This window comes from Scomber scombrus, chromosome 15 (genome assembly GCF_963691925.1).
Source record: "Scomber scombrus chromosome 15, fScoSco1.1, whole genome shotgun sequence".
NCBI classification, from domain to species: Eukaryota; Metazoa; Chordata; class Actinopteri; order Scombriformes; family Scombridae; genus Scomber; species Scomber scombrus.
In genome coordinates, this window is record NC_084984.1 from 28,368,066 (window position 1) to 28,489,961 (window position 121,896).

At 39.1% G+C, this 121,896-nt stretch overlaps 2 protein-coding genes across 3 annotated transcripts; one reads left to right on the forward strand and one right to left on the reverse strand.

The window, feature by feature from the left end:
* The first annotated feature begins 21,359 nt into the window (after positions 1-21,359).
* Positions 21,360-25,112, forward strand: LOC133995601 (major intrinsically disordered NOTCH2-binding receptor 1-like). Its single transcript, XM_062435070.1, has 3 exons — positions 21,360-21,506; positions 23,178-23,426; positions 24,912-25,112. The coding sequence occupies exons 1-3, from the start codon at positions 21,360-21,362 to the stop codon at positions 25,110-25,112; spliced, it is 597 nt and encodes a 198-aa protein (XP_062291054.1).
* A 5,980-nt stretch (positions 25,113-31,092) lies between these two features.
* On the reverse strand, positions 31,093-106,450 carry slc12a2 (solute carrier family 12 member 2). Of its 2 annotated transcripts, XM_062435103.1 has the most exons (27): positions 105,887-106,450; positions 73,262-73,381; positions 69,679-69,754; positions 66,691-66,786; positions 63,857-63,996; positions 63,082-63,192; positions 62,475-62,583; positions 62,256-62,380; positions 61,208-61,292; positions 60,962-61,122; positions 60,767-60,874; positions 60,513-60,636; positions 59,434-59,535; positions 56,618-56,773; positions 55,630-55,729; positions 54,256-54,367; positions 51,656-51,796; positions 50,011-50,117; positions 47,759-47,838; positions 46,849-46,992; positions 45,477-45,524; positions 42,929-43,051; positions 39,924-40,035; positions 35,569-35,655; positions 33,704-33,839; positions 33,185-33,252; positions 31,093-31,978 (listed from the first exon to the last, which is right to left on the reverse strand). In XM_062435103.1, the coding sequence occupies exons 1-27, from the start codon at positions 106,448-106,450 to the stop codon at positions 31,843-31,845; spliced, it is 3,471 nt and encodes a 1,156-aa protein (XP_062291087.1). In that variant the 3' UTR covers positions 31,093-31,842. The 2 variants fall into 2 exon arrangements, with proteins under 2 accessions (XP_062291087.1, XP_062291088.1); XM_062435104.1 differs by lacking the exon at positions 45,477-45,524.
* Positions 106,451-121,896: the final 15,446 nt, after the last annotated feature.

Below are 121,896 nucleotides of genomic sequence, written 5' to 3' on the forward strand. Positions count from 1 at the left end.
ATTTTTTGCAATGATTGATTACAGTTTTACCCCTGTAACAATATGTACAATATGAAGTCAATAATAAATACATCACCTTTTACAATTTAATAAGTGAAGTAAAAAAGCCTTGATCATTTAAAAGGTTGCCATGTCCCAACATTAAAGAGATGAATGTTGCTGACTTTTAATGCTAGAATAATGTAACCAAATAAAATGAAACCAAGCATGGGATACTGCATTAAAGTAAGCCACATGTGTGTTATGCCACACAGACAAAAACAGACATTTTTTATTGTCTACATAATGAATCATTATTGTGATCATGTCTGAAGTTTAATGACAATGGAACCTCACATGCTGAAGGAAGAGGCTAGCAGACTAGTCCAAGAGAAATTAAATGTAATGCATTTTTTAAAGGTGAAGTTGCTCTGACACATTTTTTATTAATTACTACATTTCAATGTGAGCAGATTGTGAGTATTGTTATAAATGCATGAATAGTAGCAAAAAACGCATACTGATGGCATCTTTGAAGTGACTCAACTTATCTTGAAAATAGTATACAATATGGCATGACTAGTGAATACAATCTGTGAATACAAGGACAGAAGGCCAAGCAAAAGAAGACAAAAGCCTTGGGTTGAAAGGGTTAAAAATAACATTCCTTTTTTTAGGCTGGACCATGATTGGCTGAAAACTGTCAGACAGTTTGAAGGCAGAGTAACACTCACTGCATGCAGACATCTGCGGCTGAGGGTATGCACATTAAATCACTGAGTTTGAATCTTAGTCCAGAAACTAGGACATGTAGTTACCCTTCTGTGTGTTGCATTTTTGTAAAATCATAACTCTATTTTAATTGCTTGTGCTAATTGTACTCTGTATGAATCCTCATCATTTAGAGAAAGCATGTTTCACTAGCAAGGACCACACCCATGACATGATGTGATTGAACGATTTAATAAGAAAACGATTGATTCTGGCCGAATTGAAGCGCTGCGGTTTGAGTGAGGAAACGGCATGTGTCACTGGCATCCCAGTGCCCGAAGTCCCGGTCGAAGCGAAGTGCTGTGGTTGGAGCAAGGATACAGCAGGAGGTGCTGGCATCCCGATGCTAGGTTCCCCTTCTTAGAATGCTTTTAATGGCGGACGATATTGAAGTGACGTTAGGTTGGCTAACGTCACTTCAATATCAACTTGCATGTCAGGAGGGATGGTACAGAAGCGACTAAATCTGTTTTAGTAACTGCGACCGACTAGGGGCTTGCAACGCGGATGATGTGATGACGTTAAATTAAGTGTACCCGTTCTTGGTGCACCTGGTGCCCGGTGTGCACGATAGGCGACAATACAGAGGTAATGTTAGGTTAGAAGTATTAATAAGTTGTAACCCAGTGCTTATAACGCAGTCGATATAGAAGCGAGTTCAGGTTAGTTGTATGTGTGATAAGTTGTGTCAGTGGGAGCCTGCAACCCAGTGTTTTTACCACGGATGATACGGAGCGATTTCAGGTTAATAGTATTTGTGATAAGTTGTGCCAGTAGCTTGCAACCCGGTGCTTTTAACGAGGACGATGGAAGCGATTTCGGTTAGTTGTATTTATGATTATATTAAATTAAGTGCAACTGAAAAACTGGATAACAGAACATTTTAACCTCAAAAATAGATATCCAACTGAGATAGGGGAAACCCTAACCAAAAGGGATAAAAAAAACTGGATTGATAGGTGCTATATATAATATCCTTAATAAGGCTGAGAGTAATGATGATCTGCTTCAAAACATATTTAACAAATGGAATATAGATATAGGCACAGAAGATGCAGGGAAAAAATGGAAGGAATGTTTAAAACATACATTCAAAACCACTACGAATTAAAATGTACGACTAATCCAGTACAAACTGATGACTATATATTTCATGAATATATTATAGTAGAGACAAAATTTACAAGTTTGATAACAGCTCTTCTGATAAATGTTTAAAAATATGGCACGCAACGCGACTCCCTCATTCATGCCTTTTGGTATTGTCAAAAAATTATTAAAGTTTGGGAGAACATTGAAAGATGGATCTCAAAAATATTTAATTGTAAAATTGTACTTTTCCCCTTTGATGGGAGGAGGGGATGGCCTTGGGTTTTGGGGTGGATTGGGAATGAATAGTGTTTATTTTTTTTCCCCCAGTGCCTTTAATCAATCAATCAATCATGGGCTCTGTGACGTCACGCGTGCCGATACGGGGAGTGATTGGCTTTGGTGAAAAACCGGAAGCTCGGGAATCGTTGGAGGTGGGCGGTGGTTCGGTCGCTGATGTCAGGGTCTGTTTGTGGATGTAAAAGGCGGACGGACGGAGGGCTGTGAGGAGGGGCAGTTGTGCGGCGGCCCTGCTCCTGAAAATATGCTTAATAAGCTCCTCTTTAAAATATTGCATTAGCAGGGAGGTCATTCCTCTAATCAGTAACACCTGCAATGAAGACACCGCATTACATAGTAAAAAGGGCTTGTTTATATCTTAAATTGTTCCTTTACTTAATACATAATGGATGGCTCTCCAGTGTAATGGATGTCACTTCTCCAGTGGAAGTGTAGTAGTGTTACTTCAGGTCAGTGAGCATAGTGAGCACTGGTTTATGCTGCATTGTGGGTATTTTCTATGGAAGTGAAGTGTCAGTCCACTGCATCACTGCACCATTGGCACAGAACCCCGAGAAAATGTCAGAGCAGAACTAATTTATCATCTCTAGATTTACCCTCCCCCCCACATTACCATCCTGTGTCACCACTAAACATTCACTCTCCCAACACTACTTTTTACGATTTTTCAAATACCGAGGTCAAAAATAAGACCACAATTTATATGACTGTTTGGTTTAATCCATAATGTATTTATACTGCTTTCTTGCTGTGCATTTCTCAGTCATGGTCATTCTTGTGATCCAGTTCTCTCTTATCATTTACAATTGTGCAACTTAAATCAACTCCTATTTCAGTATTCTACAACTTCCATGGTTGTATATTTAAAAATTATCACTGCAATATATTATTTTCTTTGTTTGTTCTTAAAATGTGGAATGGAGCACGGCCTGCTGGGAAAGGGAGAAAAGGGCTCATCCACCGCTGGCTATAGCTGGATACTTTCGTTTTGACATGGCAGCGGAATCTTCAAGTACGTGTCACATGACGGTCCGTTGATGCAAGGATAATTGTCTCGTCGGCTATTTTCACTTCACAATTAAACAAAACTTCAAGAAAAAAATACTGAGGACATGACCTAGGTGTCCTCAATGGTAGCTACGGCCATGTGCATGTACACAGCTTATAATGGTTTGATATTCTGCATTGTCACATTTGGTACTTTGATTCTGTGTGCAGGAGGTAATCAGGGGTTAAACTGGGTATGTGGTCATTATAGCATTGCTAAAACAACAAATCTAATGGTGGCCTAAGACTTGTGCACAGTACTGCATATCTGCAGACTATAAGCAAAGTGATGAAGGACTTTGAGGTGTTTCCAGGGCCGCCGCTCCCTATAAGCAGAGTACGCAGAGCGTAGGGCCCCGAGTATCTGGCGGGGGCCTCAAAAATAAAGGTTGATAAAAAATGTCATGATAATTATTATATTATTACATAACAAAAAATTGTATGTTTTGAACAGGCCCACTGTTGTTTTTTTATTGTTATTATTGTTATGATTATTATCAATACTCAATTTGGGCAAATTAGATGTTTTTACCTTATCTATTCTGAGCTGATATTATTGCTATATGCAATATTTGTAAGAAGCCTGAGAGCCCTCGCTGGTGGGGGCAACAAATTATGTCATACCTTCGCTGTTTTTAAGGTTAAAGGTTTTGTCTGGTCGCATAATATTCCTAGTAACAGCTACTCCAGTGTCTCTTGATCATTTTGAGTCGATTCAAGCCAGTTTCCATTTATTTACATAGCATGGGGGATGAATAGCAGATAGCCTGCCTCATCGTCCTCAATGCGAACACATGCAAAACAAAGGTAAGCTTGAGGCGAACATCTGCGAAAATGTCGTCTTGCTGTGTTTTTGGATGCCAAAACCGTAAAAGCAAAAACACAAACTTAAAGTTTTATCGCATACCAGAAACTGCCAGTCGTAGACTACTTTGGTTGAACGCGATTAGACGGAAGGATTGGACTGAAAATATAATCAACAACGCTCGTGTTTGCAGCGCACACTTCATATCAGGTAAGATTAATATGTAATGCATCATCAGTTTCAGCCTGGATAACGTTATGGGTTAGACTAAATTGTGACTGAAATGACGTTAAGTTAATCATTATTTGGGGCTGCAGTAGTTATGGTGACAGTAATATGTCAAGGAGTAGCAACTTGTATAACTTGAGTAGCAGTAAGTTAGTCGTAGTAGTAGTAGTAGTAGCAGCAGCAGGCAGGTGTAATTACAATAGCAGAAAGTCAGTATTAGTAGTAAAAGTAAAAGTCACTGTAGAAGAAGTAGTATGGAGTTAGTAGTAGTAACGTGAGTAGTGGCAGGCAGCAGTAAGTTAGTAGCAGCAGTAGTCATGGTAACGTTAGCCAGAGTAACTTAGCTCTCGTACTTTTGCAGTGGGACCAAATCTTGAACATGTCTGTTCACGACATAGTTATAAGCGTGTAATGATTTGTATGCCTTCATTTTTTCTTTTGTGTAGACGCTCAGGTTGTCAATTAGGTAGGTGTAAATGTCTGGCCATTGTAGGGGGGGCAGTCCTGTTAAATTGTCCATCCAGTGAGTGAGAGTGTAGGGGTCAGTGAATGTCGTCCCGTCAGTCAATGTCAATTTTTTTAAATAACACACACGGTCTCGGAGAGTAACTGTATTTACATATTTACTAAAATTAGATTTTTTTTTTTTTTTTTCACTGACCAATTGTGCTTAGGGCCTCCAAAAGCTTAGCAGCGGCCCTTGCTGTGTCAGATGTCAGATTTTTAACTGAATTTGACAGATGTTCCTGTTATTTACAGATAATGGGGGCCGAAGACACACAGTCCTCTCTGACAAGTGTTACCCCACCATTAGATGTGTTGTTTTAGCAATGCTATTATGACATATATAATAATTTATCAGTCTCTTTATTCGAATACAACCAAAAAATACAGGAAATGTGTATGCTGTATTAAAAAAACAGAAAGAAAACAGCCTCTATTGGCTAAAGTGTGTAAGTATTCAGACCTCCCCTTAAACTGGAGCAATAGCAGGAACCTGGCTCTCTTAAACCTAAATGGAATGGAGCCTTAATTAATAATAATAATTAATGTTACATTTTGTGTTAATATTTCCTGTATTTTCTGTTTGTATGATGGTGGTGGCCTAAGACTTTTGCACAGTACTGTATATACCTCTGTTTCAGTGTTATGGTGTGTTTTCAGTGCAGCAGGGAAAAGAAAGAAGAAATAGAAGATAACATTTTGTTGATTGCTTTTGAAATGGGGACTAATTGGCCAAAAAAGGGGTCAGTATGCTTCAAAGAAACTAGTTCATATTGACTTGGCGTGTCTGAAGGCAAACTGTTTGTATCTGTTCCAAAGGGGCAGACTTGAAAAGAGGGTGAAATGGGGTTGAAAATACACTATTTGTACAGCCTCTCCTCTGAGGGAGTCATGTTTCTTTCAGTTGAACACTCAAAAAGTGACTGAAGGAGCTGTGTGAAGAATAAAATAAGAGCGCTTGAGAGAGAAGTTGAAATGTCTAATACCTCCACATATCTTGCTGATCACTGCGTAAAGTGGCCATGCTTGTTGGATCGCCATTTTTGGAAAATGTCTTGATTCATTGGGGGCAGGATTACCAGCCGCTGAAATGTGCACGGCATAAACAAACTCCAATTTCATTCCAAGCAATGCTCAACATTAGACAGAGGTCAGCAAGTTACAGTCCTCTTAAGTCTAACAAGCTAATTAGTTTTACATCAAAACATCTCCTATCACACAATATCATGTCCTATTTGACCTAAGACATGAAAATATAACATATCAATAATGATGTAAATGTATTTTATAACTTTATGGAAGTGTGGGGTTTATTGTAGAACCATTAGAGCCATCAGTCTTCACTGCTACATCATAAAAAGAAATCCTCATAACTACTATCTTATTAAAACTATCAACTATTCATTTACCTAAAACACATGGCAATAGATACAGCTCAAAGTTCACCCAGAACAGCCTCAAACATTTGTAGCACCTATCCAAGAGTATAATATTTTAAAATATTAAAATGTTTGTGCATTTTGGGCCACTTTAGGAAAAGTCATCATATTTCAGGGTAAAAGACATTTGTGGTGTTTTTACAGCTGTTAAATGTCAAAATGTGTCAAATTTGACCCAAACAGTATGTAAGGATTAACAGTTCAACACTAAATGTTTAAAACAGGAAATTAAGATAATGGAGTGTTTGGGGTGTGGGGGAGGGTGGCGAGACACTTCTTTGTTATGGCTTGCCAGGTCTTGAGGCCATTTTGTCCTCCTTGCTCATCTCATTAATTTCTTCTTTATCACATTCACTGGTGAGGCTCTGTACAATCCCCAAGTCTCTCTGTCACTCACTCTAGAAACTCTGATCTTCCTAATCCCCCCAGAGCCCTTAACACTGGATGAAGCCTTTTCATTGTTGAGCTATGAGAATACATCATAGTGCTGTGAGTGAAACTGTTAGTGCTTGCAAAAGAGACTCACTTCTGTTTCAAAAATGTTGTATATAGTCTGTTCATGAAGTAGAGAGCACATTTAACAGTTCATATATTGTAGGTGTTACAGGCCAGATGTTTGATCTGATGCAACCAACAACACACAAGTAAACCAAGTCATCAGCTCCTTAAGATGGTCCAAATGTAGAGATGCTTTCCAACTTTATACCACGTTTATTAAAACACTCAAAGATATTTTAACTTTCCCTATTGCTTATTTAATTAACCTGTCTGGTAAAACATAGCCAATGAGTGGAAAAATGCCCTGGTCACTCCTATTTTCAAATCTGGAGGCCGTCACAAAGCCAGTAACTATACCTATAATGATACTGCCAGTAGTCTGAAAGGCTGCAGAGAAAGTTGTCACTGAACAACTGACAACATAACTTAACACAAGCAAGTTTAGTCTAATAGAGCAAATTAAATCTAGGCTTGATAAAGGAGAATAGCTGGTGCTGTATTTTTATATCTCAAGACTATATTTATCCAGTAGGATGTAATGTGTTAAAGTTTGTGATATACTGTACATTAATCTGACGTGAACAATGTGTGTAGCACAAGGATTGGTGCTTGGTGTAATATTCACATAGAATATATTAGTAGTACTTGGTTAACAGCAATGTTAGAGCAATGAGATGGTAACAAAGGTCCCTATTGGATGCTGAACAATGGTTGATTGCAATGCTGCATGTAGATTGGATGTGTCAGCGTAATCTCAGAGTGTGAAGTTCACCTTCCTGCAAAGCAGTCAACCTGTATGCCTCCAGTCATAAATACTTTGAGTTATAGCACATTGAAGTCTGGAGCTAATTTATATAGATACGGTACAAATGAGGACATGGTTTCAGAGTAAAATGGTTTTCAATTCACAAAAATGGACGTTGCTATAGTTTCTTCGTGCATATGAACTGGGATTCAAGCAACCTGCCCAAAGTATGGCACAAGTTTAAATTTCAAGTTGACTGTAATAATGCTAACAGTGAAGAGATGATAAGAGGCCGGGTGGTTTTTGGGATTCGATCACCCAGAGTGAGAAAGAAGCTGCTGAACTTCAGCTCTGACTTAATGTTGGATAAAGAAAATAGGCACTGGTCTAATAAAATAGCACAAACACAGTTTAAAACTATAGCTAGCAGCAACAGTGGTCCATGTAAGCTGACTGTTCATGCAATCATCAGTTTTCAAAGAAAAATGTGCTTGAAAATGTGCCGTGAGAAGACAAAGGGAACCTCATATACTGTCTTCAGGACAGAGGGAGACACAAAGAGCCCTAAAATACATGACTACTGTGGGAGCAAGGCTCACAGAGTACAGGACACCCAATGTAACCCAAGGTGTCAAACACCAATCAACACACTAACGATCACACAAAAAACATAGAATTACATAATGTGATTCAAAAGCCCAATAACAGCAGGTACATATGTTTTTAAGTCTCTTGGTCCAGCATCTTGGCAGATTCTATCTGTGACCAGATGGAAGCAACCTGAACTCTGACTTTTTACTCTTGGGAGAGGTCATTTATATTTGTGCCTGCAGTTTTACCTCACACTCTGACAATTCCTTCTAATCTGTTCCTGTTTTTCAAGAGAAGTGACCCAAACCAGCAAATAAATGCTGTTATATGTAGAACAGATGCAATAAAACCAGAATAAAACATTCTCATGAAGATGGTGTCCACATTAAAACTTCTGAGCTTCCAATAATAGTACATGCACATTGATTTAACTCCAGATACTTGTACTGCTGAACGCTTTCAACAGCCTGGCCCTAAAACAAAACAGGACGACTAGGGACAGGCTTATTCATAAAGTCATTTATCATGTCCTTTGTTGTAGACAAATTTATGTCTAAGGAGTGTTTGCACCAGATACTAAGTTCATCCACCACTACTGAGCACAATGACAGAATCATCCACAAACCTGATGATATATCTGCCCTCATTTATATAATATATAATATAGTATATAAAAGTGGTGAGAGACCAACCACCAGTAAAAGGGCATCAGATAATATACCACTGGCTTTAACCTTTTGAGACCTGTCAGTTCAATAGTAAACTGTCAGTTCAATAGTAAACTGTCAGTTCAATAGTAAACTGTCAGTTCAATAGTAAACTGGCCAACATATTTAGTTCCCGGGTCAATGTTGTGGATGCTGGTAAAGCCATCTGATAAAATGTGAGGTTGGATACAGTTAAAAGCTGAGGACAGGGCGCGCAGGTGGTTGAGTGGTTAGAGCGCATGCCACATACGCAGTGGACCCCGGTTCAAATCCCGGCCGGCGGACCTTTACTGCATGTCACACCCCCCCTCTCTCTCCCATGTTTCCTGTCTGGCAACTATCAAATAAAGGTGTCTATGCCTGAAAAAAATCTTTAAAAAAAAAAAAAAAAGCTGAGGACAAGTCAATATAAAGACATCATACAAAATGATTTGTAGGTGATCCAGGACCATATTAAGTAGGGTGCCTGTGGTGTGTACAACATCCCTGTCTGCCCTGTAAGCTAATTGGAGTGGATCCCATTTTGTCTGAGTTGCACCCAAAATCTCTTTTTCTTTTATAATCTTCTCAAAGGTTTTCATAAGAAGATAAGTATGTGCCACAGGCCTATAGTCACTGAGTGATTTTGGTTCTTCTATCTTGGTCACAGGAACGATTACTGAATACTTCCAGAGACATTGAACCCTATGGAGTTGACTTCTGTGAGACAATAGCTCTGCAAGTTCTTAAGAAGTCGACTGCAAATATTATCTGGACTGGAATTCTTTCTCTACTTCATTCTCTGGAAAAGTGAACCATGTAAAGATGGCTGATAAATGAAAGGAAACATCTGGACAGGATTGAGTGTTTGACCCCTACAGTGAGGAGGTCTACTGGCTCTGTTATACTGTTAGGGGCATTTTGCTTGCATGGTTTGGCTCCACTTGTCCTCTTAAATGGAAAGGTCACTGCAAATCAATACAAAGTAGTTGTGAGTGATCATCTTTATCACTAGGATGAAACATTTCTATCCTGATGGGAGTGGTCTCTTCCAGGAGGACAATGCCCCCACTGATTGGGCGCTAGGGGTCACTGAATTGTTTGATGAGTATGAAATTGATGTGAATCATATGCTATGGCCTTCACAGTCACCACATCTGAAATGAACACTTGTGGGAGATTTTGAACCAATTTGTAGGACAGCGCTCTCCACCATCATCATCAAGACGCCAAATGAGGAAACATCTTTAGAAGAATGGTGTTCATCCCTCTAGTAGAGTTCAGAGACTTCAGAATCATTGACTACAGACTTGTAGTCTCTCCTGCCAGCATCTGACAGTGCTGCCAGCTGGAGAGTGGATCACATTGGCAGTAGACGAGAAGAAGACAGAGCTGCTGGTATGTGTCTGTTTAAACAGTAAGTTAGAGTTAAATACAGACTCATTCACTTATCACGAGTGAATGCACCACATGAAATATAGATGTAAGTTGTAGGTATGTAGGGGGGTGGATCATTTCTAAATGGGTAATACTTGTCCCATGTGAATAGGGCTATGGGTGGAAGCCCCTGATGACATCATAAAAAACTATTTGTGCTTTCTCATTTTAAAAGAGAAACAGCCAATAGGGAGACTCCAACACTGTGACGGCTGACCGATGGTGTAATTTCATCACTCAGTCACTCATGGACAAACATATATAGGGCGGGTCCCACTGTTGTAAACACTGACTCTACATTTTATTTGTCTTCTCATGTACACAAATAATCTGTCAAACATACACTTGTCATTTCTAGTTGGGTGTGTATTTGGATGTGTGTGGTGTACTGTGTATAACGTTGTGTTACGTATCCTCTTTGTTTTTTGTTTCTTACTGTTCTGTTACTGCTTATGTTTAATTGTGACCTGCCAACGGACTGCAGCTGTAAACTAATCCTGGTACAGTACATATAATACTGCATCATGTCCCTTACAGATAAAATAACTAAAAATAAAATTGATCTCTGCTGATAACCTGATGAATTTTTATATAAAAACACACACCACAAATTCTTCAAGATTCCCTCCACACAGGTGTGCATGAAAAAAGTAGAATTACCATTTTAAAATCCTTAAAATGGCCTCTGCTCCTACCTCATTAAAAATGTCAGAATATATGAATACACAAATATAATTCATTAGTTAACTTGCCCTGCACAAGATTTCTCCTCCTTCACTGTAAATCCCATTCTGAGTGTCTTCAAGTTTCCCCGTCATGCTTTTAGGCCTCTCTGAAAACTGGATTTTCAGTGAGCCCAGACAAACTTTCTTCTTTCAGCAGATCAATTTAAAAACAGTCTTCTCATGTCAAACTGCACAAACAGCATTCTGAACAGTGAAGCTAAAAGATCCAAAAAAACATATTTTTGAGTGGTGGGAATACAATAAATAAATTAAATCCAGTATTTATGTAGTTAATTACTGTTGTGACCAACACAAAAAGCCAGGTATATCTAATATGTGGCATTTGTGGAAGACGCTACAAGGTCCTGACATGTCACACCCCCAGACTGAGGAACAGTTTTTTATCCTTCAGCCATACAACAACTGAACTCTCAACCCCCAATCACCCTCCCTCCCCCAACAACCACCACAATAATCTGTCAATGTCAATGTCAATGGCAACTTTATTTATATAGCACATTTAAAACAGCCAATGGCCTACCAAAGTGCTTTACAGTAAAATAAGCAGAAATAATAAAAACAAATAATAAAAGCAATAAAAACAATAAAAAACAAAATAATATAGAGAAATAAAACAGATAAAAGACCTATAAGGCTATACTCCGCCAAAGGCCAAAGTGAAAAATTGGGTTTTAAGTAGTGTTTTAAAAGTGGAGAGGCTGTTTGCAGTCCGCACAGTGAAAGGTAATGTGTTCCACAGAGTGGGAGACGCAACTGCAAAGGCTCGATCTCCTCTAGTTTTTTTGATGGATCGAGGAACGTCCAGTACCACCTGGTTAGCTGACCTAAGGGCTCTGGAGGGCTGATGCAGTTTAATAAGGTCAGACAGGTATTCTGGGTCCAGCCCATTCAGAGACTTAAAAACAAATAAAAGAATCTTAAAATCAATCCTGAACCTAACCGGAAGCCAGTGAAGAGAAGAGAGCACCGGAGTTATATGCTCTCGTTTCTTTGTCCCAGTTAGGAGACGAGCTGCTGCATTCTGAACCAGCTACAGGCGGTTAAGCTCTGACTGGTCAATGCCGACATACAGGGAGTTGCAGTAGTCTAAGCGAGATGTAATAAAAGCATGGATATCTTTTTCAAGGTCTTTCTGGCTTAGATATGATTTAACTTTGGCTAGAAGCCTCAGCTGAAAAAAGCTAGACTTGACCACTGAGCTGACCTGTTTATCTAATTTAAAAGCACCATCAATAATAACGCCAAGATTCCTGGTGTGGGATCCTATGTAAGGTGCTAGTGGGCCAAGGGAGCTGGCAAGGATCTGAACCAGGTCAGGGCGACCGAACAGGACAACCTCTGTTTTGTTTTCATTTAATTTTAAGAAGTTTAAATCCATCCATGTTTTAATGTCAGTCATGCAGTTATGCACAGCATGAAGAGAATCTTTGGTAGGGACCTTTAACGGCAGATACACCTGCACATCATCAGCAAAACAGTGAAGAGGAATACCATGCTTCCTAAAAATCGAACATAGGGGTAGCATATAAAGGGTGAACAGTAGAGGGCCCAGAACTGACCCTTGGGGGACCCCGCAGGTCAGAGGGGCCACTGTGGAGGAAAACTGGCCCATGTGCACAGAGAAGGATCTATCAGAGAGGTACGATTTAAACCAACTCAAAGCAGTGCCTTTGATGCCTACACAGTGTTCAAGGCGTGACAGAAGAATTGTATGATCCACTGTGTCAAACGCCGCTGTCAGGTCAAGAAGAATTAAAAAGGCAGAGTTACCAGAATCAAGGTTTAACAAAAGATCATTAAAAACTTTTAAAAGAGCAGTTTCAGTGCTGTGGAGAGGCTTAAAACCAGACTGAAACAATTCACAAACATTGGCCCTTTTTAAAAAGTCTTGGAGTTGGTAAAAAACGACTTTCTCTAAAATCTTGGAAATAAAAGGGATCCAAATTTTTCTTTTTCAAAAGAGGCTGCACCGTGGCATGTTTGAAGGAGGATGGAACACATCCAGAGCTGAGACATTGATTTATAAAAAACAAGATAAAAGACTCAACTGAGCTGAAAACCTCGGATGCTGTCGGATGTGCAGTTAGCAGGACGTAAGTGTTCCATGATTTCAATGAGTGAAGAGAGAGAAACAGGCTCTGATGAAAAACAGCTGAGCTTGCTGTGGGAACTGAGGGGTCCTGAGTAGACTGAGGAAGCGGGGACCTAAGAGCAGAAATCTTATTGATGAAGAACTCAATGCATCATCATACATCAGACTGATGTGCAATAACTACATGTGCACTTTAGCTTATCCTTTTTACAGCACTTTATTATTATATTTGAACCTATTTAACAGTTATTCTTGATATTTCGTTGTATGTGAATATTACATGCAATAACAATAAAGGCATTCACTCATTCATTTCATTCAAACATCAAGAAGTGTTGAGTTTCATGATGTGAGAACTGATTGATGTTTTCAGAAAACAGTAAAGTGGAAGCAGCTGAATTCAAACTGTATTTCTGTTAAAGAATAAACTCCGTTCTATCTTCGGTAAGTTCTTACCGATTACCGATTATTTAATGTATCTACTGTCCAGACCAGGATTGTTCTGTTCCAATCAGGTTCCACAGAGGTGAAATCATTCACTAACCTGTTTCAGAGAGATTAACCAGCAGCACAATCTACTAAACGTAAGAACATTAAACCAAGAGTGAGCAAAGCACTGCATAGATTAATAAATACACAGAGAATCCTTCTCTGCTTATCCGGCCGCACAGTTTTCATTTCTAAGTGTGTGACCTCAACATGTCCTCTGCTTGTCCACTGATGATTTCAAAACTGCTGTGCATCAGCTGTACATGTATCTGACCTCTCTGTGCTTCTACTGACTGATCACTGGACCCATGAGAGGAATCTCAGTGAATACTTGAAACCTATTTTACAACACAAGAGCTGCCGGTCAAACATTACTGGTCAACTCCAGTTTTTTTGCTTTTACATACACTTTTGAACATACACAGCTTTCCCTTCCATAAACTGGTAGTAACAGTCAATGGTGGTGTGTATTCTCCCATAAGACTTCATCCACATGACGGAGCAGGGTGTGGTGATCCTGATGTGGGTGTGTAATGTGTAATGAATCTACTGTTATCTGATCCTCTGGGCAGGCTGCACAGTCCCTTCATTATTACACTATATTCATATGGCACATAATGTACGCATGTTCTGATACAATGAATTTAAACTAAGATACAGTTGAATTAAGTCACATGGCATATATATCATATAGATGAAATAGTAGATCTCAGTAGGGAACTGAAATGTATTTATAGATCTCAAATAATGTTGTGCTGTGAAGAGGTTCAGGTATGAGGTATCAGTGGCTGATAATGGGAACATCCCACACACATCATTATTTTGCAGTAACCTCTGTCCATTATCACTGTTTTCTATGCCAACCCGTACACGTGTGCTGAGCTCTTTCTGTTTTATTATTTGTTTTCATGCATAATGCATAACATAAGCCTAAAGAACTAGATCTGATGACTTCAGATTACATAATTATCTTGCACTTGGATTAAAGTTCATCAAGAAGATGTAATGCTGTATCAAGCAGGGTAATGCTCACAGGGTGGTGTATCACTATGAGGCATGCCAGTGAACACTATACAGCAAGGTCACAGAGGAGGGAAGAGAAGTCTTCTACTATGTTGCCCTGAGCAGAATTAGGTTACATGTCATTCTCTCTCTCTCTCTCTCCTGCTCATACAGGATAGAAAAGGCTGTGATATTTAGCAACATGCTAAAAGTGGTTAGCAAGCTCCATTATAATTCAGTAGGCAGGCTATGCTTTGTTAGTGTTCTGTGACCCACAGCACTGCAAATAAAGAAGCTGTTAGTTAAGGGTCAAATAACTGGAACTTTCCAGCCTGAGAGGATATGAAATTGTATTATTCAGGTCTCTTCAATGTTGGTCTTGTGGAGCATGTACTGGTCTTATTCTGAAATACCAACAAACATCATGTTAACAGACCACTGACGAACATCATACTACATCTGTGCTGTGGCAGCTGTGGATATACCTCAACATTCAGTAGATGTTCTAAATCGAAGTGAATTTTCTACTAATTCTAATGGCGACTGTCTTGAAAATTGTCATTCCACTAAGAGGATATTAAGGCTCTGACTGACAGCTCCATCCAGGTTTAACAGTCACAGCTTGTTTTGTCTCAGCTCAGCTATACCCATGCTTTATATCACAGCCAGTTTAATCTGTTATAATAAAGTACATGTGGGCCCCTGTTGGTTGTTCTGGGGGTAAGGACATTTTAAAAGGTTGGCAAACCAGCCTTGTTTTACATAATTGTCCAAATGTGTTTTTGGTTGTGGCCTGAAGTGGTAGGAGGATATCACAGGCACTTTATCTCTGGTTTAATGAAGTCATTTCTGGTGCTCATGCCTTTAAAAAATTACAGTTGCTAAATTCAACAAAACAGTGTTCTTCAATCCACAGAATATATTCTCAACTATTTATATCGGGACTATTTCTTCAGTAGAAAGTAGTTCCAGTAGAGCTGGCCAATAAATCAATATTATATCGATATCATGATATTTTATAGATCATCTTAGATTTTGAATATGGTGATAAGGAATAAGTGTCTTTTCCTGTTTTTAAAGGCTTTAAAATGTCATGTTCTGATCTTAACATAATGTTCTATTATCTGCCTTTATCCACTTAGTAATTATATCCACATTACTGATGATAATTTATCAAAAAACTAATCGCGTGAATATCTTATGAAAGCACCGATAGTCATCCCTACAATATTGTCAAAATATCCATATCGAGGTATTTGGTCAAAAACATTGTGATATTTGATTCTGCTCATATCATCCAGCCCTAAATTCCAGTGAGGACACACAGCAAGATCTGGGATTAATACCAACGTTCATCCTTTAATGCTGTGAGCAGGAACTACATTTAATCCATGTTCTTTGTATTCAGGTAGAGGCAGAAATCTCAGTGACCTTAAAAAACTAAACTATCTACATACATGGTAGGTTACCATTAGAGGTGGTAGAGGCATGAAACAAATGGCATAAGTATAGTAGCACTGTACATCACACACAGCTGTCTAACATACACAGGTGTGTGTGTGTGTGTGTATGTGTGCTCCATCTCTCTCTTTTTCTGGCTTTTGGCTCATGATTGCTGCTTCCACTGGACTACTCTCTACTATCACGTGCTTCAGTCTCTTGAATGAAGTATGTCATTACATGTGATGCTGCTGCTGTCTCCTCAGCTCTATAAATGCCGTTCCCTGCTCTGTTTCCTGCATCCATTTGCAGGATCGCCTCACGAGTGGCTTCAAAGGGGATAAATCTGCCACTGTGGTTCACTCGCCCCAAGAAGCTTCATGCTTCAGCAGCATTTCTTGGATGGCTTGTGCTCTCTACTGCATCAGTCTTTGATTGTGCTGCTCCAATCTTACACAGAGTGTGACCTATAAACAGCTATTCTGTTCTAAAGAATGGACACTTCTTGCTGCTGAGTGCTGGTTGCCTCTCTTATAATTACTGAAGGACTGTGTTATACCTCTCATCATGCTACTGAGAGAGGCTGTGAAACACTGTAAAAATGTCATGGTGTAAAGCACCATGTGTAGCCAGTAGATTAGACTCAGCTTTCAGCTCTATCTGAGGCTCTGTTTATGAATGTGCATCACATTAACTAAAGAAAATACAACTGGAGACATCTTTTTTTGTAATAAGGACTTCTGTATCATGCAATTATCATAATAATCTCATAATTATGAGATCTATATCTTGCTGTAGCAGCAAGATAAAGATGTGTTTCAACTAGAGCCTGACTGATATATCAGTCAATCGATATTATCGGCCGATATTGGCCTGTCACAGATATATTGTATCAGTGATTAGGCTGTCCGATATACACGCAGCATTTTATGAATATTTAATCATTTTTCCTGATTTAAGTTTAATATGTACATATTCAATTGTCAGTGAAGTTTACTGTTTCAGAGCACTGATGTCATTTTATAAAAAGTAAGTTTATTGTTTAACTGTAAAATATCACGCCTATCTTTGTGTGTTTGGTAACCACATCTGAATTTTTTTTTAAATGTATGTATCTTCTGGATATATAAGATTATCTACCAATATATAGATATATATCATTTTTGTCCTTCCTAATATTGATATCGTCATTGGCCCTAAAAATCCAGTATGGGTTGTGCTCTAGTTTGAAGTCATGTATGTGTCAGAATCCAGGTGAATGAGTTTCACTGTGTTCTGTTCCAGCCGCTGACAGTATGAATGTTTGGCTGTGTAGTTTTCTATTTGCAGCTGTCATTGATATACAGTACTAAAGTGAGTCCACTCATGTTTTCCCACACTGTAAATTGATATTTTTAAGTTTGCTGATAGAATTTCTTACACTGGATGATTCTGCAAATCCCCTGTTCCTGTCATCTTGTTCAATTATTTGTTTGTACAATATCTGCACATAGTAACTAAACTATGATTTGGTACAGTTAATGATGATTAATGTTAGGAAAAGACTGAGGTTAATGCTTAATAGGCAAAACGTAATGCTTTATAGGCATTAAAGTTGGCAGCCCTGTCCGCCTGTCCTCTACCCCAATCTCTACTTTTAATAGAACTCAACAAAGGAGCCACTCTGCTAATTAATGTAACTACCAAGCAGAACGTTGATATCGTACAGTTCTGCAAAACACTGGATTATACTCAGTGATCAAACTGATGGATTGTGACACGACACAAACTCTGGTTTCCATCTAAAAGTCAGACGTGCTGTGACATCAGAGGATATCACGTCACTTCGGGCTTTAGGAAACAATGATCCACATTTTTACCATTTTATGACATTTTAAAGACCAAACAGCTAATTTATTCATTGAGTAAATAATCAACAGATTAAGCGATAATGAAAATAATAGTTCTTTGCAGCCCAAGGTAATTCCTCCTCTCCACACCTAGAAACAACTACAGATATTCTTCTTACACAAATACAGCCACAGTGTAACATGTTGAGGAGTATCCTGTTAAAGTGCATCAATGATAATAGTCCAGATGTTTTTCAAAAACCTAAGTGTGCATCATCAGGGATATGTATGAAATGATGGTGAACATTAACTTCAAAACACCCACATAATGATGACTATCTAATGATCTACGAGTGGGAGTTGGCCTAGAAGACAGTATATATTGCACCTGCTAAACAACAGCATGTTAACTGTCATAGTGAGGGGGGGTCCTGGTGGTCTAGGATGCTGCTGATGTCGTCACAGCTTCAGTCCCCCTCCTCCCATTGTGAGCATGTTAACATGCATGAGATGGATGACAGAGATGGAAAAAATGCAGGTATTTACAGCTATAAAAAAATACAAGTTTCAGTTGTCATGTTGGTATGAACACTAGTAATTACTGTCATTCCCAAATCATATGAACGCTATATTATCAGTTAGCTCAAAGCCTGCTGTACCTACATACAGCCTCACAGAGCTGCCAGCACAGCTGTGCAGTCTCTGCTCTAAAACATATGTGAGAAAATAAACTGTGGAAAACAGGACAGATTCCAATATATGTTAGGAAAAAAAAGTAATCCCATGAAATGAATGACTGACTTACTGACTTGACTGTTTGTAGGCTTGGGTTTGGCCACAGCTGCAGTTTCCTCACTCCATCACTCTCTGTCTTCAAAGACAAACCCATATCTGAGTGTCTGGTACTGCAGGCTGACTGAAGCTTCTGTTCTCCTCAGGTCTGACTTTACTGAATGAACAATACAAAGATACTGAAGTGATGAGATGATTTATAAAGACCAACATGTGGCTCCAACCTCTCCTATGTGATGATTTGCAATATTTCTCTATTTTATTTCAGTAAATTGAACACTATTATGTATATGATGATAACTCTGGGGTTTATATGGGTTTCATTTTTGACACTTTATGACTAAATAACTGATGAATCTATTGGTAAATGATCAATACCAGATTAATTGATAATGAAAGTAATCATCACTGTACTAGATGAAGAGATTCAAGGTGAATATATTGAAGATCCTCCAAAAAAGACATTGAAAATGAACTAGAGTTTGCATTTTTCTCGTAGTAATGGAAGTAAAGTTGTGTGCTGTGGCTGGATGATCTATCTGGATCTATCTACACACACCGCGGCCCCGCTGCTCTGCTGCTCTGCTCCTGAAAAAAAAAACAGAACAACCCATGCAACCTGTCTCACCCTGCAACAGTGCAGTGCTGAGGGCCTGTCTTATTAGAAATGAAATGAACTTGGGTCGCAGAGCAATGCATCAAGTCCGTACAACCGTCGCATTGACGCGCTGAGTTAGCAATCACTGCGTAATGTAACTGCTGCTGCTGCATGAAAAGCTGCTGCTGCTGCTGCCTGGAGCCACAATCCTGATGAGGATGATGTCAGTGGAACACATTAGTCCAACAGCAGCCAGCAGGGAAATGACTGCACTGGACAGTAATGAGCAGGAGGAATAAGCCACCGCATCCCTCCGTGCACAGAGCACACAGCAGCACAAACACACGCTATGACAGCTCCGAGCCATATGCAACATGATTATGATAAATGCAAAGATCCGAAAATAGGAAGCACGATCCACACCGTGCTCAGTGTGTGGGACCGTCGCAGTGATGTCAAACTAAGCAGAGATGAATATGAGAGACAAATCACGGTTATGTGTTCAGTTAGTGGAGGTGAAATGCATCATCTGATCTCTGAACACTAGCCGTGCAGAGAGCACGACAACACGGCTCTGCAAATCAAAAGCTCCTTGTCTTACCGCATCAGTCCGGACTCCCACCATTTTTTGTCAGGGATGAGATGTGAGGCAGTGCGATAGTGGTTTCCCAATGACGACATCTGACATGTGCATACGGTAGAGCTGCAATATCCGCCTTATTGGTCAGACTACCGGGAGTTTTCTCTCCTCCTCCCTAACGTTACAACGTTGGTGGATTGCTGCGCAACCCCGCTGCACCATCCACATCTATCCAACCGCAACACCCCCCACCCACACACACCCTCTCGCTCTCTCTCTCTCTCTCTCTCTCTCTCTCTCTCTCTCTCTCTCTCTCTCTCTCTCTCTCTCTCTCTCTCTCTCTCTCTCTCTCTCTCTCTTTCTTTCTCTCTCCCTCCTCGCGCCTGCAGCACAGTCACTGACAGCAGCAGCTTTCTGCCTCCACCAAGCAGGCAGTGATTACCTCGTCCTCCATCTGCTTGCCTGTCACTAACATATTTCCATAAAGGAAATGTGCTCAACACGTTCATGCTTCCAACAGGAAGAACACTACTGCTTCTACTGATACTCCATGACCTTTACTTTAGCGCCACCATCATGAGTTAAGCCCATTAGTCAATTAATCAACAGAGCTGATAATCGATTAACCATTTACGTTCATTTAAAGGTGGATTCCAACTTTTAAAATGTGAATCTTTTCAGTAGTTTTTGCTCAGGCTCTGTGGAACAGTGGTTGGTACCATCACATGATAAATGAAGGTAATGTCTGTATTTGCAGCCTTTATCTTACTGTAAATAACTGCTTATATTTAGAGAAAAACAGAAATGATTTATGAAGTTTTATGTTAATATTAGCCTACACATAAAAGGTGTTACACACTGCTTGCTACCACTTTGTGTTAAGTTACATATTAAATGTATTTCACTTACCTTACCACCACTCTGTGTAACTCACAATACAAAAGTATTTATACAAGTGTGTGAGGCTACAGAGAAGGTCATGGGGTTAAACTCTAAAAGATCATCCTCTCTGCAGCTCTGCTCTGCACATTTTATGCCAATCTGTCAGTTTGTTTGTTTTTTTTGTCCAGGACAGAAATGGAAGAAGTTTTGACCTCATGGTGACACTAGAGTAAAGGAAACCTTATGATCATTCATATTTAACAGCATACTTCACATACATCTGTCCATTATTTTTAAAACATACTAAAGAGTTGATCAGCAGTAAACTGTGACTTGAAGGTAGCGTCAGTCAAAAGGTCAAAGGCCATGATGTATTTCAAAGCTATGTCTTACTCTGAAACAAACAGCCTCACTGGCAGCACAGCAGAATGACATGTCATGTATCACTCCTTAGCCGTGTAGTTCTTCTGTAGATAGCAGCAGGTTTTATGTTACACAATACTTACTGGCATGGATTAGATTATGTAAAATAAGGCACTGGGCCTGCACCTCTCTCCACCTCTCTCCACCTCTCTCCACCTCTGTCCACCCCTACACTGACACCGTTGGTTTGTAGCGTCAACTTCTTAATGGTCAGATTGGGTTACACACACCTGCAAGTGATACAGCCTCATAAATATCTTGCTCCTCATGAATTATGACAGAGTGTGCATGTTGTAGTGAGCATCGGCGTCCAGCCAGGATGCCGGCCGGGTGAAGCGTTCAGTGTGGATAGAGCCACGGAGCCAGTATGGATATCTCTGTTCTTCCTAACAACAACCACCCAGAGAAGTTCTTCCAGCTGGATGTGGGGATGCTGCCGGCCACACATGGCATGTTCCAGGTCGGGGCAGTCATGTCCAGTCAGAGACACTGGCACAACAGGGTCTACTTCCAGGTAAGAGCTGTGTTATAGCCACTGTGTTCATCTACTGCTCTGTTCGTGTGTGTGTGTGTGTGTGTGTGTGTGTGTGTGTGTGTGTGTGTGTGTGTGTGTGTGTGTGTGTGTGTGTGTGTGTGTGTGTGTGTGTGTGTGTGTGTGTGTGTGTATTTCTCACCTTTCACATGGTTAACTCTGTTTGATTCCTTATATGTTTTTTCACATTACAGATACACCCAAATGCATTATTTATGATGAGCATTGAATAGCTGTCTGTCAGAGATCTTCATCATCACAGTCTGGAGCTGTGTGCTTTCACTTTCTATCAGTCCTCATATCCACAGGACAGGAGTACTCTAATGTTTGATAGACAGTCCTGAGATGCTGGGAGCTGACCTCAGAGTGAAGACGCAGGTTATTGATCCAGAGTAAATTTGTCAAGGAATTTGCACCTCCACAGCAGACTTCTGTTCATTTGATCCAGGCTGAAGAAAAATATGGTTGCCATTTAGCTCAGGCCTTATGTCATTCATTGGTGATGTCATCCTGCATCAGTGTGAGGAAATCAGACTCCAGTGACTGACAGCAGCTCTTCAATTACTTTACTCAGTGTGACGGGTTGATGTATCCTCTATGGTGTCACAAAGAGTCCACAGAGAAATAACTGATCATCTGCATATCAGTGGAAAAGGAATAAAAATAGGCATTTTGTAAATATTACAGGGGGATAGTTACTGCGTGGTCACTATGTTCCACTCACTTAATGAGGAACTCAGTCTTCATTGCTCACACACAAGTATTATGAGTGATGTAGTATGTAGTATTACAGTAAAAGTACTGCAGTATTATGAGTGATGTAGTATACAGTATTACAGTAAAAGTAGTGCAGTATTATGAGTGATGTAGTATGCAGTATTACAGTAAAAGTACTGCAGTATTATGAGTGATGTAGTATGCAGTATTACAGTAAAAGTACTGCAGTATTATGAGTGATGTAGTATGCAGTATTACAGTAAAAGTACTGCAGTATTATGAGTGATGTAGTATGCAGTATTACAGTAAAAGTACTGCAGTATTATGAGTGATGTAGTATGCAGTATTACAGTAAAAGTACTGCAGTATTATGAGTGATGTAGTACTCAGTATTACAGTAAAAGTACTGCAGTATTATGAGTGATGTAGTATGCAGTATTACATTAAAAGTAGTGGTTTGGTCCTCTGACTGATATATTATTATATATGACATCATTAGATTATTAATAGTGAAGCATCAGTGTTAGAGCACAGTGTAAAATGGAGTTTGAATGATTTGTTAGTGCTATGAAGTTTGGTTTGGACGTTCATGCTCCCCAAAAGATGAATCCTACGAAACTTGGTGACACCTAACCTTTCCTCTAGCACCACCCACAGGCCAAACTCAGTCTAGCAGGCATATTGCTGGATTGTATTTAGACATATCTCAGACCATGTATTGTAAATTAGCTTTAAAATATCATGAACTTATCCTCTAACAGGCATTCCAATCCAGGTATTCCACTTCCCTCTATAAAAGCAGCCTATGCATAATATCTCTGATGTAGGCTGCCATGTGTATGTGTCTCCTGTGTCTCCTCTCTGTCTCAAGAAAGTGTTGAAAGCATAAAGGAGGACGTGGTGAGAATTCACGCCTGTGCCTCATTGTCTCCTCAGAGGGAACAAGGGTTAAATACCAACAGCAGGTCTCCTCCATCACCAGAGGACACTCCTGTGGTGTTTGTGGACAGATATCTGGAGAAGCACATCACTCCAGTCACTCTGAAGTCCAACATTAAGAGGAACCCTCTGTACATGGACATAAGATTGATGGACACAGAGGACAAAGAGAAGTCCAAACCCTCCTGGACTGTGAAGGAGTACGACACACAGACAGTCCACGGCAACCTGGCACACTATTTAAAGGTGATCTGTGGAGAGGAAGAGAAGTTGATTGACAGGAAGGATGGGTGGTTGAGGGATGGACTGGTGCAAAGACAAAAGAGACAGACAGCTGGACAGATGAAGGGAATTGATGATTGAATTAATTGTGAATACTCAGTGGAACTGGCACCACTAATGTAGAAGATGTCTTGTCTTGTGGAAGGATCCTGTTTTAAACATTCATTATTTTAGTTTATATTGTGCTACTGCAGGTTAATCTAACCCTGTGTGACTGCTCAGCAGCACTTTGTACCAGCTACATCATGCATCCGCTGATGTTATATAACCAGCCAACATTAATGTTGAAATTCACTCATTCACTCAGAATTAACTTAGTAAGCATTGATGAGGAAAGACTGTACGAGTACACATCAAGATCTAAGAGAACAAATGTGACTAAGTGGTTACCTGATGAGTCATCTCATCAATACATTGATAAAATATGAAGAATTCATTATTGGTTTTCTCCTATATTCATTTTCAATCAATAAATGTGATTAAACTTTCAGAGAGCAGAGAGAGTGTATTTTTTAGGTTTTACATCAAAACATCTCCTATCACACAATATCATGTCCTATTTGACCTAAGACATGAAAATATAACATAGCAATAATGATGTAAATGTATTTTATAACTTTATGGAAGTGTGGGGTTTATTGTATAACCATTAGAGCCATCAGTCTTCACTGCTACATCATAAAAAGAAATCCTCATAACTACTATCTTATTAAAACTATCAACTATTCATTTCACTAAAACACATGGCAATAGATACAGCTCAAATCAATGGACAAACATTTGTATCACCTATACAACATATAAGATTTTTATATGTTTTCATTTTTGTGCATTTTGGGCCACTTTAGGAAAAGTCATCAAATGTCAGAGTAAAAGACATTTGAGGTGTTTTTACAGCTGTTAAATGTCAAGATGGGTCAAATTTGACCTGAACAGTATGTAAGGGTTAACAACAACCTAAAGGATATAATCTAAAATACACACAAATTATTGATGCTGTAGAGGAGTTGAGAGTGGGACAGCATGGGGGGGGGGGGGGGGGGGGACTCCCAGCACTCATAGTAACAGTGACATCCTGAAAGGCAGCAATGACAATTCACCTGCCAAGATGTGCTCAGCTGGGTTCAATATACTTGTTGATTTTCTCATCATGGTAACTTGAGTCATTTGTATTTATATTTTAAAAAGTGTAGACTCTCACAGATCAGTCTTTGCACTATACACTCTTTACATTATCACAGACTCTACAAGGGAAAGTGTGAAAAATAAATAGATAAGTGTGGATTTGACAAATATAAAATCACTATTATAATTGTTTTAATTAATAATAAACTATAACAAAGTATTGTAATCTTACATGTGGTCATATGTTTCTACAACAGGAGTCAGAGGACTGATGTGCTATATGTTGATGTTTCATACTGAGGCTTATTCTCATTGTCTTCACAGGAGGAAGAGAAGACTCCTAAAGATCTGGACTTCTGGCTGGAGGACCTCTACACACCAGGATTTGATTCTTTACTGAAGAAGAAAGAAGCAGAACAGAAAAAGAGAAAACTGTGCAAACTGCTTTCTTTAATCATTGTCTCTATTTGTGCACTTCTTCTAGTCATCATAGTGCCAGTTGTGGTTCTACAAAAGAAAGACTGAGTGATGAGAACTTTGCCAGGATGTTCTTCTTGTTCTGTTTTTATTTAAATGTGACAGAAAACTACAAGTAGACATGCTCAGAGCTACCTGCACTTTACATTCTTATATTTTGTGTGTATAAGTGAACATTTTGACCTAAAGGTGGTCAAGGATTGATCCTCTGAGGAACATGAATATCAACCTGCAGATGTCAGGCTCTGTGCCAAAGAGCTGGAAGAGCAGACAAACACACAGACTGACATCACCATCCTTCACTAGAAAAGTCAATCTAAAGACTAACTGAACAGCTGGAGACCATGTTTCTGCTCACCTCCATCGGTTTAACTTCTCACCTTCCTGCAGTGATGAACATGGCTGAACCTGGTACCTGCAGACTGCTGGACTTTACGTGGACTTTGCAGTCCAAACCTACAGTTCACAGTCTACAAGGGGTCTCGAGTGGACTTGTACACATAGAATAAGTTCATTTGTTTATTATAATGTGCTAAACTAGATGGAGTATGGTTGTTTTTTACTTCCTTTATCACCATGTAAACACTGCAGTCTGAAGTCAGACAGAGGGCGTTTTTCCTCTTTGCTATTTCAGAGATTGTTTATTGTATATAGTATTTTATTTACTTACTTACTTTTTTTTTAATCACTTATTACAAGAATATTGTTGTGTCAATTTTGAATTACCCCCCAGGTGGATCAATAAAGTTTACCCATAACCACATAAGCATAACATAACATAACTAAATGTATGTCAATATATGTGAAGTTCTAAGAAAACAAGCACAACATGAAATGCACAACACAAAATTCATAAATATGTAAATTACTTTAGTTTTTGTCATTTTTATGTATTTTTTGTTTGCAGCTTCCATAAAGGTTTCTTGATGTTTAAGCAGATAGATTTATTTAAATGATCTTCAATTTAACCAATTATTATACAAAATCTTAATAAAACCATGGCTGGATCGAAGTGCCTAGAGGGCCCTGAGCAGAAAGGGGCCCTAAATGATTGGAGAAAAAATGTGTGCGCTTTTCTTTTGCTTGACCCATTTTTTTTTTAATAAGATTTTTTCCAGCATGGACGCCTTTATTTTACAGTAGAGAGACAGGAAATGACAGGAGAGAGAGGGGGTGTGTCATGCAGAAAGGTCCGCCGGCCGGGACTAGAACCGGGTTCCGCTGTGTATGTGGCTCTTAACCACTCGACCAACTGCACGCCCAGCTTCACCCATTTTATTGAAGTTTATAATTATGGTCATGGTTGGAAACCTAATATCAAATATATTATATATTATATATAACACATAAAGATTGACAAGGTTTCCACCCGACAGCAGCGTTATCTTATCAGACAAAAATTAAGTAGTAAAAAAAAAGTATTTCGGGGGACATGAGCTTCAGTGCCCAGGGGCCCCTGGAGGTACTAATGCAACCATGAATTAAACTTACATATATAGTTGTGCAGGATTAAAAACAACACAGAGAATTAAAGGAGACTTTGAATGTAACTGATTTCATTTGATTTATTTATTGCAATAAAGATGTACAAAGTATTGGTAATCATAAATGTTAAAATGTTAGAAAAAGCATATCTGTGACTGTTAACAGTACAGTGTATCAAAACATTACTGCTTCAACCAGCTGGGTCGATTCCATCCACGTTTGCGTGAAAGCAGGAGAAAACAGGTCTGATCTGCTTTAGTCGTCATGTCTTTTCTTCAAAAGGCATTGAAAGAAGATAGAAATACACAGACTCAAAAAGAGAAAAGAAGACACAATTTGCTAAAAATCAAAAAGGCAAAAAAAAAAAAAATCAACATGCAAATTAACTTACAACCAAAAACCAAGATATTAAAGAAAAAACAAAACAAAAAAGGAATAAAAGAAACAGTGGAGAAAGTTCTGAACTAAAATAAATATCTTTCTCCATATTGAATTTTGACATTATTATTCCACTCCCTTAATTTATGCCATAAGACTACAGAAGTTTATTTACAGGTTAGTTCATGTTTGCTGTGTGGACAAAGACCAGTTTATGATTTCTTTACACTACAATCCATCATCATCATCATCATCATCATCATGGATCGACACATGACAGATGGAGACCGGAGAGAAAAAAAAAGGGGAAGGAGGGGGGCTTTGGCAAAAAAATACATAGAATGATTAGGAGCCGTCATATGATGACATGGTGGCTGACATGTGTGCAGATGACATTTGGTTTCTTCAGTAGAACACAGTAGTATTATCAGTCATCTATCAGGACCATCATGAAGAAAACACACAAACACTACCATTTGGTTGTAAAATGTTGACAGGAGGGATTTTTTTTGTTTCATTTAATGTGACATATCAAAGACAAAGATCTCCTCCAGGTCAGACTGATACATTTATATATATGTGTGTGTGTGTGTGTGTGTGTGTATATATATATATATATATATGTAGGCATATATAGTTTTTCTTTAATATACAAATATAGAGAAACCCGTGTTGTTTGTAATGGTGTTGCTCTGTAACAGTAAGAGAGTGAGTGCTTCACAGCAGAATGATGAACAGTTTAAAGAAACACTCCCTGATTTGGTTACAGCGTACAGCAGTGCCCTAAATGTCACTATCTCCTTCTAGATCACCTGAATGTCCCAAACACAAACTACCACTAAATATATATGTGGTAGATACTTCATACACAATATGAAATCCATGTACTTTTCAATTTTCACTAACAGGAATGAAGCAGTATGTGCTGCAATAGAAGCAAAGATATCCTGACTTTTAAGCACCTTTCACACATTCAGTCCATCCATGAAATGTTCTGGAACATTTCCAGCATGGGCTCATGTGTGAACGGGAGCAGGGATATTCACTGACCTCAGAACTGATGAACATTTCAGAGAGAATGTGAGTACTGCTGTGCTGTGAATGACAGCAGTAACATTACAGGGACAAGGATGTGATGTGTTTTACGTGGAGCTAGCGAACCAATCACAAGACTGATTTTTTTTTTTTTTTTTTGGTTTATTTTCTCAGACTTGACAAAGCTCCTCCAGAGCCACAGAGGACAGTATAGAACGGTTTTCACAGGCTGAGTAAGTACTCCTCATAATAAGTTCAATGTTTTTCATGTGCAAACTGACCCTGCAATGTCCCTTTAAACTTTGCAACATTAACCCAGCCAACATGTCCATGTGGCCCCATAAGGGTTACATTTGGGTTGCAAATATGGGTCCCACGTGGGTTTGTCCGTTATTTCCATGGTGGCCCCACCTGTGTTTGCCTATATGGGCTTCAAGTGGGTTCTGACTGGGTTACAGGTGGGGTCCAACTGGGTGAGACCCATGTAGGCCCCATATGGGGTCTAAGTGGGATCAAAATGGACCTTAAATGGGACCAATTTAGCCAGCCCACATGGGCTTCACATGTGGGGCCCATGTTTCCAAATCAGTCTAATCAGTCAGGGCTCAGCTCTATATGTTAATGTCTTAGAACCACACAGATCTGACTCGTCTGTTTGAGTCAGCCATATTTTTGCTCAGGTTTGATTATCCTAAGGTCTATTTTTTTGACTTGGTCTCTTATTGTGAAAAGTACTTTCTGCAGATCAGGTTGATGTGTTTTCTGCTAACATGGAGATCCAAACACTGTGACACTGGGGCTGTTATTGTGTGCTGTAACTGAACCAGGGATTGTCTTTCACTGTGCCTTTAAAGTTTAAAAAGTTTCCTCACCCAGAACATGCTTTTTCACAAACTTGGAAAGTATTAAATACACTGGTGAGATTGAGTGTGTATATAGTTTATGTGTATATACTGAATGCATTTATACACTCATAACAACCCCTCCCCCCCGTATCACACACACGTACTGTTGTATGTATATCAAAAGTCTGGGCCTACACATTGTGCAGGTGTAGAGTGAGGAGTGATGGATGCAGCTGTATGAATGCTAACAGCACACTGCAGCTAACAGCACTGTGCCGGCTGCACTCTAATGCTGGAAACCATTCATATACATGAGTATTGAAAAGAGAAAAAAATGGGACTATGTATGCTAACTCCTAGCGTAGTGTTCATTATTATACAGTACATTCAACTAACCCTAAGCATCACATTCCTTTTGAAATTGCATACAGTAAAAATGTCAAAATACATCAAAGTAACAAGATAAATGTTAAAACTGCTTGTTTCTGGGGGTGGAAAGCAGAGAAAAGAAAGTACATATCAAATAAAAAGAACCCTGTTTGTTCCATTAGTGTTGGTGGCAGTTTCTAAACTAGAACCGTAATCCAGAGAAACCATCATTTCCTTTCAATTGTGATTTATATCCAGTGGCTTATATTAACAGACACTGGATGAACCGTGCTGTTATTTTGATTAACTGCACAGCTAGCAGTGAATGATCCTGCTTATACTACGGCATCTAACCTCCGCTTACTTTAAGGTGTTCAGACTGAACAAAAAGCTCATTACTGACTCCAGTCATCTCCATTCTATACACAGATCACATTCTTTCGCTTTTTTATTTTGTACTTTCATAAATCCATAACGGTCTCTGAATAAGCTTGACTTCACAATCATGTTAAAACATTTTGAAGTTGCCAGGCCAGATGTGCTTAAATTCAACCTCCTGTTCAATTTGATCTGAATTCTTACCGCCTCTAAAGCTGACTTTATGTTCAGTCTGAGCTCACCTTAACAATAACTGTAACTTTACTGCTCCAAAAAATAGATCTTAGATCATTGTAACAGCTGAAAGCAGTTTTTATTTAGATATAAATACTGCACACACTGGCCAATCAGAGCATGGTGTAACAAAGTCAAACTAATTGGAGCTATTTAGAAGGTCAGTGGTTGAAAGTGTGAACTGGTGGATACATGGCTGAATTCTTGGAGACATGGTACTCTTGTAAAGTGCTCCACATTGTATGAAGCCAGTGCTTTCAAAAGGAGATCATCACATAGTACAGGAGAGAGGGACGTGCCTAAATTGCCCCCTGAAAATGAACTGAGGCGAGTAGATCTTTGCACATGGAGTGATGGGACTTTTTTTTTTTTTTAATTATTACAAGTACTCACGCGACACAAGCTCATATGCATAGAGGTATATCTTCACTCAGCCTTGACACATTCTAAAAACGTCGCACTCTTCCTGCCTTGCAAGTCTTTCCAGTGTGAAACCTGCGTGGCGTTCGCTCTCTCTGCCCATCGAGGCTTTTGTGGGAATGGGAGACCAGCAGAGTCCATCGTACAGCCAGACGGCAAAAAAACAAGCTACATGAGTGCAGAAACCCAAGTCTACTGCGGTGCCTAACGCTGGCCAAGTGGAACGTTTTCAACTATCCGTTTTTGATTGACCATTTCACCAGCGATCAAGCACACCTACAGTAAGCAATGTAACAGACTAACAACAGGTGGAAGATGCATATACAGTACAGAAGACAATTGTGCTGAGAACACTTTGAACTAATGGATCACTATCTGCATTTACCCACAAACCGTCCAGCCAGTATGGCTTATAAAGAGAAAGGGAACCCATCACAATCGTTAGTTCTAGCATTAAGGCAAGGTTTTAACTAGCTTACTGGGTAGCGCAGTTTCTTTTTCAGGGAAAGAACCGTTAATGTGGACACAGAAACACAAAAAAACAGAAAGGAACACTTAATTTAGTCTATCAGCAGCTACATGGGAGAACTAGTTTCCACCTGACGAGGCTGATGAAACACTAGCTTCACATCTTTAACATCTTAAATTTAAGACCCATATACACATTTTTCGGGCGCTGCACCTAAAAGCTAAATTGTGTCTTGTGTTGAGTTGCTGAGGCCATCGTAAAATAATCAACAGCTTTTTATAAAGGAAGACTCAAAAGTGAATAAAAAGAAAAAAAACTATGGCCCGAAAAGAAAAAAAACACATTGATTAGAGTAAAAGAGAGAAAGAGATGACAGAAATTCTTCATGCCATCAAAGGGAGGGAGGGGGGGGGGGGACACCCTTCAGAAATTCATGCAATCCACTCGCATAAATACAATGCTCCAACTAAGAAAGAATCACATTTAAAACTCATTAAAACTATTATCCACCAATATAATAGATAATATTGTCAATCTAGATAGAGATTAATTATTTCATCTGATTCAACTGGAAGGCACATCCATAAGGCTTTAGAAGGTGTTGCAAAGCATTCTGCGTGGTTCTCTCCCAAATATTGAAGGAAAACAACAGGGTGATTATTGCTGCATCACAAACATGAAGAGCCGGTCTGATGAACTGAACAAATATGACATCAAAGATATTCCATCATATGAACAACGTGAACATTGTGCACGACTGCTTTTTTTTTTCTTCTTTTCTTGGAGCCTGAGAATAAAAATCAACTTGACGAAGTATGAAATTTTATCATGAGGAAATTAGAATAAACTAGAACTACGAGAGAAAAACCCAGACATTTTGGAATAAATAGAAAGAAAGGAGCAGACTGGGCAACATTACAACCACCCCAACCCTGACATTCCTCCATCACTTTTAGGCCTTCTCCATCTCAACCGATATCACTTCCTTCATCTTTATTCATATTACCAGCACTGTTTCCCTCAATGGCTGTGTTTTCTAACATCTCTCTGGAGTGTATGTGGTGCACCTTTAGGTTTGGACTGGAATTGGGATGTGTATATATGTGGGTCTGCTCCCAGAGGCAGAAAATGGATGTGAGACTTGGATGTTCTTCTCTTTGTGTGTCTAAGAGTAGAAGGTGAGGACGCTCTGATGGTTGCCGCGCACCAGCAGCATGGGCGGCAGATCCTTGGACAACACCTCCAGCCAGGCCATGTAGAGAGCGCTGGACACCGCGCCCTTCCTGGCCAATGGCAGACTCCTGCATAGAGGAGAGGAGGAGGACAGAGAGGAGGAGGACACAGAGAGAAGAGAAGGAGAGAGAGGAGTAAGTTTAGAGGAAAAAATCTGTTACCAACTCATAGACATCTGAAATGTGAGCCGACTACACACTGCTTTTTGTAAGACGTCAAAAGACAAAAAGGTTGGAAACCACTGGTTTCATCTTTAACAATGTGTTGTATTTTAAAAGCTTGTTATATTATCCATTGTGTCAAATCTGCATCTGAAAAGTAACTAAAGCCAAATAAATGTAGTGGAGTAGAAAGTACAATATTTCCCTCTGAGATGTAGAAAATAGCATCACATGGAAATACTACAGTAAAGTACAAATACCTCAACATGTACTTGATTAAGTAAATGTACTTAGTTACTTTTCACCACTGCTGCCTACATCCAGACTAGCCCCCCAGCTGCCTAAACCTGATCTTTTCCTCAATCCAAAGTTCTCTGATCTCTTTAGCCCAAATCATAATTTCATGTATCTAAACCCAGAAACCTAAAGTTTCAGTTCACTAGTTTCACAGCAGTGAGTGTTGGCACAAACAGCAGCAGCAGTATGTGTGTAATTGATGTAACTGATTGTAATTGTGTGTAGATAGAGAAGGTGGAGCTGTCCTTCAGTCTAATCACAGTTTATACCATTAGCTCCAGCTGCTGACACAGGTGTGAGGACAGACACTTTATAAGCTGACAATAAGGAATTGAATCCACTACAGCATCTCAGTACCTGATCTCATTAAAGAAACACTAATATAAAATTATATTTAAAGATATTCCAGAGGCAAGTGATGTCTTTGTTATGACACATGAGGGACCGTGTGTTTTATCAGTCTGAACATGACCTTAAAATATTCACACAGTGTCTCCTTCCATCTGAACAACTAAAGACTGTGATGGTTAGATTTTTGGTTTTGGAAAGTTACGAATACTGTCAGAAAAAAAACATGTTGCTGCTCGACTGTCCTACAAAAAACTTATTTTGAAGCCTGTTATTAAGCTTTTCAGTCTGAGAGACACTTTATGTACTGAAGCTGCAGGAGTGTTGAAGGACTCAGCAGGTACAATCAATTACTTACAATGAAAAATACATTCAGTCCTGGCTGAGACTATTACATTAAGAAGACCACCTGTGTAATCTCACACACACACACACACACACACACACACACACAGAGCAGCAGCTTACATGACGATGAGGTTGGCTGTGTTCGAGTGCTCCTTCAGCAGCTCGTTGAGTCGGATCTGACGATTTGTCTGCAGAGGAAACAAACACACAAACAGTCATGTATGAACTTACCAGATAATTATCAGAGGCTGCAAGTGTTAGCCAATAGTACACACACACACACACACACACACACACACACACACACACACACACACACACACACACACACACACACACACACACACACACACACACACACACACACACACACACACACACACACACACACACACACACACACACACACACACACACACACACACACACACACACACACACACACACACACACACACACACACACACACACACACACACACACACACACACACACACACACAGAACTTCTCTAGTGCTGCCAGTTCTTTAGAAGATGTGATATTATGGAACTTTTTTCAACACTGATTAAATTGAAATGAATATACATTAAACAACAGAATATATATAGATGGTTAGCAGTGAGTAGCAGTGTGCTGACCTTAGCGCGGTACAGCTCCAGCTCGTTGTCAGTGATCCTCCAGGGTTCGCTGTCCTTCAGCCTCTCAGCTGCTTCCTGCTCCATGTCGTCTTCCTTCAGCCGATACGGCTCGATCATCTCCTCGAAGGCAGTGACACTGCACAACAACAGCAGCAGCAGCAGCACGGTTAATCATACAGGCCGGCTGGCAGCATCAGAAAACCTCACAGAATAGTTAGACTATTTTTATTCACAAATCATTCGAGTGTGGGATAAAATGAATATCATAAACATCACTGTGGACCATCCATCAATGAGCAGTCCTTGTAAAATGCAGCTGCCTTACAATAACGTTATCATGACAACAGATCACCTGTTAGCCTGTCACTCAGAGAGGCAGCACAGGCAGAGCATTGTGCAGCAAACCTGACTGCTGTACATAGAGGAGCAGGTCTGTATCTCATCTCTATTCACATCTAATGTATCACTCTGATTCAATGCAATGTGAGTTTTGATCATCATTTCTACACGTTCCACGTTACCACGGCGACATTGCTACAGTGAGTTCTGACAGGATAAGAAACACCAGCATTCACATAGCCAGACTGAATGTAATTGTATATTTTCCAGAATAAAAAAACAAACACTTAAAATGTTATTATAGATAGCAAATGCAAAAACTGAAACTCACATTGTAATAAGCTGGGATCATCTTTGAAGTTACAGCCAATAAAACAACACTGTTTTTCTTACATACAGTAAATACAGTCTTTGTTATTAATTTACTTCTACAATCAGACCAATACTTTAATTTTCCTAATAATAATCTTATTTTCTGAGCCTCAGGTTATTACTCATAATCGCAGCACACTAACAGACCACATGAGGGTGCCAGTGGCTCACTCCTTCACTCAACCATCTGTCAACATTTACTTCTACAGGCTGCTGACGGAGGTCAAATATTAGACTTTAAATGTGTGTGTGTATATATATATATATCTACATCTCTCTATTTGTCTATCTATCTATCTCTACAGACAGACAGATATAGATATGTATAATTAAACAACATTGTTTATGTTAGTTATGTTACACAGAAACATTCTATGTGTTTAGATGTTAGGAGAGCAGACTGCTGCTGGTGGATTTCTTTTCTGCTTTTCACTTTTTATTCTGAAATTTGATGACTTTTCCTAAAGTGGCCCAAAATGCATATGCATTATATATATATATTTATAATGCATATTCAAATATTATTCTTTTATATAGATGCTACAAATGTTTGTCCATTGAGGCTGTTCTGGGTCAGATTATCTCTGTATCTATTGACATGTGTTTTAGTGAAATGAATAGTTAATAGTTTTAATAAGATAGTAGTTATGAGGATTTCTTTTTATGATGTAGCAGTGAAGACTGATGGCTCTAATGGTTATACAATAAACCCCACACTTCCATAAAGTTATAAAATACATTTACATCATTATTGCTATGTTATATTTTCATGTCTTAGGTCAAATAGGACATGATATTGTGTGATAGGAGATGTTTTGGGTGTAAAACCTAAAAAATACACTCTCTCTGCTCTCTGTTTTGGGAGTGATTGACATGTTTCTGACATTTTATAGACCAAACAACTTCAACAGATTATTGTAGAATGAAAATAACAGTTAGTTGCAGACATACATAACATGACTGGTGTTATACTGATGGAATTGGACTTTATGGTGAATTTACTCTGTGAGCCAGGCTTGTTTACCTGGCCTTCATCAGCCACCTGTGTGTATTTGCTGAACTGACAGTAAGTGCTACATGTTCATTGGAGCATACATGATGAGTAAAAAGCTGCCTGAGCTTTATTCTTTGAACTTTTATTGAGGAGGACTTACTGTTCCTTCTTGGGCTTGGTGTTGATGTCTCCCAGCACGTTGATGTCAGAGAAGTCTATCCTGAACTTGCTGAGCAGAGTGGCCATCCTGCACAGGAAAGAACAAACAAAAGCTTTGAGCTCAATGTTGGAAAGCAGCTGCAAGACATTTTCATTCTGAGGAGCTGTGGACAGAGATAAGAGCTGAGATCCATCCTGAAGCTGCTTTAAATAGCTCTGTTTGAACAGGGGGGTTAGGAGGGTGGAGGCAGGTGGGATGGGCTTTACTCACACCACTGTGGCATTTCCTCTAGTTCAACTTCAAAGAAAGCTAAATCTGACATACTGGGGCATTGTGTTTTCAGTGAGTATAAGCTCTGCTACTATCATCATCATCATCATCATCAGTGGAGGAAAAAGTATTCAGATCTTAACCCTTAAGTTGCATCCCTTGATTTTGGGGGGATTTTAGTTTGAGTTTTACAGAGTTTTATGAAATCTTGACTTTGACTTAACCAGAACCACATCAGTCCTGTTCCAGTCTCCTTACAGCAGCTCCCAGTATGTTCTGGAACTGATTTTAAGATCCTGATTACTTTGAAGACTCCTTGAGGTCGAGCTCTCTCTCTCTCTCTGACAAAGTGCTGAATCACAGGCTGTCTACATTTATTTCCCTCATCAGTCTGTGACATCACATCCATGTTCAATGCTGTGAGCACAAACTAAATGAAATTCAGCTCTATTGTTCTGTGGTGGAGGCAGCAATCTGTGCCTCATATCACATATCTCAAAACATGAACCAATCAGGCCAAAGCATCTGCATGAGACACTACTGAAGAGATGTGAGAACATGTGATTTGTAATTTAGAAGATAAAAATCATTCAAAATACATAGCTGCTATATATAATCAAAGATAAATCATTTCAATACATAGCTGCTGTAAACTCAATGTGTTTGACAGGGAAACACTGAGGTGTCACATATCTGTTGAAATGATCACTTTGTGTTTTTGCAGTAAACAAACACAAAGAGGATTTCTAAGTGCACGTGGAGCTTTGCGCTCGCACACAGAGATAAAAGCCTCACTGCTAGCACCAAGCTCATTTTATCCAACAAAAGGAGGCAGCAGGCAGCTGTAGGGGACAATGAGACAGAGAGACAGACAGACAGACAGACAGACAGACAGACAGACAGACAGACAGACAGACAGAAAGAGAGAGTAACAGACAGACAGACAGACTTCTTACAGTCTGGTCACAATGAGGTTGCTACATAGAACCATCACATCTGTACAGACTAAAACCAAAACCTTTGTGACTGCATGGACGTACCTGGTGAGTGATACACTGTTCAACATAGTTCCAGCAAACAAGTCTCTCTAAAACCACAAACTGTGTTTTCATTTAAGCATATTTGTGTTAATATATAAATAATGTATTTATGAACTAAAGTCATGGGATGTGCCTTCTGGCTTTTATCACTTTGCTGTTTTGGGGCATGTTGGATAAGCGTTTATGGCAAAACTCCAGAATGAATATGTCATTGTCTTTTGTTCTAAGGGGAAAATGTGTTGTTCTCTCCTCTGTGGCCTTAAATAGCATTTCCCATCTTCAGATTCTTAAGAATTAAAGTTGCACACAAAATCACACCCTTCACATGTCACTATGACTAATTAACCTTCAATCCACATATAACATTTGCATAGTAATAATGTACTACAGCACATTTTTACTCATTATTCACTGAATGTACTATGTAGCACATTCACTTCACTCATTCACACATGACATTTTGCATAATATGACTGAATTTAAATGTGTAAATTAGGATTAAACAACTATAAGGTGATCAATTCAATGAAACCATCATTACTCTGCAGTGGGAAACTTCACTATCCCAGTCAATAGATGGCAGTGTCGTCATATGGTGAAAAATGTAATGAAACATCCTATTAATTCAGTCACTTTATACTGCACAGTTTAAATGAAGATTAAATATGTCATTCACTTTAAATTCACATTTGGCTGCAATAGAGTTCTACAAATGAGAAGTTAACTTAGATCTACGTCAGTCTCTGGAGATAAGTAAACCCAAAAAGGGGATTTTCTGTCCATGTTTAATGTTGATTTTGTCTTTTGTTCAGTTCTAATGAGCAAAAAGTTATTGAAATACTTTTAGTCCACTCATTCATTTAGTTCTTTTGACAGCTAGTCTCCTCAGGATTGTGGTTAACCTCCATGCTGTCAGACCTCTTGATGCCTCTGGGTGACGAGGTCAGCTTTAGGGCTGTCAATCCTCTATAATCCCATTCCAATTTCATTCATTATTATTTTAAATATTCAAATTATGTTTAATGCTCAGATTTAGTCTATTATTAATATGTACGATGTACTTATACACAGCCTTATGTGTTGCCAACAACACTGAACTTACATTCTGTCCACTAGAGGGCATCTCAACATTACCAGGAAACTTTCAGCTTTCAGCTAGCTGCTAAGTAATAACTAAGCTTAGGCACTAATGAATAACATTGTCAACTTTAATGAGCATTTTTAATCTCAACACATTCCTCTCCTCATTGTTTCCTCTTAAAAATGAACTGAACAAAAGCCAGGGTTGCATAAACTGAAGACAGATCAAAGTGCCTCCGCTTGCTGCATTAATAATGATAACAATTCAAACAACATAAGTGAGATTTGGTTTTATAGGCTCGATCGAACGTCAACATTTCAAATATTTAATATTTGTTATTTTTCCGTTTATTGTTAGAAACCCAAAACACTTCCATGCAGTGCTTCATAAGTTATGACAGCTGTAGCTGCGTCCGCTTCACTTTCTGACATTTCTGTTGCGACGTCATGTTAACACTCTAAACATGAGTCAAACAAAAGCATTTCATTGTCACATGCAGGGAGGTCAAGACGAAAAGGACAACAATTGCTAACGTTAGCCAACACATTTATATAAAAATATTATATTACATTAATTATATTCGAATCCCGAAGTTCGTTCCAACAGCCCTAGTCAGCTTTGGGACACACTCACCTCCTTGTTGTCTGTACTCAACTCTTTCTTAGAAATTAAAAAAGAAAAAGAAAAAAAAGAACAAGGCTGACCTCTTACAATGAATCACCTTCCTTCCAGGCACACATTGGTTTCATTACACTATGAAACGAGAGGTGAAACTGGCTAGAAACTAATCACTCACTGTAAACATTTAGTCACTTTTATCCTTCAGGCTGTCCTTCAATGCACCACAAGAGTTTCTTCAAAAACAAAGCTGACAATGGACTTCATAACACATACATAACATGACATCACTTCATTGTAGTGGAGTCAGTTAAGACATGTAATATCAAAGTTTTTGCAGTTATAATATCTGGAAATAACTAAAAACTATTAAAGAGTGTCTATTGGTGGTATTGAGATAAATCAGTGTTCCAATGCAGTGTTACATCCTGATTACACTGTTTCAATGTGTGTGCCAAACCCATCGTCCAAATGTGCCAGAGGAACAACAACACTGCCAATTTCTGATTTGATGACAGTGAAAAAATGTACCAGAATAAATGGCAGCAAAAATGTCTTTCTAAGGATTTAGGGAGGATTTTAAGGATTTATTCTTTTCATAAACAAGCTGTGAATTTGCACAACCTTTAAGTCTGCATGCTGGCATCTGAAGCACTTATATGAACATTTTACCAGTGTGAATGTACATAACATAATGCACACTCATAAAACAGTCAGGATTCATATAGTGTTGCAGCTGAGACACATTATACATGAATGATCAAGTTCTTACTTCTAATATGTGGGCAAACACAGCCTAAATAACTTATCTGTAGCTGTGTGTGTGTGTGTGTGTGTGTGTGTGTGTGTGTGTGTGTCATGTTGTCAGCAGCAGCTGAGTAGAGGACTGTGGTGCTGAAAGGAAAGCAGATGGTTGTACTGTCTTCACTGCTGACAAGCTGGACGCTGCTTTCATATAACAAAGCTTTCTAATGTCTGTCCCATGTCCACTTCCATTTCTATACATTAGGGACAGTGTCCAACATGTAATCATCTTGGAACATAATGCTAACCACTCAGATAGCTTCAGTCTGTTCTCATCCAATGACACGAGCCAGAAAAAAAGCTTTCTATGTTTAATGATTATTTTTTTATCTATAACTATTATCATTATTATCATTATTAGCAGTAGTAGGAGTTGTTGTAGCATATTTTACACAATTCACTTCATATCTGCCATCAGGTGGTATATTAAGAGTGGATAAAGTGACCCAACAGTTGTTACTTTTAACACATATTCATATGTAACATATTCTAACACAATATCATTGTGTGCAGCTGCTGGGAGGAGAAGCTGCAGTACTTACGCTCGGCGGTCGTGATCAATCCTGTTGATCTTTCCTCCAATGAACACACGGATCTTGCAGTCCTTCCACCTCTTCTTATTGGTCAGCAGGTACGGGATCAGCAGGGTCAAACCTGGACATCAGAGAGACATCAAACAGTTGCTCAACAGCTCTACAGAGTGTTCTGTGATTTTAAGATGAAAGATATGGAACATCTGCTGTTTCTCTGGTGGGGAAAATCAAACTTAAACATTGTGTGTGTGTGTGTGTGTGTGTGTGTGTGTGTGTGTGTGTGTGTGTGTGTGTGTGTGTGTGTGTGTGTGTGTGTGTGTGTGTGTGTGTGTGTGTGTGTGTGTGTGTGTGTGCGCACAGCAGGTTTTTGGCCACATTTTCTCCAATTTTCTATTCATGTAGTCCTGGTCAACTCTACGGACTGTTTAACATTCACATGAAGCCAGTTTGTTGTGCTTCCCACCTAAGAGCACTGCCAATAGTGTTTGAATGTGTGTTGCTTTAGAAACACTTTAGAAAAATGACTCAAATTTGACCTGTTTTGACATTTGACAGCTGTAAAAACACCTCAAATGAAAGTTTCCTAAAGTGGTCCAAAATGCACAAAAATGAAAATATTTGAAATGTTATACTTTTGTATAGATGCTACAAATGTTTGTCCATTGAGGCTGTTCTGTGTCAGATTATCTCTGTATCTATTGCCATGTGTTTTAGGTAAATGAATAGTTCATAGTTTTAATAAGGATTTCTTGTTATGATGTAGCAGTGAAGACTGATGGCTCTAATGGTTATACAATAAACCCCACACTTCCATAAAGTTATAAAATACATTTACATCATTATTGCTATGTTATATTTTCATGTCTTAGGTCAAATAGGACATGATATTGTGTGATAGGAGATGTTTTGATGTAAAACCTAAAAAGTACTCTCTCTCTGCTCTCTGAAGGTTTAATCACATTTATTGATCAGATCCACTATTGATGCTTTCTAAACACATCTGTGGTTCAACATTTGGTATAGACACTTTTTATGAGGGGAACATACTGCGAGTGTAGAATATGAACACAATGTGAGGGTTAAAGTCAGGTGGCTCACATATATGCAGACAAATATGCAAAACTTAAAGACACTTAAAAAGACATCTTGGTAATTCATCATTTTATGAGTTCTAATTTTCATGCTGGAATGGTTATTAAACAGAGTTCTAAATCTCAGCAGCAGCTTAGAGTTGATCACTGTACTCCAAACAACAGTTTAAGAGTATCAGTGTATCTGCTGCAGTGAAGTGGCTGACATGATGATGATGATGGTGATGATGATGATGATGAGACAGATCTGTAGTGTCACATGTCTAAATCACTTCTTAAACAGTCTTGAACACAAGTCACACCTCAGGACATGTTCTCATCTTTACACCTGCTGCTCTGACAGAGACCCAAAATCATTCAGCCCAGTGAACAATGTGTCATATGAACATATTGAGTCTGTCAGTCACTGATCAACACAGCTCTAACAGTTTAGATCTTTCTATCAACTGTGGCTGAAAATTGTCTGCTATACTGATTTAAGTATAAATTGTGGTGTATGTCTGTGTCCATGTATTTTTAAATGTTTACAACTACCAGAATAATGTTTGTAGTCAGTGTTTGTTTTTTAACGGAATATTTTACGCAATTTCTTTCCAATATAAATCCCATAATCTGCATGTAGCGATCTGATAATCTCATAATTCCTAGATGCCTGTTTTATAATTCCCAGAGTTACGAGATCCCTATTTTAAAATGATGTAAAAAATCTGAATATGAAAGTCATCTTGTAATCATGAGATATAGACCACATCATTCAGAAAACAGCACTGAAGCTAACCAAAGCTTTCATACACTATCAAACCAATCCATTATTCACACACACACACACACACACACACACACACACACACACACACACACACACACACACACACACACACACACACACACACACACACACACACACACACACACACACACACACACACACACACACACACACACACACACACACACACACACACACACACACACACACACACAAACAGGTTACTTTCTTAAGAGTCACACTAAACTGATTCGAGCATCAATCTACAGAAATGTCAAATCAGTTTTGCGTGCCTGTAAGAATTTTGTGTGTGTGTGTGTGTGTGTGTGTGTGTGTGTGTGTGTGTGTGTGTGTGTGTGTGTGTGTGTGTAAATAGTGGATTGGTTTTGCCTAAACTCTACCTCTGTCTATCCCACACATGCACTGTCACTCACACTCATTTAATGAGTGAGTGTGTATATATGTATGTGTATATATATAGTTAAGTGGTTTAAGAAAAAACCTCAATACTAGTTACTATCACCTGGGTGTTACTCCCTCTCACACATGTCACATTTATTTGACTGAACTGTTATAAATCAGAGTTTTACTACATTATGGTTAAGGAACTTTGATCAACATACATCTAACTTGTTTTCCTCTCGGTTTTATTGTTATCTGTTCACACAGTAGTATCTGTGCTGGGCAGTGGGAAGTCCCTGTCATACTGGAGAGCAGCATTTATGAATTGTTGCTTTACAGTTTCTATGTGAACTTCACAGTAGCTGTGCAGAACAAAGCAATCATAGATAACAAAAGGAAGGTCCTCCATGTTGTATGTGTGTGGCCTTCGACAGAGGTTTAAACTGTGCCTTCAAAGATCTGAATCATCACTGGATCATCATGCGTGCCTTGTAAAGAGATAATAATACTGCTCCTTCATGAGGTACATCATCAGGGGATGAAAACCACAGAGGCGGCAGGGCGTGACCACTCAGGAAGCGACACGTCATGACTGATAAAAGTTATAATTATATTATTCTTCCTTTGTTTTCATGCAGCAGCTGTGACTCATAGCTTCATATATGTGAATGATCCACTTTATCAGGTACAGTGATAACTGTGATGATGTTCACCATTGTTCTCATCTCCTAAAAACTGAGATATTGCCTCACCTCCATCATCAAACAGCCACCAGACGTCTACTGTGCCCTTCCCTTGTTTCTTCCGGAATTGCTGGCTGGAGTCCAGCAGCCTCTGGTCGGACACGTTCAGTGGTACGCTCGGGCTCTTTTTGTCTGCAGGGATGGTAGCCACACACACACACAAACACGCAAATACATACACACACACACAGAACAACAACAACAGAGGATAAGCTGATTTAGACTCAACATAAAACAGATTTCACTATCCAGTCATGTGCTGGCCTGTTGGGAGTGGAACAAACATTCCACATGTGTTGTTTTTTATTCTAGAAGTTATATGGACTGTTAACTGTTAATTGTGAGTGTAGGATATATAAAAGTTCAGCTACTGTGTGATGTTTAGCATTTGAGACATGTGAAACAACTGTAAGAAATTTAAATGACAAGCTATCAAAGTTGAGCTCTGCAGCTGTGATCAGTGTTTCCCCTGTCAGGTCTTTGACTTGTGGACAGATTGAGGACTGTGGCGTCTGGAAGTTTTAGAAAACTGAGCAAAAAACAAAATGCCTTGTTGTTCATTTTCACTCAGATTTTAATTTCCAAAGCATACCATTTGTTTTTTTTTTTATCAATCTGACTTAATTTGAATAACAAATCTGCTGCATTCTTCAAGATTTAAGGTTTGAGCTTTTAGGGGTGAGAAGAATAACAATTTTTATTATTAATTTTGATCTTATTTTATTTGTTAGTACAACTTCAGCTTGTTATAACCCAGCTGCAGTAACTGATGTTCTACATATAGAGATTATAGCTATTGCTATAGTTCCCATCTCCTGTCAATGGTTAGGCTTTTAAAAGATGGATATCAATATTACATACAAAACTAATAATGATAAAAAGGGGGAAAAAAGTAAAATATTAAATCTTATATTATAATCTTATTCAATTTGCCTGATAAAGGTCTCAGCTATGTACTGCTATCACTCTGGAGCGTGTTTTCTGCTCCTTTGCTGAGGAAATTAAAAACTAAAAACAGCTAATATATAGCTGTGTGTGTTTGTGTGTGTTTGTGTGTGTGTGTGTGTGTGTGTGTGTGTGTGTGTGTGTGTGTGTATTGGTCAAGCTGGTCAGATGACTGTCTCAGAAGCTGAAGAGCTAACACGTGAATGTTTTTCCACTCAGAAAGCATCACTTATAGTGTTGTTTGTTGATATTAGAGAAGCGAGGCACTTGGGAGCATCCTTTGGATTTGTGCCTGGGTCCTTCACATCAGTCCACAGACTGTTACACACAATCCAGAAAGGGGTGGATGGTCTCATAAAGTTTGGTTATTATCTGAGATCAACATTCCAATTAAAGAATGGAAACTCACTTACCACACTCAGGTATATTATCATTCTGACATCACCAATACTACTCTTGTACATAATGTTCATTTTTTTCAATATTTTTTATTATACTATTGTTTTTATTGCTTGTGTACTTACTTATTATTTATTGCTTTTTATTCTTTTTATTGATGCTCTTTCTATTTTTGCTATCCACTTGCTGCTGTAACACTAAATACTACATTTCCCCATTGTAGGAATAATAAAGGAATATCTTATCTTAAAATCTTTTTTTATTGATTATTATTATTTCATTAGTATAATAAGAATTAGTTTATTTTTCTATAAATGTATTATATATATACATATACATATGTATAAAATGTATTCTATCTACTTGTTTGTTTTTTCTAATGCTGAATTAATATATATTTGAATGTAAGACTTTTATGGGGGATGTTATATGTTGGGTTTGTTTTCAATTTAAAAAAGTAATAAAATAAAAAAAGACAGTATCATGATAAATCCTAATAAATAAGTTAAACAGTGGGTAACTAGGGTGCATTTTATTCCTTATAATATGAACTTTTCATATAGGAAGGATTTTTTGTAATATCTAGAGGAATCTTGAATTTTGGCTTAATGAACCCAGGGGAAACACCATCACTATTCAACAAACAAACAAAGAGAGAGAGAGGAGCTGTTAGGAGTTAGCTGGACAGGGCTGGAAACATGAAAACAGAAGAGGAGGTTTCATCCTGCAAAAAGAAAGCTACACACAAACTGTCACCTCCAGAGAGAGAGAGAGAAGAAGCAGCAGGCGACAAAGACCCAAAGACAGCTTGGAGGAAATTGAAATGTTGGCACACGCTCACTACAATACTCGAGACTTTGGATGGAGTTAAAGGCACTATGTCACACACAGCTTCAGAGACTGTTAACAGGACAGCGGGAGAAAGAGAGGAAAAGGCAAAGTGTTATTCCCCATAAGCCAAGTTGCTAGCAGGAGAGAAACACAGGACAGACAGGGAGAAGACACAAGACAGAGACAGCAGGGTGCGGATGGTATGTTAATACAAGAGGAATTCAAAATATACTGTCAAAGATGAAGTGAAAGGAAGAGAGAGGAGAGGAAAATATTACTGAAGACCAAAGTACAGAAAAGAGAACAAACTAAGACTAAAAGGCGCGAGTCAACACAAAGAAAGAGAAAGTTTTAAGGCAACTCAATAAAGTGGATCTCCTGCCTTTTTTCAACAGGGGCTGAGTTGTAGCTTTGCCATCATCGTCGTCATCTGGGGAATGTGAGACAAAAAGGAGAGAAAAAAAAAGACTGTGATATAAGTGAAATGTTGTTTGATGTGCCATCGACTTAAATCTCAGTGTTGCTCATGAATCAGGATGAAGTTGAGTAGAACACTAAATGTACAAAGCAGAGCAGAGATGCTAACTGTCTGGAACTCAGGGTCGTGGAAAAAAGCAGAACCTTTGCTGAAGCTTTTCCACTGGCAGGAATTTTAACAGAAGGCTCAACTTTTTTCTTTCTGATTTCTGGTAATTTCTCAGGCCTGACCCGAACAATAAAAGTAGCAGCCCTGAGCCAGGACTGTCTAGTTAAATCAAACCGGCTTCGGCTGGACATTCGGTAAGCAACATTCACGGACATGTGAGGCCATTAAACACGCATGAATCAGTTCTAATTCTCAGAGCTGAACTTTTCCTCTGAGACTGTGCCTGGATTATAATGAAAATCTCACACAGTTGAGGAGGGTGATTCAGAGTGGAAATGAACTCCACAGAGACGAGAGGACAAAGATTCAGTGTTAATAAAGGCTCAGGTAGAAGCTTTGCTTCCGACTAAGAGGATTATTCATCTCCACTTTGTTACTTCTTCCAAAAGGCCAACATGTTCCCAATGTGTGGGGCCACATCACTGTGGATACACACTTATTAACTATACCAACATAATGTATTAAATGGACTGTATATAACTATCAGGATAGTCATTTAAGTATCATTCACATTGTCAGATAACACTGATGGTGACTACACGCACACGCACACGCACACGCACACGCACACGCACACGAGAGAGAGAGAGGCTGAAGACATCTGAAGACTAACAAACTGGGCCCAGTGGGACAACTAGGGTTATGGGTCACTGAGGCGACTTCCTGTCAGGGTGGCTTGTGTTTTTGTGTGTGTGTGTGTATGTGTGTGTATAAAGGGAGAATAAGGGGAACCATTGATGGATTAAGAAGGATCTGAGAATGGTGTTAAACTGATTTCCTGGAGTAAATGTCTTCCTTCATGTCATGACCTGTGTACATGATATACACAAAAGTACACAGCCTTAAACGATGCATGTTCTGAATAATACATTAAGAAGACATATACTATGTACCAGCATTAATAGCTTTAATATATTTATAGCTAAAAAAATGTTTAAATGATATCTTAACTTTATGACTTTATATATATCAGAATTTTTCCCTCCCTTACCTACCTGAGCGTCACTGTAAGCAACAACTTTCTCTCAAAGCCTGCCGGCCAGATCAAATGGAACTGAATAATGTCATCTATATGCATGTGGAGGCATTGAGACTGAGGCTGGCTGACCTTTCTGTATGGCTGGACTGTTCTGGAGGCTGGTGGCCTTGGAGGACAGCTTGGACGAATCACCATCAGAGTCTTTGCTGGTGTCTATGGACACGATCACGTCTTTCATCCCTGAGGACTTCTCTTGGGTGGACAGCAAGTCATCTGAGAGGAAACGCAAAGAGGGAGAAACAACAAGAAGGTAGAGTTAGAAATGTGATTCATGCAGTGTGAGAGTGAGGTGGAAATAATGAAAGAAAATGTGTGGAGGAAAAGAGGAATTGAGACTTCTAAGAAGAGGCAGTAATGTGTAGAAAAGCAGCATCTGTTCTGGACTGAAGGAGCAATTCATAATAAGAGACAATAAGAGACATACAAGAGACATGGTCATAAACAGCCTCAGGGGCTGAGATATCCTGATTTATAACCCCTGTTATGGGTCAAACTCTAAAACATAGGTTCTGAAACTCTATAGCATGTCTTTATTAGAACCTTCATGCTTGATGAACATCCTTCAAATTTACAACACGGGCTTTCAATCTAAATGTGTAGTCTCAGAACTCAAACTGAGATGACATCAACAACAGAAACTGCATGATGGGAAGTGTAGGAAAACACTTTTTGGCCTCTGCTGCTTTGTCACTAACCTTTCTCCCTATTTATAGAAGGGTGATACGACAATTCTACATTACATCAGTTTTTCATATTTCCATGCTATTATTATGAACTCGCCATTTGGAGATCAGGGTTTTGCTGTAAACATGTAAAGCACGATTTAATTCATGTGGGAGGAACTAGATATAACTTTATATGTGATTTTGGACATATGTACTGTACATATTGTGTCATTGTGTCATTTTGGTAAACTCATGGTGATTTCAACTGTAACTCTTGTCTGGAAGCATGTTGTGTCTGTGTACATGTCTGATACCTGGTCCTTGGATATGGGACACATCCAGTCCCTCGCTCAGTCGCAGAATAACAGCCCCGAACTGGAAGTCAAAGGAATCGCTGTGAGGAAAAAAGCATAAACAAAAGATTGTCATCAGCAGTGGACAGACTGAAGCATGGCCGGCCCAGTTAAACAGAGACACGGAACATTTAAACAGGAAGATAAATAAGCACTGCAGCGAGAGCCGCACACAACAAATGTCAGCTTCAAACGTCTGTGTCGGACCTGCAGGTTGAACCGTGTAGTGTGTCCTGCTGCTGCAGCTACTTACTGGATGGAAAAGTAAAGGGCACATTGCTGAGCGCATTAGCTGTGATTTTAATATTGTCAGGCCGAACCATCTCTGGCCTTCAGCTCTAATGCTATAATCCCCACACTTTACAATCAGGAACTCATTCAGCTTAAGTCCTTCACTCACAGGCTCACATGACTGATTTAGAGTTCAGCAGGGAAACAGGATTTAACACAGACAAACACTGTATTCCTGTTACTACCACTACATTGTGTGTGTGTGTGTGTGTGTGTGTGTGTGTGTGTGTGTGTGTGTGTGTGTGTGTGTGTGTGTGTGTGTGTGTGTGTGTGTGTGTGTGTGTGTGTGTGTGTGTGTGTGTGTGTGTGTGTACAAGTGCATGTGTGAAAGTCTAGGCTATTTGTTGGTGAGTAAATGCTACAACTCCTCAAAACCCAAGCCAAGTTCCTGTGTCTTGCTTGCCACGTTTTGATTAGGGCTGGGTGATATGAGCAGAATCAAATATCACAATGTTTTTGACCAAATACCTCGATATGGATATTTTGACCATATTGTAGGGATGACTATCTGTGCTTTCATAAGATATTCACGCGATTTTTGATAAATAATCATCAGTAATGTGGATATAATGACTAAGTGGATAAAGGCAGATAATAGAACATTAAGTTATGAGCCAGAGCCGGCCCTATTATCACTATAATAATGTTGAAAACAAAGCTACTTTAAGGTTTTGACTTTTACACTCGCCACCAAGACACATTTCAGAGGAAATGAATGTGTGAGTGTGTGTGTGTGTGTGTGTGTGTGTGTGTTTGTGTGTGTGTGTGTGTGTGTGTGTGTGTGTGTGTGTGTGTGTGTGTGTGTGTGTGTGTGTGTGTGTGTGTGTGTGTGTGTGTGTGTGTGTGTGTGTGTGTGTGTGTGTGTGTGACTATATCACTTCATATTCTATCACACTGCAAAGTCAGAGTTGCTATGCATCATCTGATATAGGGACACTGATTAGGTTAAAATAAAAAGGAACTGCAGACTGTCTCTCAGAAAATGTGCCTCTCTGCATCCTGCTGCTCACTAATGTAAGTGTTGCTATCAAAAGAAAGTCTTCATTCAGTATTCATGCTGCAGAACATTTCAGAGTCACGGCATCTGTATAAGCTGCTTCACTGCTGCATCTAAGCAGCATTATAAAAAATGTGATGAAATGACACTTTCACATTCTGCATAAGACGAGAAGGTGTGTTAGGCAGAGACATACTGCATATTTTACACCTAACTATAAAGGAAGGAGTCTCTGTCTGTTCCTCACTTTTTTACACATCTATTCACCAAGTTGTCTTCACAGGTATGTTGCTGAGTGTGAAGTTGTTTGAATGAGAAATGTTAATTTAATGTTGTAATACCACTGCTATCCTACATGTTAATAACACGTTAATAACACTGCTATCCTACATGTTAATAACATGTTAATAACATGTTAATACCACTGCTATCCTACATGTTAATAACATGTTAATAACATGTTAATAACATGTTAATAACACTGCTATCATACATGTTAATAACACTGCTATCCTACATGTTAATAACATGTTAATAACACTACTATCCTACATGTTAATAACATGTTAATAACACTACTATCCTACATGTTAATAACAAGTTAATACTACTGCTATCATATATAATTACACTGTAATCAGCTGAACTTTTCATGATTCAGTTTAGAACATTTTAAATCTATGGAACTTATAAACAAGGAGAGTGTGCTCCAAGAATAGATTTTCTTGACTAGCTTTCATCTGATTGACTTTGTGTGTGTATTGCTAAAGACCTGAGGAATGCAGTGTGGAGTGTGAAGTTGTTTGGATGAGCAGAAAGCTGCAAGCAGCCAGTTCTGAACAAGCACTGCACTTTAAATGTATGGTTAGATTGAAATAACACTCTTATTTATTTCTGTTTGTGTTTGTTTAACAGTCGGCCTTACTGGATCATACTGATGTAAGTCTCCACGTTCATCATGTCACCGTCCCTCCAGTCATTCTTGTAACCCAGCACCAGGGTGTTGGGCTTGAGGCGACCCAGACCTGCAGCCTGGAGAGGGAGAAGACTCAGAATCAGAATCATATGAATTCACACCACAGACACTGTCACTCTAGAAAAGAACATTCATTGCTTCAACTCTTTTATGACTTTTCTTAATAGTCACTTCATTCACTCTCAGACTGTTTATCTCCTCCAGCTTTAACACTTGAGATGGAAACTTTTTTTTTTACTGAGTATGACTCACCCTGTGAACACTACCTTATTATTGCTGCTGCCAATTAAACTTCAAGTAAAAACATCAGAAAATAGAACAAACAGAGCAGTCTGTAAACTTCATTTATTTCTCTACTTTGTAAACTTAATTTAGTCCTACAACTAAATGTGAGATGTTAACACCACATTAAAGACTAAAGAAGAATTCTATGTTTTATTCTATGCTTTCTTCTTGTGAACTAAACTCATGAACAATGAATGTCCTACTAACTAGTATAATATGTGTATTAAAGGCTGATATGTCTTATTGCTCTGTGCCATAGAGCTCTATTGTTGTCCAAACACTGTTAAAAACACATCAGTGAGTCATATTGTTGTACTGGGTGACATGTTTACTTTTTTTACTTTAATTTAGTTTAACTCAATCCCTCACACACCTTCCTGCTGCTAGAAATACTGATTAGAGCACCAAATGTGAATTAATCCGCCGCTGAAAATAGTCCCCAACTGGCTAATTACTGTATTAGTTATTTTATTTATTTTAATTTATTTATTTTATACTTATTGTGTTCCATTCACTGGGTGATACATCTAATCACATAAAAAAGGATTGTCATTGCTGTATGAAAGGAGGTCTAAGCGCAGAATGCATTAAATGAAAGCGATGACAAAACATAAAGACATTTTAAAAAGAACATAGTCCCCAACAAATTCACTATATCCTCCTGATTGAGTAAAATGTGTTAAAGCCTACAGTGACTGGCTGTTTTAGGAAATGACTGAACCTTTTTCTTACTTAAGCAAAACAAAGAAAATGGGAAAAGATAATTTAATAATAGCTCGTATGATACTAGAGCAGCAGGGAATGTCTCCTCTTTTATTACCTGATAACTGATTTGATGAGCGTATTCAGACTAATGGAGTGCGTGTATGTGACACTGCGTTGTAATTATAATTGGATTTGACATGAAGTGAGATCATATGGAGACAAATGACGGCCTCTGAAACTCAATAAACTTCATAGCTCTGTACAAGGTGAATAACGTTATCCTCAAGAGCCAAAACAAAACAAACAATTTCAAACATTTCTCGTTGGCAGCTGATTTAAGTGGTACCATTAGAAGCATGTGCTTATTAACAACAGCAAACACAAACACACAGCTCCCAGCCAACACTACTGGCGCTTGGTACTTGTTGGCACTTGTGTGAGTCTATGAGCGGCTTCCTGGGAATTAATCTTTTTCATGTAGACGTCAGACTTATTTCAGTTCACTTGTTTGCTGTTTACTTAGTGATATCCTCCACAGCTACAGCAGCTGAATCCATTTTGAGATCTCTGTTCTAGCAGCACTGTAGCGATGAAGTCTTCCTACCTGGAGCAGGTACTGGCAGCCCTGCCTCATGTCCTCAGCAAACACTGGTGTGTAGAAGGCTTTGGTCTCATTCTTCAGCAGCCAGCGCTGGTATCGGGCCTGGTCTGTTGCCAGATCTTTGAAGTTTGGCCTTCTGTAGCCCTGTGGATAGGCACACACACACACACACACATCAAATACCATCAGATCCAACAGCCTCTTATTTATCAGAGCTGGACATTCAGAGCAACTTCTGAGAATGACCCCACCACTAAATTCTTGTGTACATTCCCAATGTCAAATATCACAGGATGTCTAATTTAATCAGCAATAGAGTGGTTTCAGCCTGTTCTGAACTTTCTCATCAGGGAGTTTGTTTGTTTCTGAAGAAAAGAGCTCATAACGCTTCTCCTCAGCCAGGAAACTGTAAGGCCATTAGCTGGGAATGTTTACACCATTTCACCAGGACTGAGCTTTCTCGCTCTCTCTCTCACTCACTCTCAATCCTAATGGAAGCAATAGAATCAGGCAGGAGGGAGGATCAGAGACTACTTGTTGGAGGGTGCTGTGTTCCAGCGAGCCAGAGAGCTGCTGGACTTCACAGAGCCTGCATTCATCCTATGAAAATAGCCTTTCCATTGTAAAGCAGTTATGCCTGGCGAGGGATTTGTAAAAGGCTTTTTACACGCTGTATGAGGGAGTGGCATAAACACATCAATGGTATCAACACTGAGCCTCAATGTTCTGCTCTCTTCTGAGTGGTCAGGTGACTCAGAGAGTTAGACTGATAAGAAATCACAACTGTGATGATGTTTGAAGGGAAGAAGGAGCTTTAAGTGATTAAACAGTGAATTATATTGAGTAGGGTTAAGGTTAGGGTTATGTGACCTTAACAGATTTGTTCTTCACTGGTTGGCAGTTGAACACAAATGGTGTGTGGATGCCATTTTCCCCTTCAGATACAGTCACTGACAGTGTTATACATGATATTATATTCTTAAATGATTTAAAAGACATAAAACATATGTCTGCATTTCCACTGTAAACAGTTAACGGCCCCACAATGAAAAATCCAGAAAAAACTGACCCATGGTTTAACTTAATTGCTGACCCCTGGCCTATATGTTACTAAATATGTGCACCTGCTTTGTATGTAGTGTTGTTCAAGTGTGTTATAACTAGCTTGTTATATGTGTAGTTAGATTCATGACAGAATTAAAACAATTTCAATATGACTGGACTGTAAAAGAAGATATGTCAAGAATAGTGAAACAGCAACAAACACACAACATGGCTTAAATCTTAATGTTATGGCAATAATACAAGATAATGTCTGTTATTTAGTATGTATATTGTAGGTACTTTGCTGTCACTCTAGAGTGTATGAATATTGAACCACTTCAATAAATTCCTTATTACTGCAACAGTTTCAGGTTTACATCATCAAATATTTTCTACTTATATTGTATAAATCACTCAGGTCTGTGGCAGATAAAACAGCCACTAATAGTGTCTGATAGCTTAGTGAGGACTTTACACACTCACTAAGTAATGCTGGTGTAACCCCATCCAGAGGCCCATGCTGTGTGGTTGGGCCTCTCTTTAAGGCTGGTTGCTAGTCAGTGACATTGATCTATGTGGCCACGACACCAGTTCCTAAAAGCACTTTAATACCTGTATGATGGCTGGTGTATCAGGAGTGTAAAGGGTTAAATTACGGAAGAGAACATTATTTTAATGCATTAATTTCAATTCATATTCTGACATTACTAAAGATGAGGTTAAAGTACAGGTTTACAATTTTCTCAAATCTGTCTCGAAACAACAGTCAGGAGCCCAAATGAACATTGAATCATGTTTTTCTTGCTGTAATCATTCCTCCTGTTCATACTGACCATTAGAAGATCTCTTCATCATGTACTTACAATGGAAGTGATGGAGGACTAAATCCACAGTCCTCCTTCTGTGTAAACATGTATTTAAAAGTTGATGTGAAGCTAATATGAAGCTTTAGTCGTCCAAATGAGTCAAATCTTCATCTTCTATGTTTCAACGTTACAGTGTTTTTAGTACCAAAGTTCCTCTTCTTGTTACTATACTTCCACCACAGCTCAACAGGGAAACACTAAGAGGGAATTTGATGCTAAACAGACTGTAAATGTGTCAGATATCACTTGATATGACTAACTCACACTGATGAAGCTCAATAGAAGCTTTGCATCTACTTTTAAATGACTGTGTGGACACACTGTGGATTTAGTCCTCCATCACTTCCATTGAAAGCACATTTGAAGAAGATCTTTTAATAGTCAGTATAAACAGGAGGAATGATTACAGAGAGGAAAACCTCTTTACTGTTCATATGGTCACATGACTGCTGCTTTAAGACACACTTGAAATTGTGAACCTGTCCTTGAATGACTGTGTGACAAAGAGTCATAATGTTGACATCATGTAGTCTCTTGTAGATTCTTTTCAAAACCATCTGCAGTATTTAATCGGATGCTTTCATCAATAATGGTGTATTTGTCTGAGTTGGGAGTCTCTGAAGTCATTAAGGAGCATTTGTGGGTACTCAGAACATAAAAAAAAAAAACACCATCACCAGAATATGTGCTCACCGTGCGAACATGACCGCAGATCATCAGGCCTACGTTCTTAGTGAAGCTGGAGACCAGGTCCAGTAGAGCGGGACGAGAGTTGGGGTATCCAGTCATCACCAGACACTGAGGTCTACAGACAGTCAAGAACAAGAAGAACAACATGTCAGCACTGTGTGATTACATGACCAGTAGTTCATATCTCTACAGTCACACTGACTGTATTATCAGCTTTGCAATCTGCAGCCACTTTTTCTGACCTTAACTGTGGCCTCTATCTCTATCCTTCTTAGCACAGGACCAGCAAAAAAAAAGGAAGAGTAGCGAACATCAAAGCAAATATGTTAAGCACCATGGGATTAAATGAAGGACCTCAGAGGAACACACGAGTCATTCTGAAGACACCATCAGATGTCTCTTAATCTCCTGCTTGGTGTGCTGCCATGGGAACAATCTGAGGCACATTTACACGCCAATGCTCCATGTGCAAGCATTCACACACACATACACACACACACAAAGATCCAAGCTTTATATGAAGAGTTTAGTCTTTTATCAGCCAGTTTGATTACATTATGTGATTTTTGTACTTGTCATTTTATATGAATAATAATAATTATGTAATTATGATTTCAACCATAAACCATAACTTCCTAACAACAAATAAAGCTTTCACCCCACAGCAGAAGACACTGAACTGCTGTATTTTAACTTACTGAGAACCCTGAACTACCATACACTGTACACAGCCTTCGTGTGTCTTACCATACTTATAAACTGTGAACTTACTGCAGTATGTGAGCTGTCACTCCAATTAGTATGACCTGAGACTCTTTCATCCAATTTAAATAACCGCTCCACAGATATACATCCATGAATGAAGGGCTGAGTTTTTGAGAACAGACCAAAATGTGTTCATAGCATCAAGTATTGAAATCAGAAGTGGACATGTGATGTTTGATCCTAGACTAGATTACTCATTCTTTAAGCAGATAACGTTCTAACTTTACACTATGTGTTATTAAGGCAAGTTCTGTATTTAACACTTAAGCATTGATCAGTTAAATATTACAAAGAGTTAAAACATGTGCTTTTGAAAAAAGTATTGCTTTGGTGTTATACTACCATAATCAGTACACCTACAAAGACATATACAAACTGTCCACAGGGTCATAAAACTGCTCCATACTATGTTAGTTATTAACACATGTATAATCCATGTGTTAATATACCAATATGATCTGATTACAGCATTTACTCTTGTGTCAAATCATTAGTCGATGAGTAATATACAGTGTTAAATATCATCTAAACTAAAAATAAAAATCTGGTCTGGTTCAGCTGTAATGACAGGCCTGCTGATAGTAAGCAAGGCTGCTTCTTGGTGTTTGGTACCTGAAGTTCTTGATGTGGTCTTCCACTCCACTGAGGTGCAGAGTGTGGGTTAGAGACTGGTGGTAGGTCAGAGCCTGGGTCGATGAGCCCCAGTTCACATCTGGAGGGGAGGACGCATGCAGGCAGAAACACACAGTGGAGTTAGGATGTGTGTTTACGGGTCGCTCCGCTGGGGCCAAAGGCCGGCTGACCCATGTGGTGTTACAGGCAGTGAGAAGTCCTCGTTATGTATGTGTAGCTGCATGTCAAACTGAGCGTGCACACAGGTGTGTGTTCAGAGCTGCATGGTCAGCTCTGTGTTTGAAGAGGTGCAGGATGTGTATTGGGGGGTTGGGGGTCCAGTATCATGTAGCATGTATCATTTGTTTATAGTTTTTGTATTGTCACTATGTTCATGCTTTTTTCAGTAAAGGAACAGTCCAACATTTAAACTGTCTTACCCAAAGTCAGATGTTAGCTTAGCATACAGCTATACCGGGCTTAAGACTGAGCATCAACTTGTTGTAGATAAGGTAATGTACTTCCTGGACCTAGCTTAGCTTAGTTTAGCACCAGACTAAAAGCAGGTAGAAAATGCTACTGCTGCATTCTTTTTTTTTGTTTGTTGCATGTTTACATTAACACACAGAGGTTTGTGGTTCCATGAGCACTTACAAACACATGCAGTGACTCTAAACTGCAGATTGACTAATATAAAAGGAAGATTTATAAGTCTCATTATCACAATTCTAATTGCAACCCTTCAGTGTTTCACATTGTGGTTTATCTACAGCATTTCACTTCTGTTACTTCTTTTTTTTAGTTCAAGTTACACAATCAAGACATAACACATGTTCATGTTTGTAGAAAAATGAGCCAAATTGGTGCATTCTGTGTGTTACTTTCATGCTGTTCAACCTCTACTGTGTCTATCTTCGTACTACCACTGAGGACATCCATGTCAGAAATCTTCTGACAACTCAACTTAACTTCACACTCTGTAACTCACCTGGCTTCTTGTAGCTGACATAGATATAGAGACCCAGGACAATGACGTTGGTTAGGAGAGCAGCCCACCAGTTGATGACGAACATGACCACACAGCACAACACAGCTCCAGCCAGAGAAACCCACATGTTGTAGTATTTGAAGCTGGGACGCCACCCTGGGTTGCCGATGAAAGCAAGTTACAACAGTGCAGAGAGAGGCAAAACACATTCAAAAACACCTAAAATAAACTGACAGCTCTACTCATATACTGTATGGATATCATGTTAAGATGAATCATTTGGTTAAACTAAGGGAAAGCACTTCATGTTGAGTAAAATTAAAATAATGTGTGAAATAATCCTGACTTAATCCTGATTTAAACCTGACTTACTCATAAACATTTTTTCCATTGTCATCATTAACATGGTTTTAAGAGGCAAATGTTGCTGTTAAAGAGCATGAATACAGTTAAAGTTGAGGTTGGATATGTGCTTGGGTTAAAGAATGAGAGTTAGCAGCCTGTTAGACTGAAGACCAGAGTGTTATATCAGCTATTAGGGACCAGATTTATTTACTGGGTACCAAACTAAACTATTGGGATTTTAGTGATGGGATACAGTCGGACTGTGTGTGGTTACACAATGACAGTCTAAAACAAACCACAGGACATAAAGGGTACATGGACGCTGCCACAGCTCTCAGCTCTGTTTTATATGTCCCAGAGAGCCGAGAGAAATTGGCCCTGAAGAGGCTGGAGCACAAAATTGGGTTTATAGTTTGTGGTTCCAGAGGTTGTAAAATTCATTAGTCAATGTCTGGATTACTACTCCCCTCTAATTGAGTCATGTACCATTTAAGTCCATGTAATTATATGACCTGCTTGGAGGAATTAGAAGCACATAGAGAATCTGTACCTGAAGTTCTGCTAGAAATTTGGTATTGAAGGGAAAGAAAGCAGAGAACTCAATATGAAAACCCCAATATACAATCCATACAGAGCTCAACACTACAGTTTAAAAGGGTCCATTCATCCAAATGACAAAAGGTCATCCAAATGATTTTCTCTCTTCCCTCAAAGCTACCCTTACCTTTGTTACATTTTTACACATTTTTTTGTTTAGGTTCAAATACTATTAATAAGGTAATGTCACTCTAAAATGTTAGAGAGATCCACCAGGCATAGAAACTAATCAATATTCCATTCTCATAATATTCAGTGAAAACTCTGACGCCGAGCGACCGGCCTGTTTTCCCCTTCCGCATTACGTAATCGTGCGCACCCCCACCCGGAAGAGTCTGTTGTGGATCCACTGCATTTGCTGCTGTCAAAGCTCAGGAAAACCAAGAGAACCAGATCCAAAATGAAACCCTGGTTCTAATAGGTATGACTTGGTAGTTGGGATAGAGCCTCAGTGAGGTCTGTGGATTATCCAGAGTAACAAGGGCTTTGTTTTTGGGAAGAAAAACGTCATTTTTCAATTACATGTGCCTCAAACTAAATTCTATTTTATTGGTGTGGAGGCAGAGGACAGGTATTATCTAACCTTTGACAAATAGAACCAAAACACTGGAGGTAACTAATAATGCTTCTTTGGAATTTTCTATGGAGCTGCCATTTTACGAACACATTATTAGCAAAAACTTTACGTAACATTTCTTGAAATCTGTTAACATCGTCACTGAAAAAGCATGTTCAAATATCTGTGAGTAGAACCATAAGCAGAGATCAGTAAAGAGGACAGTTGGGAGTGGATTGGAAATACTGTCAAATAAATATCTGACCAATACTAACTGCTATATGTACATATGTCATATCAGAAAATATAACAAGTTTCATCTTTGGATTTATTTGATGTATAGAGATGCCATATATGTGTGTTCTGACTGAAGTAAGTTAATTCACAGGTCAACTGAATCTACCCTTGGGTACAAATAAAGTTACCTTAACCTTAACTTTAGGTATGTCCATTTAAAAAAATAAAACAGTTTCATTAAACTTTATTAAACCTAACATTGTTAGATCCAAAGTGTATGTTTAGAATATTACTATAACTCTGTCTTATAGTTGCCAAAAGCCAACACCAGCATTTAAAGCATAAACATATCTAAACAATAACAAGTTGTTGTTGTTTAATCAAAATTGCCAAAAAAATCTTTAGGTTGGAGTTCAACTTTGGCACCTCAAAGGTTAGAAGTGTAAAGATAGTTTGCTATTTACCAGGGAGTCTAAAACAGGAGAAGCTACTGGCCTGTTTGGCAGTATCATGGCCTCTTCAAAAAACTATTCTGTAGTTGGCTGTGAGGAAGAGGCAGAACGTTTACTGTGCTACTGTCAGGCCAAACTTTATATCATGTTCATTTGTATTGTACTAACTGTTTGCTCAGTATATTGCCGACTTTGCCTTCTGCTTGTCCAGCTCTAGTTTTTCACTTTCAATCCTTTGTTTAAATCCTGTTATGTTTCACCATGTTCTGATTTGACATTTCTGGTTTGGTCATGCTAATTCTCTATCTGGCATTGGGATAACAGTTGAAAATTAGCTACTTGGATTACACTGGCACATTTACACATTCACAACCATGTCGATCAATGAGCCTATTTGAAAAAAATGGCAAACCATGCAAGTGATGTTCACACTGCATTTACAGGATGTTACTTCTACCTCAGATGGTCACTTAGCTTTTCCATGATATGACCTATCCTGTGAGCTGTAAAACACTGGCTCTAAGCTCTTTGAGGCACTCGACGGCTCGTTCTTACTAATTAACAAAGGCTTTTCCTCTGTTGTCTTAACCTCACTTCTCTTTCCCCCCATTGAAGAGTCTTGATCTTACCTGGTGAGTTAGCCAGTGAGGCATGGAACACAGAGAAGTTGATCAAGGCATAGGATGCCAAGAAAAAGTTGGAGATGATGGGAGCAATTATGTTGAGCTCGGCTGGAAGAAGAAAACAAATGGTCAACTTGGAATGGGACAAAACTTCCACCTGTTCATGTCTTTTAGTCCAGCCACAAACACTGGGGAATCATTTCCTATAGCAGCACCATCAGGCCTAATTTTAAAGTTGTGCACAAATCCCAACCTAGCATGCAGATTCATGGTCCAGATAAATATCTAGATAGTGTCCTCTTATTGTCGAACTAGGGATGAGTATTGTTTAAAAAATGATGATACCAGTACCAATCCAAGTACCCTTAAAGTGATACTGATACCAATTGAGTACTTCTTCATATACCCATCATATAAGTAGAAGCATTAAATTGCGACTTCACCACCTCAGACAAGTTGTAGCTGCTGTGGCAGTGGGCCAATCACATGTCGCTTTAAATCCAAGAAGGCTTGCATTGATTGGATCTGAGCAAGTCCACCCAAATAGTCATATTTTCTAGCTCTGGGTGCAAAAAGGATCAATTGCAGGTATCGTTAGACGGGAGACGTGTCCATACTACTCGGTATCGATTTATTTTGGTCAGTACCTTAAAAGGTATCGAGTACTGATACCCAGCCCCATGTCGAACCCAGTATTTTGCTAACATGTTTACGAGTAACAAAAGTCAATCATGCCTTATTTTACAGGTCCATAAACTAAATTTGTGATAAGTAAAATATAATTTGGTACTAATCAGAAGAATGTTCATGTTGAATTGTATTCTTATATTTTTGCATGTTCAGCTGAACCTGAGACTCAAATTTACTCTAACAAATCATTGGAAGTGCACTCATTGGATAATGTCCGCAAAGTCATCATTTTATCATTACACTGTTTGATTCGACCAACATTTTCATATTGTGAAGTGTAATGTACACTGTCATATCTATGCTTTTATACTCTTTCAGTCTTGAATAGTGTTTATTGTGATGGCAAACAATGATAACTGCTTTATTGTGCTAATGAGCGACGTGTGCAGCCTTACCGATGAGGATGAAGGCCAGACCGATAACAAAGGTCAGGATGTAGCCTCGGAGGGGCTCATTGTTCTTGCCGTAGCCTTTGGCAAACATGCCAAGGCCAGGGTAGATGTTGTCCTTACATAAAGCCTGTGGAAGCAGATGATATCATTCAACTACAAAATGAATTACAATATAAATCGTTTTCTACTGTAAATTGCTGAGTGGTTATTAATGTAACTCCTTTAGATACTTTCAAGCAGTTTAGGTTGACTCTTACCTGAAACACTTTGGGTGCACTGACCAGTGAGGCCAGAGCTGAGGACAGAGTGGCAGAGAAGATTCCAGCAGTGATGATGGGCCCAAATCCAGAGACCACACTCATGACCTGAACACAAAGTGAGATGCAAATTGAATTGTTGTTGTTGCACCGAACAACCAACATGTCCATCTGAAATGTTTGTTTGCTTCATACTTGGAAGTCGTTTAGGAGTCCAAACTTGCAGCCATCTTCCGCTTCCCTGCAGGAAGAAAAGTCGTAGCCGAATTTGCAGGAAGCCGTGGTGCAGTTGGCCATGAACTCAGAACTGATTGTGTCGTTCATGTTTCCGGTGGCGTCCCTCACGATACAGGAGCCTGATGTGAAGAAGACATGATTAAAACTTTGTTAAAAAGTGGGATAAAAGGTAGAAACCACCACATATAGAGGACATCACTGTACCTGTAGAGACAGCAACTCCCAGGTAGACTATTCCTGTGATCAATATGGCCAGCAGTGTTCCTCTGGGAATGGCCAGCTGTGGATCCTGCAAGACAATCACAACACAGACTTACAGTAACAGGTAATCTATAACTGCTCAAACCTTTTAATCCTCATCAATGAAAGGCTTTTAAATATCAATTGTCCACCCGCCACAGAGAAGGTCATTGGCTCTCAGTAAACAGTGACTGTGAAGATTCTCCATTTAACCACTCCCAACTGGGCAAAAATGGTCATAGTCGTCTTACTTTTTGGATAAGGAGAATTTAATCAACCTGCCGTAATTTAGGAAATGACTCTTGTCACAGACAATGTTTTTTAGGAGAGCTCCAGATCTGTCAGGAGCTGCCAGGAGAAGGGATTCATTCTGTGAGATGACCAGCTTACTGCTGACCATGAGCTTATTTAGAGCATTTCAGCAGATGTTGCATTTTAGCACGCTCACTAACTGACCTCACAGAGAGGGGGGAAATGTAGCTTAAAAGCACTGATGATTATGCCCCTCAGCCTGATTATAACAACAACACTGTACATGCTTAAGTGCACAATATCTGCAAGGTGCAGCACTAACACAAGCAGTGTAAATCAATGTCACTGGATGACAAAGAGAAGGCATACAGCTTGATCATACAATCCACTTTTTTTCACTTTAAGATTGATTTTTGGGCATTTTTGCCTTTATTTGACAGTAACTGGCATAGAGGCTGATAGGAAACAGGGAGAGAGAGAGAGAGAGAGAGAGAGAGAGAGAGGGGAATGACCTGAAGCAAAAGTCCCTTGCAGGAATCGAACCAGGGACACGGCCATTATGTGACATGTGCTGTAACCACTCAGCTACAAAGGTGCTCCCCTTTGATTTACTTTTTTAAATTGAAAAAGCATGTACGATGTAGGTCGGGTCTATTTTTTGTCCGACGATGACTTAGGAGTGATTCTGTGAGGTTTGATAAACACTGGTCCAGATCTCCATTTTTAGTTCAGTGAAGACCTTTAGAAGATGATGACTTACAGTGAGGTCTCCTGAAATGTTAGCTCCTGCCAGAATACCAGTGGCTGCAGGGAAAAAGATGGAGAAGACAGAGAAGAAGGTTTCCCCTCTGAAATCCGGACCCATGTTCTCCCACATGATAGCACCTAACAGCAGAGCACAAACAAGAACAGCTGACAAAACATGTACCAGTAACAACAAGTATATCAGCGCTGAAGGTTCACTTGAGTGTTGTCATACCGTCGTAGCCAAAGAAGCCCATAGGTTCCTTCGACTTGACAGGAATGAAGCTTCCAATGAAGTAGTTGATGATGGCTGCGATGAGTACAATAAGCAAGAAGATCTGGGCCTACAGTGAAGCAAACCAAACAAAGAATGAGTCACCGCCTGAAAGTTTTATCTTAAAGTCTGCAGTCAGTATTTTCAACATAAACTTGAGGGCCGTCCACACTGAGAACGATAACTATAATGACAACTATAAATATATAGATTTAAATATTGCTCTAACTCATGTGGATGGTGGAGTCCTCAACACAACTATAATGATAATGATAGAGGAGAACAATATCGTTGGATCACTTTCAGAGTGATTCAATGAACGATCAAAACGTTGACAGCCAATCAAAATCCTTCCCCTAAACCATACAGTACAACAAAAATCTGCTTTCCAGATGTATCATTTTAATTTGACTGATGTATTTATTTGTATTCATTCATTCATTTTAATGCAGCTTTGCTCCTCTCTGACCACAGACTGATGCGCTGTAAATTGGGGCAGGAAGACAGAGGCTATTTCTTTAGATAGGTTTGTAGACATATGCACTTGTAGGTTCTATGTAGTTCATACCTTGGCCTCCCATTCCATTCCTGCCACAGAGATGCCCAGGAGGAGGATTACTGTGATGGTGCCGATGATACGGACATCGTTGATTTCATCCGTCATGACGGCATCTACACTCTGATAGACAAGTCAAGGAGAAAAGTAAAGCCATGATGGGCAGTTTACAAATCCAATGTATCAATGCAATTCAAATGTAAAGTGCCTAGCAGATCATTAGGTTGCATAAAACAGACGTGTTAGTAACCATTAAAACTGTACCAGGAACAACAAACCTGCATAAGGAAAGAACTGTTCCTTTAGACTCACTTTCAGTAAACTGGTAGCTGGAAATCTGAAAGCTTTATTGTAGAGCTGGACTAAGATAGTGAGCACTTATCACCCCCTCCACTGTTTCCACTGTAAACATATTAAGTGGGGTTTTTGCATATGTGCAAAGTTTACTGCTATTTGCTGCTGCCAATTAAGTTTATCAGCTCACTACTGCAGCTCTGCGTGTAACCATAGCAACCACAAAAACCTAACAGAAGGACAATGGAGGACCTAATTTTACTGGTATCCACATACTCCAGACTAATATTACACCTCTTCATATCAGTTACCTTGGGTAAACTTGCTATATTAATGGTGTCAATCTCTCTCTTGGTCTACAGCAGCAGCCGGTATGTGTGCTTTGTAAGGGTGGGGTATAATTGAACTGAGGTGGTGGACTTGCACCAACATAAGACACAGCAGTGAAAGTACCAGCTGTTTGTAAAGCACCATTGAGCATTGAGAGACTTACAGTGAGAAGTTCCACGACAGTTTCAGCAAAGCCCACCACGTACATGGCTACAGCCACTGCGTTGGCAAAGGCGAAGATCAGACCGATAGAGCCTCCAAACTCTGGACCTAGACTTCTCGAAATCAAGTAATACGCTCCACCTGGAAAGAGAAGGAAATGGACAAATTGTTGGACAAGTTAACAGCATGTTCATACAGATTGGAGCCTGGACAATACTGTTTTTTTTCTGGGGCAGATACCGATCTTAGGGAATAAAAAAATGCCAGTATTTATATATTAGCCGTTAATGTAACATGTACAGAATATATAGATAAACACTCATTTTTTTGTAATGAAACCTGAAATGTAATAAATGTATGATATTCTACAGTTTAACAATAAGCTTTATTGTATAAAATGTCATCAGTGCACTAAAACAGTAAACTTGTGTGGGAATTTAATAATTAGAATTATCCATGAAAAAACAACATGTGAAACAAACAAAAAAACAACATATGCATATATTAAACTTGAATTAAGAAACAGGGTCAAATGCATAAAATGCTGCCTGTATAAAAAACATAAATATATCCGTATTATAATATATCTGTGATAGGTCAATATCGGCTGACTGATATATCGGTCGGGTTCTTATACACATAGCAGGAGGATGACGCGATTGGATTGGTGGATTGCACTGGAGAATCACTATCAGCAGTTGTTATCTTACATCTGTCAGTTCCTCCCAGAGTACAGCTAAAGGTCCTGTGAGTTGTCCTCTGTGTCATGACCAGAGTTAGAGCCTGATTCATCTACTTAAATACCCTCAGACTTACACAAGCAGGGCATCAGAGGCTTCCATTAGCGCAATTAGAACGCAGGTCGATTATGCGCCCCCCTCTTAAGAGTGCGGCGTGTTGCAGGACATCACAGCCTCACAAACCCAACAGCGGGCAGAGGTCTCCAGAGCAGCCCACGCTCCACATCAAGGTTATTTTAGCTCCGGGGTCACATATCACACTGCTAATCAGCTGTTTAGAACAGCCACTTACTTCTAACACAGGGCTCTACCCTGTAGTAACACTAACCTAAAACAAAGCAGCTTAGAGTTACAAGCAGGCCTGGCTGGACTCTTCAGCAGCATTTAAAGTGTGTTTGTGCAGACATTCTGTGTTGGAGAATCAAATGTGATACTTTTATGGCCACGTGTACAACTGGAGCTCATTCTGGTTCAACCAGTCACCAGGTGGTAAGAGAATGATCATTACCAGCTGGATATTATGCATTCAATTATGCAGAAATAATATCCAAGTGGGTGTATCATCTATCACTGCTCAATCTCAGGTTCTTGATCCACATCAACAATGGACTGATCTTACTAACAAGTAGCCTGATAGATCTTATTCCTCTGTGCCATACTCCTCTGTTGTTGTCTATTAACTATTCGAAACGGCTCCAAAGAAGAAAAATACAGAAAATCAGCAGCCAAATCTTTTATGGAATACCTAGAATATTTGAAGTGATACAACACAAACAGGCTCTGGCAGACTGTGATACAGAGAGTTTCAAGTTATATGATTAAAATCTCACACTTCACTGAGCAGAACTGACTTGTTTTACATCCCCACCCATTTGGATATGTGGACAATGGATCTCTGCTCTGTCATAGTACAAACAACGTTCAGTTTAAACAGATTTACTATTTTTTGTTAATACGGGACAAACATGAAAGGATTTGGGAAATTACCATGTGTCTGTAAAGAGAACAAAATGACCCACAGAAGTAGAAGGAAGAACCAGGGGGAGGAAAACAGATAAAGACACTTTGACAGTAAACATGACTCAGCACCTACATTTTAATATGACAACAATTACAAAATGTAACTGTAATGTAACATGCTTCAACAAATCCATGCTTTGATATTTTTCTAATGTATCCTCCTGCCTGAATGTAACCAGCAGAAAGTCACTGGAGAGAAACCAATATGAAAACTCAGTAGCTGTTATGAGCACTTGTTTTACTTAAAGATATACTATGCAGAATTTGTTGGTTGGTCTTTATAAACACACAGCATTTAATGTAGTGATGTAGTTTAAGTATTACAGTAAAAGTACTGTAGTATTATGAGTGATGAGATTATAAATTCTGATACACAAATGTGTTTTCAGTTTTTGGACATTTTCTCTAATCTTTGATTTTTGCTGAAATATTGAATCATTTGAACATTTATTGAAATGAAACCATGTGAGAAGTTTAGAGGGAAAAAGCTGTTAACAACTCATAGACATCTGAAAAGTGAGCCGACTACACACTGCTTTTAATGGCAAAATATAACCACTATCAATATGGATCACATAATATACATCAAAACCAACAAAAAGGCAGGAATCTAATATGCGGACAACAAGAATATCATGTCTACTCTGATTTGAATGCATCTCCACCTCACTATGAAATATTGAACTAGTCCACAGCCTGCTGTGTGTGAGCTGTTGTGAATATCTGTCAGACCACCCTGTCAGAGCTTCCATTCACTTCAACACTAAGTTGTGCAATCTGGAAACTCATTGAATTTCCCCTCTTGCTGAGACAACAGGGAGAGGTGTGTTTTGAACCCTTCTTTCATTTGAGTCCAAACAGAGCTGCACACATGACACTGCTCTGCGATGGACGACATGACTGTACACTGATAGCTGCTCACGCTGGTTAAAATCACACAGGTGGATTATCTTGTTCCACATCAGGCATAGGCTGAATGTTCTGTGAGAACTCAAGTCAATATTTTGGTGTTCTTTGAGGCACATCCTCTGTGACTACAGATAAGCTCTTGTGCTATTAAAAAAGATCACTATACCTCCTCGTACAAATCCATTTGTGGCGATGGCAGAGGTTGAGAGGCCAGTGATGGTGGTCACTACGGTAGCCATGAGGACAATCAAACAGGACAGAACTGCAGAAGAAAAAAAACACAGTGTTAACTTTGAAAGTAAAAAGAATGTGCAACACTGTTAACAGTTTTCTAACAGGCTTTCCCATCACTGTGAAAAGTAACAGAGCGAGCTGCTGCAGAGCAGTCCACCACATGTTTCACTTTGTGGTGATATTTCACTTCAAAGTGGAGAATTATCAACAAGTGCTGAGCAGGAGGGGAGGTGGGGGTTTGAAAATGACCACCCTGTGAGCACCCATATGTCAGTAAATATGGGTCACTTTTACTGGACAGTGATATTTGAATGTAGCAGTTATGTGAAGTCTTTGTCACATCAAAGCTAAACACTCCTGGCTGGATGGTAACAGTTCAACCTCTGTAACTAAATTTTGATGAAAGCAGCAAGAGCCAGTTCACCCAAATAAACAGCATTATTACTCACCTGTCTCTAGCTATATCGGTCCATGCAGATAGTTAAAGTTTTATTTTTCCAGGTTATCTTACCTTACAAAACTTATTCTGATTTTACTTGATTCTGGTTTCGTAAAAAATTCGTAACTATTTTTTTTAGAACAGGGGTGTCAAACTCATTTTTAGTTTAAGCTTAGCGCCACATACAGCCCAGTTTGATCTCAACTGGACTGGACCGGTAAACCCACTGCATAATAATCTATAAATAATATATCATATATATTTGTAAATGAGGTTTAGTCAAATTTAAAGGGGTTAAAATGTGAAAATAAACGTAGGAAAAATTTGCATTCATTCCTTTTTTGTGGACCCAGCATCAAATTTCTGCTTTTAATCCATTTTGAGAGAATATATTAGAGGATTATGGCAAAAATGTCTAAGTGGTGTAACCATAAAAACTTTGTACCAAATCATTCAACTTGCTTAAAAACAGTAAATTCTCAATAAAACACCATATCAACTAGTTTGGCATGATCTTACATTTTTTAACTTAATAACTTTTTATATTAAATAAAGGTAATGGAATACAATTGTTCTAAATATTACATTTAGATCAGGAAACATTTACATTTTTTTAATTAAGTCATTATTTGAATAAGTCCACTTAAATACACTGTAGGTGATAAAATATATAATTAGGGCCGGGACATTAACGTGTTAATTAAGATTAATTAATTACACAATAATTAACGCGTTAAAAAAATTTACGCATTTTAATCACAATTATTTTTGCACCTCGGAACGTTTCTCACTGGATGAGTTTCAGGCGGACCGATTATACTGGAGCACCAACTAGCGTAGTTCAGACAACAACAAACCACAGTGAACATGAAGGAAGTAGCTGATGAGACCGCTTTGGTTGGCCCTGTGGATGGAAGTGCGGATAAGAGCATGGTTGTGTGCAAGCTATGCAACAAGGAATTCGCATATCACCGCAGCACATCGAGCCTCAAGTATCACCTCAATGCAAAACATATAGCAGCTAGCATGGACGCTAGTGTGGTAGCTAGCTAATTTCTGAAATGTACTATATTTCTAAATATGCTATTGCTACACTTAATGGCAAAAATTGCACTGGTCTGTTGGACTTGAACACAAATAAACAATATTTTTGTTGCTTAAGCTTATGTATTCAGTCATTATTCAATGGTATACTAAAAATCCATGTGAAAAAAATTACTTCTCACTGTTCTCAGGTCAAATAATTATATGCGATTAATTTCGATTAATTAATTACAAAGCCTCTAATTAATTAGATTAATTATTTTAATCGAGTCCCGGCCCTATATATAATATATATAATATTTATTATTCTTTTATGGTTACACCATTTGACATTTTCAGGAGCATTCAGTCTTACTTTTGGTTAAAAAAATGGTGCAAATGTCATTTCAAATGATATAAAAGCAACAAAAATACTAAATGTACATTTTAACAAACCTGATGCTGCTTTTAAATCTAGTTTTAACTGATTTTTGAATTGCCATGCCTTATTTGTCACTGACCTATATAATATATAACATATAACACATATTATAACTTTACTATAATAAACCATCTATTTACAAAACAGATGAACAGCCTGGGATGCCTTGATAAAAATGAGTGCAATTCTTCAGATTATTTTTTACAGAAATTGCTGATTGATGTTCAGAATATGAATGGTTATGACCACAATAAGTATTCAATGTTTTTTTTCAGAGCATTGCATTCTGGGCAGGGAGCAGCATTATACATGAAGTAGGCTCCTCACAGTTTAACTTGCTCCAACCTGCATCATAGTTTGCAAAGTTATCCAGCGGGCCGGATTGGACCCCTTGACAGGCCAGTTCTGGCATTTGAGCCATATGTTTGACACCCCTGCTTTAGAACATAAAAGAAAACTGTTTATATTTAAAGTGTTTGTTTTTTTAACACTGTGCAGCATGAACCTCTATTATATGTTATTGCAATTTGGGTGAACTGTCCCTTTAAATTCTCTCTGACATTTCTACATGTTTTGCATGTCAGTCAGCATTTATCTTCCCAAAGGTCATGAATAAAAGCCCTGATGATTCCAGTACAGATGTGATGTGTGTGAGGCGTTCATGGTGTGAAGTGATAGCTGATAACACAAAGCATCAAAACAGGAAGAGTCAAACTTCTTGTTTTTGAAGAGCAGCTGTACCGTACGTGAAAACGTCCTTGAAATGTTGCGGTTTCTCTCTGAGCACACAGAGTGTTTTTAACAGTCAGATCTGACGTCTGACAGGCTGTGCGGTGTCTTTGTTCTACAGTGTGACTTTGCAATGCCGAAAACACAATTATTCAACACATTTGAAAAGGAACAGTCTTACACCACCTCTTTGTTCTTGTACACACGCCATATTACACACGCCATATTACACACACACACACTCAGTGTTTATCATTCTCATCTCTTCATTTGTGATCATTACTCACCAATTCCAGCCTGACCCACGATCCATGACATACGGATGAAGAGCATCACGCCCCAGATGTTCAACATACAGCGGACCTGCAGAGGATGGACTGTTACTGTGTGTACATGAAGTTTAACAGTTTAACTGGAAAATAAAGTTACTGCAGGGTTTAACTTATGAAACTTTCCAACAGTACAATAATATCAATAATAAAAAAGGGAACAGTAACAAGATGTCAACATGGTGTTTAGAGGTGTTGAGACACAAATTAAAGCAACATGTGGTTCAGGACAACTAAATGAAACTTCCTGAAATTAAAGAACCACCGCCCAGATGTGAATGTGTGTGAGGTGAATGTAAAGTCACTAAGAGCGCTCATATACAAAGCAGCTGCTTGCATGCTGCTTTATGTCTGATACTCATTTCTGATGTAAGAAGCAAATATGCACTTGCACCTATTTGATTAGTCAATGAAGCAACAGGCTGCATGTTAGACACAGGTTGCTGTATTCTCAAGAACAATATGGGATTAACCCTTACATACTGTTCATATTCCATCATTTCCCCTCATAGTCTCTATTCATAATTTCAGAACTTCAAATCATTCTTCACAACTCATCAGTCATTAATAAATGGGTGATTAAATCTGAATGAAGCTTCTAGAGAGCAAAGAGAGGGTAATCTTTAGTTTTTATGCTTTTTGTTGATGGAAAAAAAATATTTACAATCACACAATAATGATCCAACGTTCCATAATCCTGGAGCACATAACAACCTCAATGAATGATATTAAATGGGAATAAAAATAATTTTGAGTTGTTTTTTTATATAATTATTAGTCAAATATTCAAAAATGTGGATCAGCTGCATGAAAACACGTTTTCTCTTTAGTAAAAATGAGTCAAATTAGAATGGTATGTAAGGGTTAAGTCGTAACTTTAAGGCAACAAGATACAAAATAGTTATAATATTTGAGAATGACCCTTTAATGAACTGTTTTTCTTCTTACTCTTATAGTGTTGATATCTTACCTTTTCATTGAAATGAATTTATTCTTATAATTATTATTTTATACAATAAAATCTAATAACTTATCACTCAAATGTACAACTTCATTCTACTCACTTTCATCTCATAAGATTATATATTTCTAACATAACTCAAAAAGCTGATTTTGTTTTCCTTTTTTTTTTAATGTAACTGAACTGAAAACTTCTGAGTTAAACTTACATCATGGATAATGTTCATTCCACATTATTATCTTCTATTTATTTATTTGTTTTTAATTCCCTCACTCAGCTGAGGAACATACAGAATCCCTCCCAGCTGCAGGCGTGCAGGTCTTCAGCTGACCCCTCTCCCTGCAGGGATGGGCACATCTATGTGATACTCATCCTCTCCTGCAGCACTCTATCACGGCCATTACAAGCCAGCTACCTGACATGAAGGTTTATATTAGAGAGGAAGTGAGGACTCCTCTTGTCAAAATAGAAGCAGACAGATGATATGCAGACAGGGTGTGATGACGCCATCCTCTGCTCAGGTACTTTCAATAAATTCAAACGCGTTGCCGTGAGTGATTTCTCCCTCAGCAACGGTCTGAGCCAGCAGTAATTCACACTCACGCTCCAAAATCTTGAACAGAATGTGAGCTCAGAGTGGCACACCTCACACCTGTGATCTACCTCAGTCACTGTGTTTACATTCACCTAAGTGAGCAGGTTACTCCAGGCTGAGCGGGTCATCAGTCAACACACACTTATATGAAGTGTAGAGCTACACGCAGCACATTTCTCTTCTTCTCCCAAACTTAGAAAGGAAGAAAGAGTGGAGCTCCTCTTCACAGCAGGAGAGAGTGGAGTCATTTTAAATAGAAGGACGCTTAACTCTGTGTATAATGATCTCTCCTTTCAGCTGCTCTGTGCTGTGCATTCCTCATCCCTCATTTCTCTACTTATAAAAAGCCAGTTACCCATATATTATAATACAAATATAGATGTCTCCTGCTTCCCTGTAAAGTCCATTCTCAGTGTATGTGCACTGGTGGATTAAACTTTCTCTTTTCTCTCTTATCTTACTTATTTATTGAATTATTTTATTTATTTACTAATTTACTTATTTAATTTAAATTTTCCTATAGATTTTTATCACCTATTTTCTCAATTTTTGTCTTTTAATTTTTTCTTTGTTTTTTTTTGTTTCCTTTTCTTTATATGTTGTCACTTATTCTGCCTTATTATCAGCTTCTCAATCAACTAACTGTAAAGCACTTTGAACTACATTAACCTTTATGAAGGGTGATCTATAAATAAATACATAAATAAATAAAGTTTGATTGATTGATATTTTAATGGAGCAGAGAAACGTTCCTCTTTCAGCAGATGGATGTGTACATACATCATTCTGCACAGAGAAGCTCAAACATGCAGCTGAAAGAACTAGAAATATATTTGTGGGTGGAGGAACTTCCTGGAGAAACCAGGTCATTTAGATGCATTAAGTTGAGAACATAAGAACAAAAAGCTCCACACACATTGGTCCTAAACATAGTAAAGCTTGAAAAGTGGAATGTTGAATCCAACAGAGCAGTAAAGCTGTTTAACTATTACAGCTGCAAATCTTCATATTTATTTGTATTTAGTTTGAACTTTGCAGTCTGTGTAGTTAAGACGAGATTTTGCAACTAATAAGAAAATACGTTTTTAGAATCAGGTTTTTTTTTATTTAGAACAGCAAATGATTTTTTTTATAATAATAATAATGATGTCTTTGTACATTACAGTAGTAAAAGGAGCATATTACTAATGAGTTATAATGTGAGCTGTCTCCTGTTTGGGTTAATGAGGTTTTTTAGTGTTCATGTGGTTTAGTCAAATTTAAAGGGGCTAACATGTGAAAATAAACATATGAATACCATCATGACATTTCTGCTTTTAATCCATTTTGAGAGAATATATTAGAGGATTATGGCAAACATGTCTAAGTGGTGTAACCATAAAAACTTTGTACCAAATAATTCAACTTGCTTAGAAACAGTAAATTGTCAATAAAACACCATATCAACTAGTTTGGCATGATCTTACATTATAACTTTTATATTAAATAAAGGTAATGGAATACAATTGTTCTAAATATTACATGTACTCTGGGGAATCATGGAGATCAGGAAACATTTACATGTTTTAAATGAAGTAATTATTTGTATAAGTCCACTTAAATACACTGTAGGTAGATAAATATTTAATATTTATCATTCTTTTATGGTTACACCATTTGACATTTTCAGGACCATTCAGTCTTACTTTTGGTTAAAACAAAAGGTGCAAATGTAATTTCAAATGATATAAAAGCAACAAAAATACTAAATGTACATTTTAACAAACCTGATGCTGCTTTTAAACTAGTTTTAACTGATTTTTGAATTGATTACCTTGCCAACCCTTATTTGTCACTGACATATAAATGCTCATTTGCATTTGTTTTTGACTGACTGTGATTTGAAGAAAATAAAACAATAAAACAAGAAAGTAACCACAAGTAAAGATGTAATGATTGCTTTAGAAAATGTGGATTAAGACATCATCGTGTAGAAAGTCACTGACCAGCACTCCTTTAATCCAGCCAAACTTCACCACTCCTTTGGACTCAGCTGCTTCCTTGGCAGCGGCCTCTTCAGCCGGGGTCAGCTCGTCACCGTTGGCAAAGCCATCCTCAAACGGCTCCTGAGAAGCACAAGAATGAAAATCATGTTTACATTAGAATCCTGAACTGTGGAGAAAACACTGGTGCTGTCATCCAAAGTCTGAACAGACATTTAATAGCCTGAAATTCAGCGTTATGTGGTTAAAGCAGATGAATCCTGAGTGCGGCTGTGGTGGAAGAAGGAAGTATGACAGGCTGACATCAACAACACCAAACACAGTTATCTTTCTTTCTATCTTAATGGGAAAATGATTCTAAAATTACATTCAAGACGCCTGAAGAAATGAAATACATACTGAGACTATAAACTGGAGAAAAAAATGATTGTTTAATTGAAGTGTTTCCAAAGGAAAGTTAAGACTTTTATAGATGAACACTTAAAGACAGTGTAAAGTGAATTCAGACATTTTCTTCTAAACACATTAAATAGGTCATAAATGTATTTCTAAAAAAGGTGTAAAAAGCATTTCAACCATTTAGATTTGAATTGTGGAGCTAGGCTTCACAAACTGTATTTCAAGATTTCTGTGTCTGGATTTAATGGGCGGGACTGAAAATCTCCTGATTATGTAACCGGTGACCAATAGCACGGTAACACACCGGAGCATAAACCCGCCTCTGCTGCTGTAGAGGTATAAATACATTAAGCGCACACTACTACTACTACAGTCTACAGTTAGCTAGTTAGCTGAGTTAGCCGCCGAGCTAACCACCAAGCTAGCTGCCGAGTTAGCCGCCGAGTTATCAGCTGAGTTAGCTGCCGAGTTATCAGCTGAGTTAGCTGCCGAGTTAGCCACCGAGCTAGCCGCCGAGTTATTAGCTGAGTTAGTCGCCGAGCTAGCAGCTGAGTTAGCAGCAGAAAGTTCTCAGGCCTAGCGTCCATGTTTCTGGTAGAGGTGGTGACTTTGATTGACAGGTGACACTTGGTAGGGGGCGGGGTTTCAGCGGACTCGCCGGGCACGCCCACAGCGTTTGGGCGAAGAGAAATAGGAAGACTTTTACACAACTTTGAAGCCTAATTCATATATTTGGCGATTTTTTTAATCATTCAAATTTTGCAGGGTGGTTAACAACACATTTTTCTGTGGTATGTCAAACTCAGAACACATATTTATTTGACTTTACACGGACTTTAAGTTCATTCATGTTCATTATTGCTGGTTCACTGTATGGGTTTCTCTGCACATAATGAAGGAAAAATAGAGAGTCAATGCCACATATTTGACTAAATAGAAGAAATGCTCTGTATATTCTTGAAAAGGAAGAACACATGGGGCTCTGACTTGGCTGTCTTCCCATCTGATATCCAGGCTACTTTAAATAAAAGCTTAAAGCAGACACACTCATTGAGAGAGGCGGTGTGTGTGTCCTTGTGTTACTACAGAATTTAAAACACAGGAAGCCCCCCTCCTGTGCTCACACAATGTTGTGACGTCAGTGGCCTCTGTGCCAGGACTCTCTGAGTGGACAGCCATACTGTCTTTCCTGCATTTATAGCTCATGTAACGACCTCAGGATGAACACAGGACATCTGCAAACCAATCCCACGCCCTCAATGAGTGCTTTCACAGTCTTCCTCTCTCCTCTTCCTCCTCCTCCTCCCGCCAATAAAAGAGTGTCAGACAGACAGAAATAAGCTTAACAACATGACTTTAGAACAGCTTTGAAATCCTTTACAAGAGCTGAACAAAAAGTGAGTGGTTAGCATCATGTTCATGGCACAGTGTTACATGTGTTATGTGACCCAGAGGCTGCACTGTTTATTACAAGCTGTGACGGCTGTGTGAGTCACAGCAGCTTAGAGAATGTTGCTGCTCTTACAAAAGTTTAACATGAAGCTTTTACCTCAAAAGAATCATTAATGTCTTCAGCAAATATCACTAGACCTGACACCATAACTATTTTGTTGGACGATATATTGTCTCAGAAATAATCGTGATAAACGATATTATTGTCATTTGAAGATCATTTTATACCACTGATATAATGATAATATAATTGTATAATAATGTAAGGGGGGTGGGGGGTGGGATTGGAGAGTGGGTGCTACACTTGTGTAAAAACACAGACTGTCATTATGGTTGAGGACAGAGTTATTTACCTTTAATTCTTCTACAGTCTCCACTCAGGACGTACACAGTGAGGAATGGAGGACACTACTTGTTTAGCTAATGTGACATGAATAGCCTCTTAGCTGCTAATGTGAAGTGTGACAATACTGAAGTCAAAACAATGATAAAGGTCATGTCCATGTATCATATGATAAGTCCATATATAGACATAAAAAGTATCTTTATTGAGCAAGTGAAGACTGTGTTTTCCTCTAAAAAAAAGTCTAAAATTGGCGAAATGATGATTAAAATCAGGAACTATGTGAGCAAGATTGTGAATCGGACCAGACGTTCGATACCAGCTTTCATTAGGTTGACACTCTGTGATACACACACATTTCAGATGGTATAAACAAAAGTATTGAGGGTCAATACCCAGCCTGGGTTGTACAGCGATTTCAAGGGACATCAATTATCTGCAAAGTGTTGTTTTAATGAACTCATCAGTGTCAGAATAATGCCGTCCTAAAGGCTAGGTTACATAAATGTATCAGTCTCATTGTTTCTTTTTTAATAAAACTTCAAACAGCTCTTAAAATGATATTCTGTAGATGCCCTGTTTAGATGGAATATGTTTACAGTTATTTGGAAGTATGTTCTTTTACACTGACATTTCATATCAGGATATGGATGACCTTGGCTTTATCCTCTTCCACTGTGTGACTATTTTATTTTACAGCAGTAGAAATCAAGTGTGGTGATTCAGCTCTGGCCTGCTGTGTGCTCCATGTCCATCAATCAGTAGTCATGTCCTCAGGGAGTGTGTGTGTCCACTGATGTGGACAGTAATGTGCACTTCCTCTCAGCGGCAAACTCTGTGACTAATTGTGCAAATTAACACTAGTTATTGGTGTATATTAGGCTGAATTCTCACTAAATCAGGCGCTGCAGTGAAAAACGTCAGTGCCCACAGTGATCTGAATGGGGGGAGTTTGTTTAGGCTGCAGGTGGGGGAGGGGGGCATAAGGGTGCCGCAGTAGCCTCTAGCAAGAAAGTTGAAGCAGCATCAACTTTTGGAGGAAAAACAGCCTAACATCATGCTGCAGAGACTGATCAGGACTGTACCACCCTGTCATGAGGGCGGAGGATGAGGGGGAAAGGAGGACATTCCTCTTCCATTGATAATGTTAAAAGTAAAGTTAGACTCCCTGACTCATTTATATAAAAAACAGAGAGAGAGAGACAGAGAGACAGAAAGACAGGGAGGTTGAGACAGAATCAGAAATACAAGGATTTGAAAGGTTTTGATATGTTTGTAATATCACAATATTGATAGAATATATGGATTTATTAACCCAGCTCTACTCATGAGGATAGTGACATGTTTAATATGAGGAGAGATTGTGATATTTATTGATCTAACACCGAGTCACTGACAGTATGAGCAGAGTAATAAATGTGCAGATTTAAAAAGAGTCGATTGTACAGGAGTCATTTTCTCCTCTCTCTCTTAAACACAGACAGAGCATCAGCTGCAGCGACACAGCAACATTTATCTCTCCAGAGTATGGAGGCCGATCAATCTCCTTCCAATTCACAGCTCTCACTGTACGTGACACTCATTCTATCACTGTGCTGCCTTGCAGTCTGCTGGGCTCATTCACATGCACCTGCCCAGCAGCAGGAACACTGCTAAACTAACATTACTACCGTAAACTCCTTTATTTAGCTCAGCCTCAGAAGGTGCAGGCCTTTACTTGAAACAGGCTTATTAGACACACTTTTTTTCCCAATTCTTTCCGTTTTTAGTCCAGATTTCCTCGCATTATAGTAGTAAGTAATATAGTAAGGTTTGTTTCCTTTTTTAATTTGCTTTAATTTAATTTTGAAAATGGTAACAGATAGATAAGGCTGGGCAATAGATCAATATAATATCGATATCGTGATATGAGACTAGATATGCTAATATGGTGATATGGCATAAGTGTTGTCTTTTCTTGCTTTTGAAGGCTAAATTACAATAAAATGATATTCCCACTTGGTCATTACATCCACATTACTGATGATTTTCAAAAATCTCATTGCGTAAATATTTTGTGAAAGCACTGATCCCTACATTATTTTCGCAATATCGATATTAAGGTTAGTGGTCAAAAATATTGATGTTAGGGAATTTTCCATCTTGGCATGTTCTGGGTCCAACTAGGCTTTGCAGCCATCGCGAGGCCACACCAAATCTTAGACACTGTCTCCTTTTAGATAGTAGTAGACAGTAGGTCTGCTGCTTTTGGGGAAAACAGGAGGCCTTCTGATAGTGTTGCTATAGCAGCCGAGGTCAGATATGTGTTTGCCTGTTTCTCTGAACGGACCAGAGGTAACTGTAGTCAGAGGTCGGATATTGTGAACCCTGTTGGATGGAGGACAAAAGCCCTGAGTGGTGTCTAAGCCCTGTCTTTATCTGTAGACCAGTAGACTAAATTCTGTATGCTTTAAATGTGTTGGATCTGCCCATATTTGGGCATGGCATTATCTGTGTGGTTTAAAGTATATCCCCCGAGGACAGAACCTTCAGAATTGAAGGGAGCATCAGAACATATTGTGTACTGATCATTCCTTCACTTCTCCTTCATCAAGTAAATAAACCTTTTCAATGCAAGACATCCGGGACTCCTGTCTACTCTTTCCACTGACGCATGGCCTGCATAATTAAAAATCTCTTTAAATTGTTATATTGATTTTGTCCATATCGCCCAGCCCTATAGGTGCATAGCAGAAAGGGTGGAGATCCAGTCAATGGCAGGCTTATAACCCCAGTCTACATCCATAGAGAGAGTATAAACTAGGTAAAAATGGTCTAAAAAAATCAATTATAAACCTGGGTCAAAGTAGAAATGTACTTCGATACCTTATTTTCTTGATATTAAATGTGTCAAAGCACAGGATGGATAAAGATATCATTTAAGAAGGATTTATGTTCTGATTGTAAATTCAGTGAGATGAGATAAGCTGTTTTATTTGTGGTATATATGAGGCTACAGCATGTATAAGTATATACTGTACAGGTTGTGGAGCCCAGGAAGTACAGCCATGGCTCATGCTGGTGCTAATGGGGATCTTCATAAAGAAAGACTATAAAAGGGTATAATCCTATCATTTCTTGGTAGGCTTTTGACATGACCTCTACAGGAAGTGATGCTTCAAGGCCATCATCTTAAATCTACAAAGTAGAACAGACTGCAATTACATGGTCTATTAACAGATTTAAAATCATGAATAAGGTCAAAATATCTATATGCTCTTTAAAATTAGAGAAAGCTGATTTAAAAAAGGAATGTGATGTTAAAAATGGATTTCTGTAAAAGATGTTGATTCATGGAACATTCATTGGGACTAATTATCATTTTTACTTTTTGTTTTCCTTTTTGCCCAAATAATGTGATTAATGATTTACAGACCAGAATAAATCACCCAGTTTCACTTTGAGATGATTAAGCTTGTTTAGAAAGTGGAGCGAGGTCTATGATTGATAGATGAAGAGAGGAAACATGAAACTAATATGAGTGAACATGTATCAGCACAGAGGCTCTGTTACAATGACCATAGAAATAGGTGTTATAAATTAACAACGAGTGTGTGTGTGTGTGTGTGTGTGTGTGTGTGTGTGTGTGTGTGTGTGTGTGTGTGTGTGTGTGTGTGTGTGTGTGTGTGTGCGTGTGCGTGTGCGTGTGCGTGTGCGTGTGTGTGTGTGTGGGGGGGGGGCGCTCAGCGTCTCTCTTCACCTGAGCCATCTGTCAACATGAACACCTGACTGTGACCCCTCCATGACTCAGCATCACTGCTGGGATGTGACCATGGCAGAGACAGAGAGAGACAGGATGATCTGATCCACAGAGCTGTGCAGCTCTAATTTAACTAACAATAGCTTGTTATTATGATTTCCTTAACATTCATATATAATCAAAGAAATCATGAATTCTGATTATATATATATATATATACATACATACATTTTAAAAATGTATATATACATATATAAGAAAAGTGGATGGTTATATCCACATTTTAAAAAGTATTGTATATGTATGGGTATGTTTTTTGTTTTTTTTCTCCAAACCAGGAACATTAACACACTTGTATATAGTGTAAGGAATGTATGTATATTGTAGACTTATATAATTACAGATTATTTTAGAGATTGTTTATTGTTTATAGTATTTTAAATTACATTTTTATCACTTCACCAGGGGGATCAATAAAGTGTACCTTACCATATATATTTGTTTTAAAAAGGCCTTACATGTTGATTTTATGGTTAATAATAAATACATGGCGGTCAAGACTCATGCCAAATTGCAAACATCAACATCTGCAGTTTGATTCCAGCAGCAGACATTTGTTACATGTTATTCCCTCTCTGTCCCACCTCGCACCTCTAAACTGTCACTGTACAATAAATACATTTTTTAAAACAGCCACATATATACATATATATATATATATATATGGATTTTCCTTTATGCATAGAATGCTGCAAACCTTCTTCTCCTGGTCTGGTTTACCACAACACTGAAACTACAGATGGTGCAGCAGTTAGGAACACACATCAGGTGTGTGTGTTCAGTCACTTTGAAGAGGTAATGTTGCTGTGGCCCACAGCTCTGCTTCACAACTACACAAGTGTACAAACTCAAAGCAGATGTTCCTTTGACAAAGCATTAAGCTGAAGGTATGCACCAAATCAAAAAAGGGGGGGCATATTTTCAGGGACAGTTTTGTCAACATGTCTTAGCGGGAGACCTCAGATGTACGTCCAGACAGGAAACACAGGAAGTTATTATGGAGACTGTGTTAGACGGAGTTAGTTACACATTATATATGGTTTCTGCATCAGTCACCATCCCACCACTCTCTTTCATGGAGACATTAAAATGATAATCATAACTAGTTCAACCCTGCTATCTAACACAGATCAATACGGGTAAAGAAAAAATAGAATTCTTGGCAGCAGCTGTGTTGGAATCAGTCCAAAAACAGAACCGGTCTTTGTAAGCACACGGAATGAAGCAGGAAATTACAAAAAGAAGCCTTTTCATAACAGAGAGTCTCTCCATGAGTCACACACCCTCCCCTCCCCATCCTTTAATTTCAAATACTTACTGTCTCACTCATTGTTCTTCATACTAAACCCCACAGGAATCTGAAGACCAGAGTGCACTGAGTCTCTACCAGTCAGCCGGTGATATCATCCAGCTCTGAGTAATGACGCAGAGTCTCTGTTAATGGGCTCCAGAGCACACATGGAAAAGCCAAGAGAAAAATCTTGTGGCGTGCAACACAGGCCTGAGAACATCTGATTGTTGTGTGAGAGTGAAGGAGGTTAATAGACCTTTGACCTCTGACCTCTGCTGGATTTAACATGTTTAATAAGATGGTTAACAAGTTCTGAAACTAAATGTTTAGTCAGAAGAGAGAAACTACGTCCAGTCGTGTCTGAGGACAATAGTCTTCAGTCGAGCCAAAACTAAAGGGCTTTTAATTTGAATTTGAAACTTTTAATTTGAAACAACAGGAAGTGGCGACATGTGAGTCAGACCTTGGCGTTTATAGGGCAGGTCCCCCGCCAAAAAAACTCCAACTCAGGAGTCGAGCCTCATCGCTAAAAAGTGAGTAGACCGCGTTGGCCAGGAAATCAACTAAAGTGTGGCGTGAACCCCGGAGCAGTGCCGGATTTTCCGATTCTGAATCGGAAAATCTATTTTCAATCAATTTTCTGAAATGAATCCAGACATCTGCCTTCAGGGTTTGGCAGCGCTGTCAGTGGAGCAGCTCGCGATATGTTGGACCAGATCTGGCCCACCAGATCTCACAGCCAAAGCTCTTTCTACGCTGGTGTTGAAAACAAACGAACCCTCCGCGCTGAAGCTAGCCAGCAGACTGGAGCTGCAATCCGACTTCATTTATGACACTAACTGACATTTTGTGGCGGCCCACATTATCATTGTGGTGGGCCGCTACAATAAATAAATAAATATATGGGTAACCCTGCAGTTCTTTGCTTTCAACTGTTTATCTGCTGCTGTTCTTTACACTACAGTAACATTACTGCTGATGCATTCACTGTCATTTTTTACATTTACTGTTATAAACATCATAGAAGTTAAAGTTCAGCTTCCTGCTCACTCAGATTTTTTTTAAAGTTTTACATTTTCAGAGTGAGTGAAGGAATTAGGAAAGAAAAGAGAGATGTGAGAAAGGATTCCAGGATGTAATGGTGTTGAAAGGAAAACAAGGATCAAGTGAAGAAATGTACTTTCCTATATATTCTTTTTTCTTTGTCGCAAATAGATTTTCTCTTTTGGAGCAGTGCACATCGCTCTCATTCTCTCTCTGACATACACCCAAACAGACGCAGACACACCTGCACCGACTTGCCCCCCCCCCCTCCCTCCTGCTGCACACACACACACCCCTCTGAGCTTTTTTAACCTCCAGTTACATCAGGCCATCTACAGTGGCGGCGCGCTCGCTTTATCTCTCCACTTAAAAATGTAAACAGTTAAAGATCGATTGGGAGTCTCCCTCGCTTTGTACAGACTGTAGAAACTTGGCACGTCATGGTGCATTCAGGTGCGCCTTGTAAACTCTCAAATCTACATGTATGTCAAAGCGTGTGAGACTTCAAGGTGCATTCAAGTTCACCTCGTAAATGCAGATCCGCATCTAAAATGGCCACAAAGGTTGTTCTGCAGTACTGCAGCATTGTTAATAATTAGATGTTAAAATCATAACATTTAACACACACTCTCCCTCCCACCTGTCAGCTACCACCACAAGTAGAAAGTGATTCTGTGGGGAACACTGGAACTGATTCAAGACGTCAGACGATGAGGAAACATGAACAAATCAAAGCAGGAGGCAGAATAAACTGTTGATGTCTGACTTACAGCTGTGTGGAGAAGAATTACTGCTCTGGAAATATTTTTAGAAACATAATCTGTTTTCCAAATGTAAACTGAAGAACATCCTAACAAACAAAAGTCAAGTCACAAGATTAAACCCTGCTGTAAAAAGACTTTTTATACAGACACTAACACTACATAACTATTCCAATACAATCATGTTTTCTTAAGCTGTTAAAATGTTCATCTCAATAACTGTTCAATTCACAACATTCAAATTGGAGAGTTGAGATGTTGCAGGAAGACAACGGTCAAAACATGAGTGTGAGTTGGAGAAAGGAGTGACGGGAGTAGTTTGTTGTGATATTAAGAGTGTTATCTTAAATCCTTTAAATAACTCCGCTCTCACAAGATTCCAGAACAAGATTTCTCCTTAACCTCCTGCGATCTGACTGTTGTTTAGTATGCATTTTTTTTTGTTTTTGAACAAAATAATGTCCTCATATGGGGACCGTAGGTTTATTTTACTGTATAACATCCAAGATGCAAAGAGAACGAAATTACAAGCAAAGCGCTGTCAAAAACACATAAGATAAATTGAAATAGATATATAACAAATAAATAATTTAAATAATTAATGTCTGGACAGGTACGAAGTGTGGAGAATGTAAAACGTACACATCAATAAATAATGAATAATATTGCTCATATTGATGACAGCTGCCATCTGTAAGATCTGTAAAGCTGCGTTCAGACCAAACGCGTCTGTCGCGAAAAAATCGCTTGAATCGCTTCTATCACGGCGCTGGATCATAAATATACATTTTTTGGATCATCGCTTCATTCGCGCTTGTGACGTCGGGAGAAACTTGCCGCTGATTGGATGTCACGGCGCGATGCCGCCTGAAAAGTTCAATGTTTCCGACTTTATTCACGCAGCTTCAGACGCTTGATTCAAACATTCATTCATTCGCTTCAGACGCTTCATTCGCGCCGCCCGATATAAAATCGCGTGTGATCGCGCCATTTACATTGATTTTCTATGTAGACTTGCTGCTCAATTCGCGTCAGACGCTTTTGGTCTGAACGCAGCTTAAGATGAGAGAAACAAAGCAGTCAGCGCTGCGTCTGATAGCAGCCGGGTATTATTATGCAGAAATAAACAAGTTTCAACCGTAAAATGTGATCAGCTTTTGTACCTGGTCCACTTTTATCTGGGGATCAGCTGTTGATTGATTTGGCCAAGATGCCTGCCATCCCGTTTTTATACTGTATTGTGCTTTTGCTACCACTAGGTGGCACAAATAAGCATTAACTAAACTGCTTAACGGGTCAGAGTTAAGCAGAATGAAGTATAAAGTCCAGCAAACCCAAAATATAATGTCCCCATATGAGGACGCAGGGTCGAAGGAGGTTTAGCGAGACTTGGTTAGACACAAAAACTGACAGATTTAAGCAAAAGGTTAAAAATAATGCACTTAGTTGATGTAGGGTGCTATGGGTACTATGGGTGCTATGGCCCCAAATGATTTTCCCCTAAAGCCTGTTTCTGCCACACACAAAAAGGGCAAAATAGGGTCCAGGTTAAAATACAATACAAGTTTCCCTTTAAAAAAAAATGCCCAAAAAAAGTTCTCAAAATGTTTCCTTCAGACAAGCAGCTGAGTCAAAAACTATCAAACTGAAATCTGAAATCAGGAAGACGTTAAAAATGTCAATAGTTGGTGTAACATACATTTTTTGGTCAGTACCAAAAAAGTAGTGAGGTTTGATGCTCAGCCTGGGTTCAACATGTGTGATTAAATGTAATTAAATGTAATTAATTGATGAACAAGTTAAGCTCCAGCACGAGGTCGGCTATGATCACGAAATCTGGCTAAAAAGGGACTCAAACATCTGGTCATCAGGACGGTACGTTTCTAACTCAGAGTGATGTCAGGTCAGGCTGATGATGTCATTACACAACAGTGAAATCAGGCTCTGTGGAATTAGGGACACTATCAACCAAGGAGCAGCTGTGTGGTTCATCTGTAAAAAGAGGTCAGAACTGATGCCAACTCCAGCCTGCCTCTGTCTCTTCATGACGCCTCTCATTCAGACTACGACTCTTCCTCACATCATCATCATCATCAGTATCATTACGTTGCATTTACAAACAGGTGAAAGAATGCTGTACCACTTATTACACATGTTTGCTTTGACTGATTTATCTTTATGACCCTAGTGAAGTTGGAGATCAGGAATGTGGACAGGCTGGTTTCTCTGCATCATGTTCATGATCAGCACGCATTCTATAAAGCAAACCAATCACAAACTATCTGAGGTTTTAACAAAGCTTATCCACTGACAAACATGCTTTTACTCATCACAGTCCTCAATTTAAACTAGTGAGCTGGAAAATGTAGTCCAACATTTCTGTTGTACCTTTATTTTGGTGATCCACTAATGATGAAACAGTATACTGCCATTTTCAAAAAGTGCCAAAAGAAGAACTATTATTGGCCTGTTGCAGCTGGTGGAGCTCTGTAGATTACATTAAAAGGATTTTCACACACTGATGCAAAAGCTTTTTCCAATCATCATATAAGAAGTGATTTGTGTTGTTGTGCATTAGAAGCAGTGAGGGAACCAGAGCAGCTGGCACACATAAAAGCATCCAGATGTTCAGGTGTAAAGTCAGTCGCTTTGCTTGTCATTCTGAGATTGAAAAAGTTCTTTAGTCTTGATGTTGGTGATGGCTGAACCATTGTGAAAAAATATCTTATTGAGATTAGACCTGTCACAATAACTACTTCAGTTGGACGATATATTGTCTCAGAAATAATCGTGATAAACGATATTATGGTCATTTGAAGATCATTTTATACCACTGATATAATGATAATATAATAGCATATTAATGTAAGGGGGGGGGGGGGGGGGGGGGTTGGAGTTATTTACCTTTCTTCTACAGTCTCCACTCAGGACGTACACAGTGAGTGATAATGTCCATATATCATATGATAACAAGTCCATACATAGACATGATCATGTTGATTATGTACATAATTAAATTATAATTATATTATATTGTGTTATTGTATGATAAGTCGATAATTATTGTGAAATTACGATTGTTTTGACAGATATTGCAACTGCGATATGATTTACGATACTAGAGGGAAAGATCATATTTACATCATTATTCTCATTCTCATTGAAAAACATTAAAATGATGATGTGTGATTATTGTGGGGATCTGTACCAAACAAAGATGTTTTATTAAGTCTGTAGAATATGATGTGCTGGCCTAGACATCTCTACAGCACCTCTATATTTAAGTTCAAATGGCATTTTTACACACTTTTCACCTTTAACAAATATTACACCTCCTGTAGGCCATATTGTGATTTTAATAGAATTTTAATTAATTGTTGAGCCCTGATGTTGGTTGACATATGCATTTGATTTACAGCATTTTATTCATGTTGGGGATCAAGAGAGGTTGTAAAAAATCTTCCTGCAACATCACTCCCATCAGTAATCACATCTGAAAACACTAACATGTTATAATAAAAAAACTTTTTTGGAAGCAGGTGGCCACAAAATAACTGAGAAAGAGCATTGCCATGGGGACTGAAAGTCTTTCAATAATGCCACTGAAAGTAGGAAGGAAAAGTTACATCAGACTGTGTGTTAGAACAGTTTGTCCTGCAGTTCCTCTTCTGCTTAACAGGCTGTAAATGTCACCTCCAGCAGCAGGTAGTAGCACACAGCTCACCCTCAAGAGTGTCAGAGGCAGCACTGCAGAGCACACAGCACGCAGAGCAGTGCAGACGACACAGGATGAGTTAGTCGACATTATCTACATGGCTGAAGCGACACAAAGGCCGGCTTTGCACAACAATGACAAAGCATCGAGACCTTAGCACGCCACTGCACACTGTACTGTGATTCTCCACCAAGAGCACTGCTGCTGAAGAGAGCACATTTTTACTTTAACCTAAGAGAGGGTGTGAGGTACCTCTCAAGACCTGCTGTTTAACTTTGAAATGTTTTGTACGGTACCAAAGTCAGTTTCAAGCCAACTTTCATCAGTCGAATCCACTACTATAAATCTGTGCAGTAACAGGATCCTCACACACTTCATTTCCAGGAAACACTGGCATGTTCTGCCTGCTACATATTAATAAATTATTCATCCATGGTAAATGATCTGCACTGACGCAACACAGCTAATCTAAAAAACAAAAAAACAAATAAAAGCTCCTGTGTGTTGGTGAGGTTTCCTTCTTAATTCCAGACCACATCACGGAAAAACACACATCACTACATCCATTCAGCCTGTGTTAGGTTGTGTAACAGAGCTGAGAGCCACATGCTGAACAACAGTCAGGGCAACTCAAGGAGCTGGAGTTGACTTACTTTAATCCTGGCTTAAAGGTCAGAATATTGTTTTTTATAATATACAATGACGATGGTGATGGTGATGGTGATGATGATGATGATGATGATGATGATGATGATGATGATGATGATGACTGTCATCTCAATACTCAAAACACAGTATCTACTGTATCTTTCCTATGGCATAAACATTAGAGGACAGATGCTTTAAATGAGACAGAGAATTCTAATTCAAACATAAAATGTATCAGATATTGTTTGATGTATTGGAAGTCGGCAATGAAGACATAATTCCAACAAGTGTGGAGTCTCATCCATGAACCTCTGTAGAGTGAGAGGAGTCATAGAATCAAGAATCATCTAGAAAACCAAAGGAACCTTGTGTGGTTTTCTGTGTCTGTGTGTGTGTGTGACTGTGTGACTGTGTGTGTGTGAGTGAGTGAGTGAGTGAGTGAGTGAGTGAGTGAGTGAGTGAGTGAGTGAGTGAGTGAGTGAGTGAGTGAGTGAGTGAGTGAGTGAGTGAGTGTCCATGTGGTTTAGTTTAAATTTAAAGGGGTTAAAATGTGAAAATAAACGTATGAATAACTTGCACACATTCTTTTTTTTGTGGATCCAGCATCAAATTTCTGCTTTTAATCCATTTTGAGAGAATATATTAGAGGATTATGGCAAAAATGTCTAAGTGGTGTAACCATAAAAACTTTGTACCAAATAATTCAACTTGCTTAAAAACAGTAAATTGTCAATAAAACACCATATCAACTAGTTTGGCATGATCTTACATTATAACTTTTTATATTAAATAAAGCTAATGGAATACAATTGTTCTAAATATTAAGGTGGATAAAATGTTTCATATTTATCATTCTTTTGTGGTTACACCATTTGACATTTTCAGGAGCATTCAGTCTTACTTTTGGTTAAAAAAAATGGTGCAAATATCATTTCAAATGATATAAAAGCAACAAAAATACTAAATGTACATTTTAACAAACCTGATGCTGCTTTTAAAACTAGTTTTAACTGGTTTTTGAATTGATCATCTTGCCAACCCTTATTTGTCACTGACCCATATGTGAGTAATTGTGATTCTGTGTAATTCAGGGTTAAGGGGTTCATGTATAAAGTGTGTATATATATAATTGGTGTGGGTGAGGATAATATAATAGCAGTGACAACAACTGAATATAATTGCATGGAAGTTAGTGGTCAAACAAATTTATATAATTTAATTTCTAGAAGGACTGATAACTATGTTGAAATCGTATATGTTTATGTATTTGCTCACTTCAATAAAAAGCAATGATATGAAGTATGTAGTGTCAGTATGTTGTGCTACAACTCTTAAATCAATGAATGGACCATTCGATGGACATAAAATGAGTCATAAAGCAGTTTATTAACTTATTCATTATTTAATTTATTTTGGTTGTTTCAGTGCAGATTTGCTGCTCTTCTGCGTTTTTGGAGGTTTGGATAGCAGCTCAGACATGCAGTGTCCTGAGAGGTTCTTGGAGGTTTGGATAGCAGCTCAGACATGCAGTGTCCTGAGAGGTTCTTGGAGGTTTGGATAGTAGCTCAGACATGCAGTGTCCTGAGAGGTTCTATAGGCTGTTAGCATGACCTGCCAGCCTCCTCACATTTGTTAATAATACCTCAATAGCACGCTCCGTTGGTACACTGTGTGCCATATATACAGATTAGTTTACATTGCAGAGGTAAGCATCTTTTGAGCCCGGCTGATGCTGATGGATTCTCAGATACCCATTTAGAGCCCCCCCGCCCTTCACGGCTCTATCAGTGACAGACAGAGAGGAACGATCAGATGTCCACTGGCTCAGACATCTCTTCATTGTTTGGAAAAACCTCCCACCACTCACTTCATTATTCTTTTACTGCACTCAAAACTCTCCCAGAGCTGGATCCTCCGCTGCCATACTGAGGCCTGTTGATGGAAGCAAAAAACGGCCCGGCCTCACACTGCACACTTTTTTTTTTTTTGGTTTTGCAATTGTGTCGAATTACTGTTCGACTCCGGCGCGAGCGTCAAAGGGGCGACGAGTGAGGCGCCCGCTAACAGTGAGGAGCTTTGTTGCTTGGCGAGGTAACAGCATCAGTGAGGAGACTCAGTGTTATAATAGTAACAGCTCCAACTCTGAGCTGATGAGGTGAATCCAGATCTGTAAAACTTTCTATTTACTACACGGTGCTTTACATTTACACACCACCATTATTAATGTCTGAATGCTGAGTGTGTAATGATATCCTCTATATATCATTCCAACTAATCAGAAGCACACCAGACTTGACTCATTTAAATCAACTGATCTCAGTCTTCAGACAGCTGATTGGTCAAATTGTGTGCCCGTCAAGGAGCCTTATCTGTTTGACACCCCTGATCTTATTCTTATTATTATATTTAAAAAGGGACATTTCAGGTATTTTAGTCCATTATGATAATATATTGACCATGATAATATTTCACTCATCCGGTTGTATTTTTTGGGCGATTTGGGACTGAAATTTTTTCCCATACACTTGTCACTGAGTCTGACCACAAGCAGACATATAAAGTGGTGTAGCTGCAGCAGTGAATTATACAGCAGCAGATGTGCATCTTGGTTAACTTCCAGCTGACTACCTGCCTCAGTGGATGTGCTGTGTTTATAGTTCACTGCAGCAGCTGCACAGTCTCTGAGGACTGTTTGATGTGTATTTTTAGGTTGGACACAAAAATGTTTTAAATGATTTCTGTTAAATAAAAGTCTGCAGCTGTAATCTGACACCTTTTACTCAGATTAAAGAGGTTCTTTCCAGTCTGAAATCACTCCCTTATTCACTCATTTCCTTTATCACTAGTCATAATAACTACTTTTATTGGACGATATATTGTGTCAGAAATAAACACAATAAACAATATTATTGTCATTTGAAGATCATTTTATACCACTGATATAATGATCATATAATAACATAAGAATTCAAGGGGGGGTGGGATTGTAGAGTGGGTGCTACACTTGTGTAAAAACACAGACTGTCATTATGGTTGGGGACAGAGTTATTTACCTTTAATTCCATAATTCTAGTTAATAACGTAATTATTGTGACAGGCCTAGTTCTATTATAGATTACAAATTATTTATAAGTTATTATGCAATGGTTTTACTAGTCTAGCCCACTTGAAATCAAATTGGGGTGTATGAGTTTGACCCCCTGCTTTAGATCATTTAAATGTATCAAAGATGAACAAATACAAGCTAAACAACAAACAGAGTCTTGGATTTAATATTCTTTTCTTTCACAGCTCATCACTTCTTCTTTAACGAGGTGAGATTTGTTTTTCATCACTAAGTCTGTTTTCGTCCTGATTGGTGTGATAATGCCTTTGATTTCCTGCCACTAGAAGCAGAATATTATGTCCCAAAAACAGGCAACAAATGTCAGAAAATAAGAAGCACAGCAGAATATTATGTCCCAAAAACAGGCAACAAATGTCAGAAAATAAGAAGCACAATCGCAGCTCTCAGCTTAAATCAATCAGACGTTCTGTAACATTCCGCTGGTATTTTCGCCATCACGCCTCGTTAACTTGTAATTTTCCATCACATGTGCTTTTATAAACGTGTTTACAGAAGCGACTCGCGGAAAACAACTTAATTTTGCAATTGAAGGTAAATTGAGCAGATTGTGAGCACATCCTGTCATAAGGTCTGCATGTGTGTGCACATGTGGAGGCTTGTAAACATGTATATATGTAAAAAGGATTTCTGCCAATTTTCCATGATGCTGACGGAGAGCATACAGGAAGTTGATTCTAACTCCCTCATGAAAGGAGGCAGAAGTGAGGCTGTCGTCTCTGTACTACACACACACGTCTGCTCTTTAAACGTGTGTGTGTTCACTGATTCACACACACATCACATCTCATTATCATAGCGTCCTGAACTGAAGCTGAAGAATTAAGAGTTGAGGAATCTGGACTTTCTTCTTTGAAACTAAAGCTTGTTGAACAAAGACAAAGTGTTCATACTGTCTGTTAGAGCTGCAGTGATTCAGTGATTAGTCACACTGATCAACACTCACATTTTCATCATCAAATAATTGTTTGGTCAATTTTAAGCAATAATCCTCAACATTTACTACTTCCACTTTATCCAAGTGTCAAAGATGACAGTAAACTGAACAGATTATAAATACATGTGACATGAGGCGGCTGTGGTTCAGGAGGTAGAGCAGTCGTCCACCAATCGGAAGATGGCGGTTGGATTCCCGGCTCTTTTAGTCCGCTTGTCCATGTGTCTGAGGGAAACATACTTAACCCCAAATACTCCCGATGGCTGTGCCAACAGTGCATAAATGTGTGCGAAAGTTAGTCTCCCTCCCATGATGAGCAGGTTAACACCTTGTGTGGCAGCTCCTGTCATCAGTGTATGTATATGTGTGTGAATGGGTGAATGTGACATGTAGTGTAAAAGTACTTTGAGTGGTCACAAAGACTAGAAAAGCTCTAAATAAGTACAGTCCATTTATTATTTACACATTTCAATGTCTCCTGCTCACTGACAGTCAGGTCATTGTATGGATCACAGTAGAGCTGCAACCGATAATTGATCATTTTGAAATAAAATGGTAAAATTCTGATTCCAGCGTCTTAAATGTTAATATTTTCTGTTCTGTTGTCACCATCAAGGCACAGATCCAACCTGCCACCATGAAGAAACTAACAGGTTCAAAAGGTCATTTATTCCTGCTGCTATCAGCCTGTAAATTACACTGTGAAACTGTAAATTCATATTTGGTACTTGTTATATTTCTGTGCTGTGTCTGATGTTTCTGTATTACTGCTGGCTGTGAATCAAACTGCCTCCCAGGGTTAATAAAGATACCTTAAACCTTGAATAAGTAAATATGTTTGGGTTGTGGAACCAGTTTTTTTTTACATTTTATAGACTGAATAAAAATAATTGACAAATTAATAGAAAATAAAAATGAATCGTTATTTTAAATCACACTGTTGGCTTCCCCTTTTTGAAAATGACTTTCTTTTTTTGTGTTGTGCCACTCAGCGGGGGAGGTGAGGGGCTTAGAGGGATCATGTGAGAAGGTGATGTCAACATTCACCTCTCATACCATGACCGAGGCGCCCCTGAGTGAAAATAGTGCATGTGAAGTGAAGTGCTGAGCCGAGCAGAGCTGGGAGCGGACAGTCGATCTGCCTGCCGTGCAGAGCTGAGAGAGAGAGAGAGAGAGGCGACCGCAGGCCACAGGAAATATGATTATGAAGGTCATCATCTCTTCCCTGTTCCTTACAGGAGAGAAAATTCCACTCTAACAAAGCAGGGGAGATATTGTGTTTAGAAAATGTTATTGGAACCTACATTTATTGTACGTCTGCACCTTGTTGAGATTCTTGAAACGTGAAACGGAAAAATGGGAATGTTGGTGATTTCAGGAGCTTCAATCACAGGTTCCCCACATGTTTTGGGTTAGGAGGGGTAGGGGGTAGGGGGTTGATAGTTAGGACTGATCTTTCATCAATACTACTTTCCTCTTTTTAAATCCTGTCACTGTCATGACTGCAATGCCACAGTTTCAGTGTCAGGCCGTAAAAGTGACTGATGATTGGTTAGCATGTAAGCGTGTGTAGTGTAGAGGCAGGGTGTCAGGTTACAGGATCATGTAGACTAAACATGTTTTTTACTTTTATAGTTTTTATTTGTGTACTGTTCCAATCAGCACAGTAAGGCTGGTGAGTATTCAGTCCCAGCATGCCTTTCTGTTGGCCTCTGTCCAGTGGGCGACCATTACTGTTGAACCCTGTCATGTCAGCTTCAGTCAATACATCCACAGTGTTTTGCAGAGTGGAGTACATCTGGCAGGAGCTGATCCGTTCTCAGAGCCGCTGTAGCTGCCGCCATTCACAGCTACACATGTGCCATCACTGATCACTCATACTGGGCCACACAGTGCTGGGTGGACTGGGCCCAGTAGGTCACCAGTGACTTACAGCGGCGGCGGCGATCACAAGTTCACATCCGGAATTTCTCACATTTCTCAGCAGCAGAACACAATAAAGCTGCATTCCACAAGTCAAAGTGTTAGTAAGCTGCTTTCATGAGTGAGGTGTTAAAAGGGTCAACATTATCTGAACACTTCACCATTAGCCTGCTTACCAAAAACAAGAACAGGGTCAAGAAAATGTGTTCCAGTCTGGAATAACACACTCTGACCATCAGGATGGTAAACACACTGTTCTTCTTTTAAAGAGCAACAATAAACAACAATAAACATGCCACATAAAAGGCAGCATCCTTAATACATTAATCTTTTAATTTAATAAACTATAAAAAATAGTTAGGGATTCATTTTATGTCGATTGTCTGAATCGACTGATTGAATCCAGACTTGCAGCTCTTGACTAATACATAAAAATGTAAAAATCATCAACGCTCATCAGAGGTCAAAGGTCAGAGGCAGAATAGGATGGAGAAATGAAACAACAGAGCTGCACCTCCCTCATTACAACCACTGAGGAACTTGTTTACTTTAGATTTCAATTAACCACAAATTCTCTTATTACAATGAGTTTTCATATAAGTTATATTAACACTGTTCACCAAGGAGAGAATGAGACAAAGCACAAACAGACAAATCAAACCAGCAGGTTAGAATGTTATGATCCAACATGTCTGTAATAAATATGAATAATAATGGATTATTACAGTCATGTCAGTAATTGACATCATGTGAGTAAATCTCTGCTGCGACTCCTGTCAGAGTTTGTCTCGGAGTTCAGGAAACAACTGATAGAAATGATGGATCATGGTTGTGATAAACTTTTAAACTTGAAGTGTGAAATAGAGGAAGGTGCACACTGCGTTTCTGAAGAACAACTGCAGAGTCAGCAGTTATACATTCTTAATAATCCAACATTCACATTCAGTTGTGCACTGACTCTTTATGATTGCTGCTGATTCTTCACCTGACTGAGAGCTAAGAGGAAGCAAACAAACTCCCATGTACTCCTAGTTAGATTACTCTACATGTGGCTGGTAGAAATGGTCTCGGGGGGGGTGGGGGGGGTCAGGGTTGTTGAGCTATTTCTGACATCAGGCTGCATCTGACGCACTCAGATGTGGGGATAAGAAGGAAGCCAGGTCCTCCACACAAACTCTCTCACACACTGTCTCTCGCTTACAAAGCTGTTGCTAAACATCTTGTGTGTGTGTGTGTGTGTGTGTGTGTGTGTGTGTGTGTGTGTGTGTGTGTGTGTGTGTGTGTGTGTGTGTGTGTGTGTGTGTGTGTGTGTGTGTGTGTGTGTGTGTGTGTGTGTTATAACAGCTGTAAGGCCATGGCTGATGCTGCGACAAAAAGGAAACCCTCTCCAGTTAAAGGCCACACCAGAAGCCTGGGGCGTCCTCGCTTCCTGTTTCTGAGTACAACCATTGGTGAAGTAAACAAAGAGAAAGAGGGGGAACAGAGCAGAGAAAGAAAAATAAAGAGGGGGGGAAGGAGAGGTTTACTCAAACTCGTAACACTCTAACAGAGGTTCCATTGTGCGAGCTCACCTCACTTCTTCTGTAAGGGGCGGTGAGCGCTGCAGCAGCTGGACCTCAAACATGGAGTCAGAGCAGCTGGCAGCTTTCCTCAAGTCTGCTTTTTATTCCATCTGTCACTTCACCATCACTAATATTCATGGATTTTGACAAAGGTGTGAAGCTCTACTCTAATTCAATGATCCAGTTACCTGATTGAATTAGTGCTGTGTTTATATTTACACAGCAAAGACACGCACAACTAACTTTATAGAAATTAACCAACTCAGCAACATCTGCATTAGTGCTGTCACTTTTCACTTTTCACCAGGGGTGTGACGAGATCTCGTACCAGGAGCTATAATTAAGGGGTGCACCCAAAAAAAAGGGAAAAAAAGACGATCGGTTTTCTATCGATCACTCGCACGTCATGTCTTCTCTTTATAATGTCACGTGTGGATCATTAACCTTGTTGCAGCTTCTACCTGCTGAGAAGATCTCAGTCAGCAGTAGGAGATGAGGAGAGGAGCAGGTTAACCTCAGGTCTCTACACTGAAGTCCTGAAGTAGGAGGAGCAGGGAATCTAGTGCAGCTATGGCAGCCTAATGATGCAAAAACTCAAATGAATCACACTACCAAATTATAACACAATTTATATGTTGTTCTACTTGTGTATTTATGTGATACAGGATTTGTGCAATTTACTTTTATTTCTGTGTTTTTTATTAGCAATATGTTATAATTTGTGATAATTGGATTCTTTATTTAACTTATATTTATATATTAGAATTGTTTCTACTCTTTATAATTTACTTTTTAGTATTTGTGATTATATCTAACTTTTGTATTTATGGTTGTTATTTCCATAAATAACAAAATGATCCATCTATAAAATATCTATATGGGGAAACCTTTGACAGTGCTGCATACTGCATATGATAATTATATATTTAGAAAGTAGAAAAAAGTGATTGATTACAAGATGATTAGTTCAAACATTTCAATTCAATTTCCATTTTGTGAATTTTAAATAAAAGAACAGTCATGTATTTCCTCATTGAAGTTTTCTTAAAAATAGTTAAAATCTCGTCTCGATCTCGTGAGCTGAGTGTATCGTCACACCCCTACTTTTCACACTTGTTCGAACATGACATGAAAAAACCATATTCGAACTATAATGAACCCATTAGAATTTTAAAATGTCACCTGTAGCGCATTAGACCGTTTGTTTGTATTTTGTTGCTTGCCAACTCAGCCAGCAGTGGGCGCTCTAAAAGTTTTGTAGGCTATAGTATGTAGGCTCTTGACCCATCTGTAAATTAAACCAATGATATGTTTTGTTTGGAAAATGGAAGACACGTAGAGCATCTGCCTTGAGCAGATAATTATGACCCCAAGTCATCAGAAAAGCAGTGTGTGGAAATATTTTGGGTTCTATTCTGTGGATGGTAAGCTCACAGTTAGATAACTTAGAAGATAAGGCTGTTGTCTTACACCTCAACATCAAATCATCTGAGGCGCTAATTTAGTGGTTTCTGGATATGGGCAGTGGGTTTAATGGCATAAATTTGATCGACTATTTCGGCATCTCAATTTATGAATGACTGCCTGACAGACTGCCGCGTGGCGCTTCTACAGGGCGGTCGTGTTAATACATTCACATATATTGAAATGTGGTGATTATTGTACACATTAATCACAGATATTCTAATACATTTGAATGAATTGTGTGACTTTTGGTATTTGTCTCCAACCTTCTTCTCTCTGGAACGCCCTGATAAATGTATGTCAGTCAAAGTCATGAATAACTTCTATTATTGGAAACTGGTTAATATAGATTTACTGACAGAGTATGAAAGCTCAGAGTTATATCAGTGATGTACAACAGCTACAAGTAAAACATGACCTTCCATTATACAACATACATCACTGAAAATCAAAGTGTTGAAACTGCCTGAAACAACAGCTTGTCCAACTTTGGACAAAGGCAGCGACCCAAACTGGGAAAAAGCTGATTTTTGGGTCAGTGGTTAAGATTAAGTTAGGGTTATATATAAGGAAGTAGTGCTTAGAGTTAGGATAAGTCTTCAGGGTATGAATGTAAGTGTTTGTAATGCCCCCAAAAGTGACCATGGTCTGAGGCTTGGTTCAGTTCAAGAAAAGCTGTGAGACATAAATGATTCTTACCTATGCACAGTGTGAGATATGTGAGGAAGGGAAGGAATGAGATATCTGAGTGAGCATCTAGCTTGTATTCAGTTTTTCCTTAGAAGTATATCACACTGATCATCCCCAAATGATTCTTTCAACGTATAGAGAAAGTCAAAGAATGCAGCAGAACACAGAATCAGTCTCTCACATGTGAAATTGAGGCAATCACAGTCACATATCACGAATGGATCATGCTGTCACACAAATATCTAAAAGTCTAAGGCTGAGCATCCCCCTCCTCACACACACACCCTTTAAAACACACACTTGCTAGTATCCTGTTGGTGTCCATGGCAACGGCTGGCTGGGAGGGGTTTTTACATCGCTTAACAAAAGGCTCCAGAAATGACAACAGCACAGCTTTAGAGATGCTATTAACAGCAGCTCTCATTACTAACCCCCCCAAGACACTGGAGGACACACACACACACACATAGCAACCGTAAAACCAAGAAAATGCAACACTGCTGATGTCTAAACTCACAGCACAGAGACAGCTACAGGTCTCACAGGAAACATCTTTAATAAACAGCAGCTGTGTTTAAAGCAACAATCCAAACATATCTACATATCTTAGAATCATAACAGAGCGTTCAGATGGCAGCGTTTCCCACACATACATTTATTCATTGACTGATTTTCTATTTTAGGAGCTGCACACCCCACTCGCTCTCTCTGTCTCTAACACATGGCTATGGCCCCGTCTGTGAATAGCATGACGTTGTATACTCCAGTACAGTAGGTGGCAGCATGCACCTTTAATGTGGTTTATAGTCAAGAAGAAGATGAACACGAAGAAAAAAGAAGAAGAAGGCTGTGTTCCATTTATCTTATAAGTCATTCCAGTTTAAAAGTCAGAAAACCAGTCGTAGCCAGGTTAGCTACTGATAGTAATACCAGTTGATAAAACACATTTTGCTGTATTGCTGTCTCATACAAACACCGCAGCAACACATCTATAGATGTTGGACAGTGCTGTGTGTACGACTGATTTAATGGGACACAAATAAGACAAAACTTCTAATAAACAGGATAATACTACAACTATCATGCTGTTGATGTGCGGAGCATCATGGATTTTGAGGTTGGGGCTGGTGACGTACGTCCGACTTTCAGAGTCGGAGATCCGACTCCAGGGGATGTTCCACTTGAAATTTCTGACTAGAAATTCTGACTTTCGAGTACAACTGGAACGCACCATAAATGCATGGATGTATTATTATTTTTAATGTAAGGTCAGGTCTTCATTGTAAATAAAGCAAAGTAGAAAATCACAACTGACAACAATCTAAGAGAGTCTGTGCAGCTGGACATAGACTCAACCAGCTGCTACTGTATTCTGAATATAGAACACAGAGCTGAGAGGATTAATCAGCAGAAAACTGATCTCTAACATTTGTTATACCACTGTGGGTTTGAGGTTGTTGACTTGTCAAAATAAGACTCTAGAGACATTTCACACACTGAGCAATAAATGGATTCCTCAAAAAGTAATCAATAGACAATATTTGGTAGTTGCCACATTCCACTACATTTTATCTTTTATCATCAACCCATATTTGGAGGTGGCCACTGTCCAGCAAAACAGGACAATTACAACAACTGTGCTCAGGTCAGAGTTTACATTGAGCTCATCCTGAACGTCACTTTAATTGCTGAACCAGGAAAGAGCTCCATGCTAAAACTACATATTATGTCCTGTTCAGAGTGGTGCAACACAGAGAGAAGGGGGCGGGCATCAATATTTAAGCACCATGCGTTTCCGCTTGGCCGATTCAGACTGAATAAATCTGCCCTGTCACAGTTTCCCTTCTGGCTGTTCGATATGGAGCTACAGCACGCTGCCGTCATAGCTGAAGCTGATCAAGAGCCTGATCTAGCAAGACGTTCCTGCTGGTGACATCCTCCAAAAACACACGCTGGAGCTCAGCATCACCGTCCTTTTCAGGTAAAATGAAGCTCCTGAGCTGTTCAATAATCATCAGGGAAACAGTCAGCCTGCTGCTCTTTAAATACCTTAACAGTACAATGAATGACTCATTGATTGCTGTGAAAAGTTCATGGGCAAACCATCAATTGGTACAGTGGAAATTCCATTCCGCATTTCGATCTGGGCGTGCCACACAGAGAGAGAGGAAAACTCTGCAGCGGTAGACGTAACACAGTGGAACACCCGGGTCACCATGACCTTCAAACTGCCACAGACCCCCTGAATTTTAGAGTCCCGGTGCCACATATTGAACCACACAGTGCTGCCTCTGTGGATGCCGGCCAGCCACAGCAGCTAATTAAATCCTGTTGCCTATCAGTTGATCGTGCATATCTGCTAGCAGCACTAATTTAGTGGTGATGAAACCAACTCCGCTCCTGATACTGTATTAAGACAGTCGCCATTAAGACTCAATATGTTCTGAATAAGTGACACAATAGGGGCCCTCTTTCAGGCTAACAACCTTGAGAAAAAATGAGACCAGCTTTTCATCACTAACTACTCTGGAACAGCTCATCACCTGCTTCAAATATTAAGGAAGAGGGAAGGGAGATTGCTTTTCAACATTTTTCATTTACTATACGATTGACAGGCGGCAGTAATCCTAGACAAAGACATCCTGCTCATGAAGGGGACATACCTGACAACTCAGAGTCAGCCCAGAGTCAACTCAGAATCCTGCTCAACTGAACCTGACTGGTACTGCCAAACCTCAAACTCTCAGTCCACCCAAACCCAAGGCTATACAAACCTGACACAGGCCCCGAACACGTCCATCCTCAGTTCAGGACATTTTATTGCATAAAGCTTCAGGATCTGGTTAGGAAAGTTTAGTTTCAAGTGTGTCCATGTGTTGCAGGTAGATAAGCAAAAGCTTAAGTCTCACCAGGCTACTAACACAATACTTGTGTTAGTGTTGAGTTAGTCTAGAGAGTTAAAAATCTAACTTTTGTTCTAGGGTCAAGTTCTGGTGTCAACATTGGTCGCACTGGTAAGGTTGAATTTGTAAGGTTGTCACTTCTTCCCATTTCAGAGGTTTTCCTTGCTGGTCATGGAATGTTGGGTCTCTTTAAATTCAATTAAAGAGTACGGGGCTCTATGTGACTTGAGATAACTTTTGTTGTGATTTGGTGCTATATGAAAACGATTTAATTGAGTACTTTGAGTTGAATGCTCAGATCTAAGTCTGTGCAGACCTCTAAAGCAGCCAGGTCTAGACTGTACCCCTTCATTTCATTTAAAGAGACCATAAAGAGAACATTCCCACATGAGCAGCACTTGGCGACAGCAGCAAGGAAAAACTCCCGTTTAACGGGAAGAAACCTCACGCAGAACTGGACTCTAGGTGGTCGACCATCTGCCTCAACCGGTTGAACTCCAGATAACTATATAAACCTGTTTCTTAGAACAACTCACACACTAGTGCTGGCTGTGCATTACCCACTGGGTGTTACATCACATCCTGTGTATTGACAGACTCAACGGTCACACCATTTCCAGTAAGTAACTGTATGGCTCCAGGCAGTAAGTATCTTTCTACATGCGTATGTAGGTCAGCATGTATAGAACTGCTTTAACCAATTAGAGCTCAGACGATACTGTTTCTAAAGCGAGTATACTCTATACATCGATATTCGAGAGCTTTTAAAAAATCCAATGAGGATAATATTGGATTATTTGTCTTTTTACATACACATGACAAAACACTTTTGGCCATGTTCCACTTTGGTTATTTGCAAGTTGCAACAAAAATATGGACTTTTAACTGCTGAGAAATAAACTAGACTCTCAAATAGATACGAGTAGGCAAAGCGATAAATGTATATGTCACATATTATCAACCACAAATGTCTGTTTTCCAGCTAATCCCGGGAATTAAAGGAGCCCTGCTGAGTTTTACTGTAAGCAAACATAAGTAATATTTTCACTGAGTCAAGTCTTGTCAGTTGTATTTATATAGCGCCAAATCATAACAAAAGTTCTCTCGGGGCATTTTTCACATAGAGCAGAACCGAGCTGTAGGTGGGCGCCATCTGCCTTGACCGGTTAGGTTGAGAGAGAAATAGAGACACAGAGGAGGACAATAACAACAATAAGAAGAAATGTGCCAGGAACCAAACCGAATCTGCACCCACAAGATTCTGATGACACTTATTCAGATTTCCACCAAAAAAAATGTTAGCCCTGTGAAATGCGAATTACTTTTTCCCACTTTTAATCCTGTGTCCCTGTGTTACCGGCTTATTTATCTCTTATTATACGCCAATCAATGTCATAAAATCGTCAATATGTCTTTTCCTATAAAATAGTTTCAAATGTTTGCTCATAATGTGTCAGAGGCATTTACAAACTCTCACAAAATTAAATGTGACTTTGTCTTTCATAAAACATTCCAAGAGTTTATTAAGCACACGTGTGTGTGAGACGAACACAACAAGGACCCATCGTTAAAAAAACTGCTCTACTGCACAACTAGAGGCAAGAAACTCTACAGGTGGAAAATCATGATATTTCATCACATTTATGAAAACATCCAACAGAAATGTTGAAGTGATAGTAATGACAGTTTTCACAGTTTGAAGCATCATATGAGCAAAACCCTAGAAGCAAATATGACAGTAAGGTGAGCTGTAACATAAAGTTCATTCTAAATTATTAGAATTGCAGACTAAGAAAAAATAGGGCTCAAAATATCATACAGTGATATATCCAGTATGAGTTACTCCTTTTCTTAGAATGTCTTCTCACTCTTAGCCTTGGCCTGATAATGTTCTTTGTGTGGGAGTTTTTAAAAGTGTCAGGAGATAAAACTAAAAACAAACCAAAACAAAATATTGTGGAGCGATGCAGCTAATGAGCAGGCGCAAATCTTACTGTGGAATGTTAGCATGATGGCCTTCGCCTGCACAGCCTGATATTTCAGCTCAACTATGTGATCAAGTGAAAACAAGGTCAGTGGGACCTCATGGTTAACCAACAATAGTCCATTCTGAACAGGCCTCAGACCCTGGACTGTAGGTCAGCCATCACTGTTCTGAATCACCTCAACATCCTGACAGCAAGAGCTTACCTCTGGAGAGAAAACACCCGTGTTAGATAAAACTGTTTATACCCTTCATGGACAATGCTTAACTAACTTCATCACATGTCCAAAAACTGCTCCAAAGAAATGTCAAATTACAATTAGAGCCATTTATCACCTATAAGAAAAACAAGAAACAGCTTCATTTCAATTGTTCTTACTACTTGGTCCATATTGGCTCAAAAGCTTGGAGACAGTCCTGTTTCAAATGCTCCTTGTAAATGTGCTTTATTTGAGTCATTCCAAAGGATGACGCTCTGCTGGAGCCATCAGCTGCTTTGTTTAAAGCTACACACCATGACCAGGTAGACTCAGCGTCATGTGACCACTGACAGGACAGTAATGATGGACTAGAGCAGACTGCGGATGATTATAAAACATTTGTGATAAAGATATGTGATGGAAGCCATGATATTTTACAGTTTAACTATAAACATTGCACATTCTGTACTATTTGAAGCTCAGCCTGCAGAAGCATGAAAGTGGTTCCAGTGGTTTGTTATGTTGCACAGCGGCACTGTGTTCAAATCAATCTGCAATCACCATGATAACATCACAGCACCAATAAAAGAAGCCATGACGTTAACTGTGATAGATTGTATAATACCAGCAAACTTCATGTTCCTGCAAGTTGAAAAATAAAGACTAGTGTCTGACTTCTCCACACTCAGATTCTACTGCATCAATTCCATCTTTTCATCACTTACCTGGTAAACAATGGAAACAGTGCAGTGATGCAGCAGTTCTGATGTGTCACAATCATCTAATTACACTATGCTCACAGGAAGTTACTTAACATCGATGTAGCACTTGTGCAATAAATGTACCAATCATTCTACCCCAACCAGTCGAGGCAGATGTTCTCCCACTTTGAGCCTGGATCTGAGGTTTCTTCCTGTTAAAAGGGAGTTTTTTCTTGCCACTGTCGCCAAGTGCTGCTCATGTAAGAATGTTGGTTCTCTTTAAATTAAACTTGAAGAGACTGTTTAGACCTGCTCTATGTGTAAAGTGCCTTGAGATGACTTTTGTTGTGATTTGGCGCTTTATAAATAAAGATTGATTGATTGATTTGGTACTTAAATCACTTTGGTGCATTAAAAAGACAGAAGTGAACACGAACAGCCAATTTACTGATAGAAAATGTACCAAACATGAAAAAATATGCGTGTTTGTACATCACACTAGTGTGCGGTCTCTACTGGACCACAACTGGCTTCCAAACTGGTTTTGATGTGAAGAATTCTTAAATAAAGAGATTTAAAATGTGAAAAGAAACTCAGATACATGATTGTGTACAGTGGGGCTCAAACAGTATCCTCTCACACACACACACACAGAGAGACAGAGGTGTCATTTTAGGTTTGATGGTGAATGGTATGCAGAATAAAAAACAATTTTTCCATTCAAACAAAAAAAAAATGTTCTAAATGTTATATATAACTTTGTCTTAAAACAAACCTGTACAGGAAGTTCACCACACACACACACACACACACACACACACACACACACACACACACACACACACACACACACACACACACACACACACACACACACACACACACACACACACACACACACACACACACACACACACACACACACACACACACACACAACCTCTGTAATGACCACACAAATGAAATGTTATCCAAGAAAGCAAACAGGAATATTTGTTGTTCTCTGATGATTCTTTCATAAAAATCTATTTTTATAAACATCACCCGCTAAATGTTAACAGTGACATATAGACACACGTCAGCACATCATGTCAGCTGATATCTAACAACAAACACCAGCAGAGAAAAGCCAAAGATATGTTGGAGTTCATTTGGAAGAAGTGTCTCTGCCCCAGTGTGTCAAGCAGAGAGCAGCTGATCTTTACAGTGTGTGTGAAATATAAAGAGTCTATAAAAAAATGTCTGTTTATGTCCTAAAATAAACAGCAGCAGATATATACAGGCAGTAATTCAGCATCCATCAGTGTTCTTTTATAGTAACTGACTTAATTAACAGACACTTAACAGGAGCTAATCTAAGCGGCTCCACACAGACACAATGCTCCACTGATTCATGCTGTTACACAGATCTGTTATCAATAATGATAATCATCTGCTCGAGCTGCGTCAAACAACTGCTCTTCTAATTCGGAAAGAAACACTCGGGGATATAAAAGTTAAAAACGGTTGCCGGCGGCGATGATGTACTGCATGGTATGAATGTCTTCTATTCATAGCTGAGATGTTTACAGTGCAGGCTTTAGAACAGAGAGCTGCTCCAGAGTGACTGAGAGTGTTTACATTCATCAGGGGCTGTGGCTCCTGGTTCACACCTCACCTTGACATGCATTTTATAGGTGATCGGCTCAGGTGTGAATGCAACCAATACGCGTCGAGGATACCTTCAAATCCGAATCACTCAGACAAGATTCAGGAGGTTTTCTGGGCCACATGTGACCACGTTCTTCTAGCAGTATATGGGACCATCTACTCAACTGGCATCCCGTGTGTGAGCAGTACTTATTTACACGGCAACACCATCAAATTAAAGACGAAGAAGCCACAACAACAGGAAAAATTGATTCTCTTGGATGGAGAACACATGAAATATGATCTAATTTAGTTTAAATCTAAACTGTTCAGCCCAGTTTCCATTTGATTTTGCACCATGTGCCAAGGTCAACCTCTCTATCAGATTAGACAGGAAGAACTTTGCTTCCTGCCATCGGTTGTAAACACCAAAAAGACACATGTGGTCTTTGCAAACAGAGATAATGTATGTTTATCTGCATATAGAGAAGAGAAGTGACATCCAATCACACGTGGTTATTCGAGACACATTCTAATGCCAGGTCAGGATAGACACACTTAGACCTGTCCACTACAGACGCATGTTAACGGCAGGTGTGAACACTGCCTAAGTGATGTATTACCCCGGGAAACTGCTTCCAACACTTTATCAAAATGTAACCTTGACAATTAAAAACTATTCAGGGTCAGATAAACACACTCCAGCTTACTGTACTATTTAAATGTGACATCAGAGCACCAATAGGCTCAAACAAATCCATCTAACACATTAGTTTATCGGGATCAGCCATTGGCCGTGACACCAGGCAGCAGCTACTGTTCCTGGGGTCCACATAGAGTCGGCATCAGTCACATGCTGCCATGACCCTACTCTCCTTCCAACCAACACACAGCAGCTGATTTCACTGTAAGTAACATCCACAGAGAGAAACTAATCAGTCAAGTCGGCTGCTGTCGAGTTCGCCTGGGGGTAAAAACTGAGCATGATGGGACATGATTGAAGCTCACTGCTGCCAAAGAGAATTAAAGTCACTGACCAACTTCAAGAGAGAAATCATGTGTTCGAACACTTCGTATTCATATTTGTGTGCCAAAAGTACATGGACAGGGGCGTCTACATGAAGTGTAGATTCCATGAGTCATTTTCTTTTTAAAGCTTATTTTGAGACTGAAAGGTCATATGCAACTGTGTTCCAATGAAGGGAAATCTTAATGCTACAGCATCCAATGACAGTTTGGAGGATGCCTATACACTGAGCTAGCCCCATAATAGAAAGCTTCTCCTGGTTTGCTGTGGAAAAACCTGACCTCATCCCCATCCAACACCTGAACACCCACTTTGAGCCAGCCCTGATCATTCTGCATCAGAGTTATACCTCACTACAATATCAGATCTTTGCAGTCAACTTCCAAAATGGAAAGGCTTATCAGGATAGTGGACGCAGCAGATTATTTCTCATGTTTTTGGAATGACATGTGTTCATATAATCTGTTTGTGCACCCACATACTTTAGGCCAAGTAATGATTAGTGAATGATATTATTGGAACATATCAGCTGGGAAAAACCCTCTCACTGAATGACCAATCAAAGTTTGCCATTCACAAGAGAACCACATGACAAATTACAACCAGTCCAATGAGCAAAATATGCTCTTTAAATACATTCACTGCCTATGTAATGCAAACAAACTGACAAAGTAGCATAAAAGCATCAGCTACACCTCTATCAGAGCTTTAAGAGCCTGAGCAGCAGTGCAGGCTTGCTGTGACCCAAAGGGAGCATTCAAGGAAAAGCACATGTTGTTTCAGCCTGCACATGTGCACAGACTGTCAATACCTATATACAACACATGACCTGGATAGAAATGATTGATGGGTGAACTTGAGGATGTCAGCTTCTTGAACTGATCACACACTGGAGCGCATGCTGTGTGTTCCTTGTTATTAATATTGAAAAATGTCATAGACTAATTTCTAGGAGCATACTGAGAGCGGAAGACACGCCGCAGCGTTATGCCTGTCTCTTCCGCGCTCTCACAGCCATGTGTGCAGGCTTACCTTGTCCAGCTCATCGTGCAGTTCCGAAAGGGTGGGTCTGATGAGTTTCTCCCCCAGCGGCGCTGCTGTCTGCCGGTAGAAGTCGATGTTGGGCACGGCATCGATGGTGTTATGGCCAAAAGTCCTCAGGTAATAAGTGTTGGTGTGGGTGTCATAGTGATAGTGATGCTGGCCCCCGGTGGATGAATGCAAGCTGGTCTCGCTCATCACCGTATCCCCATTCTGCAGACCTTCAGCCGGCGATGCCTCCGGAGAGGCCTCGCTCCCAGCTCCGGTCGGATCTGCGAAGTTCACCACCCGAAACCGGCCTTTGGCTTCTTCTCCTCCGGCTCCGGGATCAGCAACCTCTGGAGGAGCGCTTGAAGTGGCCTTATCGCTGGATGGGACGGTGGTGGAGGCGTCGGAACTCGGGGACTTGTCTTCGGTGGCACCAGCTGCCTCTGCCACAAGGTCTACCTGGAACCGGCTCTGGCTGGGTGTCGGACCCGCCGGCCTCTGCCCCGCATCAGGAGCTAGGAAATCATGTTCCGGCGCGGCGGAAGGCGCGGATGATGGCGCTGACATGGCACAAAAAACACCAATGAACGTGGAAAGCGAGTGGAGAAAGCTACGTTAGGGCCCGCGAAACTAAGTAGAGGAAGTGTGGAGCCCGGGAGTTTCTCTGTCACAACCGAAGAGCTAGCGTCCTATTTACAGAGAAAAACACGCTGCTCTGCCCGGTGAGAAGACGAGCCAGGCAGCCGTGTGGAGAGCAGTAGTAGTGGAGGACAGCTCGCTAGCTGTCTCGGTACATGAGGCTACAGGCTGGAAACTTTCAGCCACTTCTCCACCTTCTTGTTCCGTCGCAGTAAATCCAAAAAAAAAAAATCACTTGGTGACTCGTTCTCTCGGAACCACTGGACTAAATCCCGTCCAGCTCTCGTCTTTCTGTAGTTGTGAGCAGGATGCTGTTGTCGACCTTGCCGCAGCTCCTCCTAGACTCTCAGAGCTTCCCTCGCTGTTATTATACACACTGCAGTCGGCATCACTGAAGGGTGGGCTCCAGTCGAGGGGGGGTGCTCGCGAGATTACAACGTTAGCGTCTCTTTTTTCAAGCGGGATGGGAATGTCGCGAGATTACATCACAATACCCAAATAGTAGGCGTGACGTTATCATGCTCCTATGGAGATGGGGACGAGGAGGGGGTGAAACTGCACCAACAGGCTCTTTGTGTTCGCTGCTGTCTGTTTGTCTGTGTGGAAGCTTCCTGTATAGGTAGGCTGTGACAAGTTGAAGGGTGTCTGCCGCCATTCTGTGGGGTTTAACAGTTAATGCCGCGGTGTTTTTCCCTTACAGAAGTAGTTTTTGAATGGGTTAACACTTCCCTTGCAGTAGCGCATTGTGTCCCGGGGGGCCCAAGCCTTTTATGGCCCAAAGCAGAATTTGATTTACCCCCCACACCTGTGCCCCAACACATATGTTCACCTCTACATCAGAGCACACTGGAACATATGCTGAACATAAGTGTACTGCACATATGGTCATAGCATTCTAAGCAGCTGTTATTTTACAGAACATTATGTTTTAGTTAATAGTGTCATTAGAAATGTAAACCTTACACAACAAACCAGAACAAAAGCTACAAGATAATGAATGACAGGGTACAGTATGCTGTGCCCCCAAAGCATGTGTGGGACCGTTTCTGAAGGACCAGTCAGCTCAGATCAGTCAACCAGTGAGAAGTCTTTGAAAAAACACAAAAGAATTACCAGGTATTTTTTAATCAAACTGGTACAGTACACATACTACATACATACAGAAGTGCAAAAACATCTTTTTCTAATAAAATTAATAAAGACACTCAAACACTGTCAGTTCCAACATTAAGACAAAATGACTACTTTTGCTTCAAGAATCCAATTTAATGCTGAGTGCTGAAAATAAATATAATCATTTGAAAAATGCTGAATAATGGATACAAATTGTTCCAAAATGATATGTTTTCTCGACTCTTGCTGGCTGCAAGTTAGTGGGGGTGAAATATTCATATTATATCATATGTCTTTTTTAAGTAGCTGTACAAAAATAAAAATATGAAATTACATATAAAAGTCCTGCTTTGAAACTATTGCTGAAGGAAAAGTACAGATGTATTATAACTAAATTAAAGTGTCAGAGGTATTTAAGGTAAATTTAAAAAAAAAAATTAAAAGTATATATATAAAAGTAAGGTAAAATAAATATTAAAGGTAAGGTAAACTTTGATTTCATTCTTATCAGTGGGAGTAGGAGGTACTGGTTCTTTATTACTGATTCATAAATGAACAATTAGCATTTTTCTGTTGAAGGTGCATGGGCTAATTTTAAGTACCTTTATAAAATTCCTATATCATATTTTATGATATGTTTTGTATCTTAATCTAGTAAACAGTCTCTTCCACAGCTGTAGAGGTGAAAGTGGAAAGCAGTCAACTGCCCTTCAGCCCAAGACACATTCACTACATATCAGTTGGTTTTAGTAAGTTGATCCATTTCAAACTTGTTTGAGAATTTGCACCACTACAATACAATATCAATTTACGCAGGTTCTGGATTACATTTTCTGGTGCTTGTGTCTTGCTGAGGGGCCCTTTGTCAAAATCTAGCACAACAAAATTATTTTATTGTGCTAAATAATAATTTGTCAAATAACTTACCTCAAACTAACACAGAAAGCTGATGCCAGTCAGTTTTATTCCTGTGTGGTGGGTTGGATGAGAACTTTGAGATGACAGTGTACATACAGGATGAGGGTGTGGGGGTCAGCAAGGCCAAACCGATTTTTTGCTGGGGGCATGCTAACAGATGAGTCCATCTCTGACCCCAATGAACAGAAACCTTAAAGCTCCAGCATACAATGATGTTTAGACAATAGTGCTCCTCCAGGTTTACGTTTGTCTCTTACCTCATCATGTCATGTTTGTCTCAACATGATGATATCCCTGTGCACACAGCCAGCTCCATAATCAAATCATTTCCCCAGTTTGCAGTGGAAGAATTAGTCTGGCCTGCACACAGCCCTGACCTCAACCCCATCCAACACCTTGCAGATGAAACACTGACTGTAAGCCAGGTCTTATCACCCAACATTAGTGTTGGATCTCACTGGTGTGACTGAATTAGAGCAAATTCCTGCAACCAGTTTCCAACATCTGCTGGACAGCTTTCTATGGAAGAGCGGAGGCTGTTAAAGCAGCAGATTAACACCCCTGGTGTCACAATTACATGTTCAACTATTACATGTTCATCTTTCACATATGAGTGAAATGCTTGGGTGCAAAGCCTCACCCAAAGCCTGTTCCTTACAGGTCACTTCAGGGAGCCTTGAGGACCAGTGTTTCCCTCTGAGCTGATAGTACGCTGAACTATTGATCACACTGACCTTATAATCATACCTTGTGAGACATCATTGCTCCACAAATTGAATCACTATAATCAGGTTTGGCTGTTTGGGTGGTAAATTAAATTAGACCAGGGTTAGCTTAGTGACATGATACCCATGGAATAACTTGATACAGTAACAAAGGCCATTAATATAAATGATGATGTTTTTAGAGCTTTTACATAAAAAGTACCATTATCATTATCTAGCAGCATACATTTGGTGAAAACAAGATGGGGTTCAGAGTTATATTGTTGTTACAGCACAGAAATTGAACTGGTTGCTTGTAATAAAATAAATCATGTTACTGGTGGATTAACTGCTGTGCACATATTGTGTCATCTGTGATCTTTATATTTACGACAGTGCTTGTTGTTCTTTAAACAAAGTACACTGCAGCATTTACGCACCTGGTCATGCCCACTGAATATTTGTGGCCCACAACTGTTGTGTCAACATATCACTTATGATGTCATATACATACATTCACCACCATTAACCTCCAGAACAGACACAAATAGTAAATGTGTAACATTGTAATAATAAAGTAGTAAAGTACTGACTTATCAGAATGGAAAATAATTTTAAAGTAATTGCATCTAATGAAATGAAGACTTAACCACTATCTTCATCTGAGGTAGGAAACTATACTCATCATTTAAAAGGCAACGAGTTGTGCATGAAACAATGTAAAAATAAATATACATTTAAAATTTGATTTAAATTTGATTCAATTCAATTCAATTTTTATAACCAAACTTTTATTTTCAAAGATATAAAAAAATATATATTTTTAATGAATAAGAAAAAAATGAATAATGTCAGACACAAATGTTCCAATAGTAATTTCATGGTCCTTTCATCAGAGCTGTATCCATATCCTTTTAGAATTTCATTTTATTTGTTAGTATAAAAGAGCAAGATGCAACTGTTTTCAACTATATCATATTCAGGGGAAGACGCATCATCTGTAGAAGGGGTAAAAGGCCTATTAGAAGCAGGTTGCTGCTTTGGAAGCTAGATTAGGTTTTTGCTCACAGTGAGTTTTGCCATTTTTTCTGCATGAGTCAGCACTCATATTGATCTAGACTGACTGGGCTGGTACCCACAGACCTTAAACAGATGAAGAGAATGAAAGAGTGTTTAGTTACAAAAACATAGCATGAAGGAGAAAATGAATCAGTTACACTAGTGCAAATAACCTCATTTCTGTGTTCCAGAAATTTAAAATGCTGACAAAATACTAAATGGTCACATAAATTATGAAGAAGATAGTGTGTTGTTCATGATAAGATGTATGTTTGTAATGAACTGAGGACCAGCAAGAAGAAAACATTCCTGATCTTTCATATGAGCTGCTGTGGTTTTTAAAAAAAGTGGTAAATGCTTCCACTAACCGTTAACCTATTTTTAACCCTTTCATTCACCCATGTAGAGTTCATGTATAGAAAGCACAACAGCTTAATTTGTCTGGTCCCACCTACCAGTGTGATGGCCCTCCAGCACTCACAATGGGGACAAAGAATACTATTTATTATGTAAATAATTATATACCAGTTTGTTTGTATACTGATAAACATCTTCTCTCTGGTAAAGCAGCCAGTGTTTCTGTTAAGGGAGGGAGTGGGGGTCTGCAGTGCTGCCAGCCAATCAGAGTAGGGACTCATGAATAATGTTCTAACAGCCCACAAACAAGCTGGTCCATTAGAGGAGGGTGTGGACTACTTTTGGTGAAACTCAGCAGCATGAGTGAAGTAAGTGTCACATGTGTTTCATAAACAAACAAGAATCATTATAATTATTTGTTTTAAATTGTAAATTAGTTAAATTAACGACAACTGTTTCATCTTAGTTGGTTTGTGGTATTTCTTCCATACAAGTGGAAACGGTGGCATGGTGGTGACCCCAGAGGAAAGGTCAGGGATCATCCACAGCAAAGGGATTTTTTCATTTGTTTTTGAGGCATTGTCATGGACCAAAGTATCAGGAGAGAGATGAACACATTTAGGATTTATCCTCTGGAGACCAATGTTGACTGTACCTTTGGCAATCTGACTGGCAGTTAACAGGCCATGATCATTTGAGTTTTGTAAGCAACTCAAATGTGACGTTTAACCACAACTGAACTCAGTGAATCAGAGTAGTGAATCACCAGTGAAACCACCATACCACATCATAGTCTATTTAGAGTTCTTGGGAAGTGTTACTACAAAGGCAAGTGGACGTACACTGTTAAAGACAGGAAAGGGACAGAGGTTTCCTGTGTTAATGTCTGGTGTTTTCCTCCATCCTGTCCTCCCTACTCAGACTTAGTCACTATATAATAAAATTTCCTCCTTTGCTGTCATCATGATCACTACAGCCACTAGAGGGCACTCTCACTTGAACGTAGTAACGTCATTTTGAGGTAAAGATGAATGATCCTGTCATTTTTCATTATACCAGCATTGTGTGCTGTAGAACTGATGTACCACCAGCCCTGATATTGAGTTTCACTCTTATGTACATATTCCATCTAGATATCTACACTCACTACTAATACAATACACACTTATACTTAACCACCTTCTCTATCATCTTCATATCAGATTTTTATATGTATCAGTTACACTGTTGTTTTTTTACTGTCTCTGGGTAAGTCCGTTTTGTTTGTTTTTTCAGCCTAATCAAATTTTTTACATGGCATCTGAATTTTCTACTTCAGTTTGTGGAACCTAAAGAAAAACTTCATAGCAAACTCCATCTGTTCTTGAAGACAGCAGCAGTCCCTGATATGAGCGAATTGGGCAAGCGCCCAGGGCAGCATTTTGTCATGAGTTATGAGGGGCGACATGAGCTCTTAAAAAAAAAAAAATCCTTTTTCTATTTTCTTCTTTCTTTCTTTTTTCTATTATTTGCACTACAAGTTAATCTATCACTCTGTTGTGCACGCGCCTGCTTGCTGTGAGAGAAGGGGAAGGTGGACAGTTCACCTCTGGTACCCCTTTTCCACCAAAGCAGTTCTAGTGCTGGTGCTGGGCTGGTGCTGGTGCTGGTGCTGGTTCACAGTCGGTTCAACTGCGAACCAGCTGAGAACAAAGTTGCTTTTCCATGGCTCGAGGTGGTTAGGGAGCCACGTCATTACGTCACCATATACGTCAGTTATGTCGCTGCTTTCCCATAAAGACTGGCGCCAACTTCGAAGCAACAATAATACAAAGAAGAAGAAGCAACAACAACAATGATGGCAGAGTAGCGTTTGCAGAGCTGTTGCTCCTGGCTTGCATCCAAACACGGCAGATACAACGTATTTGTGCTGCTCGACAGGATTGAGATGGTTGTTAGCCTTTGTTGTAAGCTAACGTTAGCCGGCAGAACACAGCTAACTCACAAAGCTAATGTGTCTGAATTTCACCATCAGTTTTTCTGGCCGAGAGCCAGTTCTTTGTCAGTCGAAACAGGGAAACCGGTTCCAACTTAAGCACTGGCCCAGAACCAGCACTGGAACTGCTTTGGTGGAAAAGGGGTATGGGTCTCTCTACTGGAACGGGCAGGGGGGAACGGGGGATCCACTTAATAGAGCAATACTCAAATGGAATTAGTGGGCTAAAGTCAGTCACACCTTGACTTTCTTCCAAATAACGCACATTTCATTCATAATATTATATATACAGGCCTATAGTTCATGCACATTTTTATTTTTCTGGGTTGTGTGAAATGGCTAAAAAAAAAGGTAATACAAAACGAATCTGTGCACCTCCAAGGTGAATTGGTTTAGTCTTAGTATCAATCACGAAATAGGGGAGCAGATTTCATATGATGACATCATTGATGATTTTGCATCAAGGAAGGCCAGAAGGGTCAGGTTTTAGTTGGCTGTTGTACCATTTAAAGTCCGTGTAAAGTAAGAATAAATATGTGTTCTGAGTTTGACATACCACAGAAAAGTGTGTTGTTAACCACCCTGCCAAATTTGAATGATTAAAAAAATCGCCAAATATATGAAATTAGGCTTCAAAGTTGTGTAAAAATCAGCCTGTGTCTCTGCTCCCAAATGCTGTGGGCGTGCCCTCCGAGTTCACTGAAACCCCGCCCCCTACCAATTGTCACCTGTCAATCAAAGTCACCACCTCTACCCGAAACATGGACGCTACGTCTGAGAGCTTTCTGACGCTAGCTCGGCGGCTAGCTCGGCGGCTAACTCGGCAGCCTTCTGGCTAACTGTAGACTGTAGTACTGTAGTAGTAGTGTGTGCGGAATGTATTTATACCTACAGCAGCATAGGCAGATTTACTCCAATCACTGCCGCGTTACGTAGCGCAGCAGTGATTTTCAGACCCACCCACTAAATCCTCAACACAGAAATCTTGAAACACAGTTTGTGAAGCCTAGCTCCACAATTCAAATCTAAATGGTTGAAATGCTTTTTACACCTTTTTTAGAAATACATTCATGACCTATTTAAAGTGTTTAGAAGAAAATGGCTGAATTCACTTTACACGGTCTTTAAACTGTGTGTTTGTTGTTCTAAGTGCAATAGTGTAATAAGTAGATTCTCTTCAGTGTGTTTTCCCATTTGTGTGAGAAGGATTTGTGCTATTAAGAATATTTATTCTCTATTATATTTATATTATATTATTATTGTTGCTTTCTGCTCTTCTTACATTTCTGATTGTATATATATTTTTGGCATATATATGTATATAGTGTATATTTATGGATGTCCTTGTGGTTCTCTAAGTTCTGATAACTTATACAGTAATAGTTTGTGCAGAATTGTGTTCGTTGTCTTGTGGCAATGTTGGAGATGGTGATTGTGCACTTTAAATAGTGAGTTTCCTGTATTAAGTGCAATAGTGTAATAACTGTATTCTCTTCAGTGTGTTTTTCCATTGTTCTATTTCATTTCTATTATATTATTCATTTTTTCCACAGATTTTGTTAAATATTTTATATTTAACATATATTTTAATGATAACATTATAAATATAATATAATAATAAATATATTAAATAAAATTCCTGGGGGGGGGGGGGGGGGGGGGTCTCGCACAGGGCGTCATTCAAGCTAGAACTGCCACTGCTTGAAGACTTTGTTATATTATCAAAAGCTCCACAAAAGCTACAGTTGGGACTGTGTTTTTTCTCCTCCTTCCATGCTACGTTAACTAGACAAGAACCTGCAACAGCATCTTTCCCCTCACATATACATTCATTCGGGTTTTCATACTTACTCATCAAACTATTCAGGGACCCTTCGTGTCCTATGGATGAGGGCATTGTCCTCCTGGAAGAGACCACTCCCATCAGGAGAGAAATATTTCATCATAGGATAAAGATGATCACTCAAAACTACTTTGTATTGATTTGCATTGGCCTTTCCCTCTAAGAGGACAAGTGGACCTAAATCATGCCAGCATAATGCCCGCCACAGAGGAACACAGAAATAGGCTTCATGCTGCTCCATGACATCCTCCATCACGTCGAAAAGTTCTTTTCCTGGTCTGGAGGGCTGCCTGTTCTGCAGAAGGGTGTCATGCTGATAATAACACTGTGACAGGCTCTGCTATATCTTTTCACTGCAGTGTGGAAGGTCAGACCCCCCAGATAGTTTCTCCTGCTCATTAGCCAGGAAGACTGCTAATCCAGTTAATGCTGCTCTCTCCAGCAGGAGATCATTACAGTCTGAAGCGGCTGCTTTGACACACTGTTGCTTGGTCCTCTGCTATTCTCACTGCCTCTAGACTGGAAATACAACAACCAATCCCTGACCTGAATGAAAAACAAAAAAAATACTTGTTTAATTGATATTACAAAACAACCATTATACAGTATCAAAAACTCAAAAGAGATCAAATAACTGAAATAATAAAAGCTTAATGTTATATTGAGTTGAAACAACTTCAGATAGAACAATTTCTGCCATCATCGCATCATGCCTTCTGCTCTCCATCTTCATCATCATAACCGTGATGTTTCTCACCACATATCAGATTTGTACCATCATCATGTTAACATTTACTGTTACTCTCTAAAATTCATTATCCTTGAGGTCATTAAGTGTGACTGAAGGAGTCATTCAGTTGAACTGTTTTTTGAATTGTGAACACAAAGAGTAGTCATGTAACAGACATACACATGCACATACACAAGTGATGTTTGTCTCCCGGTGGATAATCAAGTTATCCAACTCTCAACTTTGTGAGGTCAGCTTCATGAAACAGGAAAGCTGACAGGAAAGCTTGTTATCGGTCCACTTTCTTGGATTTTATCAGCACCACATCACCCAGTTACACCTCTGAGACGTGCCACATACCTCCTGTTTACCAACCAGTAAAGTTCCAGTGTGTAGAGTGATTTTAATTTATATTTATTTACCCGGTCAGCATTTCAAGAGAAGAGCAACAATCTTGAAAATCAACCTATTGTCTTGAATGGGAGCATAGCTGTTATTCATTCAAATTAAAATGACATCAACGAAGGACTGATTTTGAACCTTGACTAGGGTTGGGTATCATTTAAAAAATGATGATACCAGTAACAATCCAAGTACCCTTACAGTGATACTGATACCAGCTGGGTACTTCATTCAATACCCATCATGTGAATAGAAGCATGAAATTGCATAAAATGCCACCACTCCTCCACATTTAAATTATTTGATTTTACACAAAGGCACAAATACCACGACTTCACCACCACAGACAGGTTGTAGCTGCTGTGGCAGTGGGCCAATCACATGTCGCATTAAATCAGAGAACGCTGGCGTTGATTGGCTGGATTGATTGTTGCTAACATTTGACGGGAGACGTTTCAATACGAATTTGTATCAATTTATTTTGGTCAATACCTTAAAGGTATCAAGTACCGATACCGAGTCCTAACCTGGACCGAAGTGTAATTTATATTTTTTTATTAATACATTATTAAAAATACATTTTGGATGTATTCTGTTATAACATGGTCATCCTTCACTATCCCCTCATTTCCCCCTTACCTCCTCCTTCTCTTGTGACCTGGCAGAAACTGAATCCCTCCATGTGGCCCACAGACTACAGGTAATACAGTAGACTTTGTATAAAACAAAGGAATTCTTTCATTGTAGCTTTTAGAATCTCACAATGCAAGTCGAGTTTGCAAAAATATTCATAACATGGAAGTACAACACTGATCATGATTGGATCAATGAGACATATTGCAGTTGGAATTGGCTAACAGTAAAAAGTAGACATGCTTTATCCTCTTCCTCATTTGTTCCACTTATTCCAATTATTTTGCTGCAGCAAGTTGCATGTAGCTAATCCCAGCACCTTTAGCTCGTCCTTTCCCCAGCAAGAAAAACTACTCATAATGCTCTTTCTATCTACTCAACTTACTGTATTTAAAATGTGGGTTTGATCATAACACACATGTGTAAAAGATGGAATAGGGCCAAGGGAAAACCTCTGCACCCTTACGGGGCGTTCAGACCGAAAGCAGCAAGTCTACATAGAAAGTCAATGTAAATGGCATGATAACACGCAATTTCATATCAGGCGGCGCGAATGAAGCGTCTGAAGCGGCGCGAAAAAAGTTGGAAAAATTGAACTTTTCAGGCGACATCGCTCCGCGATATCCAATAAGTGGCGAGTTTCTCCCGACGTCACAAGCGCGAATGAAGCGATGATCCAAAAATGTATATTTATGATCAAGCAGCGCGATTCAAGCGATTTTTTCCGCGTCAGACATTTTGGTGTGAACGCAGCTTTACACTATAACCTATGACCACTAGATGCTCCAACTAACTCCCATTCAAAAAGCCTTGATTGCTCTCTAAACATTTTAAGTCAATCTTTTTTTTTCAGCGATTCTTATTGTTCTCAATTTTGTACTTAGTTTCACTTCATTTAATCTGCAGGATTTAAAAGGACCCTGTAGAATTTTCCTGTAAACCGATGTGTTACTCACCAAAAGTCATTATGTGTATCCTTGAGATGTAACAAAAGGGGTTGGATGCATTTCCTTCTTCATAAAACATTTGCAAAGCAGATTTTCTAAAAACCTTTTGAAACCCTGCATTGTTTACATCCCTGGTTAGTAGCTTTTTTTCTCTTCTCTGTCTTTCCTGACGCATTTCTGCCTATCTTGGCACATCACTGCTTCCTATTCATCATCGGAATAGTGTGGCACCATTAGCAGGACCCTGCATGTGTGTCCTCATGTGCACAGGACGAACAAAATAGGGAGTCATAACAGTGTACTTCATAGTTCTATCAGAGCTTATCAGCACAGAGAGAATATCTTGACATTATGTATGTTTTTTATTTGTAATTTTTTTTAAGAAAATTCAAATAAGAAATGAACTCAGTGGTTAGAGCTGCCACCTCACAGACAGAAGAGTATAGTCTGTTCTCTCTTAGCCTGTGTGTTTTTTCTCCAAGCACTCCAGTTTTCTCCCACAGTCCCAATGAATGCTGGGAACCTCATCTGCCTGTGAACTTCAGCAGTGATTTAATTGATGAATGGAAAAAGACAAGAGGAGAATCTGGATCACGTTTCTTTTACCTTGTCACATTAGACCTCTGTGTTCATCTGGTAACAGTGTGTAACTTTATGACAAGTTCTATACAAACAAACATCCGTCTTACATCCCTGACAGATATGATATGATCTCCCTCCTCATCATTACACACCCCCCCTCCAAATGTCTGTCATCTATTAATTAGTGGTAAGTGATTAGAGAGATGAGTATCTCACACTGCTATGTAAATACTTCATCATTTGATCACACTGTCAATAATCAGAACACAGCGCATATCCATGAACTTGTTTTTCTGTACATTTATTTCCACTCATAGTACGACAAAACACAGCATGAATAACATTAAATATTTTAAAATACAGTATTTACACATCTTGAGCTGCATTTACAAAAGTGTTACCATGAATCAGCAATTCTTAACAACTATGGGCCTGATTTACTAAAGGTCTGTGTGTGTAAAAACGTGTGCAAACTTGACATCACCCGCAAAAACTGTGCAAGCTGATCTACTAACACAGCGCACTGAGGTTTGCGTCTTTCAACTGTGTAAGATAGTACACACTGTCCATTTAGTAGTTTACCATAATGAATGTAATATGAGACGTTTTAACCCCAGTGTGCAAAATACAGGGAGGAGAAAATGTAAATATGTTATTTAACACACACATTGTGATTTACCAAACCTGAAGGTATTATTTCTGACACTAACTGTGTCTATAAATAAAACCTTTGAAGGACAGGTATTAACCTGCTGCTCACTGCTCACAGATGACTTCTGTTACTGTAGAGAGGAGGAGACGGAGGCACAATGACAGAATACACACAGGACACAGTTTTTACACCTGTGTTAATATTTTTGGAATATTTGTGGTTTTATTAACAGCATTGACTTTGTCACTAATACTTGTTTTTGTTATAACTCAATATATTAGTTAACCTCTTCCACTAGAACCTGATCACATTTCATTTTGTGCTTGCAGTTTTCTGCTCGTCCAAACTCTCCATAAAGACACAAAACCCTCATTTAAATACTGCTGTCTCCACCCTGTTGCACCTGTTTTCATTTACACAGTTATTCTTAGTAGATCACCTGCAAAACGCACGCTAACCAAACGCACAATCTATTGCACTGTGCACACAATCCAGTACCCACTATTTGGGATCTTAATAAATCAGGCACTATGTGTGGAATATCTGAGTTTGAACCTCACTCTCAGGTGTCCTGTGTTTTGTATGCCTTCCATCTGCTGAGACAACCTTCCTACAATTCCAATACCAAATACAAATGTCAAACATGATGCAGAAAATTATTACGTTTGCCAACGCTACCTAATTGGGACAGAAGTTTAGTGAATAAATGTAATTTCTGGGAGACAGGGTTGGAGTGACAGCTGCCTGAGTGTACACTGAGCAGTCACATGCCTGTGTGAAGGGCTATTAGTATCTGTCTCTGTGTCTGCCTTGCTGACTGACAGCACACATGGATGACATGGTGATGATATCTTGATACAGTTCTTGTTGCCTTTTTATATGACCTATACAGGCACTGAAAGTAAAATGGATGTTAAATGAATGCACTATGAACTTATTACAATGGTTGGGGCTGTTTTCCTGCCCCTTTGCACAATTGTCAGTTCTTGTATGTTTTCTGTTGTGTAGTGTTTGTGTATGTTTTTAATGTCTTCATGATATGGTGTGTATTGTTTGTATTTTTTAATGCATTGGAGGAAGCCGAACACAAATGTCCTCTAAGGTGAACAATAAAGTAAATTCAGTTCAATTCAATAGAAACAATCTAATGGTGAACTCATTTTGAATGTATGTGTTGCTTTTGAACATGTTGTTTCCTTCGATGGTACCTCTTGGTTGTAGGCTGGAACCTGGAATCCTAACTGTTACCACTACAGAAGTATTACTGCACAGCATCGCACTGTTCCTGCAGGATTTGGGATACAAATAATACATTCAAAAATCTAAAAGATTACAGCAAGAAGATTTGGGTCAACAGTCATTTAAAGGTTGCATGATAAGTCGGTTAGTATAAAATAAGGTCACCACAATATTACCATATATACATACACACACAGTAAAATTAAATATACATTAAATAAACTAAAAAAGTTAAGTTAAGTAGAAACATTTTAATATAAGTAATGCAATGTACAAATGATGCGTCACATGAATGACAGTGTGGGGTATTGTTTATTGTGCTACAAATGACACACAATGAATAACATAAACACAGAAAGGTACAGATGTTAAAAGTACAAAAAAAGAAATGTACAGTATGATTAGGAAATGAATGTGAATCATCTCTGCAGCTGGCTGTGTTTGGGATACAGTGAGTTGACAAAATAACAGAAACACCTCAAATTATGACATCATGTTCCAAACACAGAAACAGTACTTTAGGAGGAGTTCACATGCAAACTGTCAGCTACACTTACTGAAACATGACACTGAAATATTCCACCTGCCAGTGTCATTTCTGCTGTCCAACACACACACACACACACACACACACACACACACACACACACACACACACACACACACACACACACACACACACACACACACACACACACACACACACACACACACACACACACACACACACACACTGCAAATTACTTGTTTTAGCCATAATTGTACATAAGCATGTAATCATAATGATGGGAGTGATTTTTGACAGAGACACAGTTGTTTCTGTTCTGACAGGCCTTGGTGGAGAAAGGCTGGCAGCTCATTTGTGACTCTGGAAAGTAAGTGGCAGCATTTAGAGAGAGCTGCTGCTCAGACTTTCAAGTCACAGCTTGTCAGCTGTTTTTCCCATAATTAAGCTATTATAAAAGTGAACTTATCTTTGATTATCAGTCCTTCTGTGATTGGACTGGAGAAAAGTAATCACATGGACTGGAGCCTTGAAATGTCCAAAAAAAAACTGGCAACAGATAGGAAACACAACCTCATACTCAGTAAATAAAACTAATCGTTTACACTAAATATTTCTTGACATATTCAATTCTTGTCATTATTTTAATCAAATTCCATGGAAAGACACAACCAACAGTGTGTTACTGTCTAACTTCTGTGGCTCTAAGCCAATTTGTTCTTACTGTGGACAAAACAATGCTGGTCACTGTAGTTTATCTGACCAATGTTATTCAAACAAGGAAAATGTGCATTTATTGGGACTATTTTAGTGGCAAATGAATCCACATTTGATGCTCTAGTGATTATATCTGGCAGCATAACAGTGTGTGTGGGGCTGAGTCAAAGTAAACTTAGGTGTGTGTGTTCATGATAATGAAAGAATATATAACCCATTACAACAGTGTGGCTCATTAATTGATGTTGGACAACAATGGAGCTCAATGCCACAGAGAAAGAAGGTATATCAGGCTTTGAAACACACATAGTACTTGTTAGTGGATCAGTTCATTGTTGGTTGAGCTCTGCACATGAGATTTGTTGGCAATATCGCCACACTAAATTTAGCATTTTAAATAAATGTTTCATATAACAAGGTTATACATTGGTAGTAAATCATTTTGGATGTGTTGTTAATGTTGCAAATGTAGTATACTGTAGGAGAACGTTGTTAACAAACCAACTTGTGGTCTTCATCAGGATGACCCTGATGAAGGCCACAAGCCAAAACGTATTTGTCTGTCTGTTAACAACGTTCTCTTATTGTATAAGTGTTGCTGGAGCTTTGACTTTCTTCAGACTTTTTTCTTCTCAATGCTCCTCTGGAAGTAAGTGGAGTTGTGCCAGAAACCTCCACCCTGTTTCTACAATGTTGCAAATGTTGAATATCAAGGATATTCTAAAATGCTACTATAACACAGATGCAATAAATGTAAATTAAAAGAGTAGAAAAATACAGAGTACATATATAAGAGCACAGAAACGAAAGAGCTAATGATAAAATGTAGGTATAAACTTTTAAAATAGTGTTTTGTCCTGTTAACAAATAGACAAACTACAGAAAGTGTCATTCCATATCAGAAACCTATTTCACACCCGGTTCACGCTGTTGACCTGTATATGGTTGAAATCTTTTAAAGGTACCTTGTGAAGTTATCACTGTAAACACAAATTCAG

Coding starts and splice junctions, on each gene's coding strand:
- LOC133995601 (XM_062435070.1), top strand. CDS start 21,360: ATGGATATCTCTGTTCTTCCTAACAACAACCACCCAGAGAAGTTCTTC. Junction 21,507..23,177: donor ACAACAGGGTCTACTTCCAG/GTAAGAGCTGTG, acceptor TTGTCTCCTCAG/AGGGAACAAGGGTTAAATAC. Junction 23,427..24,911: donor ACCTGGCACACTATTTAAAG/GTGATCTGTGGA, acceptor TTGTCTTCACAG/GAGGAAGAGAAGACTCCTAA.
- slc12a2 (XM_062435103.1), bottom strand. CDS start 106,450: ATGTCAGCGCCATCATCCGCGCCTTCCGCCGCGCCGGAACATGATTTC. Junction 66,787..69,678: donor CGTGGGTCAGGCTGGAATTG/GTGAGTAATGAT, acceptor TTTCTTCTGCAG/TTCTGTCCTGTTTGATTGTC. Junction 47,839..50,010: donor ACTTACATCAGTATGATCCA/GTAAGGCCGACT, acceptor TTTTCCTCACAG/CGATTCCTTTGACTTCCAGT.